The sequence below is a fragment of the Polyodon spathula genome, chromosome 10 (assembly GCF_017654505.1).
Source record: "Polyodon spathula isolate WHYD16114869_AA chromosome 10, ASM1765450v1, whole genome shotgun sequence".
NCBI classification, from domain to species: domain Eukaryota; kingdom Metazoa; phylum Chordata; class Actinopteri; order Acipenseriformes; family Polyodontidae; genus Polyodon; species Polyodon spathula.
The window spans coordinates 19,411,424-19,551,015 of NC_054543.1; the positions used below are offsets into that span (position 1 = coordinate 19,411,424).

General features: G+C 39.1%; 2 protein-coding genes across 3 annotated transcripts; one reads left to right on the forward strand and one right to left on the reverse strand.

Annotated features, from left to right (window-relative positions):
- Positions 1-8,737: 8,737 nt before the first annotated feature.
- On the forward strand, positions 8,738-64,504 carry LOC121321900 (PDZ and LIM domain protein 1-like). 2 transcript variants are annotated; one of them, XM_041261282.1, is made up of 8 exons: positions 8,738-9,087; positions 31,222-31,373; positions 45,810-45,894; positions 55,826-55,896; positions 58,812-59,141; positions 61,892-62,037; positions 62,571-62,688; positions 64,065-64,504. In XM_041261282.1, the coding sequence occupies exons 1-8, from the start codon at positions 8,989-8,991 to the stop codon at positions 64,249-64,251; spliced, it is 1,188 nt and encodes a 395-aa protein (XP_041117216.1). In that variant the 5' UTR covers positions 8,738-8,988; the 3' UTR covers positions 64,252-64,504. The 2 variants fall into 2 exon arrangements, with proteins under 2 accessions (XP_041117216.1, XP_041117217.1); XM_041261283.1 differs by lacking the exons at positions 55,826-55,896; positions 58,812-59,141 and adding an exon at positions 55,024-55,223 and having other exon boundaries at positions 8,787-9,087.
- Positions 64,505-78,604: 14,100 nt separating this feature from the next.
- On the reverse strand, positions 78,605-91,249 carry hells (helicase, lymphoid specific). Its single transcript, XM_041260481.1, has 22 exons — positions 90,829-91,249; positions 90,191-90,291; positions 89,416-89,534; positions 87,802-87,924; positions 87,401-87,473; positions 86,929-86,991; positions 86,721-86,758; positions 85,751-85,972; positions 85,354-85,536; positions 84,693-84,836; positions 84,302-84,498; positions 83,897-83,993; positions 83,626-83,787; positions 83,360-83,508; positions 82,715-82,856; positions 82,422-82,505; positions 81,770-81,889; positions 81,075-81,191; positions 80,681-80,840; positions 80,092-80,188; positions 79,200-79,276; positions 78,605-78,935 (listed from the first exon to the last, which is right to left on the reverse strand). Exons 1-22 carry the CDS (start codon positions 90,834-90,836, stop codon positions 78,847-78,849), a joined length of 2,565 nt encoding a protein of 854 aa, XP_041116415.1. The 5' UTR covers positions 90,837-91,249; the 3' UTR covers positions 78,605-78,846.
- Between the last annotated feature and the right edge of the window lie 48,343 nt (positions 91,250-139,592).

The window sequence follows — 139,592 nt, forward strand, 5'->3', positions numbered from 1 at the left end:
CATTTTAATTACAAGTAGATAATTAAAAAGTATCAAATAACAAAACAAACTGAGAACTAGAAGGGGTGGTTTTTGACCTTGATCACTTCAAATCATGGTGCACAGCTATTATAGTTGTTTATTTTCTGAAATGTAGAAGCTGAAATAAGGATTGTAGTGCCATAATTAACATGTAATCCACTGGTGTGTAAATAGCATTGTGCTTTTACAATAGCTGGCTTGGTTGGAAACAAACTGTACAGGAGATTCCCAAATAAATATTCTGTTTGTTCCTGTCACAATTGCACAGCTTATTCTTGAGAAGCATACTGGATTGAAATCCTCTGTTTCGTCTTGAGCTTTGGACACAACAGCTCTGTGACTGTGTGAGACCAGTGGATGTGGCAAACAAGCTACTGCAGCACTGCTTCCCAGACACTGGAGACACTTCCCAGGATCACAGACCCTAGCGTTTATCCTGGTCCTGTCTGCTTCCTTCCAGCAAAACTCCCTCCAAGACTGCATGCACTTTATTAGTGGCTAAAAATATCTTACCGGCACTTCCACTAGATACATAGGTCTCAAATGTGCAGTTTTGAAAGAAACGCATAGTAGCAAACATGTATTTTCATTTTAAAACATGGTACCTGTTACTACTTTTTTCTCTGTTTCTTTTTTACAGGAATTGTGTGATACTTTAACTTCTTGGGTCATGTCACCTCAATGGTGTCTTCTGATCATGCTATTGGCTGAAATCTTGTCACTTGTCAATAGAGGAAGTAGCTAATTGTTTGTTGACAGGAAAGAAGCCACTCTGTCACTGAAATGACCAAGCAAGTGCAACACTATCAGAAAGCATTGATATCAAACAAGAAGTTTCTTTAACCAAGCATAGTACAAGATATCATGTTTTAACTAGGGAACACTTTTATAAGGGGGTTTCAAGCAACTGACTGTGAATTCAAGAGCTGCTCTTGAGTTCAAGTTGGTTGTCACAGAATTATGTAATGGAAGCTGGATGTTTATCTCCAAAGTGTCTTCATCTTAATAAGTACCAGCACCTCATAGTGCATTGTTGGCTGATCTCTTCTATATTGCATTTATCTATGGCAGGCTGTGGAAGGGTGGTGGGTAATTCACTGACACAGGAGACAGACAGGTGAATTTGGCAACACCGCACAGGTGCCCAGTTTTATTTCAGAGTGCTATTTTTCTTTTTATCCCGCAGATGGTGTTGTGGGTCCGTGGTCTGATTTACCAACGAACAGCAGAGCATTTTTTTATAGGGCTAGCAATCTCCCAAGACTCACCTCTCAGCCATTCAGAGAGGGGGAAAGTCCACACACCCACTTTCCCACCTCCCCGTGTCACTGCCATGACTCACAGGCGGTTGTTGGACGACTGCCGCCCTCTTTCTGCAGTACTGTGAACACGCCAGCAGAGTCAGCACAGATCTCCCCCAGCTACATATCCTTCTCCTCAGAATGACACCACCGGTTCATTCGAAAATCCTACACCCCCATGCCTTCCCGAGAGAAAAAGTCTGCGTTTTGATGCAGCTTTCCTGCTCGGTGGACTACCCTGAAGGCATAGGGCTGCAAGGCCAAGTACCACCGTGTGATTCTGGCGTTGCTATCCTTCATCCGGTGAAGCCATGCTAGGGGCATGATCTGTAACCAGGGTGAAGTGTCGCCCCAGGAGGTAGTACCGGAGTGACTCGACTGCCCATTTTACTGCGAGACACTCCTTCTCGATGGTGCTATAATTTTTCTTGCGGGGAAGGAGCTTCCTGCTGATGTACAGGACCGGGTGCTTGCTTCCCCGAACCTCCTGAGACAACACTGCCCCGAGACCTGTCTCTGACGCATCCGTCTGCAGGGTGAACCTCTTACCAAAATCCGGGCTGCATAGTACTGGCTTACTATACAGCCTCCGCTTCAAGACGAGAAAGGCCCTCTGGCACGACTCCGTCCACTGAACCGTATTTGGGGCAGCCTTCCGGGTGAGGTCTGTCAAGGGAGCAGCGAGCGTAGCGAAGCTCGGGATGAACTTTCTATAATAGCCCGCTAGTCCCAAGAAAGAGCGCACCTGGGTTTTGGTTATAGGAACCGACCAGTCAGCCAAGGCTTTCACCTTAGCAACCAGCGGTCTGATGTGGCTGCCCCTTACTCGATACCCCAAATACTCCGACTCACTCTTCCCAATGGCACACTTCTTTGGGTTAGCAGTAAGCCCCGCCTCCCGCAAGCATTGCAGCACCACCGCCACCTTACACAGATGACTCGGCCAATCCTCACTGTGGATAACCACATCATCTATGTAAGCAGCAGCGTACTGCTGATGGGGCCACAAGATGTGATCCATCATCTGCTGGAAAGTGGCGGGTGCTCCGTGTAACCCAAAGGGCATGGTCCTAAATTGGTACAACCAGAAGGGAGTCGAAAACGCCGTCCTCTCTCTAGATTCCAGAGTCAGGGGTATCTGCCAGTACCCCTTCGTTAAATCCAGTGTCGTCATAAAATGAGCTGTGCCTAGACGCTCCAGCAACTCATCTACCCGGGGCATCGGATAAGCATCAAATTTCGATTTCTCTAAAATCAATGCAAAATCGAGTTGACCCGTCTGGCTTATCGATTAAAACGACTGGACTGTTCCAGTCACTTTGGGACTCTTCTTTTACCCCCAGTCTCAGCATTTCGTCAATTTCCACTTTTATTACCTGTCTTTTACGTTCAGGTATACGGTATGGCCTCTGGCGAACTAGCGCCCCCGGCTCAATATCAATGTGATGATGGGCTACTCGAGTCTGCCCCGGGATGGAAGAGAACACTTCAGGAAACTCCGCCACCAGACTGTGAGCCTGACATTTCTGCATTGGTGTCAGATTCTCAGCAATCTGTACCGATCCTTTTCTTTCCAACACAGAAAGATCAGGTCCCAGGGCCGTGACGTCATCTGCATGCACCACTAACAACGCCTCTGGTTGCAACCAAGGCTTTAAGAGGTTGATATGATAAATGTGTTTCTCTCTCCGTCGCTCCAGCTGGCAGATCTCATGTCCACCTTCCCAACCTGGTGTGTAACCTCAAAGGGTCCTTTTCACTTAGCAAGAGTTTCGACTCAGAACTGGGTAATAATAGAAGTACCTTATCCCCCGGCTGAAATGTGCGCAACCGGGCTCCTCGGTTATACTGGGTCTTCTGTCTGTGCTGTGCCTGCTGCAAATTGTCATGCGACCATTTCCCAACAGACTCAAGACGTTTGCGCAGGTCCAACACATACCGGACGGTATTGGTCGAATTGTCCTGCTGCTCCTCCCACATCTCTCTGACCAGATCGAGCATGCCCCGGGCTCTCCGCCCATACAACAGCTCGAATGGTGAAAACCCTGTAGAAGCCTGGGTTACCTCTCTGATCGCAAAGAGAAGGGGAGGAATCAGCTGGTCCCAGTAACGCACATCACTACGAATAAACCTGCGCAACATGTTCTTAAGGGTCCTATTAAAGCATTCCACCAAACCATCGGTCTGAGGATGAAACACCGAGGTCCTAATGGTCTTAATTCCCAAAAGCTTACATGTTCCGCGGATTAGCCGGGACATAAAATTGGTGCCTTGATCGGTGAGTATCTCCTTGGAAATCCCCACCCGGGAGAAAACCTTCACAAGCTCGTTGGCAACAGATCTAGCAGACATAGATCGGAGGGGAATTGCCTCTGCATAACGCGAAGCGTAATCCAGAATGACAAGTAGGTGGGTGTATCCTGCCGCGGTCTTTTCTAGTGGCCCAACTATGTCCATCCCAATACGTTCAAACGGAGCTTCCACTAGGGGCAAAGGCACCAGAGGGGCTCGTGGAACGGCTCTAGGGCTGGCCTTTTGACAATTCCCCACAACGCTCACAAAACCGCTTAACATCGCCATCCAGCCCCAGCCAGAAGAACCGTGACACAAGCCTTGCTTTAGTTTTATCCCATCCCAAATGACCAGACAGGGGAATAGCGTGAACCAGCTGCAACAAATCCTCCTTAAAGGGCTGAGGAATGAACAACTGATGATGCACTTCACCGGTCTGGGGTAATTTATCAACACGGTACAGTAGGTCTCGATCAATTTCAAAGTGGGGGTACGTGGAAGCGCGTCTGGGCTCGACCACCCGACCATTAACCACCGCTGCTTGGTCAAAGAGCCTGTCCAGCACGTCGTCACGCCCTTGCTTGAGTCGGAAGTCACGGGAGCGAGCTAAGAAATCAGCTCCCATGGCTTCCAACTCGGGGTCAGGTCGGTCCCGAGTAGAGGCAGCCGAGCCAGACCCCTGCGCTGGCTCCGCGACCTCCCCCCCAGACTCTTCACCAACCGTCCCCACCTGAAACTTCTCCGACTCCCTCCATTGCCAGCCCTCATTCTTAGCGAAACAGCGCTCCCGTTTAGTTTTACTGGGTCTAAATTTATGGCAAAACCATTCTGGATCGCGAAAGGGAAAGCTCTCTACAATTACTTCCTCTTTCTTAGCCAATAAAGAGGACGGGGCTGTCAGGTCAGCCAACCAATATTTAAACTGCTCACAGTCCCGTCCCAAGAACTACTGGTACCGGCAATTGAGGACATAATCCTACCTGCACCTGCGTCACCTGCTGGCCAATAGTCATACACACATTGATCTTGGGATAAGAGCGGACATCCCCATGAATACATTTAATATGCACCCGTCCCAATATGCTTTAATGCCCCGGTGAGATTAGGCTCTCCTGTACTAGAGACTGACCACACCCTGAGTCCAGGAGAGCCTGGGTTTTTGTACCATCTACTGTCACAGGAATAACAAAACCCGGGTGCTGAAGTGACTGAGGTAATTGAACGCGCCTACCTGGTCGGCTGAGGTCACACTCCATCACGGGGCAGTCCCGGGCGAGGTGGCCCACCTCCCTGCACGTCCAACACCTTGGTGGGCTGGTTTCTCTCCCCAAAGTTTTGGCAAAAGGGGGAAACACTGGAGCCATAAAAGGGGCTCGTCGATAAGGTGTCCAAGCGAGACCCCAGTCCGACACTGCAGCAGCCCATGGGTATCTCCACCCTGCCCCAGTTTCCGGGCCGGGAGCTCCCGCCGACACCCCCCGACCAAATCCTGGACTACCCCTTCCCCCCAGTCCCTTCGCCCTCTCCAGGGCCAGTTGAGGGGTCGATCCGGTAGCCATGCTCCTCCCAGACGATCTCACTGGTGTTGGCTCCGTCGCCTGGTACTGTTCGGAAAGTACAACCATCCAGTCCAGCATATCTGATGCCTGTCGCTGGACCCACAGCCGAGGTCCCGGGGCCAGACACTCCAGAAACCGGTCCGCCACGATCAGCTCCACCATCCTGGCTTTGGTGACCGCGTCCGGGTTCAGCCAGCCCATGGCATAATCTTTTAGCTGGTGGGCAATAGCTCGGGGGTGCTCCCCCATCGCAAACTGCTCCTCCCGGAATTTCTTCCGGTAGCCCTCCGGGGTGGTTCCCACACGATTCAGAATGGCTGCCTTCAGCAGGGGGTAATCCAGCTTGTGCTTCGGGGACAGCGTCCTCGCAGCTGCCTGAGCCTCCCCGGTGAGTTGGGGCAACAAACAGCTAGCCCACTGGACTTGGGGCCACCCGGCCGAGAAAGCCATGGCCTTGAACACCTCCAAATAGGCATCAGGTCGACCCTCGGCCGTCATTTTGGTGGGTCTCTGTAGGGAGTGGTCTGAAGCTGTGAGTCTAGCCGCCCCCTGCACTGCCACGGTGAGCGTCTGTCACAGGAGGTCCATCATCGCGGCAAACTGGGTAGCATCCATTGCCAGTCTGCTCCTTATGTAGATGCACTGGTTGGGGCAGTGCCAGTGATCCCACTGCTGACACCACGTGTGGAAGGGTGACACAGTCATTCACTGACACAGGAGACAGACAGATGAATTTGGCAACACCGCACAGGTGCCCAGTTTTATTTCAGGGTGCTATTTTTCTTTTTATCCCGCAGATGGCGCTGTGGGTCCGTGGGCTGATTTACCAACGATGATAAACAGAACCACGGGCATACCAAGCGATGGTACACAATACCGGCGCCCTTGCAATCTTCCCAAGACTCGCCTCTCAGCCATTCAGAGAGGGGGAAAGTCCACACACCCACTTTCCCACCTCCCCGACCCGTCACTGCCATGACTCACAGGCGGTCGTTGGACGACTGCCGCCCTCTTCCTGCAGTACTGTGAACACACCATCAGAGTCAGCACAGATCTCCCCCTGCCTCTCACATTCAGAGAGGGGGAAAGTCCACACAGAACCTCCCCGTGTCACTGCCATGACAGTAGTCAGCATAAGTTTGAGCTGAGATCTGAAGATGCCATCCATGTACAACACTGAAATGTTTTTTTTTTGTCAGCTTGTCCTGTTCCAACATCCATGGAGGACATCTCCAAATCTGAGCTCAAGTTGGTGCTGTCTCCCCACAAAACTGGTGCTAAAGTCAAGCTGCCTAGCCAAGTTTTATTGATACATGGTGGTCTATTGAATTCTAAACAGTGTTATAGCTAAACACCGCCAATGCTTGTTTTATTAAAATACGATGTAAGTTTAAATCTCAAACATATACTATAACTGTTGCAGCCTTGTAAATGTATAAATATTTCTAAGGGTATGTTAAATGCTAGGTTGAGCCTTCTAATTTAAACAATAGTATTTCCACACTGGGCATTAACATTAATCTCATCTCAGTACTGAACAACATTAAAAAAGAATCAAACAAAAAATTGCAAGATCATCTTGATCCTGTAAACTATAGAACTGTTGCTTGCAATGACAGATTAGTTAAGAAGAGCAGGAGAAATATGATATAACTAACATTTAATTGGTCTTGTGACCTGAAAGACATCCAAACTGACCTTTGTCTGGTTGTCCTTGTTTTATTGATGAGGTTCTTCTAAGTGCTGTCAAAAAAACCCTGTGAGTTTTTGGATTGGCTAGCCTTCCCATGTGCTCTAATTATAACCATATGGCTCAGATTTTCAGGGTCTGTTTTGCAGTTTGGTTCAAGTCTGAGGTAGCATTGTATTTTCTCCATACAAAAATAAATTAAAAGTTTTCGACTACAATTTTTGTTTATTTTGTACATGAAATGGTACCAGCAAAATTCATTACTTTTATAATCACTATAACTAACATAATCATACATACAAACATACTCTTTTTATCTTACACGTTGTAACTTGTGACAAAACAGGCAGTTAAAAAAATAAAACATCAATAATAATAATAATAATAAAATAATAATAATAATAATAATAATAATAATAACACAACTTGGCAATTATGTGTTAATGATTAGGAAATGTATTATTCATTTTAATATAAGACGCTGATAAACTTAAAATGCAAATGAAACTTGAATAAATGTGACCCCCCCAAAAAAACTACTTTAGCTTTCATCCAAACGAACTCAGTCCCTTTGCTTGATTGTGAACAGCATACAAAATGATATTGTTTCAAATTAAACGAGCCAGTTTGAAACAGACCCAGTGTGAATGCAGCCTTAGATTCTAATACTCTCGATAGTGTATCCTAAATAATATTAATGTCAAGTTTTATCACAATTTGATTTCCAGATCCAGATCTCTCTCTCTCTCTCTCTCTCTCTCTCTCTCTCTCTCTCTCTCTCTCTCTCTCTCTCTCTCTCTCTCTCTCTCTCTCTCTCTCTCTCTCTCATATTTATAGATATATATATATATATATATATATATATATATATATATATATATATATATATATATATATATATATATATATATATATATATATATATATATATATATATATATATATATATATATATATATATATATATATATATATATATATTCTAAAATATAAAAACTTGACTGTGCTACTCCAGTGCCTGTTAGTAAACAGTTTGGACACACACCCCTCAAATGGAGTCTACAAGGTGCTGGAAGGAATCCTGCAGCAGTATCACCAATCACCTTCCTAAGTGTGGAGACAAAATAACTAGAGAAGGGGTGTCCAAAGTTAGCCCTTCTACTTGATCTTTGAATCAACTCAGTTCTAAATACTGTAGTTAATTTAACCAATTAAACCACCAACCGGACCCTAAAGTAGTTAATTGTACCATTTTACCTGTTAAACCTGGAGTGGAATAACCCTCCACGACCGGGATTGGACACGCTTGAACTGGACTGTTTTCAAAACCCCTGTTGCTTACCTCAGTGTATATCTGTTACTTCATAGGAGGAAGTTGACTTGACAGATACATTATTACAGCATCTATACTTCATTTTTCAGTCTCTGTACAGAAATGGAAGTCATTCTATTTGTTTTACTAAGGGGCAGTTCCAAGAATTCAGGGTTCTTTAAATCCAGACCATTTTGTGATGCATTTTCAAAACTGGCTATCATGATGTCTGTTGTCCAAAAAAGTGAGCGTTTGTGAGTGATTTTGTGAATTTAATTATTATATAGTACGATGACACATTTTTTCTATGTGTTTTCACAGTACTGTATAATACTTGTGGCTAAAATCTTAAGTAATACTAATAGGTCGAGCTGCATTTTTTTTTTTTTTTTCAGATACTGTAGATGTTTTCAGTCGGCTCTAATAATAACCCTAAGGCAGATCTCAGGAAAGCAGCAATGTGAGTCAAAGGAACGGGACATTCCACATCCATTCAATCACCTCTACCATACATGGCAATACTTGTAAAAAGGTGACGTGTTAGTACGATCCCTAAAACAAACATAGGAATCAGCTCAATCAAAACGGGCTGCCTGGAATTTCTACCGCAGTTCTACAGACTTCTCTAGCTGCGTGGGAACACCCTCTGAATATAAGACACCTCCCTCTCCAGCGTTTTGTACTGTACTGGACTTTTCTTTCTAAGAAACATTGCAGACAAAGGTCTTGTGAGTCCAAACTTAAGCAGTATCTCTGCTCGATAGGACAGTGTGCATAAACGTTTTCAAAAACTGCTTTCCAGAGTTCAAAAACATGACTCAAAACATACGAGCTGTTGTGAAAGGTCCGGGGCCATGGGGATTCAGACTGGTTGGAGGGAAGGATTTCGAGCAGCCTTTAACGATTTCTCGGGTAAGAGAACATTTATTGCCACTTTTCAGAGGAAACATACTGCTTACTGCTATCGCATTGCTTTGCGTAGAACTTGAGGCAACGAATGCGCACTCTGTACAGGTCTCCATTCGGCTTCAGCGTGTTGTTCAGTATCTGTTATTTATTGGTAGGGCCAGACGAGATAAGACTGCCTTTTCTTTTGCAGTTTGTGGCAATGAAGACTGCACAAGTTCTTTTTAAACGAGTTTTATTTCACGGCCACACAAGGCTGACAAACTGCAGTTAATTTTAAGCATGTTTATATAGCAATGATTCCAAATGTAGGTTATGCGTGGTGTATTCTGTAAACATTCTTGTGTGTTTTTTTTTTTACAAAATCAAAACAAAAAACAAACCCTTTATGGGTGCAGCAGAGTTCTGAGAGGGCATCAATGTTTTGTTACAGTAGTGGTAACTAAAATGTGTATGCATCCATTTTTGAGGTTTTGAGTGTTTTTGAGACACCATCAAAAACCATTAAATTCAAACATAATTTATTTTAATACATTAAAACTAACAAGTTATTATGCCTTCTGAGCACCAACCAAGCAGTGCCGAAGAATACTGCGTAAATCAACTGTATTGTAAATGAACAGAAGTGCAGAAATATATGTTCCTAGTAGCTGGTTGATCCCAATAACAGCATCAGTATCATAGCTAGGAACCCCTTCCATACCCTCACCACTTTCTGTGTGAAGAAGTACTGTAAGTGTCCACTACCATTAACTCTGTCCTCTGGTCCTGGTTTTATGCCCTGCTAATTGGTTAGGGTTAAGTTTGTCAGGTCCTTTTAAGTTTTTAAAGAGTCATCAGGGCACCCAATTCTTCTTTGATCTTTCTAGGCTAAATAGATTATTTCTCTCAGTCTGTCTTCACAACTCATTAAATCATTTTCTGACTCATTAAACCTGTCTGAACGCATCAGTAAAAATATGTTGTCCTCTGGTTTTTGTCCAGTATATGGTGAATGTACAAATTAACTTGTTCTAATATCAAACAAACTAAGATGTACCAAATACCTGTGTATTCTGCTGTGTTTACCTGTAGGCCTTGTGTGAGTCGGTACATTGTGACATGCAAGTTTGAGACAAGTGAAGCAGGCCAGTATTTTTTAGTGGTGGGTCCTCCAAATGTATCTAATCAGTAATGTCATAATATGGTTATATTATTTTGATCAGTTCTTCAGACGATTAATTTTGGCCTTTACATGTAATTCAGAAAAAGTCAATCTCTAAGTAATATATGACTTTGTATATCAATCATCTGTGTTGGGGCAATTTAATACAAAATTGCATATTTGTTTTTAATTTACATTGGTTTCTAAAGCAGTTTTTAGCATGTTACATATTGCCATCTGCTGGTGAAATGCTGTAATCGTGACAGTGATCTTAAAGGGAATGTCGAATAACTGTATGCAGTTAACAAGATATTATTATCCAATGCTGGAATTAGAAATATTTGTCTACTGTAAAAAACATGTGTAAGTTAAAACAAGAGAAAGTAAAAAAAGAAGCAAACTTTTTGCAAAGTAAGCAGATTGTTTTGCACAATTCAAAACTAATTTCTGTGCCAACTCTAAGCATTATATTCACCACAATGTCTGTTTAGAATTATGACAAATGTAGTTTTCCTGCCTCCCCTGGAGATGTGGTGGTTAAACATCTAGCTAGTATGCAGCACAGTTTCCAAAGCTCATGTTACACAGTCCTGCTACATTCAGAAGTATTTGTAATATAACCACCAAGACATTTACTTGGATGCCTTTAAAACATTATCAACACAGTTAGACCTCTAATAGATTTCTGTATGAAACCCAAGTTTGCATTATTTATTCTTCATGACTGACAGTCATTGCCTGAGGAAGTCTTAGGTAACTGTGATTACTGGAAATCAAGACATGCGCAAATGTTCCACTTGCGTACCTCCAACTGTTATCCCTTGTGCCATCTGAGCAAAAGCCTTCTGGGGTAGGCAGTATCAGTTAGGATTTAGTAAACTTGCATCATAAAGACAGACACTAATTGGACAGTCTCTTTTTCAAACAGGTGTAACAATCTTTTCGAGAAGTTTAATAACTGCTTGGTTTAGACATTCTCAAGAGACACATTTACAATGTCAAAAAAAGAGAACATTTCTTAGCTAGTGTTTAGGCTGTTTGAGTCATACCATTTTAATCGGCATGCATACACAGTGCACTTTTTTCTTGCCTAGGGAACCTGCTGTAAGTAGGGCCATTCTGCAAGGTTAATCTCAAATACATGCAAAAGCAGCATGCCAGCACTCCTCCAATAAGATAACATTTATTCTTTACTACTTGGGTATGGGGTCCACATTACACAGTGGTAGAAATACATGAATCAAAACATGTTTAAAAATTTAAGACATTTAAAAATTGAACACTAAAGCAAAAGCAAGTGCCAAAGATGGATGCTGTTATTTAAGCAATTCAGTGTTTTAATAAAGTGATCCATTTATTTTCTTGACCGTTCCATTCTTATGATGTTTTAATTGTAATTAACAATATTTCTGAGACATCCTAGGCCTAAAAAGTCAACAAATCAATTTCCTGCCGCTTAAAATGTCCCTGTTCCTGCTTCATTCTCAGTCTCATTTCGATATCGGCTCGGACAGCATATGCACTGCTACAACTTTCTAAACGTGTGTGGCGGTTGTGGTCTTATTCAGTTTGAAGTGAGAGCCTGCCACACCTTGGATTTGCCTTGTTGTCTTTGTAGGGTTGCTCTCCATGCTTCAATGCCTACCTTGCTCTCTGTCACCTTCCTTTTCCTCACCCTCAGTAATGCTACACCTCCCAAAGGCCTTTCTGCCTCTTGTATTTATGACAAGCTCAGATCTTGTTCTACTTTCCATTTAGTGCCTAAAACCCTTTTTTTTCCCCTGGCAATTTGTAACATAACATGGAATTCTGTAACATAACATGGAATCAGCTAAGACCAAACCTGGAGTACTTTCACACGATTAGTGGGAAGACACTTGAAGCATAGTAAACTGAAAAATGTCAAGAGGTTAAAACAACAGCGGTCACTGAACAGATATAGGATGGTACTGGGTGAATTACAGAATCGTTTCCATAATCTGACCTAACCGTTGAACTTATTTAGAAAAGAATATCTCAAAGTGCAGAGAATATGGAAATGGAAAAGTCTCAAATAGCAATGCAAGTTCAGGGGTATTAAACACACAGACAGGCAGCAATACAACAACTAAAATGATGCATGCTGGTTTTAGTTTGGGAACAATCTCTTGTCAAAAATAACATAGTAAACTATATAGAAAACTACAACTTGGGTATACTGTGCATCTCCTATGACTTGTATATTACACGTGTAATTCCTTTCCAAATTTGTAAAAGTGTACATGTTTATATTCCAAAAATTCTGGCACACTTTGAATTAGTTTATTGTAACTTTTCCCCAGATGAAACCAATTTCACTGTCAAAAGCCACACATAAATTGTCCCATTGTGACCTATATTGTAAGATTTCATTTTAGTTGTCTAGGAGAAACAGTGAAGTCATCCACAGTTCTAAGTATTCCAATTAAATGTTGTATCTTAACAAAAGCAAGATTGAGGGTCCCCAAATCTATGCAAATACATTTAATTAAAATACAAAGACTGACGTTTCACTTAGTAATATATTTAATATATACTGTTTGGTTCAAAGATGATAATGTCAGAGCTTTAAGTACCAGTCAAAGTGAAACAAATACTTTTGAAAAGTTAAAACATTTTTTTTATTATTCAGAAGTTACAAAATGCAATAGAAAAATACTATTCTAACATTATTAAAACTGGCATTCAGAATATATTGAAACATGTATAAATAACACATTTAAACAAAATAAATGTCCTGTTTTTATGCACAGTTAAATTCAATAAACTGCATAGCTATGAGCTATTGAGATGATGTGAGTCTGTTCCGGTGTAGTTTAGAAGAAAACAATGAAGCAATGATCTTTGTCCAGATTTTGTAGAAATTAAAGTCTTTGCTGTTTTGAAGAAAGTTGTCCGAAGTACGTTGTGTTCAAGCAGATAAAAGATTCTTTTTCCAGCTATTGCTGGTTTAGTTACTGTTTTTAAGTTGCAATTTTTGCTAATATTTATAGCAAAGTCTTACAATTACCAAAACTAGGACCCCCAATTCTCTATTAAACACAGTCAACGTTAACACAAGTTTCAATAAACCAAGTCCTTGTTTTATAGAAAAGTTATTTTTTACTTGGAATGTTCAGATTGAATTGAACAGATTGTTGCTTACAATTAGAGGTTCAGAGTTTTTCAAATATAGCAATGTCAGCAGTCTTCACAGGATACAACATAGTGATTCTTGGGAGTGTCAGGTCCAGTTTCTAGAGCATTTTAAAGAGAAAATAAAGCATAGACCACTTTTCTTGTCAAAATAATACATTATATTCAAAGAGAGAAATAAGACACAACTGGTTTATAGCCAATTACATAAGTAACAATTAACAGGATATGATTTCCCAAATCCTAATGCCTTACTTATTACCATATTCTCAAGTGATTGGTTAGTCCTTAAACAAAGGCGGGATGGTCCTTCCATAGGGACACTGGTTCTCCATTCTGGGGAATAGCAAATTCCATTTTTCAAAAATGACCAATTCCGGTGTTTCAGGTTTTTTTCCACTTTTTTTTATCAATTCATAGTTAAGCATGGCATTTGAACATAAATATAACAAAAATATATTACCACAACTTTTTTATTTTTATTTTTTTGTACACATTGGCTAATATTTTCAAAGACTCTTGCTGCTGTAATAGTAAGTAAAGCACTTGAAGACACTTTAAACATGTCATAATGTTTATATACACCACATCGCTCATTGCTGGCATTACAATAAGCAGGAAAACTATTATATTATAACAGTTCAGAAAACAAATGTCCAGCACTTATGTGAGAGAGAATCATATTTACAGTCTTCCACTAACACTGTAGTTCTTGTTATTTGCTAAGTTTCTCCAAACAGAATGTCTTTATGAAACAAGCCGCGCATGTTGAGTTTCAACGGAGAAGTGTGAGTGAAGTCACGTGGTGCCTTAACTCAACCTAGCTGGGTGTAGAATCTAGTAAAATTCCTAATTCCATGATTCTGTTCGCGATTTCTGTGATTGCAGAAAATCAGTAGCCAAACTTTCACCACGCTCAGTCTGTAAAAGACAATCATCTTTTACAATGAAAAGAATGAACTTTCAATAACTCGCAACAAATATTGTAGTATTTACTGAGAAAGTTACGTTTTCCTGAAGAAATTCTCTAGATTTACATACTAAATTTGTGACAGTGCATTCTAGTCTTGAAGTTTAAACAATTGTCTTTAAGACTTGGCAGTTTTATTGGAAGTACATTCCTTTAAATGTCTGAATATGCAAGTAAACTTCTCATATTTTAAGTTCAAAATGATTTTAAATTTACAAGAATATGCTTGATTTTAATGCATTTTAAATGTTCATATTGTTTTACTATAACACGCTTTCTAAGCTGTTTCTTAGAACAAAGGAATGACACAGTTTAGCATTTCAGAACTGTATTAATGTTCTGTCACTGTCTCCAATAAGTCTATCCACAGACAAACATTTGTATTAATGATTAGAAATCCTTATTACACCTCTCCCCAGAAAGTTGTTATCTCCAAAATGTCTTTTTGAAGTCTATCAAGTAGAATCTCTGGTCACCCAGACAAATAGTCTGCAAGCAATTTGTTCCTTGGCCTTTTAGATAATAGACTTTGAAATCATTTTGGTTAGAAAATAAAATGTGTTCTAACTTTGTATAAGTCTTATTTGGAGGGACTTCTGTATTTAAGCATATTATATATTGTTTTTTTTTCCACACCATCTAACGGCTTCCCTCTGTTACCACTTTCTGAAATATCGAAGTGATCTCTTGCCCGTGTCCAATGAAAGTTTATTATACTTTCTCCCAACATCGTAAGAGTCAGCCACCTCTGTTAAATGCCAGCACTGTATTGCTTTCATTTTTGAAGAACTTAAAGATATTGTCAGAACCACTGGCTTTGATGTTGCTTTTCACCATACTTTACGTCCTCCACAGTTTTTTAATAGACATACTATACTGTATGTCTTCCACACATTCTACAGTTTTGAGAGTTCATACAACAGTCCAGTTAATAGCAATGCTGAGCAGTGTCAAATACTAAAATTTCTAGAAAAATGCAAACTGTTGTATATAAGAAATATGAGCACTAAAGGCTGACTGCTTTTTGTAACTTACTGCTTTTGGAGGATGGTAAAATGTATATTATTCAGCTAACCCTGTCGTCAACATTTGTCAAGTTGATTTATATGGCCCTATTCACAATGTTATGATATAAACAACACTTTTGTTGTCAAAAAACTAAGAAGTCCAGAATATAAATATAACATAAAATGGTATTATGTTCATAAAAAGACATATTATTTATGTAACTACTGAGTAGGGCCCTCACACTGAATTTCTGATCAAGTGATTTGTGGATGCTTTTTTGCAAATCTTCCAGAGTTATGTGGCAGGTCCTTTTACTACTTTGCTGTTCTTGAACAATTCCGATGTGTTGGTTAGATTGTTTATTACAGTGCCTCTTGTATTGCCTATTTATCTTCTTTTGATCAGTAGTTTGGTTGAAAAAGGTTAAGTTTTCTGGACTTTATGAGCAAGAACAGTAGACACACCTCTTTTAGCTCAGTATGGGAGTTAGCTCCTTGGCTAATCTGGCAGGGAGTTCAGTGGAATAGCAGTTTCAAATACTCACACATTTTATCAATTAAAATGAGACTGAAATGTTACTGAGGTACACAGTACAGTCTGCTTTATCTGTTTTAGATCACCCAAGTAGAGCAGGTTTTATTACAAATGGTACAACAGTACAGTGCTGTGGACAGATGTAGCGTATAGACAAATACTCCTTACCCAAGACCACTCAGTTTACCATGGTAAATTTATTATGCCTTTTTTTATCATTTACAATGGTTTTGCCATGTTTTTTTTAAATTATATGCCTATCTTTCACTATGCTTTGTTACACATTTTCTCATATGTTTACTACAGTAACCTGTTTAAGTGCATATTGTCTACATGCGTTTGTGGCATATTTAAGAAAGGTCTGCTGTCTGACAGCAGACTCTAAACTTTTTCTACAGTTCATTGGGAAAGTGTTTTGCCTCATGTGGTTTCCTGACTGCAAGCATCTATTAAAGTCACAATCATATACAATGACTTGCCAAAAATGATCTTGCACACTTGTGCAATGTCTTGCATATGTGTTGACAAGACCTGCAATGACCAGATAAAGACAACTATTTGGCAGCAACACAAAGGAAGAAAACATTTACTAGGAGTACCTGTAGCCCTGTTTTTTGCCATCTGATAAACCAGCGTGCTACCACCATGGGTTTATGTTATCCCTTTGTTGCATACTATGGCATGCATATTCGTTTAACAGTGTGGTGGTACAGTGATGAGAAGTATGCATAGGCGTGTGTACAGTATGCAAGAATTAGACCTTGTACTTGAATAGGATCTAAATGCCACCACGTTTTTAATAATCGAAGGAGTAGAACAAAGCCTTTTAAAGCAATTATTTGTTCTAGCTCTCTTTAACATAACTCTAATGACTGTTGTGCCAGAACAGTGGGAGAAGTGTAAGTGTTGTGTTGTTTTTTTTTTTTGTATTTAGACTGTTTTACACTGGAGAATAAGCTTAATCAGTCTTGCCCCACTAACCTTCATCTTGATTGCTATTCCAGCTCTGTGCTGAGTTGAGGACACCCCACCCTTCCTGTGGTGAAGGTGGGTCCTCGGATGCAGCTGTGTCAATCTGATCAAATTAACAAAAGGTCCCAAGAGTGACACCCATAGTGCCATTCCTGTTTGATAAAATATTAATATTTAATGAGTTATCTTTCTGTGGGGATGCATAACCCTGTTGACAGGGATGTTTTGGAAACATCTGTACAGTATGTATGTCTGTAAATGGGCGAGTACGGTGGTGTAAGGAATTGACTGCCCAGACAGTGTTTATGTCTGTGTTTATTAAATGCTCCACAAAGCAAAACTAAAACCACCTTTTACCAGCAGTGGTATCGGAGGGGAGGCAGGGAGGGGGGGCAGGGAGAAGTGTTCAGAGGTTTGTGCAGTGAGGGAAGTGTTCAGGGGATTGTGCAGTGAGGGAAGTGTTCAGGGGATTGTGCAGTGAGGGAAGTGTTCAGGGGATTGTGCAGTGAGGGAAGTGTTCAGGGGATTGTGCAGTGAGGGAAGTGTTCAGGGATTTGTGCTGCTTCATGGCAACAGCTCCTGCCTTTACTCCTCCCCTGCAATACAGACAAAAACACAGACACGTAACAAAACAAACAAACAAACAATGCTCCGGCCGTATCTTACATTCTCAGCGCAAGGGACCCTACTCATATAGCTGCATCCCCTTTGTACTACCCAACTCCTCCCTACAACCAGCCAGCCTCCACTGGTTATCCAATCGCTGCCTGGCCCGTAGCTGATTGCATGGGAATCGTTTTGCATATGTGCAGCAACGCGCCTCTTCCAAGATGTCCGATTTCCTGTTTTAGCCCACCGTCAAGCCGACCTGTCTATAGGGAAGCGTACCACCAACCTTACACAGCGCCCTTTCTGGTTGGGAGGGAGATTTGCAGCTCTGATTCTTTCTCTCTCTATCACAATGTCCCACTATGCATATACTACTTTATTAGGATATGTCTACTTAGGAGGTTTCTCCAAGACATTGTCTTGCCTGAATTAATAAATGTCAAAAAGAAGGGGACGTGGTTGCCAAAAGAAACAGATCTGGCTGCAAACAATTAGTGACACCCAGAAGAAAAAGACAGTTAGATAGTCTTTAAATATTAAGGTCTGAAATACTACTGTTTAAATGGATTTACATCACTCAAGACATTTACTTTGTGAAGTATGTGCCACATCGTGTTGAGGGTTGGATCAGGGCAAACGGTAGCCCAAACTGATAGCTGGTACATGTCCTAATAAAGTGGCCAGGCAGTTCTTGAGAAATCATTTTTAATTGTGATGAAACCTGGTTAGGTAATCCTTTAGTTATTGAGAGTATCAGAATTTGTAGGGGTGGGGGTTATGAAGCATTTATATGTCTTACATGTTTTACAACTGTAGCTGGGGATGAGTATTACTGACTCTGTTAAATTTAGATAAGTACAGAACACTATACAGTAACCACTACTGTTAAAGGCCCATGGCAAATTTTCAAGCATCAAGTTGACCTTTTCCATTAATTTACCCATGTGAAGACTTCATGTAACAACAGCAAAACAATTTCGAACTTGGCTATTGGTGAAAACTGATTACAAACAGTTGCCTGAATGTTATGATGTGGTCCTGCATTTCATAGAGGTTATGAAGAAATATTTTTTTTGTCCTTTTATCCTTTGTGTTTGGTTTTCTCTCCTCAATCACTTTCTTTGTTGCGGCTAATAGGAGCCTCCTGGCCTGACATGAACCAACAGTCACTACTGTAGGTTGCAGTAGAGTGCTAATCACACTGCATGATGTGGCAACTTGCAGGCTTGTCAGATTTGCAAACTGAGTAATTGGGTACATAGCCAAATACATATAATACTAGTCAAAAGTTTGAGTACACTTGCTGGAAGCTAGGTTTTTTCATAATTTACAATGTTTTAAGTTGTATACGTTTCTGTAAATACTTGAAAATGAAAACACATGTTACAATATACAAAACAAAATGTAAGGCGTATCAAAGCAATGTTCAAGAAAATTGAAAATTGTCTCTAAATCTTGGATTCCTCAACATAGCCACCCTTTGCCTAAAATAACAACCTCACAAACATGAGGCATGCGGTTAACAAGTTTAAGCAGGAAATCACCCAACATGTCTTCCCAGCTCTTCTGCAGCAATTCCCAGAGCTGTAGGGCACTTGTGGATAGCTTTGCTTTGACTCTTCTGTCCAGTTCACCCCATACAAGTTCTATGGGATTGAGGTCTGGAGACTGGGCAGGCCAGGTCATTCAACTTTGAGGTGTGTTTCAGGTCATTATCTTGCTGAAGAATGAAGGACTGCCCAACTAGCCATAATCCTGATGGAATGGCATGCCTCTGAAGTATGCTATGATAGCCATGCTGGTTGAGCTTGCCATGGACTTGGTAAAGATCACCAACTCTGTCACCAGCAAAGCAACCCCAGACCATGACACTGCCTCCTCCATGCTTGACAGTGGGAACCACACATGCAGAACTCATGCACTCACCCTCTCTGCGTCTTACAAATACTTAGCGGTTGGACCCAAATATTTCAAATTTTGACTCATTGGTCCATAAGACCGACTTCCACTCCTCAAAGGTCCAGTTTCTGTGTATTCTGGCCCAGGCAAGTCTCTACCTCTTATTCTGCACTCTTAACAATGGTTTCTTTGCATTCTTCCAGTTAGTCCAGCTTCACGCAATCTCCTCTGAACAGTTGATGTTGAAATATCTGTACTTCTGATAGCATTTAGCTGAGCTTGTATTTCAGGGCCAGTTAATCGCCGGTTTCACAGATTTGTGACTCGAATGAACTTATTCTCTGATTCTGAGGTCACCCTTAGCCTGCCTGACCTTGTTCGGTCCTCATGAGTGCCAGTTTCTTCAAATCGTTTGGTGGTCTAGGCCACAGCAGTTACAGACACTTACAAAGTTGCAAAGTTCTTGCGATTTGTCTTAAAGATTGACCTTCATTTCTTAAAGTAATTACAGACTTTTTTCTTTGCTTAACTGAGCGTATTTTGCCATTTTCTGCTTCCTTACATTCAGGAACAACAAACTTGTGCCTATGCTACCTGTATTTGTAGTATTCATGGACCCTCACCTGTTAACAGTACTTGGTGACAAAAGGTTAATTAGCTAACATGCTAGTTAACTCAGAGAACATCTAACAAAGACACTTTTATACTTAGGCCAGTGTTCTAACACCATGTTATACACATTTCAGACTTTTACCTGACTTGGGCTTCCGACTGAAATCCCCTTGCTTTGGGTGACCATTTCATTGAAATTGACAAGATAATTTACATTTTCATTTAAATTCACTTAGCTTATATAAGTACACGTATCATATAATGAAATATTAAGTGTTTATAGACAAGTTTATACAGCTAAAAGCATAGATAATCATGAAAAACCTGGTTTCAAGCAGGTGTACTCAAACTTTTGACTAGTACTGTATATAAGTGTAGTGCACAAATGCAAGGAGGTTATGCTGAGGTTGTATAATGCACCAGTGAGAGTGCACTACTGTATATACTATGTCCAGTTTGTGTCACCACAGGAACACAAGGAGGTTGTGGCCCTGGAGAGAGTCCAACAAAGAGTAACCAGACTAATCCTGGGTTAAAGGAATGAGCTGCAGTACGAAGATAGGTTGAAAGCAAGGAATCTGTTTATCCTAGAACAAAGAAGAATTGGGGAGAATGAAATTATTAAAAGTCTTAAAATGTAGTTGATATAGTTAACCATAAGCAATACTTTAAGCATAGTACAGAAACCAGGATCAGTTGGGAATTAACATAATGGAAGCGAACAAAATATTTCCATAAAACTTTTTTCAACCATTTTTCACTCCCATTAGCTTCATATGTCTCAAATGTGCAGTTTTGAAAGAAACATGTGGTATAGCACACATAAGAACATAAGAAAGTTTACAAACGAGAGGAAGCCATTTGGCCCATCTTGCTCGTTTGGTTGTAGCTTATTGATCCCAGAATCTCATCAAGCAGCTTCTTGAAGGATCCCAGGGTGTCAGCTTCAACAACATTACTGGAGAGTTGATTCCAGACCCTCACAATTCTCTGTGTAAAAAAGTGCCTCCTATTTTCTGTTCTGAATGCCCCTTTGTCTAATCTCCATTTGTGACCCCTGGTCCTTGTTTCTTTTTTCAGGTCAAAAAAGTCCCTTGGGTCGACATTGTCAATACCTTTTAGAATTTTGAATGCTTGAATTAGGTCGCCGCGTAGTCTTCTTTGTTCAAGACTGAACAGATTCAATTATTTTAGCCTGTCTGCATATGACATGCCTTTTAAGCCCGGAATAATTCTGGTCGCTCTTCTTTGCACTCTTTCTAGAGCAGCAATATCTTTTTTATAGCGAGGTGACCAGAACTGAACACACTATTCAAGATGAGGTCTTACTAGTGCATTGTACAGTTTTAACATTACTTCCCTTGATTTAAATTCAACACTTTTCACAATGTATCCGAGCATCTTGTTAGCCTTTTTTATAGCTTCCCCACATTGTCTAGACGAAGACATTTCTGAGTCAACAAAAACTCCTAGGTCTTTTTCATAGATTCCTTCTCCAATTTCAGTATCTCCGATATGATATTTATAATGTACATTTTTATTTCCTGCGTGCAGTACCTTACACTTTTCTCTATTAAATGTAATTTGCCATGTGTCTGCCCAGTTCTGAATCTTGTCTAGATCATTTTGAATGACCTTTGCTGCTGCAACAGTGTTTGCCACTCCTCCTACTTTTGTGTCGTCTGCAAATTTAACAAGTTTGCTTACTATACCAGAATCTAAATCATTAATGTAGATTAGGAATAGCAGAGGACCTAATACTGATCCCTGTGGTACACCACTGGTTACCACACTCCATTCTGAGGTTTTTCCTCTAATCAGTACTTTCTGTTTTCTACATGTTAACCACTCCCTAATCCATGTACATGTGTTTCCTTGAATCCCAACTGCGTTCAATTTGAGAATTAATCTTTTGTGCGGGACTTTGTCAAAAGCTTTCTGGAAATCTAAATAAACCATGTCATATGCTTTGCAATTATCCATTATCGATGTTGCATCCTCAAAAAAATCAAGCAAGTTAGTTAGACACGATCTCCCTTTCCTAAAACCGTGTTGACTGTCTCCCAGGACCCTGTTACCATATAGGTAATTTTTCATTTTGGATCTTATTATAGTTTCCATAAGTTTGCATGTAATAGAAGTCAGGCTTACTGGTCTGTAGTTACCTGGTTCAGTTTTGTTTCCCTTTTTGTGGATTGGTATTATGTTTTCAATTTTCCAGTCTGTCAGTACCACCCCTGTGTCAAGAGACTGCTGCATGATCTTGGTTAGTGGTTTGTAAATTACTTCTTTCATTTCTTTGAGTACTATTGGGAGGATCTCATCCGGCCTAGGGGATTTGTTTATTTTAAGAGTTCCTAGTCCCTTTAACACTTCTGCCTCGGTTATGCTAAAGTTATTTAAAACGGGATAGTAACTGGATGACGTGGGGCATGTTGTCCGTATCTTCCTTTGTAAAAACTTGTGAGAAGTAATCATTTAATATATTTGCTATTTTTTTTTTCTTCATCTACGATTTTGCCATTTGTATCTCTTAAACATTTAACCTCCTCTTTGAATGTTTTCTTGTTGTTGTAATATTGGAAAAACATTTTGGAAATGGTTTTAGCCCCCTTAGCAATGTTCATTTCTATTTCTCTCTTGGCCTTTCTAACTTTCTTTTTGACTTGCATTTGCAGTTCCGTGTATTCTTTCTGCGTACTTTCTTTTTGGTCCTTTTTTAATGCTCTGTAAAGTGCCTTTTTTCGCTGAATATTTTTTTTTAATTGATCTATTAAACCATTTTGGCCCTTTAGTTTTACATTTAGATTTGTCTACTTTAGGGATGTAATTGTTTTGCGCCTTTAGTACTACATTTTTGAAAAACAACCATCCTTTTTCTGTGGGTGTTTTCTCTATTTTACTCCAATATACTTCTGTTAGTCTCTGTTTCATATCTTCATAGTTTGCTTTTCTAAAATTGTAAACCTTAGCTTTAGTCTTTACTTTTGGGGTTTTAACATGTATGTTCATTTTAAAACATGACATCTTGAACTACTTTCGGTTCAAATCTTTTTGCACTTCCTGGGTCATTTCACCTCAGGAGTGTATTTTGGGTCAAAGCATGTTGCTTTGAAGGCTGTCATTGTTTGTTAGAAATTATTCAGTGTAAACTGAAATCTTCACATTTTATATAGTGTGTGTTGTGCTGCTGCTGTAAATGTGGTATATATTATTACGTATTACTATAGGTTAAAATATACCCAATAAAATTACTAGTAAAATTAAAAAATTCAAGTGTGTGTTTTTCCCTCTTTTAAGAATACAATGTATAGTTTGATAATAGTAAATATGTGGATGTAGTTTTGTAGTAAAAACTGGCAGATGAAATGAAGAGTTGAGCTCGGCTACATTAAGACATAGGAATTGTTCAGCATTCAGTCTGGCTTTTGGTTTGAAAATCCCTGTGATATGTGTTATTTTAAACCATGTGAAGGAGGGTGTTATTTTAAACATGTGTTCTTTACACTGTGGCCCAATAATAATAATAATAATAATAATAATAATAATAATAATCTGCTAGAAATAATGGTTTCCGGTGTTAGTTCATTTAACGTACTGCAGTTCATTATATGTTGTTGTTTTTATTATTATTATTATTATTATTATTATGGTGTTTTTTGAAAAGGTTATCAAAAGTTTCCAGGAATAAATTATAATATTATTTTGAGAGTGCACTTTTTTATTTCGAACAAACATCTCACTAAGCCCACATATGGACGATTATTATTCCTAACTGAGTGAAGGTAAGCATGTTTGTTTTGTGACGCAGTCTGGAGCCAAAACGCCCTCTGTGGGGGTTCAGAAACATGTCTGCTGTCATCACAGCTGCCCTGATTAGCAATCGTGGTCCTGTCAGCAGCTACACTGTCCTTTCTGCAAAGCTGGGAAGTTATAATTGTATCCCCTAGCGGTCCAGCTCTGCCAAAAGAACAGAGAAGAAAAGACACAGGAATCCATGGGATTGATGCATAGAGCAGAGCAGTGACACACAGTCTATCCATGAAAGATTATTTTCTGCCTGGGAAGATCAGTCTGCACTAAAATTAGTGCCAGTGCTGTGACTAGCACACATTGCATTGTGCCTGAGATACCTCATCATGGTGAAGCGTGTTCAATGCTCAACACTGAATTGTTTAGCCTCCTATTAAAACCTGGCTGCCTCTTGAGTCGGTGTAATCCAGTGTTGGGGCCCCTTGTACTGTATACGCTTCTGTACAATAGTGATGAAATGTGGTTAGTATATTCTTTAGCAGAATGAGAGTATCAGAAACAAGGGTATATACTGTAAACAGACGTCTCTGTGTCTTCTGCACGTACATACATATGTGATTTAACTTAGCTGCAACATTCTTTACCACTCTAAGGTACTGAGAGTATCGAAACATTTGTATGTGGTTACTCGGTGGAGGTCAGAGAGAGTGAGTGGTGACAAAAAAAATCTTTACTGTATATCCTCCGCTCTTTCTTTCATTCTGCTCCACTGTTTGCGATTCCCACTCCAGACAATATATATCTATATATATATATATAGATAGATAGATAGATAAAATGAGCTAGCCATTTTCCCCACTAGCAAATTGCAGATGTAAAGGTGTAACATATATTCAGAAAGGAACACTATTTAATCGTCCTTATTATAGTCGCATACCTTGACCCCCCCCCCCCCCCCCCAAAAAAAAACAGCTGATCTGCAAATAAAAAAAAGCCAGCAAAGTGCTCAGAGAAGTTATCTAATTCAATTTGAAGATGCTTTATCATTATTATTGATTGGTACTGAAAAAATGCATACATTGGACCTTTTAAGGACCTTTCTATTACATGTTCCCATGTGTTGCTACAACTGTTTAAGTAAGTTGTGTGTATTGTTTTATATATATATTTTTTTTACATTTTGATCTCGTTTTTTTTTTAAACTTTTAAATTACATTCCCTGCCTCAGGTGGCTTCCCATGTACCTGCATGGACCTCTCAGAATTACATTTCCCACCACCCCCCTGGTCACATATGTAACAGAGGGATTTACCAGTGATAGATACTTTTCTGCACTGAGAGTGGTGAGGGGATGGAACGGGCTACATAGTCATGCTGTTGAGGCAGAAACACTTGGATCCTTTAAGAGCTTAGATGGGCTGAACGACCTCCCCTCGCGCGTACATTTTCTTATGTTCTTATATTGAATGTTGTACCAGTCTCGGGAGTCACAATTCAGCAAACTAATTGTTTGGGTAAAGTAATTAAACAAACGTTTCACCAGTCCTTCAGCATTGGTAATAAATTGATTCTATCAGGGTACACGTGTGAGCTTGAAGAAGAGGTGATTATCTATTGAGGAATACCAAGATAGTTAGTGTGGAAGTAAACTGAGTGGGGTTATCGGGCAGCAAGGCCCTTGTGTCTAGTTATACTTCTTTCCAAAAGTAGAACATTTTGGTTACTATTACACTTGTGAGATGGTAATTACCTGTTCAGGGATATCACAATATTTATTAATCTATAATTAATGTGTTGATTCCAAACTTTTCACTTGTAGGGTATGTATGAATGCATGAGTAAATCAACTAACAATTTGTATCAGTTAATAGCTGGATTTATTTTAATCGGGGGGGGGGGGGGGGGGGGGGGGGGGGTCAATTGTCTTGTATTTTAACTAAATAACACATCAGAACGACTCAAAATACAGTTTGTCTCTTAATATCGGCATCCAGGACTGGTTTGGTTTCTCTGCATGTTGCAACTTGGAAGTCGTTTGATCTGCTGTTTAGCTTACAGTAGTTTATGCTGCTTCCTCTTTTATCATAAAACCTAGTTAAGTCTATGTTAATATGTTGTGCAAAATAACATCTCTTATACAACAATTAGAAACCTCCCCTTGTCTCTGACACTTCATTTTAGACTGGTCGTTATCCCACACGTGCTTTAGACCGTGAAATACGTTTCAAATTGACTAATGGCGATTAGTGGTACAGGTTACTTTTAAACCAGTTAGGTAGTAGGTTACCATAGCTGCAGTGTTGCCTGTACTGCAGTTTTATATTTTTAATCAAATTTCCGACTCTTGAAATTTTTAATCACACATCATGGGTCAGAAATACATTTCTTACATGTACTTGGAGTATTCGCCAGGAGAAGGAGAATTTCTCTGATGAGGATTGCAGTGTATCCAGATCATGCTCCCTCTTGCAACAATGCTACTTTGCTGTTCCTGCAATGTTATTCTCTTTCTCCTGAGTGAGAAGGTTATAATGCCCTGGTGAGACCACACTCGGGATACTGTGATCAGTTTTGGTCTCCACACTGCAGGAGAATAAGAGGAAACAAAACTAGACTAATGCCTGGCTTACACTGTACGATTTTTTGCTGATGACCTGATCTGGGACAAATTGAGGTTGTTGGGGACAAAATAGCTTCTGCGATGTCCCAACAAATTTCTAACATGTCAGAAAACTTTAGTCCCCGACAAAGCAATTTGTGAAGTGTGTGAGGTGCTACGGGCCGCTTTCTTGACAAACGCTGCCAGCAGCCAGTATGGACAAGCTAGCAACAATGGCAACAAAGAGAAAGGTTGTGCCCCTCTTTGACATAAGTGACATTTCCTATCATAATCGCTCATTGAAGGTAGCTGGTAAGTGCTCTCATAATCAATTTCTACAGTCACTCGTATTCGATATCTGTTTCAAACCCCTACTGTATGCTTGTATTGCTAAAGGGGTGCACATCTGTGTGAGTGAGAAATAGAGAGAATGTAGATTACATTGTTGCATATTTAAACGTATAACAAACTTGTAGTAGCCTACTATTAAAGTTGTATTCTAGTCTGTTCAAAAGCACAACGCTCACTCGTAGTACAAAATATTTATTAGTTTAAAAGTCTTCAAATTATTCATCAGAATTTGGTATTCTGATGATTGCTTGATGGCCAATCTCCCAAGCCAATCTTTTAATCTAATAAATATTTTGTACTACGAGTGAGTGTTGCACTTTTTGAACAGATTAGATTTTATTATTTTGGATGCACCTCGGGTTCCTTCATCAGTCCGTACTGGCCACATCTATTAAGCCAATTGCACGTCCAAATGGATCTTTTCCGCGTTTTTCTTCTTTTTTTTCTGTGCAAAACAATGCACAGACAACAGCGATCGCCTCCTCGCTTGAGTCCATGATTCTCCCGAATGATGTCTACGATTCTGCAATGAAAAATAGGCGCAGTCCATGACAAGATCTTTATCTGAACTTTTTGGCATAGAAGCTGTCTCCAACCCCAAGAGAAACTCTATCTTTGTTTGCTACAAAACCTTAGTCCAATTATATCTACCAAGTGGATTTTTAGTTTAGACAAATAAAATGAAAAGCTCACAGAAGTAAATGTAAGCAACTTTTTTTTTTGTAACAGTCCAGTAGAAAAGTGGTTGGTTTTAGCCTTTTTAAAACATTTTTTTACAGATGTTAATAATTTCAGTACTGCTTTGTGATCTTTATTGTTTTGAGGTTCTGTAGTGTAGAAGCCCTGAGGTTTCTGTTTTGTTAAAGACATACTAAATGCTAAATATTTTTAATGTTGGGTGCCTTTGCTATTGTCTAAGATGTGTTGTGTTTATTTCAGTTATGTTTCATTGTCAAATACAGGATGTGCTTTATTATTTTAGTTGGCACCCAACTACAACAAAATAATAAAGCTAGTTTATATTGTGCTTGGTTGGGGTGACAATAGGAAAAAACAAGTTTGAAAAGTTGCAAAGGTAATCTCTGCTTGTTTTTGTAAAAGTTGTCTGTCTCCAAAATAAATGTATGAACATCTGTGTAAATCATTTTCGGTGAAATAGTGTTCATTTCTGCTTGTTTTCTGTTTCTGTAACTGATGAGGCAAACTTGCCCAGATCAATATTTACACATGTGTAACCACAGCCACCATGTTGGCTGCAGCTTTTCTGTGGTTTAGTACACAGTGAATCCATGCTGTAGCCACAAAAGCAGGGCCTATACACCTTTAACTTATACACAAATTACGCTATGGTGTAGGGCCCCCAGAAGAATTGGGGGCCCCAGCGAGGTCGCTGTTGGTTTGGGACATTTTATAAAAACTACATGCAGGCTGACTGTCCCACACACACAGGAAGAGAGGCGCAGAGAAGCTTGCTTTTGTTTTGGTTAATTTTGGTCTTGTATGACGGCTTGACATTTTTTTCTCGATTGCAGCATACCTGGTCTCTGAGTCTTTCACACAAGCAGCTTCCTGTTAATGTACAATACCATGATCCACGCTCTCTACCTCCTAGGAAAGATCCATCCCTAGTCCTACTACGTCAGAGGCATCAGTCTGTAGGATAAAATGTATGAATCAGGCTCAATTTACATATTGATTAATTGGCAGTTTTAGGGCCAATTTAATAATCTGTCCTGTGTGCACAGTATGCCCCATTTTAGAAATTTTCTTTTTTCATTTGGGGGTTGGAATTTTAGAAAAAAGGCAGGCAAAGGTAAACGTGTACAATGCGGGAAACCTGAAGGAAATTCAAATGTGGAGTCGGAAAGAACGGTTTAAGTCCATAGTGATTGTTTTTCTCAAAAGAAAACCCCAAAAGAAGGACAGAAAAGTTATTCCCTTTTTTTTGTTAAAGTACATTGTTTTGTTCTAATGAATGCAATGTTGCTGCTGGTCCATGGAAGAAATCTATAAACAGATTTGTAAAGAAAGAGAAAACATTGTTTTTGTTTTGATATATATATATATATATATATATATATATATATATATATATATATATATATATATATATATATATATATATATATATAGACGCACATACACACACACACACACACACACACACACAATTTTGCTGCTATTGTATATATCACACGCTGAACTTTCTGGTAAACTAAGAAAACCACTGACCCATTAACCTCAGTGGATGTTCTATCATCCACTTGCTAATGCTTTTGTACTTTACTGCATTGGGACTGAAGCTTTTTTATGATCCATGTTGCATCATTTTGTGTTCTATGTACCCACAGATGTTTGAATGTAAATTAAAATTATCATTAACAACAATGAGACTTAATTATTATCATTTGCATGTGGTTTCTGTCGTACGGTACAAGGCAATAAAGGTATACACAGTTTAACAAGCCTCATGCCCAGCTATGATTTTTTTTGTTTAGAAAACAAAAAAAAAGCCTACATAAACTGTTCAGATAAGTTACCTAATTCAATTCGAAGACGCTTCCTCATTATAATTATTGATTGGTACTGAAAAATATTATCTTGCAATTAACAGGTTCCCACAATGTTGTGTACGGTATACTTGCCTATTTCAAACTTTGCATATGATTCGTAACAAATTAGCTATGCTGGGCTTGTTTGTATCCAAATATCTCTTAGGGAGCTCAAAGCAACCCATAAACACATATGTGTGAGTCTCAACAGGGCTGATGGATCACCCTGTAACGTCTGAACTATCCTTAAGAGTGCAGAAAATATAAACCATGTTCACAGCGCTGTATTGGTGCATAACCATAGAGCTGTATAAAAACACTATAGGCTATGTAATAACCACAAACAGGTGGGTACACTGATGGCGATTCTCACATTTTTATATGGCAGCTGCACAATCAGGAGAATATATATATTCTTCCCTCTGTAATGAATTGTAAAGTGCCACACCAATAACATTGAATATAAAAGCTGTTTTTAAAAATGCAATTCTCAAGTCTGCAAAACATCAACATGCCTAATTTTAGTTTGAAACTGGAAAATTAATGGTTCCCATGCACAGGCATGATGGAAAATACTGCATCTGTATTCGTTTTTTTTTTTTTTTTTTTTTAAACTCCATGGCCTAACATGTATTTAGAAAAATAAAATTCTTCTCAGTGCTGTGAAAGAGCAAGCTGGAAATGTCCACTCCCTGTTCCGCTCCCCCGCTCCATATACAGTTGGCTCGCTCTGCTCCCCGCCCTGCTCAGCTCACACTTTCTGTCCCCAACGTAGGGTCAGATTAACCAATAAACACGTTTTGCCATAATATGCATAGGGCCCCCTAAATATGGGTTAACATAGAGCCCCCATGTCCTTTAATTCAGCCCTGCACAAAGGCTCCTATTTATTACTTTGAGCTATATTCTAAAAGCTGTTTGCTCCAAATATCATAGTTTTTTTTTTTTTTTCTGGAATATAAAATTAACACCATTTAATTTAAGGCCTTTTTTTTTTTTTTTTTTTTTGCGAATTGTAATTGGTGCTTTTTTTTTTCCTTACAGAAAAAAAAAAAATTGTAAATAGCGTTCCTTTATCGCCATGGTAATGGCTTCCATTTTTCACTGGCTAGATTGAAAAATACTTTTTAGGGTTATTTAAAAAAAAAAAAAAAAAAAAAAAGCACTTTGTGTTTGAGATATCAGCACATAAAATTGATGTATGTAGTACTCTTGTAGGCTACATGCCTGTGGTGTTTGGTTTTCTGGCTGAATTTGTGTGCTTCATGAGTCACAAAGGTGATTTACTTTGTTGCTGCCTGTGGTTTTAATGTAGTGCATGTGGGTGTCCAATTAAGACATTGAACCCAGTAGTTAAATGTTGTATCTCAAAGTAAAAAGCCTCTTCTAATGAATACTTTGGGTGGGTAAGAGGTTTACAGTTTTCAAAACTCTGTTTACTGTGTGTGTAAATTCAGTAGTAAAATGTGTTACCAGAGTTATTGTAACTGATCTCCAACTGGCAATAATATTGACCTTTGAAGCTGCACAACTGTAGGTCATACAGGTGTATTTATTGGAACCTCATGAGACACATTTTTTTTGTCTTCCCTGAAAGGGTTAAAATTGAAAAAAAATTATGAAAGATAGTATTGTTTTTTTTGTGAATGTTATGCAGTATTAGGTGATTATCTGTATGGTTTGAGCTACATATGTTTTGGCCCTGTTTTGAAGCAAAGGCACTTATTTATTTTAAAAAATAAAAACACTTTGTAAAGGTATAACTAGCAGGAAACTACTTGAAACAAAAAAATACATTACGATTATTTTATTACTTCCTTTGCACTTGCTTCAAAATAGGCCTTTGTGTTATTATGGGATGCAAAAACAACCACTGATTATGAAAAGAGTGTTCTTTAAGGGTTAAGTAACCTCCACACAGAAATGTGGTGGAACTATTTCAGTGTACAGCTTTGTAATGGGCTGCCCCTGTTGTATCCTCCAGGTAACCCCTGGCAGCAAGGCAGCACAAGCTAACCTGTGCGTAGGAGACATGATAACAGCCATCGATGGAGAAAAAACTGAGCACATGACTCACTTGGAGGCCCAGAACAAGATCAAAGGCTGTATAGAGGAGATGGTTCTTACACTGAACAGGTAAATAATGATATTCGGGTGTTTTTAGGCATTTTGAAAAGCGCTCAGAAGAAACACCTCCTCCTATCCATTGGCAAATTAAAAACATTATCTGTTTCTCTTGACTGACTGTAATATCTTTCTTCTTCTGAGTCTTGATATGAGTAACGATATGCTGTATACCATTCACTATTCATGTAGTTCTACCCTCCTAAAAATATGGACCATAAAAGTCTAAAGGTTCCCATACCTGAAAAAAAAAAAGTTGAAACAAATACATCCCTTCACTATCTGCTTTCAAAAAGTCTGCTGTCTTCTTTCAAAACCCATTTTCTAAAACAGGAAACAGAGGAATTTTGTTGATAGGAACGACTGAGAGGAGAAACAGCTCGAGGAGAGCAGCAGGGCTGCCTTTTATAGAAAGCAGATGGAACAGGAACTGGAACATTTCTATCATTTTTTTTTTAATATTTTTTTTAGATTTGAGAAATACAAATTTGAGTAAGAAATAATTGAAAGCACTCAACTGAAAAATTACACCAAAATATTGTATCCACCAATTAAGCCACATGTGCAGATACTTCTATTTTCTTGAAACTGAATTAATTCCCAGGTTATTGACAGCATCACTCTCAGTATTTTGGACTTTGCTCAGAAAATTATTGAATCTGTGAAGTAATGGACCACTTTGTGCATAATAAAATAAAAATATATCCATTGATACTGAACTACTATAGCTGAGCCAGCAGAACCAATGCTGTTTTTGATGTAAAAACTGCAGAAGCATTCTGTTTGGTCTGCTGACTAGTTTTGAAGAGCTGTTATTGAAGTCCAATGTGTTTGTGATCATGGCAGTGGTTCACATTGCATTTATGCCACTGTCTAGTATGTCTCATATGATAATGTGTATTTTTTGTTAATCACTGATGTATTTAAGCCCCTTAATCGGAGTCTGCGTTTCATCTGCTGTATTCCATAACACATCACTGAGCAAGCCAATTCATGGCATCAAACGTACCACTTTGAGTTTATACCATGCTGCATTCTCCTTATCGGCACCGTTGACATAATTAAAAAAAATATATAAATAAATAAATAAATAATAATCAGCCAGTTATTCTGTTCCTCCAACCTTTTACCTCTTTTCAATGAAATTGACAATGTACTAAAAAAGGGTGGTATTGATTAGAAATAAATATAGCTGGATTTTGTAACTTTGTATATTTAATAGTAAAACGAGCGTCTGTGTATGGGTTATATTGTCACTAGCAGCATGTAAACACACTTCCAGTCTCAGACTTTTACTTATGCTAATGTTATCTACATAAACATGTTCGTCATTCTGTAACTATTGCATTGACCTTGTTTTCTGAAAAGACAATGGTTAAGGGCAGTTCGTGCACGGTGTTGGTTGAATGGAGCGGCACAGTAACATGTTCCAAATCCATTATGTTGCAGTTATTGGCAGTACTGTGGTCTGGTTATGATTAGTGCTCTTTGGCGGAACATACAGGTATTTCTATTTTTTTTTTTCTGTCGTATCACAGAAGGGCATTGACAGCCATTGAGGACTAGTTGTGAAGTAATGGAAATTCCCCCACCCCGTGGTTGGCTGAACATCATTAGCCAGTGAGTGCATCATACTGTGCTTTATAGTTGTCCCCCAGGAATTGTGCAGGAAGTATAATTTTAAAAAGTCAGTTCATTAAAAAGCAGATGGTTAGATACAATCTAACTAAGCAGGAAGCTAGACTCTGTATATAATTATCATTGTTTCAGAGCACACACTCCCTAAGATTTTTAATTTTTATTTTTTTTTTAAATTTTTTTGACTTTGTCATAATGTTTGCATTGGTAGCACTGAAATGTTATTTAATCCTTTCAGTTTTAAATTTATTTTGTCAAGCTGAAGAATAAACTCCTTTATTGAGTATACATGAGAATAGGACAAAAAAAAAAAAAGCATATATTTATACGCTACCTCAAACTGGGACCTAGGAGTCCTGTGAGGTTCCAATGTGATTTCTGACAGCATTATGTTAACATACAGCGCTTTACCCTTTGAGACCAGGTAGGCATGAAACGCCACTCTGTCACATCAGTCTTGCTGTACCACCACATGCATGTCTGCCAACTAGCGTTTTCCTCTGGGAACACGTTCTGTTTATCTTCCAGGTGGCTATCTTTCGAATTTAGCATTACAGATGCATCCAAAAACAGATATGGGAGGTCACATGGTTTACAGTAAAAATTAATCCATTTTTTTTTTTATTGCTGGCCATGATAATGGTAATTTCTCCATATATCTGGAAGGCTGTTTATACAGTGCATACATTATTGATACTATCATACTCCTGGGGATAAGGGGGTGTCAGTCTGTTCGTTAACCCATCCATCATGCTTACATATTTACATACAGTATATCTGGTAAATTGAATTGTCATGAAACTTGGTAGAAAGTGAAGAATGTTTAGGTAGGTGTAACACGTTTGAATATACTTTTCTTTTTGTGTGTATTTCAGTAAGTTATGAAAATGTGATTTGACAAGAAAAGTGGCTATCCACTTCAGACATCAGTGATTATAGGCACTTTCCAGGTAAAGCGTTATGATAGGATAGATAGGGAAATTCAGGTACAGTATGTGTTAAGATTGAATGCAGTTCTAGGGGTATTGCCGCTTTTGCCGATAGATCTGTTGTATAAAGACACTTGGGCCCAGATTTATAAAAGGATTGCACATGTTTTACGACCGTAAAATGGGCTCTGAGGTTTCTGAATTCTTGGATGGGATTTATAAAACACACGCAATGGCATTAACACGCAATTAATACGTGATTTGCGGGGGGGCAGTGTCTCAGTGCGCTTTAGCCCTTGATGCATATGTAATTCTGTATATGCATATGTAATTCTGGGGCATTTTTGAACAAAACACCTAAAATTGGGAGGGGATTTTGCAAATTAAGTCTATTAAATATTCTGTCTAATTTATTAAAGCTGCCGGTAATTGTGCACCTCGTATTTGCTTGATTATGTTAAGAACCCTGAAAAGCATGTGTTAATTTGCCACAGTTAGACAGTAGGCTATATACAAGGCGAGGTGATTATAGGAAACTTGTCTGCAGCAAGAAGGAGTCATTGTTTTCAAGGACAAAGAAACATTTAATAATATTTTGCAAAGAGTTAATTTTTTAACCCTTCTGATCAAGCCTATTAGTAAATTGCAGTTTATAATACCTTATTGTTTTGCAAATTCCAATTTTCAATATGTTTCATAGCTTACATGACAAAAAAGAAAGTCTGCAAATATAGAATCTATGTAAAAAAAAGCTTCTTATACGCACCTAAAAAGGTCTCCCCACAGTAGCAAAGCAAGGTTGCAGTGAGAGCCTTTACTTTTTAGAGTGTAGGCATTATTATAAGAACGGTGGATGAGATTAAGAAAAGATGGAACGATATTCCAAGGCGTACTAAAGAAAAAGTCTCATATACATGTAATACAATGAGGATTCATCCTCCACCGTTATTTTAGTAATGACTACAGAATGTATGTTTTTGTAATGTGCCATTCTGGTATTTAACAGTACTGATTCAGGCAGTAGTGTTAAATTAAAGTTTGAGAAAACAGTAAAAAAAAAACGTTAGTTTGTAGCTGGAGCAAATACAGTACAGCTGGTTGTAGGCACATCAGAATGTATATCAGAAATACAGACATACATAAGAAATAGGAGGATTGTAACTGCATAAGAATTTAAGAAGATGCAAGTCGTAGGTAAACTGAATACTGTTCGTATGGAGTTATTGTTGTTGAACATGTTGCTGTACAGTGGAAGGATTTTCCACCTGTTTGACTGCTGTGTATGTAAGTAAATAAAACTTATTGTTTCTGAAGTTTGAAAAGTTTATACGCCTGGAATTATTCTATACAAAATAAGAAGTTGAACTAATATATGAAGCACAGTAACTGGATGATGCTTCGTAATGTATAAGTAGGGCTTTTGATTTTCGGTTTTAACCGATAAAACCCATTAAAATACTCCCGATACAAAAAAAATGAAATCGGTGGATAGCCAGTAAACACTGGAAAAACTGTGGACATGGTTAATCAATTCACACTGACTTTACCCTTTAACCATTAAAAAACAAAACCTACTACAAAAATAATAATACATACATTTCCCAGTTCTGCTGGGCAATGTCCCGCCTTCCTGACTTGCATCTATCATTAATTCGTTCTGAATACTTTAATCCCAGTCTGCTTTGTTCCCAACCACAAAGATTTTAAGAATGAGGTGCTTGCAGACACGGAAATGTGAGTCATGAATATAAGTGATATACAAAGACATATTGCGTATAAGTACACAGGCAAATTCAAGGTATAATAGCTCAGCTAGCAGGAGAGATGAAACAACTGGGAGAGATTAAACAAGCACAAAACAATGTACTGGTGATGATTCCCTCTTCTAGAGCTGACAGAGAAGACATACACTACAATGTCTGAGTACACACAGTACACACTATGTGCTGTTGAAATATTGTACTGGATACAGAAGGTACTGTTTTTAAGGAGTAAGTTTTGTAACTGCAAAAGTCATTTTAATTGTGTATTTCCCCTTGCTATTTGTTATTGTTTGCAATATGTCTGAGTGGTTCTGTGTTCTGTTTCTCCAGTATTTTATCATTCTCAAAAATGGTTGAGATGGTTTAAATCTTTCTTTGAGTTTGTTTGGAGAATTGTAAATGCCATGACTACAACATTAAAGGGACATAGAAAGTAATTCACCCAGCCTGAATATTTCAGTTTGGTTGGTATATTTTATTTATTTATTTATTTGTTTATTTATTTATAAAAAAAATTAGTAAAAAACCATGTCAGATACAGGTCACCTATACTGACTGTTTTTAGTGTAGCAGTGTATCAATTTTCACATTTTATTTAAAATCAAGTTTAATTTATTGCAGCAAATTATAGGCATGCGATTATCTTGCCCCACCTTAGCCACTGTCTTTTACTTGAAGCCCCCTTGCCACAATAGTGAGAAATCTAAGTTATACAGAAATTATTTTTCCAATGTTTAAAAAAAAAAAAAAAAAAAAAACACATACCTAGTAGTGGTGTAACTGTTAATCGATGCATCGATTATTGATCATCTGTCCTTAAATTCCTGAGCTTCAATTACATACTGGTGAGTCGGTGCATCAAATTAGAACCCAGTTTGAAGTCTCCTGTTGCAGGTTTGCATTAAAACCTTGCGTGCACTTCTTTTAATGATATTACAGATGCAGTCTCTGACTCGAACCACTTGTCAGTTAAGCTTAGATCAGAGACCTCATGTAGTAATTTTAAAAAACTATTGTACCAGTATTTATCCGAGCCCTGTATGTGTACTGCATGATTTTACTGAACTGCTCATTGAACTGCTCTGTGTTTTTACTCATTTATTTATTTATTATTGATTGTATTTATGATGTCTTCTGTTTTTGTTTGTGGAAAACTGTAAATGTATTGCTCTTGCCAAGACATCTATGAAAACAAGCTAAATTAGCTCATATGGCTTTCCTGAATAAAGAAATAAAATAAATAAACAATGTCAGCATGTTGCTAGGACAGGCACGAGGCCTCTACATTCGCGTTGGATATACAGTGCCTATAGTAAGTATTCACCCCTCTCATGGATGATTGCACAGTTTGTTGTGTGACATTCATTTTTCCCTTTGATTTACACAACCTACTCAACACTTTCAATATGTGGAAAAAATGGGGGGTGGGGTGTGAAAAAACAAATCAATTAAAAATAAAAACCTGAAAAGTTCATTAGATAAGTATTCACCCCCTTTGCTATGACGCTGCTAAATAAGCTCAGGTGTAACCAATTGCCTTCAGAACTCAAATGGAGTCCATCTGTGTGCAATAAAAGTGGTTCACATGATTTCAGGTTAAATACAACTGTCTCTATAAGGTGCATTCAAAGCAAAGATATTAACATGAAGACCAAGGCGCTTTCAAAACAACTCTGGGGGTGGGGGGGGGGGGGGTATAAAAAGATTTCAAAGGCATTAAATATCCCTTGGAGCACAGTCAAGTCGATCATTAAGAAGTGGAAGGTATACGGCACCACCCAGAATCTGCTTAGAGCAGGTCGTCCTCCCAAACTGAGCAGCCGGCTAAGACGGGCATTGGTCAGAGAAGCCACCAAGAGGCCAATGGCAACTCTGAAAGTTGTAAAATCCCACTTGGAATTTGCAAAAAGGCATGTGGGAGACTGAAAAGATGTAGCAAGATTTGGTGGTGCGATGAAACAAAAATTGAACTATTTGGCCTAAATGCAAAGCGTTATGTCTGGCGCAAACCCAACACAACACATCACCCAGGTAACACCATCCCTATTGTGAAGCATGGTGGGGGCAGCATTATGCTATGGGGATGCTTTTCATTGGTGGGGACTGGGAAGCTTGTCAGGGCAGAGGGCAAAATGGATGCAGCTAAATACAGGCAAATCCTTGAGGAAAACCTGCTTCAGTCTGCAAAAGACCTAAGACTGACATAGATTCACCTTTCATCAGGACAGTGACCCCAAGCACACAGCAAAAGCAACACTGGAGTGGCTTAAAAACAAGAAAGTAAATGTACTAGAGTGGCCCAGTCAAAGCCTGGACTTGAAACCAATTGAGAATCTGTGGCAAGATTGCTGTCCACCGACGATCCCCATCCAACTTGACAGAGCTTGAACAATTTTGCCAAGAAGAATGGGTGAGTAGTGCACGATCCAGATGTGCAAACCTGGTAGAAACTTACCCCAAAACACTCACAGCTGTAATTGCTGCCAGTGGTGGTTCTACCAAGTATTGACTCAGGGGGGTGAATACTTATCTAATCAAGACATTTCAGTGTTTTTTTTTCTTCCATCAACTGTGTTGTTTCACAGTAAAAATTCTCTCGCCTCTTCAAAGTGTTGAGTAGGTTGTGTGAATCAAAAGATTTCAGGTTGTAACACAACAAACTGAAAACATCCGAGGGGGGTGAATACGTACTATAGGCACTATACCCTGTGTAAAATGAGTTGAGTTGCTTCACTGGTGAGTGCACTGTTTTGTACTGAAAAGGACAAGAACACAGTATTAAATCTACCGATTTTTACCATCTTTTGTTTAAAAGTATGTTGTGTTTGGATTATATGGCAATATTATATATGTTCAAAAAGCTGAATTTAGTACTGTAGTTAAATTAGTCAGGATTTGTGAGATATTAATTAAAATGCTTTTGTTTTGGACATAAAATGTTAACAGTAATGAACAACCATAGTTCAGATACAAATGACTTCTGTTAAAATATAGTATTTCTTGTAATTATCACAGACTTGCCAACATTTGGAAACTGTTCAGTGGGATGCTCGTCGGGGGTGGGGGGTTGGGGTGTTGTTACATATAAAATGATCATATAATAGATGTATTTCCCCCCCCCCCCCTCCCCAAACTCATTACTACACGACCATCATCACAGTAAAAATAGACATAATGAAGCGTTCTTACCTTTGTCTAAGTTAGTGATCAGCAGATGTCTCAGCTGCACGAATAGCACAGCGTGTGGTTTTCACTAACTCTACTGTGCAGAATAAATGTTTTTTTTTTCTTTGGGTAAATAGCAGGACTTTCTTCCTATGAATCGGGACCCGGGACATTTGCTAGGAAATCGGGACTGTCCCGACCATATAAGGCCTGTTGGCATGTATTTTGTTACAATATTAAAGGGAGATCTGATGCGAACGCACACATACCCTTTTCATTTGTTAAATACCTTTTTTATAATCGGTAGTGTTCTAATTTGAATATAAGTCGTGCCTTTTTGTTTAACTATTATGCACAACATTTTTTAGTTAGTGGATCTTCTGTTTAAAAAAAATGTTTATTTGTCAAAATAAAACATCAATGCATCGATTGTCATTGATAAAGGCCTATATGATAATCGAATAAGAAACTAGGTTGCTGATTTGCACCACTAATACCTAGTACCTTTTTGTAAAATGGATTATCATTAACTTTACTCCTTTCTTAGTTTTATGAATTTGACACGATGAATTTGACATTACTAAACTTTTTTTTGTTTTTCAGACAGTGACTCACCCCAAACCGATTCATTATGTACAGTCCTGAACAAAATCGCTCATGACTGGGTCTCAGCTTTATTAAGTGCGGTTTCCCAGACTAATTAGGTACTGGGATCATATTTAAAACAGAAATGTAGCATTTGTGACTTTGTCAAATTCACATTTAGACTTGGGTGTAACATTTCATTTGGAGTGTTTTTATTATTACTATATAGCTACTATATAATTAGAACTGCACCTCACTAGGAAGTTTGACATGGCTCTCCTGGTTGAGAACCGCTGTATTAAAACTGTTTTAGAGGAAACTCCATGACCTTACAATATCTTCCCCCATACTGTCTAAACTAAAAACAGAGGATTCACTTTGCATTTCGAGATTCTACTGGTCCGTAAAGTATTATATTACATCCTTTGAAAGGAAAGAGATTCCAGTGATATATAAAATCACATTGGACCATCAGGAGTTTATTAGTATTTTAACTACAGTATCAGGACTTTGTTAATATACTGCAGCTTATTTTTTCAGTCAGTAACTTATGTAAGAACCAGGGACTCCAAAGAGTGTGTTCTGAGCTCTGCTAGGCATTTGGTATGTATTCAGTGATATATATATATATATATTGTAACAAAGCCTTTTGGCTGAGGCTCGTTTTTGCCCTTTTTAAAATACAGACCCAGAAGCAGGTTTAAGCACTTATGTGCACTTTTTTTATCATTTTAAGTAACTTTCACAGGTCTCTTCACAGGCTTCATATACCCACGGGCTTCACACAGATAGCCTCGAACAAGCGTCTTGGCCTGTTTTAAATAATGACGTTCATTATCTTGAGCCAGGGAAACCTCTTCCTGGCTCAATGCCATGGCATTCTGAGGGATGTAGTCCTTTTTCCCCTCCTGGACTACATATTTCTCTCCTTTTCATCTATCTATCTATCTATCTATCTATTTATTTATATATTTGTCAGTGTCTCAGAGTTTCATGCATTTAAATGAGGATTTTTTTCCACTTATCTACACACCATACTCCACACTGTTAAGGGGGGAAAAAGTGTTTATTGAGAAAAAAAAATTAAATGTTGAAAATGCGAAACTGAAAGATTAATAATTGATAAGTCTCCACCCCCCTGAGTTAATACTTGGTGGAAGCACCCTTGGCAGCAATTACAGCTGTGAGTCTGTTGGGATAAGTCTCTACCAACTTTGCACACCTAGATTTGGCAATATTTGACCACTCATCTTTAAAAAACTGTTCAACGTCTGTCAAGTTGGATTTAGGTCGGGGCTCTGACTAGGCGACTGAAGGATATTTACCTTTTTGTTCCTTAGCCACTCCAGTGTAGCTTTGGCTGTGTGCTTTGGATCATTGTCATGCTGAAAGGTGAACTTCAGTCCCAGTTTCAGCTTTCTTGCAGAGGGCAGCAGATTTTCCTCAAGGACTTGTCTGTACTTTGCTCCATTCATTTTCCCTTCTATCCTGACAAATGTCCCAGTCCCTGCCGATGAGAAACATCCCCATAACATGATGCTGCCACCACCATGCTTCACAGTACGGATGGTGTTCTTTGGGTGATGCACTGTGTTCGGTTTGCGCTAAACATAACGCTTTGCATTTAGGCCAAAAAGATTAAAATATTTTATCTTGAAAGTAGTCATTTTGATTGGAATACAACAAGCTGCACTCAGATGCTCACAGCAAACTGAAATGGCAGGTAGGATAACAACTTATGTGCCTATTATGAAATGTATGTTATATATTCTTTTTTTATATTACTTTTAGAAAAAAAATTGGTTTTACAGGTTTGTGTGTACCAGTTTACACATGTTTACACAATAGTGTTCAATGGAACTGCGTCTGTGTTTACAATACAGCTCCTGGATGCAGGCAGTCAGCTGGCAGACGCCTATGTTCCTCCATAGAGTACAATGCAGCCCTCATACCAGAAGTAGTGTTATATTTAATTTTTATGTAGTATTAAAAAAAATGATTTCAGTTTTATCGTTTTGTGTGTACATCTGCCCGTTTACACCTGTACATCATGTGTATACCCGTTTTTTATAAAAATTCAAATTTGTGTATTTTATTATATTTTTTTTCAGTTGTATCGTGTCTTTCATTTTCATAAATGAAGCAGTTTAAAAATGTATGGGTCAAAGTGACCCACGTGGCGGTGTGTGTGTCTTTTTGTTCACATAAAGTCAGAAAAAAACAACACATGAATCCAAATTAACATGTATTTATACTAAAGTAATATGACTACAAAAGATTTAGAAGTGAGTAGTTTTTTGAGATTTACAATTATACTGTAAATACAGTATAATTGTAAATCTCGAAAAACTACTCACTTCTAAATCTTTTGTAGTCATTTTTGTATTACTTTAGTATAAATACATGTTAATTTGGATTCATGTGTTGTTTTTTTTCTGACTTTATGTGAACGAAAAGACACACATTTGCCCGTTTTCCCATTGGAAATAGTGATATTTTGAAATATCACTGTCCTGGTCACAAAAGCAAAGTTTGTTAATAGCCATTTTCTATACTTTTGAGGCATAAGCAATTAGGAAATAACACTTACTACCCAGGAACAAAAAAATTTTGTTACCCAGTGTGTTATTAACCTTCCTCACAGTTCTTCTACTTGTTCTTGGTGAAAGAACCTTCTTTCTTCCAGACCGAGGGAGTGTTGTGACAGTACCATGAGTGTTGTATTTCTTGATAAACAACTGTTGAAATTGGAATCAAATGCTTGGGAAACATTCTTGTATCCTTCTACCAGCTTTAAAAAATGACAATAAATAATTTTATGAATTATGACTGTTACCAATAATTACGAATGGTTATTGGTAAAAAGTTATCAATGAACCTATTTTTTCATTGTTTCGTTAGGAGACATTAGTGATATTTCTAGCACCTTGGTGATAATACTACTAATTCCAATGAATTAAGGGTATGAATGCTTTGAAATTAGCATTTATACTTTGCACGAAAACTTCTGTAAAAAATCTTAATTGTAGACAAATTTTTCTTTTGTTTATTTTCGTGAAAATCTGTAGCTAAAGAAAATTGAAAAAACTTACTTAAAGTGACATTTTTCTTGACTTTATTGACTTAATGTAAAACTGGTTGTAGGACACATGAATTCAACACCATTGGATGGCTGTTGAATCCCGTCCTCTTTTTTGTGTCTACATTACTTTTTAGTCCTGCAATGTGTCTTTTATTTAGGACGTTAGTGCGGACTTGTGAGTAGTGATCACTGGTATCTTTTTAAATATCTACGGATTCTTTTGTGTACTGCTTTATGTAACGTTAAGAAAACATTCAGGTTTTTCTACGTGGTGCATCTGTCTGTAAGGTTTGTACCATACCTTTAATCAAGTCACGTTGAAAATAAGTCCAGCTGGTGTGCCTTATCCTTTGGGGCTAGAGACTTATTCAAATAACTTAGTAATGCTCTAGGAAACCCCCATCTCAATCCTTATTTATATTACCCAGAATCCATCTATCGAGTAAAGACTCGACAAATAGTGATGGGTTTCGTAAATGTCATGGGAGTGTGACTTTGGGTTCATTCACACCTTCTCCTCTAATTCACACTGTCTCTAACTTTAAAAAAAAATTTCACCGTCATAAATTTAGTCGGTGACACATTTTGAAATTTTATATCCGTCGAGCAATTTTGGCTGTTAAAATGTTCGTAAATTATCTGGATAACACAAAAATATATAGTTTTCCGAACACAAAAACACAGTAATTATGACACAATTTGACCTATATGCAGAAAAGACACATATTGGCTTTTTCATTTCATTCAAAGATCCTGTTCCTTTCGTCATATTACATGTGAGACAAATCGGAAACGTGTAATAAGTTTACGACTCGGTACGGCGGAAGTATAAATTCAAAATTGACTCTCGTCTTGGGCTTTAAAATGTGACTACCATAAGACGTAAGGTATGACGAGACTTCAGCATCGGTCTTACAAAGGTTTGAACCCGTACGTAACAATTAAGGTACACCTGGGATTTCTGTCAAGGACCATTTTGACACAATTGCTGGTAATCCAACCATTTTACTTTTTCTCTTATATTAAGTATATTGTTCAATTTGGTCGACACGAATTGTCAAGACAAACCAATAGAAGACGGTGCATTTCGTTCTGGCGCTCATATGATTTGTCGAAAAGAGGCAGGTAGACAGGATGTACGAGAAGTGAGTACGTAAACCCAAGTTGACGTCAATCCAAGTTTGACAAAAGGTTAACTCAAAACTTTAGTTAGGTACTTTTTATCGGGAGTTTTTATGTCCTCGTCTATTTGCTTTTCCATAAACGAAAAGGGTTTGGTTACTATTTGTAAATCTATTGATAAACAACCATTCAATTACGTTTGAAGATAAATTAAAAGTTCCAGTCCTAATACAAGGTCATAGTATGAGGTACTACTGTGTACGGAACATTACTTTACCGAAGAAAATCTTCAAAATTTGTAGAAGTTGACCTAAAACGTCGACCTTTAGATACTCTCTTTTGGCAATCCGGGTACAAAAGTTTCCAGTCTGAGGTCATATTTTGAGGATAAAAAAACTTTCTCATTTTAGCGGACAATTAAAACGTTTTGAATTTGGTTCGTTTGATTCACTTTATTAGGTTCAAGATAATTCGTAAGTATTCAACAAACAAAAGAGTAAACATTATAATGAGTGAAAGTTCAAAAAATAGGAGTTAATTAAAGACAGGAGGAAACGCTTTGAAAATATGGTCCACTGTGTTTCAATAACAAGACTTGTTGCATGTTATTTAGAGAATAAGGTCTCAACACTGTATGTTAATTGGTGACTCTTCTATATTCTTGCATACCCTCAGCCATTCACAGAGGGTGGTGAGGGTAAAGATGAGTTACCTAGCCGTGTTGCTGACGCTGAATCAACCAGTTACAGTACCAGTAATTGGACGAGCATTGATGGGCCAAGTGGTCTACTGTCGTTATTAAATGTTCTTTATAGTTCACCATTCCTTTTCTATACTCTGTATTTCATGAACAACAAACCTTGTTGTTGTTACATTTAAAACAATACATAGCTATTTAATCTATTTAACCTTCTCATATTTTCCAAAAATTGTGTTTTAAAAAAGAGGTCCCTCATGTTTACCTTTCACTAGTATTTAGTAATTATTTAGTAAGTTTAGTTATGTCAATAAGGGCGGCACGGTGGCGTGACGGTTAGCACTGCTGGCTCACAGTGCCAGGGTCCTAGGTTTGATTCCGGCCTAGGGATCTGTCTGTCTGTATGGAGTTTGCATGTTCTCCCCATGTTTGTGTGGGTTTTCTCCAGGTACTCCCATTCCCTCTCACAGTCCTAAAACATGATGATCACTCTAAATTACTCTGTGTGTGTGTGTGTGTGTGTGTGTGTGATGCCCTGCAATGGACTGGCATCCCATCCAGGGTGTAGTCCTGCCTTGTGCCCTGTGTCTGCCAGGTTAGGCTCCAACCCTGTAAAGGATTAAGCAGTTAATGATGATGGATGGATGTTATATGAATAATATATTTTATAGAAATCTACAGTCCAGAAGAAATTACAATCCAGAAGTAAAAAGGCAGACCCACAAAAATGCATTTGTTGCAGACTCTCTCAACTCGAAGCCCCCGAAAAGTCACTAGATGGTGCCAGAAATTGGCGAGGAAGGATGTTTTTTTATCAAGCTACCTACTGCAGGCTAAGCAACCCGTCAGTCAAAGTGTAAATAAGCTGCTTAATTCGAGGGCAACTGGAGTGTATATTGTGTGAGGATAAGTTAGTGTTACAGATTTTGTCTCTCTGTCTGTCCATTCCCATCCATTTGTGTTTATCTTGCTATCTCTCATGTTGTCCATACAGCAGCAAATGTTTTTGTTTGTATATTTTTATTCACACACAAGTAACCCAACTAGGGTAATTCTTTTGAACGTCGCAGTTTATCCATTCAACAGTGTTGCAGGGAGAGCATGACCCGGATGCAGTGTGGTCCTTAAAAGAGAAATCATTTTATTAATAATTCTCCTGGGAAGTTGATTTATGACCCATGATGTGGTTTTAAATAAATATAGCACTGTGATATCGACGACACAGGACACAGTAAAGGTAATGTAATGTATTTCTTGTAAACACTGCAGGGGGTACTGTAACACTACTGTAACACTAAGTTAATGTTGCCAGATTTTACTCAAAGTAGCTCATTTTAGTTACATTCACTCATTCAAGTTGTCAAAAACAAATTTGCGAAATTGCCACCAGTGACACACTGAGTCAAAGACTATTGTATGTCAGGTTGGATCACTGTATATAAATACAAAATGTTTTCATTTTACTAGGTCTGAAACCAAACTGTGGTCCCCTATGGTGGGTGATGAAGGAAAGACCAACCCATACAAGATGAACCTATCATCTGAACCACAGGTAGGGTTTCAGGCTTCAGACTGACAATGGTTTACAAGAGAAAAATCTTAACAGAATTACCATAATTCTTAGAATATAATGCACATCATTTGCAAACAAATAGCTCTAATTAATCAATGAACTTTGTCAATGATGTTGACTTATATACTTTTGTTGTGTCACCTCTTTAATTACAGAAGTGTGTATCTATACTTCTCAACTTTAAGAACCAATATGATGTAAGGCTCCATGTCCACCAGTAGTAGTTTGAAAGGATTTTGCATTTCCAAATATTATGTGCGTATATATGTAGATGAATTGTGTCGTATAGTAACAGAGGTATGTACTGTATCATTTGAGGTATGTACTGTATCTTATCAAGACCAAAAAACAGCACAGCTCATTGTAGTTCACCTAATGGTTCTTGATTGAAGAATAAGTGTGTTTTGTGGTTGATCTGAATACATGTCTCTCTATCACATGTTTTAATATCTTTTAACAAAATGGTTCATCATTAAATGACCATTTGCTCTTTTATTATGCATCATACAAGTAACCCATCATGACTATCACATGACTCATGATGCATACTGTATTGTGGCCTGCATATCATGATATGTATTGTATTGTGACATTAGTGTATTGTTAAACCAGACATCTTTCTTTTGCATATCATCCTCCATGTACCCTGCAGACTTTGTGATGCTCCGAGGATATCGCACGAATTATCAAGCACCCTTTATACAGGGAACATGCAGCTATGGCCAAAAGTTTTGTATCACCTAGATTTTTAGGATTGAGCCATTAATAAAAAAATAAAATTTAAAAAAACAAAACTGTATGAACATAATGTTGCTATTTTATTTAACATCAAGTAATCAAAGAAACTACCAATTAATATCGCAAAAGTCTACCGGAAACCATAGTAGCAGTACAGTATTTCATGTTAGATTTTGAAATTATACATTTTTCAGTTTATGTAATTCAATATGTTAACTTAACATTATTAAGCAGGTTTCATTCAACTTCATGAAGCACAATTTGTTAATTCTATAGGAGTCTACAAAACTTTTGGCCATAGCTGTATATGTAGATTTTCTGCCATCTTGCCTTAAAACAAAACCCTTTTTGCACCACATTCGTTTGATTCAGTTATATGAGTGAATGCTGTACAACTACTGTACAAACAAAGGATTCTTTGTGTTGAAGCCATAGATTACATCATTGTTTATATTTAGGAAGTATGTTTCCTAGGAGACAGAGCATAGAATTGCACACCTCTGGGTGTGTTCAAGGACTTGCATGTCATCAAACAATAATGATTAAAAAAGAAGCAGATGTACGTAGCCAAGAGACTGTAATAATTAACAATATGCTGACCTATGGTACAATTAAATACATGGGCAAGATATTATCAAACACCTTCCGTAACATCCCATCCCAACACAGGCCTTTTTGAGTATGCATGTTTGATACTGTTTCTTGTGACAAAAAACAAAAAACAAAAACTGTACTCTGGGACAACACAAGTTGGTAGCTGTTTTTAATTTTCTGAGCTAGGAAACCTCAATTAATTTGTATTTAAAAACAAAACAAAACAAAACAAAAACAAACGGACCTGTTTCGGTTCTCGTTACCACATGTCCAAAGAATGCTGTAAGACTGAAGTCAGCTAGTTCTCAAGATACACTGTGGGAATTGGCTTGAGCAAGTCCAGAAGCAAAGGCTGGTTTTCATTAAAGTACGGTTGTGGAAATAGAGTTAACTTACTTCAGAAGGTTATTGCTTTATTATTCCTGATAAATCCTTTGTACAAAAACCCTTTATAATTCCTGTGTGGATTCTGTAACTAGTCTGCCAGGTTTTCAGCAAGTTTGTGTTAAATTGGCAGTCATCTCAACAGAAGCAGTATTGTTACAGAAGAAATCTTATCATAAAGATAAAGTCTATTACAGGTATATAAAGTGCAACGTACACTAAGAAGCTAGTGTTATTCCAGTTTAGTTAACCTTTTCCCACCTTAATCCATATATAATGAACATATCATGTGCATTTTCATGTGCTTTATGAATATTGTCTTCACGTGTTAATTTACAACATGTTAGATGTGGTCATGAATATTCATGAGGTATGTGTGATTCACAATGACACCCCCCCTATCCTGATACTGTGTTATCCATTTAAGGCTATATAAACACTAAAATGTGTAAAATGTGATGACCCAGGAAAGCTACAGTAGACCTTGTGAAGGAGGATAAACTCCAGCATAACGTATTATTATCCACTGCCAAGGGGATATACTGTAGTGGAGGCAGTAGGAAATATACGTAGGAAAGTTATATTTCGCACATGTTTGCCAGTATCTGGAAAATCCAGTTGTCATGAAACTTGGTATTAATGCTGTTTAGCATAGGTTATTTGCAATAACAGATTGGGGTGTCTGTCTCTCTGTCTGTCTGTCCATCCGTCTGTCTGTATGATGCACTTACATTTTTGCATATATTGCTTAAACATTTCAGTGCTAAGTCTTGTACATCATGTCTTGCCTACAGTTTTACAAATCTAGAGAACTACTCATCCTATTGTGATAAAAGCTGTACGGACACCTTTTAGTGTTTATTGAGTGCTTCAGAATGAAGGGTAAATGGAGGTGCTTCTCCATCCAGTTGTCACCTTACATTTTTGCATATCCTTTGTGGCAGACCTAAGGGCTGCCTATACCTTTCAGGGTTTATTACTTACGTTGCACCCCTGTTTTAAAAACGCATGGTGTAGGCATAGTTGGCCATCATCTGTTGTATAACACGGGGGAGACCGCTGAATTTAAACTAAGAACAAACTGAAAAAGTTACTGTGCCAGGATGGCAAAGGGTTATTGAGACTCAGAGACAGTAACTGCAGGTTTTTTTTTTTTTTTTTTAACTGTGCATTTATTAAACAAAAGCAAATCAAAACACTGCTCACAGAGCTAAATAAAAAGGTCAAACAAAACAAGTCACGAACACAGACATCCAAAGGAAAACCCCTCGCTCACATCTTCAGTGAGCTTTATTTTAAGTACAGGAGCGTTTGTCTCTCTCCACGTAGAGGCAAAAACCTCTCTCCTAATAAGCTCCCTTTTTATATCATGTGGCTGTTCCCAATTGGCACCAGTTATATAACTTGGGAACAGCCACATCCTCACATGTATTTGGCAGGGATAGGGATTAACCCTGCCCCTGCCAACCAACACCAACACACAAACCAAAAACTGTTTACAAGCAGGGCCCTGCCCTGCTACTGTTACCTGTCTGGAGTCTGAATAAATAAAAGAAAGAGGAGCAGTGCAGTAATGTAAACAAGATATGTGACGCTGTCAATTGTTTGGTTTCATCTAGCCACTGCTGGAACTTGATATTTTGTTTGTAGTTAGGAACTCGGCGGAGGTAGCTTGTTTATGTTTGATGATGCTTGAGAATTATCATTTTGGATATTATTTGACGTAAATGAAAACTAAAAGAAAAGGGGTGCTATGATGACCTATGTTTAACTAATTATTAACAAAGTGAGCTATCATTTAGGGGTCCAGATCACCACTCGTTTTGCTAAACGGGGCTGATGTGGTCACTGTTTAGTGTCAGGGATTAGGATACTGTTCTGTTGATACCGCCGACCATCACAGCTTTTTGTAGAAATGCTTTTTGAAGATGGATCATTAGCACAAGCTATTTATTGGGGCATCAACCTAGGTATGTCACACTCCATGTTTACTTGTATATACTGTGGATGCACAGTACTCCTGTTGATCTGTATCATACTCTTACCTCAGATGAATATTCATGATCATATCTAATGTGTTCTTGTAGTTGACTCTTTCTGTCTTCGTCACTGCAGTGAAGGATCGGATCTGTTTCGGTGAGTGTGTATAGAGCTATTTGTGAACTATCCATAAGGGTCAGCATTTGTCTGTACTCACGCATTAGGCCAATGCAGTATTAAAGATGCAGTGATTCTAATGGTATTCATTCCCATGATGAGAGGTAGGAGTGTAAGGTTTGATTCCACGCTATTAAGCCGTCATCACCACTGGCCACTGCTTTCTGCTTAGCTGCACAAGCTATCTGTAAGAAGGCGCACACACAGCATATACACCCGGGGACTGGTCCATACAACCTTACTGCCATTTTCATCTAATTTATTAAATACGGTGCCTATAGAAAGTCTACACCCCCAACCCCGCCCCCTTGTAATAGCAATCGTAAATGAGCTCAGGTGTAACCAGTCGCCTTCAAAATCACACCCCAAGTTAAGTGGCCTCCACCTGTGTTAAATTGTCGTGATTCACATGATTTTTCAGGATAAATTCAGCAGTTCCTGTAGATTCCCTCTGCTGGGTAGTGCATTTCAAAGCAAAGACTAAACCATGAGCACCAAGGTGCTTTCAAAAGAACTCTGGAGCAAAGTTGCTGAAAGGCACAGATCAGGGGCTGGGTATAAAAAATATCAAAGGCCTTGAATAACCCTTGGAGCACGGTCAAGACGATTATTAAGAAGTAGAAGATACAGGGGGGTGGAGACTTATCCAATTATGATTTTTCAGTTTTGTATTCTGTAATGTTTTTCTCATTAAAAGCCTCATTTAAATGCATGAAACTCTGAGGCACTGACACACACACAAAAAAAATATATATATACACACACACACACACACACATACACACACACACACAGTACTGTGCAAAAGTTTTAGGCAGGTGTGAAAAAATGCTGTAAAGTAAGAATGCTTTCAAAAATAGACATGTTAATAGTTTATATTCATCAATTAACAAAATGCAAAGTGAGTGAACAGAAGAAAAATCTACATCAAATCAATATTTGGTGTGACCACCCTTTGCCTTCAAAACAGCATCAATTCTTCTAGGTACACTTGCACACAGTTTTTGAAGGAACTCGGCAGGTAGGTTGGCCCAAACATCTTGGAGAACTAACCACAGTTCTTCTGTGGATTTAGGCAGCCTCAGTTGCTTCTCTCTCTTCATGTAATCCCAGACAGACTCGATGATGTTGAGATCAGGGCTCTGTGGGGGCCATACCACCACTTCCAGGACTCCTTGTTGTTCTTTACGTTGAAGATAGTTCTTAATGACTTTCGCTGTATGTTTGGGGTTGTTGTCATGCTGCAGAATAAATTTGGGGCCAATCAGATGCCTCCCTGATGGTATTGCATGATGGATAAGTATCTGCCTGTACTTCTCAGCATTGAGGAGACCATTAATTCTGACCAAATCCCCAACTCCATTTGCAGAAATGCAGCCCCAAACTTGCAAGTAACCTCCACCATGCTTCACTGTTGCCTGCAGACATTCATTCGTGTATCGCTCTCCAGCCCTTCGGCGAACAAACTGCCTTCTGCTACAGCCAAATATTTCAAATTTTGACTCATTAGTCCAGAGCACCTGCTGCCATTTTTCTGCACCCCAGTTCCTGTGTTTTCGTGCATAGTTGAGTCGCTTGGCCTTGTTTCCACATCGGAGGTATGGCTTTTTGGCCGCAAGTCTTCAGTGAAGGCCAGTTCTAACCAGACTTCTCCTGACAGTAGATGGGTGTACCAGGGTCCCACTGTTTTCTGCTAATTCTGAGCTGATGGCACTGCTGGATATCTTCCGATTGTGAAGGGAAGTAAGCATGATGGGTCTTTCATTTGCTGCAGTAAGTTTCCTTGGCCGACCACTGCGTCTACGGTCCTCAACGTTGCCTGTTTCTTTGTGCTTCTTCAGAAGAGCTTGGACAGCACATCAGGAAACCCCTGTCTGCCTTCAAATTGGCAGAGACCTTGCTGATGCAGTATAACTACCTTGTGTCTTGTTGCTTTGCTCAGTCTTGCCATGGTGTATGACTTTTGACAGTAAACTGTCATCAGCAACCTAACCTTGTTAGCTGAGTTTGGCTGTTCCTCACCCAGTTTTATTCCTCCTACACAGCTGTTTCTGTTTCAGTTAATGATTGTGTTTCAACCTACATATTGATCATTTAGCACCTGTTTGGTATAATTGTTTAATCATACACCTGACTATATGCCTAAAAAATCCCTGACTTTGTGCAAGTGTACCTAGAAGAATTGATGCTGTTTTGAAGGCAAAGGGTGGTCACACCACATATGGATTTGATTTAGATTTTTCTTCTGTTCACTCACTTTTCATTTAGTTAATTGATAAATATAATCTATTAACATGTCTATTTTTTAAAGCATTCTTACTTTACAGCATTTTTTCACACCTGCCTAAAACTTTTGCACAGTACTATATATATATATATATATATATATATATATATATATATATATATATATATATATATATATATATATATATATATATATATGTGTGTGTGTGTGTGTGTGTGTGTGTGTGTATATATATATATATATATATATATATATATATATATATATATATATATATATATATATATATATATATAGATGGAGACTAGGGAGAAAAATGAGAGAAATATGTAGTCCAGGAGGGGGAAAAGGACTACATCCCCCAGAATGCCATGGAATTTAGACAGGAAGAGGTTTCTCTTGCTCAAGATAATGAACGTCACCTGCCTGTGATACAGGCAAGTATTTAAAACAGGCCAAGAAGCTTGTTCGAGGTTATCTGTGTGAAGCCCGTGAAGAGACCTGTGAAAGTTATTTAAAATAATTTTAAAAAAGTGCACATAAGTGTTTAAACCAGCTTCTGGGTCTGTATTTTAAAAGGGCGAAAACGAGCCTCGCCCACAAGACTTTGTTACAATATATATAACTGAATACATGTGAAAAACGTGAAAAAAGTTCCAGGGGGTGTGTACTTTCTATAGGCACTGTATTTATCAAAAAGTAATACTTGGTTTTCTTTTTAATTTGTGTATTCATAACAATAAACAAAATGATCAGATACAAATTTGCAATGCACTAGCAGCAACAACCTAACATGTTTTGAGAGAAGGTTTTACATTTTATTTAGGAACAGGCATTTAGCAGCTAAAACATATTGGAGTTTTATGTAGCAAATTTCAAAATTGGAAAAAAAAAAGAAAAGATGTTTTGGTTGCTGGTATTTTTAAACATATTATAAAAGAGTTAGCTGGTTGCTAGTGCCCTTGCTAAATGTTGCCTACAATTTGAAACCCTGAAAAACAACGTGGGAATCTTTGCAATAATAAACATGCAGTCACCGCTCCCTGCTAACTTGCAAGTGCTTAGTGTGTGTGTGTGTGTTTTTTTTTTTTTTTTTTTTTTTTTTTTTTGCTAAGCATTAGAGAGAGATTTCTAGGATCTCAAAATCTTTCTGCACAGTCCTGCATGACAGAGATGTGCAAAAAATGTGTTAAGGCAGGTTGTATAACATGTCTGTTTTTCTGATTAACACCAGAACCGCCACGTGGATGACTTTGACCCATACATTTTTAAACTATTTTATTATGAAAATGAAAGATAAATGAAAAGTTCTATTCATGAACATCATATCTAACATTTGCATCACAGAAACACCCTATTTAAATGGAAAATTAAACATGAAAGGCTTTATTTTCAAAATGAGTGCATATACAGCATGAAACAGTGAAAAAATATAATAAAATACACATTTCAAAAGAAACGGGTATGTACATATACCCGTGTACATGTGCAAACGGGTATATGTACACACAAAACTATAAAACCAAAATCATTGTTTCTAACACTACATAAGAATAAAATATAACACTACTTCAGGTATGACGGCTGCATTGTACTCTATGGAGGAGCGTACGCGTCTGCCAGCTGACTGTGCCTGCATCCAGGAGCTGTGTTGTAAACACAGATGCAGTTCCATTGAACACTATTGTGTAAACCGGTACATACAAACCTGGTACATACAAACCTGTAAAACCAAAATGTTTTTTTTTTTCTAAAAGTAATATAAAAAAAGAATATATAACACATGTTTCATATAAGGCACATAAGTTATTATTACCTGTCATTTCAGTTTGCTGTATGCCTCTGAGTGCAGCTTGCCGTATTCCAATCAAAATGACTACTTTCTAGATTAAACATTTCCTTCTGATATATTCCCTGTTGCATTTGTGGAACAAAACAAAGGATTGTTGTCTCCCAGGTACATTGAAAAATAAGCAACTAGGTTTTCACTGAGTTGGCATCTTGACAAATCCACAATCTTAGCAATCTCTGTCTCGCAATCAATCTACAAAGAAAGGCTTGAAATAAATTAAAAAAAAAAAAAAAAAAACATGTGTGTTAGGAGGAGGAACATGTCTTGTTTGCTGTATATATACACACACACACACACACATACACCTTACATTATATTTAAAAAAAGACATGTATTGTAATGCATGAGTCACATTGACCCACGTGGCGGTTCTAGGTAGAACTGTTTATAACTTTATCATTTTTTAGGAAATATTTAGGAAAAGTAAAAAACGGAGATACACGTACGATTTACAATAGAAGATTAATTAACATTTTAAATTCAAAATGGGCCAAACTGACCCACATGGCGGTTCTAGTGTTAAAAAAAGTTAAATAACCAATAGTCCATAGCAGTTTCAGGAATAGCAAACTTAATTGTGTTCAAAACTCCTTAGTTAAAGCTTTTTTTAATAAAGCCTTATATGTACGGTAGCAAGGAATACATACTTTTATTTTTCTGATCGCCAAGATTGTTTAAAAAAAAAAAAAAAAAAATTCTTACCACTCACAACTTGCTGCTTTTTTAGTTTTTCACTTTTGACTAAATTGAAATAGCGCATTTATCCTGCCACCACCCTACAATGGAAGGCTTAATTTCACTACGCACTTCCTGGGTTTCAGATAATTGTGCCCCACGTGACTCCTCATACTTCCTGTGTAAGGCATAGGTAGGGCTCTAATAACTGTAACACAGGAAGTCAATTTATAATGCTGTAACAGTAACAATTGGCTCCACAAGGGTAAAAAAAGTCTGAAAGATTAAATAACAATATACATTGTTATGCTAATGAGAGCTGGGCCTTGGCTTATACACCCTGAAAGCTCACATTGTGGCCACCGTCCAGAGGGTTCGCTAGTGCTGCATGCTACATGGCTGTCGCTGCCACGCGTGCATGAAGCCACGTCTCATTATTCTTTGCCCCCCTTGCATGCAGGAGGTGAAGCTCATAGGGAGCGCTCACAACCGGAGTGCTATGCCATTTTCTCCTGGAACTGCCTCCACCTCACCCAGCACTGGCTCCAACGTAGTGACAAATCAATACAACAACCCAGCAGGCCTGTACTCCAGTGAGAACATTCAGAACTTCAACAGCACGCTGGAGTCCAAGACCAGCCCACCGGAACCAAGCAAAATGTAAGTTCAGCACACAGCCTTCCTGAACACTGCATTACAGCCGTACAGAATTGGGTTTTGTACAGTTATTATGTGTTTATATGTATTGTTTTAATCTTGATAATTATATTTCAGGATTAGAAAGTTACGTATTCATGGACAGGGTTGTTTAAAGGCACCTAGTACAGACATATGCTGAATCAAATTCCTCCCTAACATTTGAAGTTGGGATGAAGTTGAGCCAGCTTTGATACCTCCTCCTGTGCAGTTAACTTCTGTTGCATGAGAGGCAAAAAGTGCACAGTATTTGCACAGCGGTTAACACAAAAAAATGTACAGGCAAGTTATATAGAATATCTAGTTAAAATTGTTCACTTTACTGCTTAAAGTATTGAAATTGAATGAGCTACACTCCTCATCATTGCCAAGGAGCCACTTGCCACTCGTCAGGTGAACAGGTAGGTGGTCAGCCCTGTGCTATACTTAGTGTTCTTTGCTGTAGTTTGTGGCCTGCTGCTGGCCTACAACTGAAGACACAAGGATTTCCAACATTGAGTGGCCTGTCTGTGTTCCTTCCAGACAGGGACCTGTCCCAGTAACACTGCCTGTTTCTTTGTCCCCAGAGACCCACCCATTTCCAACATGCTTTCAGTCTGACCCACCAGCCCTTAAAAACATCTTCATGTCAAAGCAGGTGCTTTTACTCTTCTTCTCAGTGCTCTCCTCTAATGCATCCTTTTCACTGTCTGTCAGTCAGTCTAAATCTGTCACAAAAGGCATGCTGTTGATTGAGGTTGTACAGTTGCTCGCTTTTAAAGACGGATTGAATATGCTGTTTTTTTTTTAATAACACGTTTTAGTGCATAGTTTTTACTTTAAACTTGGTACCTACTGCTAGTGCTGGGATAAATATGTGAATACTCTTGGTTCTCAAACAGGGACCTTGAGGAGGTCTTGGCTTCAGCTTGTCATAAGCATGCGCAGAAATGAACGCGTTCTCAGGTTACGTAACACATTCTGGGGCTGCATATGGTGTAATAGAGCTATTTCAGCGGGAGCACGACAGATTACAAAGCAGAGGAAAAAATCACTGGAAACACACAGAATAAATACCAGATGTGGATACATTTTAATTCGACTAATGGCATCAAAACCACAAAACTCACTGAATGATGATGCAGAACTTCCATCAGCAAATTCAACCGTAAGGGCTAAAGAACAGCGAGGAGGTGGTGGTGTGAGTAAAAAATATAAAGCCGATATTAATCCTGCAAAATTAATGAAAATGAAGACAGCTACTTGAATTTCAGTTTTATTGGTATTGGAAGTGGATATGTACCTCAACCGCAGTGTGTAATTTCTGCACAAGTACTATGCAATGAATATTTGAAACCCTCCAAATTACAGAGACATTTAATTACCAAGTATAAAATAAAAACAAGCAACATTATTTTTTTGAGCGAAAGGCTAAGGACTGTTTGGTACTGCAGTCGTAATGAAATCCACAACTACCACAGATAAAAAGCTTGTAGTGTCATCGTACATAGTGTGCAAAAAATTGCTAAACCAAAAAAATCACATGCGATTGCTGAGGAGTTGATAATGCCGTGTGAAATTGTAAAGGAAATGTTTGGAGAGCAGAAAGCCAAGGAACTGGCAAAAATACCAATGTGAAATGACACAGTCAAACGTCAGATCGCTTTTATGTTAGAAGACATACAGTAGTTTCACAGTTCATTGATCAGCTGTGTGACAATGATTCTGCTATACAACTTGTTGAATCCACAGACATTTCTAAAATGTCCCATTTACTCACCTATGTTCGGTAAAGTGTGGAATAAGGGAATAAAATTAAAGGAAGACTTTGTTTTGCAAAGAGCTCAAGACAACAACAAAGTCAGACGATATCTTCAAACTGTAAGATGGTTTTATGACTTCAGCAGAAATCAGCTGGACTAATCTGCACTGATGGAGCTGCAGCAATGACCGGAAAGCATTCTGGTGTTTTGCAAAAAAATAAAAGCCGTTGCACCGCGTGCTATTTGAACAGATTGTTTTTTACACCGAGAGGCAATTTCTGCAAAAGAAATATTGAACCAGGTCTTCACAGTGTTCTGAACACAGCGGTAGCACTTGTTAATTTTATTAAATCCAAAGCAAAAAACTCCAGGTGTTTTCCTGCACTTTGTGAGGAAGGGGGCGCAGGGCACCGTTCCTTGCTCATGCATACAGAGGGAAGATGGCTATCTCGAGGCAGATTGCTTACCTGTATATTTAATCTCAAGGGAGAGTTAAGTTCTTTCTTAGCTGAAAAGAATCCTGAACTTCCTGAAATGCAGAAAGATGACATGTGGCTGGTTGGCAAAACTGGGTTACCTCACAGACATATTCAGTGAAATGAATCAAAGTATGCAAGGTGGGAGCACACATTTTATTGCCCAGTGTGGAAGAATTGATGCATTCAAAAGTAAACTACAACTCTGGAAAGTTTGTGTCTGTGGGGGGGGGGGGGTCTACTGAAATGTTTGAGCTCTTACATTCTTTCATTCAAGAATAAAACCTTGACTTTGACATAATCACCGCAGCTGGCAGCACATCTCTCTGGTCTACTCAACAAATGTAGTGCTTACTTTCTTGAACTCACGAATGAAAAAGCAGCTATACACCTTTGGACTACAAACCCCATTAGTGAGAATATTGAAGCTAAACTGACATCCTCTGTCCCATCAAAGATGTTAGAAGAGCACATTGACATTTCATCAGACAGCTTCCTCAGAACCAAGTTCGGTGAAATGCAGCACTGCTTATTCTGCAGCACTGAAAGTGTTGGTCCCATTCAGTACAACCTACTCATGCGAAACTGGATTTTCAGCCAGTACCGAGCCAGATGAACATTGACCGTGACGTGCATGTGTGCGTTGCAAAGATACCTCCACGTCTTAACAGAATTGTTGCTCAGCACCAGCAACAAGTTTCACATTGAAGCAAAAATGTTGAGAACCCCTGCTCCAGCAACCAATGGGGAAATGAAATCATGATGAATTCGTAATCACTCCTCAGTTTTCACAAGTGAGGGGTGCCATTTTTTCAGCAAATAATAATAAAAAAATTGTCCCATGACATGCTACTGCATGTAAAAATTGAAAAATAATATTAATAAAATACCAAAACTTATCATGGACATGTTAAGTAAATTGCAATGGGCAATTGTTTTTGTAATAGGGGATAGTCATTTGTGCAGAAAAATAATAAGAAGGTACTGACACTTGGCAGGCTGAGCTATTTAAAGCTATATCTTGTGAATACTTGCCTGAAACTTTGCATGAACTTTGCAGTTGCACATCTTATTTTGTCTTAATTTTTTTGTCCATCCCATCACAAACAAGCTACAAAACAACAGCATGTGCTCTCCCTCTGTGAGTAATGGGCATGCATGCCCATTTTATAAAACTGTTCAGCTTATCAAACTGCCGTTTTAATGACTTGGTTAACCACTGACTATTTATTTGTGTTCTCTTCATGAATTCCCTTCCGTTGCTTGCTTGCTTCGAATTCATCAATTCCGAACACCCTCTGAACTTGCCCTGTATAACCCTGTGCCCTCTCCAGCCCTCTTTCCCCCACGTGGGGGTACAAAGCTCCCTTTGCTTCTGTCTACGCTCCTCACAAGCCATGCTCCTCCTCCTCCTCCTCCTTCTCCGCCCCCCCTGTCCTGCAGAGGCGGCACAGCACGTCTTCCATCAGCAGCCAAGTGCGCGTGGGCCCCGGAGAGCTGAAGCAGACGGCTCGCTACTGCCCCAACAGCCCTGTGGAGGTGGAGGTGCCAGGACTCAAAGTCTTACATGTGCAGTTTAACTCCCCTTTACAGCTCTATTCACAGGCCAACATTATGGATACGTTACAGGGCCAGATCTCCACAGTTAACCCTGATCTTGTCAGGTAACAGCACATCACTGTGTGCATGTATGTGTATGTGTGTGTGGACTATGTTGCAGTAGGCTTCAAAATATTAGGCAGTTAGGAATTTCAGCATTAGGTGTTAGGAGGTATTAGTGTGGTAGGGATCCCGGGTTCATAAACCAGTTCAGGTGAAGTGAAATGTTTGGTGGTCTGAACCTAGGCCCTAGTATACATTGATGTACAGTAATACACATCACACCATGAACCCCACACAGTTTGGCATAATTTTTTGTCTCCTCTTGAGAGGCCCAGGACTGAGTGGCTGGCAGGGAGTGTTCAGGTCAGGACTGAGGTGCAAGTTGTGAGGAGAAGCTCTCGTCTTGGTACCTGCTGGGTCCAGGGCCATTGTGACCACTATTTGCTATCTAGGTGGACTGTTGTGCCCTACTGGGCGGGCTGCTGAATCCAAATTACTTGGAGGAATAGAACAGTTTGTAAATGTATGAAATTAGCCAGAAACAACATTGCAGGAAGGAGACACTTTTTTTTCTTTCCTTTGCCCATGCAGCCCACGATGTTGATATATTTGACTACTGAAAATGTCCTAATATTTTAGAAGCCCACTGTATATTTTCAAACATGCCGTTTTCCACACTGGCTTCACACATCACTGCAAAAACAAATGTGTTACTTGACATTGGCACTACACTATTATTATTATTATTATTATTATTATTATTATTATTATTATTATTATTATTATTATTATTATTAATGAATCAGGTAATATTTAATGCAAAATGCATGATTTCACGCCAAAATAATTATATTTTAAAAAACACGCAATTAAACCAATCCTGTCTTTTTTTTTTTATTTAGTTTTTCACCCATTTGTGAAACACTTTTTTTTTTTTTTTTTTTTAATATGAATGTGTTTTAATCTGTGATATGGATCACAAGCACTTAAGGAAGTTTCTAAATGGCCACTAGGAGGTGTGCACTGGTAATTTCTTCCCCTCTGAAATAGCGAGGGGGAAGAAAATGATCAACTCACACCCCTAACGGACCACTAGAGGTAATACTGCTGGTGTAAAAAATATATATATTTTACAAATTGAAAAGGTATAAATGATTTCTTCATCTGTACACATTGAGTCTTGCATTGAAAAAAAAAAATTGATTATATGGGTGATGCATTAATTCTTCATTTTCACACAGAAAGTTTATTTGAAACAGTTAAACCAGTGAGATTAAGGGACTGTAGAGATCTAGGAATAAAGTTTTGTTCCGCATTGAAACTTGCCATAGATGCAGCACACTGGTAGGACAGTTGCATGGGCCTAGCCTATCCGACATTGATATGTAAACAAACATGTGCCTCATTGTTATCCCTGTAAGCTCCATTGGCAAATAGTCTCTTTTAGAAACACATCATACATACTCTACTTGTGAAAAGACCTCAAATATTTCTTTTTTGGTGGTTGTTTTGATTTTATTAACAAATTTCAAATTAAAAACTGTGTTTAAAAAATTTAATTGTGCATTTGTCTAGCTTAAATGAACCAGCAGTTTTGTGTCTATAAAATCAGGTTGTGTGAGCTTCTGAAACTTGTGTAAACTGTATTTACAAAACTGTGTAATGCAGTGATACCATGGGGCTCCCTTCCTACCATTCACACTTGCATCTAGGACTTATAGCTTTCTTAAAAAAAATAAATAAATAAATAAAAAAAAATCTCTGTTGCATGCTTCCAAAATACTGTTAGGATTACTGTGTATAACAGGGGTGGTCAAAGGTGGCCCTTCTACTCATGGACTTTGTTCCACACTGTTGTAAAATTTGTAATTGAACCAATTCAACCTCCATCCAGACTCTGATGTAGGTAATGATGCCATTTTACCTGTTAAACCTGGAGTGGAATGGCCCTCCAGGACTGTGATTCGACACCCCTGTTGTATAGGGAGCTCTATATTGTCCAAAGCTTGAAAAAGCATGTCTGTTCTTTGAGATATTATATGTAGTAATCTCTGTTCTCAGGGAACATGGCAATAGAGACCACCTTCAAATTAAGGACAAGAATTTTATTAACCCCTCGATATACAGTAATCCAGTGGAGCCTCCGAAAACTGTCAAGAATTGTGTTTGGAGGCTTACTGTATAACATTAACATGAAGAGGAATGTTTTAATAGTTCAACAGCAGTGTTTGTGTATGTCTGCTCATATGGTTGTTTAGATACTTGTTTACTCAAGGGTTACCCTTTATGGTTATTGTTTATTGAGCTTAGTCAATTCTTGGTACTTTAAGGGGTGGCCCAAACAAGGTAGTCTGAATTCATGTTTACTTTAGTGGAAGATACTGTATAGCACGAGAAGGGCAATGTGATTAGTGTACATACAGAATGATGTACACACAGCTGTTCATATTAGGACTGCAATTCATTCAAATCAAACTTGACTGGAAAACAGTCTTGCTGTCCTCGGTTATTAAGATATCAAAGGAATTAAAGTTTTGGGAACACGTTTATACAAGTATGTGATAGCTTTCATACAACCGTCATAGTAACCTTTTACCAGATTCAGCTCTGAATTTAGTATAAAACACTGTGCAGCACATCTGTAAAGACACAAATGCTGCTTTTAATATGTATGGTATTGTTTGCACTCTTGAAGAAGACCTACTATTTGAGCAGACAAGAGAACGTTTTTGCCACCCTTAAGAGCTGGCACCACTCACATGTTCCATTCTGAAGTGCCTTTTTAATGGCTTCTCTTTTATTGCCTTTTCAGTATAGAATCCCAGAAACCGACAGCTAAACTAGCAATAGACACAGAGTCAGAGGTTTACAAAATGCTGCAGGAGAATCAGGCGCTTGTGGAGCCTCCCAGACAGTCAGCCTCCTTCAAAGTCCTGCAGGAGATCCTGGAAACTGATGGTATGAGCCTGCCACTCGCTTCGTACTATATACAAGCCATGTAGAGCTGTGGCCAAAAGCATTATGAGAAACGAGAAACCTCTTCTTAGTTTCATATTATTTGTTAATCTCTTCTGAGTTTACTTGTAAACATTAAAGCTTCTGCATGTTTTCCCCGTGCCAGCAAGGTCTGCCTTCTGACAAAGAGAACAACAATTAACATAAGCAGAAACTAAACAGTTGTGGGTTTCCACAAATAAAAAGCAATAAGCACCAAAACAGCAAAATCACAGCCCTTGAATGAAGCTCAGTTTAATCACTATTCAGCCATAACTATTAAACACTCAATAGTACTGGATTAGGAAATAGTGTATTTAAGAAACTCAAATTCAATGACAAATGTTTAGACTAGAAGTCTTTTTGTCTACAGAAGTTTCAAAATATATATATCGTATATATATATATATATATATATATATATATATATATATATATATATATATATATATATATATATATATAATATATTTTTTTTTTTTTTAATTTTACTTTAGGGGATGTGGATAAACCATCAGGATTCAGAAGTGTAAGAGCTCCTGCAACAAAGATAGGCTCCACTGCTGGGCATATTGAAAAGCTGCCCACCTGTGATCAGTGTGGATCAGGCATTGTGTAAGTGTTCAGAAGGGTCACTGTAATGTGTGTGTGTGTGTGTGTGTGTGTGTGTGTGTGTTTCTAGTAACCAAGGCCTGAATTCAATCAAAGTATATGGCTTTGCCATAGCAGTGATTTTGATTGAATCCAGGGCCAAGGCTGGTTTTGCTTTGATGACTGTATTTCCCAGCCCACTTCCAGGTTGTACACAGTGCTCTTGTGCTGATTTGACCAAAGATATATATCGTATACCTGTACAGAGTTTACACTGGCTGCTAGTGTATGTGATTCTCTATTTACTAAGATACAGTTGTCGCAGTTGAAGAGGGGGTTGAAATTGAAGTTGTACATTTAGTGGCAATTTCTAAAACCACATCAGAAATATTAAACTTTTGAGTCTTTTAAAAATTTGTCCCTGTGGTTAAAGATATGCATTAGTCTGCCTTGTAAGTCCTTATAAGTAATTAAATATGCAGAAACAACAATGGAGAAGTATACACATTTCATAAAACATAAAAACATAATATATTAGAAAATGTAGATGGAAGTATTCATTTTAAAGAGCAGCTATTTCTGAGTAGAAATATCAGAATCATTTGACCTAATGTATTGTTCTTGTTGTTATGATGCACTTTGTGATATTGTCTGTTTGTCTGGTGACTTTAACTCTCTTTTAAAGCATCTTGTTGCCTCAATGTAGCTCTCAGAATCATGTCTAACCTCCATGTACTGGTGTAACCATTACCCTCCCACTACAGCCCTAGTAGATGTAAGAAATAATACTTTTGTTCTATGAGGTATTTCTTACTGATATATTTGTGATTAATGGGGACTGGTTAATGGTGATGTACAGTACTTCGAGTTAGACAGGAAGTTCACTTGAGATGCCTTTTAAATGATTGAGATATCTCAATGAAATGAAGCTGTAGTTAATTTAAAGACATCTCAAAATAAGTATTTAAGATACTGTAACGCCATAAATATTTGCAAGCCTTTTATTAAGCGTTTTTCGCCTATCGAATACCAAATTCCACTAACATTGCATACTTAGTATATTGCAACAGGTTGCCAACATTTCTGGAGCAAAATAGGTTTTATGGGAGCTTCGCCAAATATTTTGGTTGTTAATATTTATGGCTTTACAGTATCTCAAAATATATTTAAGGAGATATTAATTTATATTACATGTAAGGTATCTAAAAATGCATTGCATGTATATTATTTTGAAAGTATATTTAAAGATATCTCTAAATGAATTTTAAATGTACTTCAAATGATTTTAAATATACCTCCTATTTTAAGATCGGTCTATGATCACTTGGCTTGCCAGCTGTGTGTTTTAATTCAGCTCCATATTGGTTTTGATTGATGGCATGTTTTATTTTTCTCTCAAGGGGAGTGGTTGTTAAGCTGAGGGACAAGTTCCGTCACCCCGAATGCTACACCTGTACCGACTGCGGCATTAACCTGAAGCAGAAGGGACACTTCTTTGTGGAAGACAAGATCTACTGTGAGAAGCACGCCAGGGAGCGGGTCACCCCCCCGGAAGGGTACGACGTGGTCACCGTATTCCCAAAATAAACCGTCTCACTCGAGTTTGCTAAACACAAGCATGTCACATTGGAAAATGAGCATTTATCATTTTTTAGTTCAATTACAAAAAATACATACAATTGACTGAAGTATGAGATTTTGATTGGCCTCCTTGTTTTGTGGAGTGGTTTATCAATACACTGGGTTGTGTACTAAAGATTGGATATGTGTTGATTGTACCTTTTTGTTTGAGTAAGTGGCCCATATAATTAATGTGCGCTAAAATAAACTGCTCAACATGTTTTTGTTTTCTTTTGTTTTTTCAAATGGAATTCAAGTTTATAAAATGATATAATAAATGTAACTTATATCAAAGAAGCCAAAAAAGGTCTTACCTCTCATTAGCAAAACAATTTTCTTGCAAGTCCTTTATCATTCTTTAGTAGATTTTTGGTTTATTCTTCCCAGCATTTGAGTTATAAAGTCTGTTCAGCATTACACTAGGTAGCATGTATTAGGACCACTTAGGTCTTTTTAACAGTAAAAATCAATATATAAAATTAGATACAATACTAAGAGTGGTCGATTTTCATTTTCAATATTGAAATTTGTTTGCAAATATTGTGTGCGTTAAATATTAAATTGCACTTATTCTTCCCAGAATCCTACTGGAAAAATGTGGTGGAGAGTTCACCTTTTTGTTCTGAAGAAAAACATTTATAGTTACAATCACATTACTCATATTTGTTGCTTTTCTCTTTGATAGCTGGTATTCTGAATTTAAACATACACCAAATACTACAGTCAAAATCAATTGAATTTTAAAAACATGAACACTCATAGTGCAAGAGTATGAGGGCCCTTTGTAAGTGTGTGCAGTGGTGTAAAAAATCATTGTGTTGTAGTCATATCTAGCAACCAAAAAATTATTACTCATATGCTAAGTATCTAATTGCTGCACTTCCATGAACTGTTATACTAACACTGAGCAGACAAGACCATGTGGATTCACAAACCAGTTAAACCTGACCTATCACAGCGGTTAGTGAGTGGCTCAACTGGTAAAAGCACAGCCGCGTTGTGGGGTAAGCGCAGGTTCGGGTCCCGGCTGTGCAGTCACCGTTCTTCACTGGGGATTCTGGAGGGAGTGTTGCATTGGCTTTGGTACTCCCGCAGGTTTGGGAAGCAAAACCAGCAGGGACCATTTCTCCTCATCGTGCTACAGCAGACCCTACTGGCCAGCACTGAGTGAGTTCAGGTGGACACCTGCAGGGCTGGCCTTTGTCCTCCAGAGGCTGGTAGCTTGCTGACATCTGCTGTTGGGTTCCGGGGTGTGAAAGTGGAAACTGGATTGGCCATGGGATCTGAGAATGACGCCCACTGAAACTTTGGTTCTGCTGCTGTGTGGGGAATTACTGCAATGAGGGGAGGAAAAATAACAGCTAATTGTTCCTAGAACCAGATGGATCCAGTATGAATCAGCCAAAGCAACATACCCCAACCACACCTTTTGTAAAAAACAAAGAGCTTCCTACTCTCTGTCCTCAAACCACTTATACATGTGTCGTCAGGTCCTGGTATTTCTGCTGCTTTAAAATAGTGATCAGGGACTTTGTTGACCCCCACTAGCATTTATAAAACACTTTCTATTGTCTTGGATAAATGGATTTAGTTCCCACTACCGTGTCACATAAAAATAAAAAATAACTCCAGGCATAGCCTGCATAATCTACATCTGCTTAAGGTTGGTAGTTTATAGTTGTATTGGAAAATGTACTGTAGCTTTTATAGATATCAGAATTTATGTGAAGACTGTGAAGACCCAAATGAATGCGTCACCTGAGAGGAAGCCCGTTTACACAAATGTAAATGTGTTTTTGTATAACTGCATCCGTATGTAAAAGTGATTTGTTAAAGTATGGGTTACTACACCTGAACAAAACGACTGAATTGCATCCTTTCAAGTAAAACATCAGGTTCTCATTGTCTGCTTCCCACAGAACCAAATCCACACCATAGTGTCAGCACTATGAAAAACGGCAACGACATTATTGAAGCCATTTTTATCTGGACACTGCATCTACAGTTATTTTTAGCCTGACAATTTTTTTTTTTTTTTTTGGAAAATGAACTCTTGTCTTGCTTTCACCCTTGTCTTGGAAATTAGCCAGTATGAAAGCAGTGATATCTTATCCAGTTACTAAGCACCTATAGTGGTAGAAACGCCTGCTTCAAATGTGATTCCTGACCTGCAGTTTAAGCTTTTTCCTTCCCACGTGCAATTGGTTAGAAACATACATTTCAAGAGACATGACATTTCTGTTTATGAACATGACTGTACAGGCTGTGTAACTTGCAGATGTTGTGCTAGGACTGACTTCTACGTTTTCTAAATCCTGATGAAGGTGCACGGCACCAAAACGTTGATTTGACTTGTTCGCTTTTTAACCTTGATGTTGCACAAATAAAAGCTCTAGCGAGTGCCGTAAGGTGCTTTGACTTAACTGTTTCACGTGTATAAAAGCAGCAGTCTTTGCACTAGGAGAGCAGAAGCATGGATTACTTTAAGAAATATTACAGAAGCAAGTAAATCTACATATTGTATTGTCCTATTTTAACCTTAAGTTCACTATAAGGGAATTGAATTTGCAGAGTGGCTGGAACCAGTAGAAAATCAAGTTCTACGACCAGTAATACATGCTGAAAAGAGTGCTGCTAATTAAACATCAGTGTTTAGAGCAAGTATATACTGTACATATTTCTCATTCCATTATTGAATAATAACAAAATGGTCTGTTATTTGATAAGTATTAAACACTGAAGTATTAATGATTTAGTAAATTGTCTGGAAGGGCGTGTAGATCCAATTGTAACAAAAATTGTTAATATATAGTCTCACATTATGTGGATGCTGTCTGCCTGTCCAACTGACTTTCACATTTTTATTTTTACATATATATTGAGATCTGCTTGTCCAACTATTTGGCGATTGTTGAGTGTATAATAATCTGGGAGTGCATGGAGGTGAGCTGTCCGTCATATAACTGCCTGTATGTAACACACACACACACACATTATATATATATATATATATATATATATATATATATATATATATATATATATATATATATATATATATAAATAAGGGGAACCCTTGGGAAACTTAATTGAAAAATTCTTGAAGAAAAGTTTCAGATTGTCAAAAGAGATTGTCAGGGAATATGGAGATGCAGTTTGTCTCTATTTGATACGTTACGTTTATACATATATCAAGAGAAGCTTTTTCAATTGTGATGAAACTTGGTCTGGACACACTTTAGCACGAGCAATTGAGAGCTTTAAAATCTGGGCTTAAATTAAGGCATCTGTTCATCTGTCTGTGCATGTTTTTAATGTAACTGATAGTCCTAATTTGAATTTTCAGCTGTGGTAGGAGTTGAAAGTAACTGACTTGCTTGTTAGACTTGCGGTAGGCCGCAATATTAAATTCATGGGGAGTGAGCTGGCAGTGTAAGGATAGGGCAGAAGAAGCAGAAAGGAGCAGTTAAGACAGAGTGCTGGCTAGAAAGGACTGGACTTAGGATACAGGAGCTGGCGAGGCCCTGATTCTAGTAGCAGAGATTCTAGTAGCAGACCAGCGGAGCCGAACATGGAAACTAGGATAGACAGTTGTCGCTGACTGAGGGCAACAATGCCGACACATCCCAGGGGCAGAGGACCCAGCAACCGAAGACAGGATAGAAAGATGGTCACTGACTGAGGGCGATGATGCCGACACATCCCAGGGGCGAAGGACCCAGCGACCGAAGACAGGATAGAAAGATGGTCACTGACTGAGGGCAACGATGCCGACACAACCCAGGGGCGAAGGACCCAGCGACCGAAGACAGGCTAGAAAGATGGTCACTGACTGAGGGTGACGATGCCGACTCAATCCAACGACCGAAAACACATACAAAGGTTAAGACTTGGGAAGCCACCCCTCGGGAGGAAGTTGGTCCTGATAGGACGAGACACTAAAGGAGAGAGAGAGAGAGAGAGAGAGAGGTACCCATCACCTGAAACTTCTGTAAAGGGGCGCTCGTTAGACCCCTAATTGGCTGAGACTTCACACTGCCTGGGACCTGAAATAAGGACAAGACATAGAGGTTAAGATGGGACTCGAGCACGGAGTAGCCATGTCCCGAAAGTAAGGCCGAGAATAGAACAGAGCCTCAAGTGAGGTAAGATAAGCGCAGGAGCTGCAAAAGGACAATGTGGCTGGGGGTCCACTCTGACTCACATGGTGAGAACCCCTCTGAAGGTAAGGGAGGCGGATGCCTAGTCCTGAGGGTGAGGAAGTGAGACTTGCTTGCCCCCCAGAGACAACCGATGCGAAGGCATGTATGAAAGGTGATGGAGGAAAACAAAACACAAGACAGTGTAGTTGCAAGTGATCAGGGCTTAACTCAGGGGTGTCAAACATATGGCCCACGGAATACAATTTTTTTATTCACTATAATACAGGTAAAAAAAAAAATAGTGCTGGGACAAACAAAAGGACTAATGTTTTTTCATGTGTGAGATTTTATATATATATATATATATATATATATATATATATATATATATATATATATATATATATATATATATATATATATATATATATAGTCGCGGAAGCCAGCAGTGCGATTTACTCTGCTGGAGCCGCTGCTCGCTTTCCCTCGCTGCTGCTGCTGTGAGGGAAGGAGGCATGGAGCATTGAGGGGCGTTCTCCTGGTGCGCTCTGACTGTCAGCTGAGATCAGCCCGAGCGTTACTGTTCACTCTGTTTGCTAAATAAAATTGCTTTCTATTTTGGAAGATACAAGTTGCACGCTTGCATTCTTAAGGCCCCTACAATCGGAGTCCGTTTCTGTCTGCAGTACTATGTTTTAATTTTCTTTTATGATGCAATCCTAGCAATCCTAAAAACAGTGAGTAAATATTATTTATATTGTACAACACCGTCTTTTTAACGTGTTTTATTTGAAATGTTTATTCAAGTTAAAAACCAATGTTATTACTTTATAAAAACACGTCTATGACTACTTTATTGCAAAGACACAAGGGTAGTGATTTATTTTTATTTTTTTACTTGAAATACACACGTTTTAACTACTGTATTGCTTTCTTTGTTTTGTAGTTAATCCACGAGTGTAAAGTAAGGCCCTTTAATTCTGGAATATTTTTCAACTTTAATACAGTGCTACATATAATGGCTTTGATAATGTTTTTAAAACAAATATCCAAACAAATATCTAAATTTTGAACGAATCTCAAAACATGAAAATTCCATGTTCGTCCAAGCACAACAACAAAAATGCAAAATATAAATAGATACTCATCAATTTTTTATTTAGCACTCAGCAAAAAAATAAAGGCAAAGAACATTAGTGACTGCTACTGCTGCTGCTGATACCTGGAACCTTTGTATGAACCAGCACGTCAACATCTGGATCAAATAACTAGGCTGAGGATATCTTGAGTATCGAGTTAAGTTGAGAATAATATTTTGATTTGTTGATATTCATGACCGAGAAAGATTGCTGCTTCTGATGACACTATTTCAGCAGCATTTCTTCAAAAAACTCTCCATCAGGAAATGGTTTTGAAGAAACAGCTATTTTGTGCTTACAAACATTAGTAAACATCAATTGCAGCTTTTTCAGTGACTGTGCTATTTCTGAGTATTTATCTTCATGTACTGTTCCTGTATATGTATCATATTTCTTGCATGGTTTGCTTCATAGTCTCTTTTAATGTTGTATTATTTCACAACAGACACATGTTGCTTACAGATAAAGTACACTGGCTTTCCATTAATGCCCTCAAAGAAATATTAAATTCACCATTTCTCTTGAAACACAGCACTCTTTTCTACCTTTCTCTTCACAGATAAAGACATGATGACACTTGTCACCACAGAACCTTGTTTTGATACCACTGGTGTCGTCTACTTGAACCAGCTGACGCACTGCTGTCTCACCCGCGTGGTCGGCGATTGACAGCAATCACAGCAACATGACAATTTGTGTTATTCAAGCAAAGGTTTTTGGTTTTGGGTTCATTTTTATAACTGTTACCCGGCCTGCGCCGAGTGCCAGGGTATCAGATCAGGCCCGCCAAATGAAACGAGTTTGACACCCCTGGCTTAAATAGAAAATGGGTACTAATTGACAGGAAATTAGAAGCCCCCAGCTCTATGCCCCTTGAACTACGCAGCTAACATTTAAACTTTGCAAATAAAACTGCTAGGTGTCCTTTTGTACTGTTGGATTGAACCATAGTTGGACACCCTTCAAAATTACTTATTCACCAACATAAATCAGGGATCAGTAAAGCAGACATGTCAGCTGCTTAATGTTAATTTATAGTTTAAAGATTTTCTAAACATTTATTACCAGTGAACTAAACAGAGCAGTTCATACATGTAAAAATGGCAGTCTTAGTGAATGTATGCTACAATGGATATTTTCTCTAGGAAGGGTATTTTCAGGTTGTAGGTGTTCAATATGCACTATATGCTTTCCTCTCAGTACTTTTCAGGTTTGCTTTTTATTGCAAGGTGCATTGGTCAGTTGCAGTAGCATGTAGAGATCACAATACCAATAATAATTCCCAATGACTGCCCTGGATCTGAATGAAAGCACACCCAGTTGAGTTTTTGCTCTAGGAACCATCTCTAGGAGTGCCATGATGCCAAGAGCATAACTCATAAAAAAAGGGTTTGGCAGCATACACTATAAATACTATCAATATATTTTATGAAGAGAACAAATAAGGTTCTATGAAAGTCTTTATGAATCCAACCTTTTGTCTTGAAGCTAGAGAGCAAACAGGGCACATTGTAAACTGGAATGCAGGATGTGTTTCCTTGTCAATTGGCTGTCTGTGAACCAGTTATAAATGGGCAGGAGAGCTCAGTACAGTCTGAAACTCCTAAAAAGGCCTGGAGCTCTTTCCATTGAAGCTGTTGGGACTCCAGTATTTATTTTCCAGTCCATGGTGTAATGGCAGATCAAGTATTGATTTATTAAGCCCCCTATTACTCACAGTTTCCTCTCAACTCAGTCCTACAATGCTCTGTTAGAAACTTTCCTTGCAATTAGTTTCTACACAGAGGGCATTCCTGCTAGACAATTACTGGTATATAAAATATAGCAAGGTGACACACCCATGTGAAATGTCTTTGTATGACTTGTATGACATGAACTTGAATGAAATTGAAACAGTTTTAATATTTGTATTTAACTACATGTTATTAAATGCAGTATAAAGTTTAAAGTGCTGTATAGCACACAAGCTGACTTTCACCTGCTTAAGAACAGCCAGTAAGCTGCCTGGTGGGTAGTGACTCTGACTTGGAGTGGAGAAGTTACCCCCTTGTATCAAACAGCACCCAAAATAGTATTCTATAGCAGGGATGCCTGCAGTGGAGGAGGAAAAACTATTTTTATTATAATATTTTGTATCCAGATCATCTTCGTCGATTTCAAAATGATTTCACTTTAACATATCAGTCACTGAAACAGTGTTTTAGTATTTGAGTTCTGAGTGTAACACCTAACACTGCCCATTATACATGAGGGTATCAACATACTGGTAAGGGAAAATGAGACTTGAAACAATAAATGATCATGGCAGATAATCAAAGAACATACCGTCATGTGTGCCATAATTCATGTTCCAAAGACCATGAATAAATGTAGTTGTGTACCGAGGAAGGCTGACAGAAATTATTGTCTTCCACGTGGTACTGTAGCCTCTTAAACAATTGTGCAAAAAGGTGTTACTATACTATGAGACTCATAGGTCATGAGTGTGTGTGCATATATAAATAAAATGGGGGAGAAAGGATAGGGCAGAAGAAGCAGAAAGGAGCAGTTAGTACAACATTGCCGACTGGAAAGGACTGGACTTAGGATGGAGAAGTGGGCAAGGCCTTACGCTAGTAGCAGACCAGCGGAGCTCGGCATGAAAACTAGGATAGACAGAAAGATGGTCACTGACTGTGGGCGACAATGCCAACACATCCCAGGGGCAAAGGACCCAGCAACCGTAAACACATACGAGGGTTATGACTTAAGGAGCCACTCCTCGGGAGGAAGTCGGTCCTGGTAGACCGGGACACTAAAGGAAATAGAGAGAGAGGTGTACCAGCATCTGAGACTTCTGTAATGGGGCGCTCGTTAGAACCCCAATTGGCAGAGACTTCACGCTGCCTGGGACTTGAAATAAGGACAAGGCATAGGGTAAGTATGGGACTCGAGCACGGAGTAGCCACGTCCCGAAGTAAGGCAGAATATAGAACAGAGCCTCAACTGAGGTAAGATAAGCGCAGGAGCTGTGAAAGGACAGAGTGTAGCCGGGAGTCTGCTCTGGCTCACATGATACTCACTTGCCCCCAAGAGATGACCGATGTGAAGGCATGTATGAGAAGGTGGAGGAGGGGAGGAGGAAGAAAACTTAACTCTAGACAGCGAAGGTGCAAGTGATCAGGGCTTAAATAGAGAATAGGTACCAATTGACAGGAAATTGGAAGCCCCCAGCTCCACGTCCCCTGAACTACGCTTGCTGACATATATATCGTGACCAGGCTGGCTGTAGTTTGTGTTCGTGCCCCTTTAAAAATGTGACCAAGATAAAAACTTTGATTTTAGCGCTTGTGCACTTTTATTCACAATACAAATACACTAAACAAAAACCTAGCTCTTTCAGCATTCACTACACTTATGCAGGTCCCTGTCTAACATGCAGGACAGCTAAGCTGTTTACCCACAGCTAAGCAAAGCACTAATACACTTTTATAACACAAACATAGGTTTTAAATAGAGAATCACAACTTTCAGTTGGGCTCTTCACTCCACAGCAGCAGCCTTAACCAGACTGCCTGCTTCCCTTTTATGTCCTGCACCTGGCTCTAATTAATTGCCAGGTGCAGGTGATAATTAAACAAAACAATTAAACAATTACCTTGGCAGGGAGACTTTTTAGCCCCATCCCTGCCATAAAACAAACATCTTTATGATTTGCAGGCCCCCTGTCCTGCTACATCCATTACAATTATATATATATATATATTATATATATATATATATATATATCTGTTACACAACACACACACATACATACATATATATATATATACATACATACACACAAACCCGGTCAAAAGTTTTAGAACACCTCCATGTTTCCGGTTTTTATTGAAATTTATGCAGTTTAATGTCTCAATGTACTCTGAAATTAAAGCATAGAACAAATAAACAATTGGAGATAAAAAAGAAATCATGGAATCTTTTTGTTTAACAAAATTTAATCTAAATGTTTGACTCAAAGTAGCCACCTTTTGCTGATATAACAGCTGAACACACTTGTGATATTCTTTCTACAATGGAAATCAAATATTGTTTGGAAAGTTCTTCTCAACACTGTTGCAGAAGTTCCCACAAATGTAGGTTGCTTTGCTTTCACCCTTCTGTCCAGTTCATCCCAAACCAGCTTGATGGGATTTAAGTCTGGAGACTGTGCTGGCCATTCCATGATTTGAAGCCTACCGTCTTGTTCTTTTCTTCTAAGGTAGTTTTGACATAGGCTGGAGGTATGTTTTGGGTCATTATCTTGATTTAGGATGAACCCCTGACCAACTAGGCGTATACCAGAGGGTATTGCATGGCACTGCAAAATGCTGTGGTAGCCGTTTTGGTTCAGGGTGCCACTCACTCTGTGCAAGTCGCCGACACTGGATCCAGCAAAAGAGCTCCAGATCATCACGCTTCCTCCTCCATGTTTGACAGTTGGTGTCACACACCGAGGAACCATCCTTTCGCCTACTCGAAGGCGTACAAAAACCCTGCGCGATGAACCGAAGATTTCAAATTTTGATTCATCGGTCCATAAGACCTTCTTCCAGTCTTCAGTAGTCCACTGGCGGTGCTTCTTGGCCCAGGCAAGCCTCTTTTTTTTTATTTTGCCATCTTAGCAATGGCTTTCTTACTGCCACTCGACCTGTCAAACCTGCAGGTCGAAGTCTTCTCTTCACAGTTGAAACTGAGACTTGCTTACTCCATCTTCCTCTTGATCACATTCCAAAGGTTTTCAATGGGGTTCAGGTCTGGAGATTGGGCTGGCCATGACAGGGTCTTGATCTGGTGGTCCTCCATCCACACCTTGATTGACCTGGCTGTGTGGCATAGAGCATTGTCCTGCTGGAAAAAACAATCCTCAGAGTTGGGGAACATTGTTAGAGCAGAAGGAAGCAAGTGTTCTTCCAGGACAACCTTGTACTTGGCTTGATTCATGCCAAAGCTGCCCGATTCCAGCCTTGCTGAAGCACCCCCAGATCATCACTGATCCTCCACCACATTTCACAGTGGGTGCGAAACACTGTGGCCTGTAGGCCTCTCCAGGTCTCCGTCTAACCATTAGACGACCAGGTGTTGGGCAAAGCTGAAAATTGGACTCATCAGAGAAGATGACCTTACTCCAGTCCTCTATGGTCCAATCCTTATGGTCTTTTGCAAACCTCAGCCTGGCTCTTCTTTGCTTCTCATTGATGAAGGGCTTTTTTCTAGCTTTGCACGACTTCAGCCCTGCCCCTAGGAGCCCATTCTTTTTGTAGGTCACTTGATGTCATCTTACGGTTGCTGAGTGACATTCGAATGAGTTGGCGGTCATCCCGGTCTGTGGAGAGTTGTTTTTGCCCTCTGCCTCTCTGTAGCTTTGTTGTCCCCAATGTGTGCTGCTTGACCTTGTTCTTATGAACCGCCGTCTTTGAAATTTTAAGGATGGAAGCAACCCGACGCTCACTGTATCCCTCTGCCAATAAAGCCAGAATTGAACCCTTCTTTTCCTCACTCAAAACTTTCCTTTAACTCTTTGGGCATGGTCAATAATTATTTTTTGATTCCAATTACTTTTGAGGTACTACTAGCACTGTTTTGCCAACCAGATGGTCCTATTGCAAGATGATAGTGATGACCACAGGAGTGGTTTTTATACTTTTCCTCTAAATAAGATTTGGTTCAGGTGATCCCCTAATCAGTACCTCATTAAGTAGAATGAGGTGTGCCTGTGTTGGAATTCAACAGACACTGGAATGGAATGGCTGCCATACATATAGAGATGCTGATTTAAGAAAAATTTGCAGTAGTCTCAATTTTGTCCAGAGCTGTATATGTGTGTGATTATATCTATCTATCTATCTATATATATAGCTATATCTATATATATTTATCTATCTCTGACATGCATGAGATTTTAAACTGACCATCAGTTTGCTGTGTTATGTCAGTGCTACACGATTAGTTCAGACAAGCTGTATTTTGAAAGCTAAAATCAGCCAGTTGAGAATTTTCGGGACTTTGTTATATTTTGGAGATTTTACGACTCATCATTCATCTTAATCATTATTCTGAGATTCTGATCTTGAGCTCTGAAAAAATTTGGGTTTCCTGTCAGTGTAACACTCATTGTTGTCTCTATTTGCGCAAAGGAAGTACGGTTCTTCTCAATACTGGTTGATGAGAGTAACGCCATTTGTGATGCCCACCGAAAATTTGCCATGCTGAAGGATAGCCTATATATTTGGTAAAAGTAATACATTAATAAAAATTGAAATAGAAACAGAAATCACTACATAGTTATTTTTTTTATCTATCTCGATATTTTGTAGTTAAGATTATATATAAAAATTAGATGCCGCTTATTAATAACCTTTCTGTTATCAGCAAAAAGTTGCCAATAGCGAAAAGCCTGTTTTCAAGTGTATTTATATGGAATTATATACATACACTGTAGTTGTACAAATATGGCAATTAAATACATGTTTTAAAAATAGTGTTAAAATTAACGAGAAATACAAAATACCAAAACACAGAACTGTTTACTTCACGCATGTGTAAAACGATAAAAAAAAATGAGTAGGCTTAAATAGCACAATTGTCCTTACAAATGTGCTGTACTTAATCAATTCTAAAGAACACAATTTTAAAATAAGAAATTGTCCAACGTTGTCTGCTTTTTACAATGTACCACCTGCCACTGTAAATCCAGCTCAACTGTGCATGCAGCTTCGTAGCCAGTTTAAAAGCCACGATTCTGCCTCAGTCCGCCAGAAATATGCATAAAGCATACACATATATCATGCAAGTGCGCTCTGTAGCACTGACAACTAGTAATAAAGTTGTCAATAAGCGACGTGCAGTTACTAATATCAGAATTCCACTAACATTAAAGTCTGTGGGACGGGATTGGTTCCTGGGAAAATGCCGTTAACCGAAAGTTGGTTGCTAATAAGCGGCATCTAATTTTAATATTTTTTATAATATATATATCAGGATTTGAACCCTAGTCATATTTTCACTCCAACTGCATAACGACTAAGCTAGAAATTCACATCTTAACCCTTTCAACAGACTACGTTACTATTTACATTTACTCTACCCAAACAGCAATACATTTCCTCAATACAGGTTGAGTAAGTTTGCTACTCCTGCAAAGTCTGTGTTTTAAGCGAAAAAAAAAAACACACATTGGAAATGTGAAAAAAACATCATGTTATTGAAAGTGCCCAGCCATTTAAAGTGGAGATATCAAAAACACAAGCCAACTTTCAAGAAACCAACAACTTGGGGCAACCTTCCGCAGCACAAAGCAAATAGGCACAACTGTACAACCCATGGGGGCCAAGATTGCCCCAATTGTTTCTGCCAACTTCTATCAAAAACACAAGCTAAGTTAGAAGAAACAACTGGGGCAACCTTGGCCAGCACCATGCAAATAGGCACAACTGGTAAAGCAGTGGGGGTCAAGGTTACCCCAATTGTTTCTAACTTGGCTTGTGTTTTCAAACTTGCCTCAAAAACACAAATCAAGGAATCATGGGACTGGATGGGTTGCACAAGTGAGAACCTTCTCCTCTCTTTGACGTCCTGCAGTGAGTTGCCAACTGATGCCAGGAACGTTCTTGCCTCAACTAGTCTATACACTTTTATTACTGTACCTCTCTCAAAAAAGCCAACAGGTACAGGTGCCAACAGTATCCTGTACATACTCGCCATGCAATATTGTGTTCTTGTGACCTTCAGAGTTCCTATACAGAAGCCATGCTAGACAGCAGCCAACTAGAAAGTTTGCATTTGATGCGGAGGGAAGAAATAACCTGGCAGCCAAATAACAAAAGCAGTAAAGACACAGCTGTAAGGGGGAATATTTTACAGATTTCATCAGTTAATTTCAGTGAACACACACCAATAGAGATGCACATTTTAACCCGTCCCAGATATAGATATAGATAGATGACGCTGGGCATTAATGGGTTAAGGTGATCTTGCAAAAAAAAAAAAAAAAAAAGGAGTTAAATCAAGACCTCATCTTGTATTTTAGATTGAAGACCTAAAGTTAGTTTAACTGTGAATAAAACTGAAGCAGGATCTAGATATTTATTGTAACAACTAATTCCAACAAAACACATGTATACAAAAGATTTTCAATCTAACATTTGTGCTTATAGGTTTATATTCTTAAAAACATACAACAAGACTTCCACAGGAAGTTGAAATAGTTTGGGGAAAAAAATACAAATTATTTGTTTATTAAAAAAAAAAAAAAAGTGATAGGAGGAGCAGGCAGGTAACAACTAAGTTGTGGTGCATTCCGACAGAAAAGACTTGTTTTACCAACACAGTAAGATCCTAGATTTAAGGAAAGAGAAGTTATGTTGGTTGGTGATGGATGACAGGCTGAAATGACTTCCTTTGGGCACAGCTTGTATTCAGAATACTTCACTTGCCATTCTCACTGAATCAGCATGAAGAAATAATTGGAATAACAATTCGTATAGTTGGTTTCCACAATGACACTTAGCAATGGAAAAACAAGTTACATTAAAGTGACAAACGTACTCTTATTGGAATGTTATGGATGAAAATAGCGTAATACGCAAGTATTTTACATTTGGGTATACAAAGCTTTGAAGCAAGCAATTTAAAAAAAAAACAAAAAACAAAGAAAAGGCCAGTTATATGGAGGCAAGTTAAAGCCCCTTAGCTTGGAACAACCCCAGTGCAACTGACCAGCCAACAATGATGACAGATAATCTGATTTATCTACATCTATGGCCAAAGGTTTTGTAACCCTACAGAATAAACAAGTTTTGCTTCATTAAGTCGAATGAAAAGTTGGTGAATAACGTTACGTTAACATATTGAACTGCATACCGCTTTGTAGGGTTTCCCATATAGGTTAACAAAAAACTGACAAATTGAAAAATGTGAGATTTCTAAATCTAAAATTTAAAAAAATATATACTACTAGTATGGCTTCTGGTAGACTTTTGCGCTATCACATTGTAGTGTCTGATTACATGATGTTAAATAAAATATCTAAATTATACTGACTGGTCTCAATCCTAAAATTCTAGGTGATGCAAAACTTTTGCCCATAGCTGTACAGGACCTTTAGGTCGCCCGGCCTCTCAGGTATACTGAAAACACAAACATCTTGGGATTTCCATAGTCTTTAGTCCCTCTAGAAACAAGAGTTACTGGGCCCAACACTGACCGTTACAGTATTAAAAATGCAGTATGTTTTCCTGACACACAGGCAGTGCTAATTCTTATGCAAGATGAAAATCAGACTCATTGGTGTTTTCAATCACTTTAAAGAGCCTATCATCTTGTTCCTTCTTCATATTCGTCATCTGATCTATAATAAAGACACCAGAAAGAATTTTAATCAAAAAAAAGATGGTATTTGAAACATCAGACTAAGAAATAAATAAATGTACATTAAGTTATATGCTACAATACAGAACTGTATACAAGACATCTCAGGACAACAAACACACATGTACTTCAAGTTTCCCATGTCACTCGTTCCTGCTATCTCATATTTTACTTTCAGGTACAACAACAAAAAAACCTCTTCCAAAGTTTGTAACCGCAAAGCGTTTGATATTGCCTTCCTTACCAAGCAGGTCAGTGCGATCCAGCAGTGTTTCCAGCTCTCTATCACTGATGACATTTTTTCCTGTTCCTTTCACCTCTCTTCCAGGAAAAAAAAAGTTAACATTATAGTATTAGGGGTGCATACATTTAACCATTAGCTAGGCACATGCACAAATCAATGTCCAACAGATTGGTAAAACATCCTATTCACACTGGGGCACTACATGGTAGTGTTTGTGGGTTAATACATGACTAGGGCTTCTGATTTTCAGTTTTAGCCAATAAACAGTAACACCACCACCACCACCCCCCCCCCACCCCCCCCCCCAAAAAAAAAAAAACAAAAAAAACAAAAAACTGTGGAAATGGTTAATCAATTCACGTTTTCACCCCTTTCCCGTTAAATAAAACCTACAAAAAAAAAAAAACCTCCCCCAGTGCAGCTGGGCTATGTCCCCGCCTTCCTGATTTATCTATTATTGATTTGTTCGGAATACTTTAAAACCCCACCCCAACTACTGAGTGACAGCACACTCCTACATTTTTACTGCAGACTCCGCTTGCGAGATTTAAAACGAGATTACAAAATTAGGAATTGAGACTTGTTTGTGAGATTTAAAGCTGTATTACAGTTAAAATGCAAAAATGCAAATATGCAGAATATGCCCGTAATCATTAGGACTTCGTTGTGGAAGACAGCAAAGGAAAGAAGGTGCAACTTAAGCATGCAAGTAAAGAGTTTGGTTTGTTATTTAAACAAGTTTGTTATTTAAACATTTGTAGCAACATGTGTGGACGTACAACGCTTTACTTTTCTAAACCCTGCTACTTAATCATTACATTTACAACCCTAATTCAAATTGTATTGCTAAGGGTTGCTTCCATCTGCAAGGACACATGGCACCCAATATTACCTCTCATGGTCCCTGGATTTCAGCAGCTCCTTGAGCTCCTGGAGGTCTAAGCAGCCTGCAGACTCCTTCAGCCCTGACTTGCCACCTTTGAACTTATCTGGTGAAAACAATGTGTATTAAATAAGCCACACAAGACAAGTTTAAACAGTGAATGTGCCACAATAAACAACTAAATGAAATGTTTGAACCACTGTTGGTGACTTCTTATAGCCTTTTATATTTTCCTTTAAAAAAAAAAAAAAAAAAACTTACCTTGACACACATTTTAGACAAAGGTAAATGATTCTGTATACTTAGGTTAACCTGTGGCATCTGCCTCAGTGTGTTAAATAAACGTGAACAGTTTGCTATTGCAAGGGACATTTATAAATATGTACATTACATTGGACAGACTCCATAAGTAAACATTCTTGCAAAAGGGATCAGTGCTCCCACCTGGTACCAGTTTGAAACCTGGTAACCCAAATATAGTGATTTCCTCAAAATCAAAGTCCATAGCACTGAAAACAGGAAATCAGCATCTCAGATGGTGTGACAATAGCAGTATAAGTCATGGTGGCTGGGGATTGACGAATGCTTAACACATTACTTTTATGAATGACCATCTTCTCCAGTTTCCTCTTGGCAGCAGCCCTCTCTACAATCTTCTGGTCAATGGTGTTGGCAGTCACCAAGCGGTATACAACTACTGGTTTGGTCTGGCCAATTCTGTGACACCTGTCCTGGGCCTGGAGGTCAGACTGTGGATTCTTTATATATAACAAAAAAAAAAAACACACAAGACATTATAACAAACTACCATACTTGATATGCTTTGCAGTTAATACATTTCATAAAATCAGATAGAATTATTGTTGTGCAAACCTTTTAACCCCAGTTAGATTTCATAAAAGTATCCCAGACTGCACCACAGATCAAGCCACCAGCATTTCAACACCTGGATAGAACCTACAGAGCCGTTTAGAAAACCACACAGCACTTACCCAATCACTATCAAAAATAATGACAGTGTCAGCCGATGTGAGGTTTATCCCCAGACCCCCAGCTCTTGTGCTCAGCAGAAAGATGAAAACGTCAGGATCAGTGTTAAAACTTCTCATCTAAAATTTGGGAACATTAACATAAAATTAAGTAGCCGTTTGGCAAAAGAGAAACATTTGGCATTATAATTGGAGGAACGGAGTTCACTGCACTCCAGGTCAAGGTTCAAGCTATGCTAAAAACAGCAGAGGCCCTTTTTATAATGTGACAAGCTGCCATCAAATTAAATACACAATCAACAATGCACAGATTGTACAGTACATTTCATAATAGGCAATAACTAAAACAGGTGGCTTAGAGGCATAAAATACTATACAAGGCAGGAATTTTTAGGATACTCACCTGAAGAATCTGAATACCAATGCCAAAACCCCTAGTGCAGTCATTCGGTTGAACAGACTGTCACAATTCAGTTTTGTGCAGAGAAGTTAAATTTGGCTTGCCATTTACATCTGCTTGTGGACTATCAAGCCAGCCAAGAAATGATCCCACAAGCTTTGAAAGACACACTCAGTTCTGTACTGAAGACCTGTTTTTTGGATCTCTAAAATGAAACTGCCTCTACAGTTAGATCGATCACTGAGGCTATCATTAAAAAGGTGAACACCAAATACAGAAAACTATACAAAACACTTACATTTTCCTCTCGCTCTGTATAGGACATTGATCCATCCAGTCGGCTGTATTTTAATTCTCTGAGATAACAGTAATCCATCAGCACATCCAGAATAGAGGTCATCTGAGAGAAGATTAGAACCTGAAACGAGCAGAACATTAAAATAGTACTTAATCCCTCTTTCATAAAGCATACTGGCTGGGAAAGGGAAATGTTAGATATTGAGTATTCATAGAGAACCTCTCAATCTTGTCAGTACCAACGACAAGAGGTTTCCTCAATCTTACTGATACAAAGGTTGTGACAGTGTGCAACCCACAAAAACAAGCAAGTGGTACAAAACACATTTAAAATAATATTTTACTATGGAATGTGTTATAAGATTGGGATTTAATTGTCATAGAACTGTGTAAATTTGCAATGTTTAGCATGGCATTAAAAAAGGTTAAGGAATATATTATATATGACAATCATAACCAGAGGATCAAGGTGAGGGCAAAATTAAAATTTCAGTATTGAAAACGACATTTGTCTTTCTTATACTGTGAAGCAACTTGTACAAGCATTTGTCTAATTTTATCACAAAGCCTCCAACTGGCTTGTAAAACTAAACTACAACACAACCTGCTAGCAATACTGTCCGTCCATTGATTAGTCACTCATGTTAAATTACCTTGTGTCCCCTTTTCTGCAGTTCTGGCAGCATTCTATCAAGTATAAGGAACTTTCCTGAGCTCTGCACCAGCTGCTCATCAATCTGGACAGGAATAAAATCAGTAAGTAAAAGAGGCAGGTTGGCAGGGACGTTTGTTGTTAATTGCACGTTATACGTCTTAACACCAAGACTACAGAAGTCTAGTTTGTGTGACGTTAACAGTATAAAATCTGCAAACAACTAATCAAAGTTAAGGTCAACTGGGGTGAAGACAACACATATCTTTAATATTGAAAAGCACAAAATAATACCTTAAAATTCTGAGTGGCAGGGTCAAGTGGGTATTCAATGAGGTATGGGTGATTACAGCATCTCTTCAGCAACATCAAAACATTCTGGAGTTTTAGGTTGATCTCAGCATCAACAGACACCTGCACATCTACCAAGGGCCTGCTGTAAGGGAAACACATGATCAAGGGAATAGATTATAATCTTAGACCAGGAGTCTCCAATCCAGGTCCTGGAGGGCCGGTGTCTCTTGGTTTTTGTTCTACCTGTACCATAAATTACTTAATTGGTTCAATTAACTAATTTAGGGTAGTTGGAAGAAACAAAAACCAGGAGGGACACCGGCGCTCCGGGACCAGGATTGGAGACCACTGTCTTAAGTCATCGCAGGAACTATGTATAATCTAGAGCTCCGTCTTAAGAAATCACACAAAAAGGTATCCAAAAAGGTCTTGTTTAATAGCAAACTAGATCTCACAAATTCTTCACACCACATTGCTCCACCAACTAACACTAAACTTAATGTCTATGTACTGCAGTAAAACTGAACGGGGCCTTCAAGAAAAATTCAAGAAAATAAATCAATAAACACTTACCTTTCAATCTTACCTTGACAAATCTTAAGCACATACCACTTATCAACACTGTACTGCCACGCAAAAAAATACCTTGGCTGTTGGTCCGCTTCTTTCTGCAGTTTAGCAAGGTATCTCTCCAGTGCCAGTGGGGACTCCCCAGACAGCTCGTTATAGTTCACAGGGCCCTTGCGCCTTCTCTTTGGCCTCCCGGATTCAGTCAACTCCACTGGTTTGGTGTCCTGGAAAGGAGGGAGATAGAAGAGATGTGAAAGTTAAAGTGCAATTACAAACAAAGTAGGTTGGTTCAATACATCTCCCCAGTACAGGGAGAAAAAAAAAATGTAAAAGTGTCTTACCGGGGCCATCCCAAGCATTTTCTCGATGGTTTTGTTAACAATGGCAGTGTAGAAAGTCTCCTGCTTCTTGGTGAGAGGAGCGTAGACTATCACCTCTCGTTTAGGGGGAACTTCAAGTGTGACATCACACTTCAGTCTCCTTAGCAAGAATGGGGTTAGAATCTGAAACATTACAGCCATGCATCATGCAGGGATCAAGCCAGCATAGGAAAATTTAGTCTAAATATATGCAAAAACAGAACAAGTCAACAAAATAAATATTCTTTTTTACCTGGTGAAGCATGTGCAAAACATTCTGCTCTCGTTCTTTGGCAATAATATTTTCTGCACCAGTAGTGACACTGGTTATATCAAACCAGGACTCAAAGCTGGGGGGTGGGGGGAACAAAAATAAATAAATAAATAAATAAATAAACTGTTCAGATGAGCTAAAAAAAAAAAAAAAATAGGGCACTTAGTGGCTTTAAAACATGTGTAGCGTAGATGTAAGCTTTGGAAGTGCACTAAGCTGCAATTCTGTACTCATCTTAATATGTTCGTTTTTGCAATATTTAAGACAAATGGATGAGTTACTGTAAAAATGAATTGGGAAGCCGCTAGCATTAACAGGAGTTGGGAACCAACAAACGCCCACCAAAAAACAAAACAAAACTGCTTAATATAAATACGGACGCACCTTTTCAAGTCATCAAAGACATCAGGGAGCAGGAAGTTGAGCAGAGACCACAGCTCAGCCAGGTTGTTCTGTAGAGGAGTACCAGTAAGCAGCAGTTTGTTGTCAGAGTTGAACTGCTTCAGCTCTTGAATCAGCCGGCAGTTCATGTTCTTGATTCTGTGCCCTTCGTCAACTATCAGGTACTTCCAGTAACAATGCTACAACAAAAACAAAAGTGGATTTGTTGAATTTGCACAATGGGCCCCATCTGGAATTCTATATTTCAAGATGCCATTTATAACAAATATTAGGTTATATATAATGCAATCTTATCAAACTACCAACAAAAGTTCTACTCATGTTGTACAGGTGAGGTAGAACAGAAATGCCTTCACATTAGTAGTTATAGTACCTGTAGGCTTCTCCTGTCTCTCATGGCAATTTCAAAAGACGTGATAACTACAGGATTAACATGAAGTGATCCCTGCCGTTTGCGAATCAATTTGATCAGGTTGCGTCTCTCTTGCTGTGGTCCATGATACAGCAATACAGGTATCTAAAATCAAATAGCAACATGTAGAATTAAAGCATTTACTATCTCCAAGCCATTTGCTCCCCGCACCCCTATAAAATATCCAGTTGTGGCATTCCAGTCAGCTCTGGTTATAGCCTGGGCTGTATTTTTTTTTTACGGTACACAAAAAAAAAAAAAAAAAAAAAAAAAAAAAAAACATTTCATGGCACTTCACTTCTGTTCACAATTAAACATTTATAAAACAGAATTGTCCCATTCAAAATGGATAATTCTCTGTAGTTATTATACAACAAATTCAAACCTGAACAGTAAATGCTAAAATGAATACTTTCTTTTGTTGTTGTTGTTTTTACCATCAATGAATTATTGTTTCAGAAATGGGAATTTTCATGAGAAACTACATATTACAATGCAATGTGTACATTTCACGGAAACAGTGAAAAAAAGTTATACTTGGCAACATCTACATAACTTGTAGAGGCCATATTTATTATCATAAACTATTACCATTATGCATCAGGATACATGCATCACTTACTTCTGGTGTGAATCTCTTAAACTCTGAAACCCAGTTCGGGAGTGTAGACAAGGGGCCCACAACCAAAAAAGGTCCCGTGACCCCTTTCTCCACCATCATGGCGATTGTTGCAATGCATTGAACAGTCTTCCCCAGACCCATCTCGTCAGCCAGTATCCCGTTAATCCCATTCTCCCACAGCATCTACAAAGACAGACAAGGCTACTTTAGAAACAGAACTCCCTATGGATATAATGCACCTTTAAAACACAGACAGTATTCCACGTAGTCTTGAAACACTGCGATTTGGATTGTCCTCGCTTTCTCTCCTGCAGCATGCAAGCAGACACTCAAACTATGGTTTCATTGTAACAGGGAGGCTTGTAGTCAGATCTGTGTGTGTGTTAATGCCACTTACCCTGAGCCACTCCATGCCCTCAATCTGGTACAACCTCATGACTCCACCGGTGAAGTTTTTCGGCTGCTGGTATGGGACAGGCTGGCCATCCAATTTCCTCTCTGGGTCAAAGAGATGCTGGACATTTTGTCGCACAGATTGAGACAGGCGGTTCTTTATCTCAGAATGAGAATCGTCATTTCTCTCAAGGGCTCCCAACTCCTTGGAAGACGAAGGAGAGTCCTACAGAAATACAAAACATAAGCTTGAGTATTATGCAAATTCCACTACTGCATCTGACCACAGTATTGTAACAATAGCAACAGTTTACTCCTCATCTCTACTTTTGCTGTTACTTGCAGCAAACGCATGACTGACTTTAAAATAGTAGTTGCCAATTAGATTTTTGTTATTTTCTCCCCAATTTAGTAGTCTCCAATTATTTATTTATTTTAGCTCAGCTCACTGCACCGCTACCACCCATGCGGCGAGGGGCAAAGACGAACACACGCTGTTCTCCGAAGAGTGTGCCGTTAGTCGCCTGTTTTTTGTTTTTTTACATACTCCAGACTCTCCGTGCAGGCACCCAGAGACACAACGCCAGAGGACAATGCAAACCTGGACACCCTACAGGCAAGCCTGCAGGCACCTGGCCAGACTCGACCATAAACCCCCCCCCCCCGGGTGGTGCTCGGCCAAGTGAGCGCCACCCCCTGGGAGCTTCTGTCCTTGGTCAGCAAAGGAATAGCCTGGACTTGAACCAGCGACGTCCAGACTATAGGGCACATCCTGCACTCTACGCAAGTGCTTTTACTGGATGCACCAAAGCATTACTGTTTGATATTTCACAAAGCTATGTATAACTGTTAGGTCTCACACTGGCATGCAGAACTGCTGAACAGAAACACAGAGTACCAGAATGAATCCACAGATTGCAGGAGTCTGTTATTTAACTTCCATTTCACAGCATGAATTAGTTAGGAATATTTACCTCATGTTTGACTTTAGTCTTCTTGGCTTTTGACATGAAAAGGAAACTTTTATTAAAGGATAATATTATATATATATATATATATATATATATATATATATATATATATATATATATATATATATATAACTCACTCGCACACACACAAATGAAAATGCATGATTAACAGACTAGCACTTACGCGTCAAGTAATATGAATTGCTCTGCCTCACCTCTTTGGTCATAATGTCCGAAATCATGTAGTCTTCTCTTGCTCTTTTCTTTTTATCTGCTGAAAAGACACACAATTTTATTCAGCAGGAAATCCTCAGTGTTCAAACATTCAATCTTTAAATAAACAGTCAACATTTTTTTTTTCATTTATTTATTTATTTTTACACAGAAACTACATTATTCCATACTTAGGGTAAACATTTGTTTTTTAAAAAAACGTACCACTGTCTCAAGCTACACAAATTAAACAAAAAAAAAGGTGTTCCCTCCCCTGCCAATTCAAACAGAATGCAAATACCAAGATTGTGAAGCTCTGCATTTCTCATATACTATCTTACTTGGTTTGTTTTCATCTTGATTTGTAGTTCCCTGCTGCAAAACAAAAAATAAATACATTAAATAACAGCAAACAGCAATTGGAATTAACAAAAATTCTTGCAAGATGTTTTAAAGGAATGCAATTCAACTTACCGTTTGTTTCTCTTGCTTAGCCAAAAGTAATTCTCTCTTTTTCTCCACCTTCTCTTTTCTTTTTTTCTCCTAAATAACAATACAATCAATCCGATAAAGGAAATGTTAATCACAGTATTACCCCATAATACCCCTTAAGTTTATATATTTAGTATACCCCCATAGTATTTTGTTACCCCCCATGCTTTTACTTCCTGAACTACAACAAAACTTATAACCTTCCACTGCTGAATGCAAGAATGCAAGAATGCCTGCTGGGATCAAAGCGTACAAAGGAATTCTGGTTTCCAAAACTCTTCATTTGACCACTTAAATGCCACTGTAAAAATCTATGATAAGTTAAGTGCAACGTTAACTTACTTTGGAGGATAAAAACACAAATCCTGAAGACACTCACCTCCAACTGCTGCTGCTCCATTTTCATCAGTAGAAATTTGGAGTAGACGGTGCTCTTCTCAAGCAAGTGCTGCAGCCTCTTGAAACGCATTTCATGGGAGTCTCTCTCCCAAGCCGCACGGGACTGCAAAGGGAAAGAAACAAGTCGAATATTGGCCCATAAAATACTTTGTGGTGTTTTTGCGCAAAGCAATGCCAAATGCTTAAATGCCAAGGGGCATAAAGAACAAGGTGAAATTGCAGGCAAATAACATCCACTATGTGATCAGCACCCTACATAGTTACAGCAACTGTGCAGGTTGCAAGTCATGTTATTTTAGGCTTGCAGGTTGTTTTTTGTTGTTTTTTTATGGGCCTGTGTCTATTCAGAACATTGTCGAAACACCACAACTACATTGAGTACATTTAATTGTTAGTGAGCCCACTGACTTAAGTACTTTGATTGCTAAACTGTGATGAACAAATACTGAACACCCAATTTAGTTTTTGTCAAGTGAAACAAAGTGCGCTCATGGAAAAGTACCATTGATATAAAGTAGGGATTTAATTGATTAATCACACCTGTGGGCTTTGACTGAGTAAATAGTGTAGATCTGATGATTATTCAATCAATAGAAAAAGCCACGATTACAACCTCCAATATAAAGTTACCAGAAAGTTAATCGGCAACACTCAGTGTCTAATATGGGCTACATTCTGTTCAAACAGAACCTTTCCAACACTGGCCAGGTGGAGTGTAATTTATAGCTATGCCGTAACAGATCTGTAGCCTTTACATTGTATTACTTTAGTTTATAAAACATTAACTATGCCAGAAGCTGAGGGTAATGCAGTAATGGGACTGGCTGCCACTTTCCATTCCTTTCAACACCTGAGGCAGAGACATTCAACTCAACTCTGGGCTTGCACATTATTTGCTTGTTGAAACAGAATATTAGGGATTTGGCAGTTCTGCTACATTCTACAATTAAAACACACAAGCTCATTTAGGGAAAGGTTAAAAAGAACTTTAGTCAAGGAGTCCGTCCGGCAGATACCTTCAAGCAGTCTTTTTTAAAAAGTCCACATAAAACTTTGCGGGTTAAATGAGTAGACAATAAATATACAGAACAAACTCCAATTCAGTTTATAGGGCAAACAACTATGAATAGCAGATTTTAACTACGCATACTTTTACTGGACTTCAGGTTTTAGCAAAAACGCTAAAGTTTGAACTTGGCAACCAAGTTATAAATATTCAAAAAATAAAGAGCATATGACATCTGCTTTGCAAGAGCTATCCATGGCTCTTTGAAGCCCTGCTAATTAACAGCAGTAACAGATGGACTGTTACAAAACTTAAGTCCTCCCCAAATTGTTACCACACATTCCTTACAGAACACAATGAAATAATTCTTATTTAAATGTAATCTTTAACCAGGCAAGTACACTACAGATGTACATTTCATTCCCAAGAGTCCCATCAACAGGTAACAAGATGCAGTAATACAATAGGCTAGTTAGAAGTATACCTGCCAGTAAAACTACAGCATGGGTAGGAAAGCTGCACAATGCAATTCTACACAGCGCTGCAATTATAAACCACTAATCAAGACGTTTGCAGTAATAATCTTACTTGTTCCATCATTTCCTTCTCTTTTTCATGTCCTTCTTTCATTAACTGTTTCTCCTCTTCCAGCATTTCAGGCGTTATAAGGTCTCCCACCAGCCCTGAGACTACCATTGTAGGGCTCTCTGAAATAAAACCATAGACAGTGTTTGATTTCAACCTTGGATAATATATTGTTACTAAGATTTCTTCATTTACAGTTTAGCAATATCCTCAACCAAAAGAGTCAGAATTCACATACCCTATCTACACAAACACCTGTTGAACAGATTCTTCAACTGATGCCAAACATATGCGGATAACTCTATAAAACACTTCAGCCAAGACTGGTGGGGAGAGAGGTTCTGTCTAATGAGGTAACTGGGTATGTTTGAAACACTGTTAAAGCTGCTTCTATGGCATACTGTGCCTGTAAAAAACAGGAATTCATGGGATGCTGAACCGTCTTCAAAAGGTCACGAAACAATTATGAGGTGGCAATATCTGACCAGTAAAAATTTCCCAGTTTGACTAAATACTTTCACGTTTTGCTGTATATTCCAATACTGTTTGGCACGACTGTAAAATCTACATATTCCACTGTTTACAAAAACAGCAACAAAAGCACATGACATCGACTAATGCATTTTGAAGCCTTACAATTGTTAACAGCTATATTTCATTCAAGTCTTCGCTACCACATTTAAACTTTACTACAATGCTGATACCTTGTCACGGTGTAGTTTGCAATAGTAAAAAACATATACGAAATATACATGGCAGCGGATGCCAATTCTCTCACCTCTCCCAGAGCCACTCTGCTCCACAGATGTCCCCTCGGGCTGACCAGGCTCATTGGGTTTGGGGCACTGGGGAGACACACTCCTTTCAGCGTTCACGATGCTGAGACAAGAAGATGAAACTTAATTAAACTGAACACATGTAGTAGTAATGTCCACTAATTCAAATGTATACAGCAGAGTCGACGCGGACACAAATAGCAATATTCATGCAGTGAGTTTGCTGCAATAGCTACTGCAGCAAGTTTAAGTGACAAAATAATCAAACGTCATATACACGTTTCAATTGCACGTAAGAGTATTGAAAAAAACATGCACTGGCTTACTGAATCAAATTGCATCACAGGCTAATACATAAATAATATAATATGATATAATATAAAACACCAGTGCAGCATAGCACAAACACATGTATGGAACAGTAATTAAGCAGAAAAATAAAATGATATTTCAAATATAGCATCCTGTATACAAAATGTAGTTTCGTATCATTCAGTAATATTGCATATGCATGCATATAGTAAGTCGTATAACGTAGGATATATATATATATATATATATATATATATATATATATATATATATATATATATATATATATATATATAATTTTAATTTTAAAAAAGATACACGAACATACCTGCTCATTTTTACAACCCGGTTTTAGTTTTTCAATGGAGAATTGATTTAAAAAAAAATGCTCTAAAATTAAAGCAAGTCAAAAAAACACTTTTAAAAATAAAAAATAAAAATCTCGGATTATATACAGCCCTGATACTAGAATTGAAAGCTTTAACGTAGTCTTGGTTACACGTGGACAAAAAAAGTACGTATTATACACCTAAGCAAATAAACGTATCTCTGTCTGTCTGTCAGGTTAGACCTGTCTGCAAAAGACTGACCAGGTCCTGCTAATAAACTTTGTATATGAACAACCCGTAATACTACCAGATTGTCACAAATAACTTATCTACAGCAATGTGTTCTCTGCTTGGAATCGGCTGCCAATGCATTTCGCGCCACAGTGGATCACTCAACCACAACTCATAGGGGGGACGGAGTACTGTTAACAAAAGGCTAATACGTTTTAACATCTCCAAAATGATATCAACAAAATTATATTGATATTTACTAGTTCATATCTATATTTGTTAAAATTTCAAACATTTTACCAGAAAAAAACGACGTATTTAATGATTGCGTATTATCTTACTCCCCTCCTTGGAAAGCGAACATTAATGTCGGACCATCAATATTTCCCGCGAATGTAAAAGTCTTTGATAATGGCTGTGACGTGTCTGTGTAACTATGAAGGGGATTGTGTTGTGGAGGTCAGGGAAAAGATAAGAAATATCGCATTTATGTTTTATAATATATATATATATATATATATATATATATATATATATATATATATATATATATTACAATAAAGAGGAGGGAGAAGGCTCCTCAGTTCTAGTTAAAAAAAAAAAAAAAAAAAAAAAAAAAGAAATTTAAGTAAAGATTAAACAATGTCATCTTTAATTTCATGTCAAATTTTTGTACAGTTTGTTTGTTTTTTACAGGGTCGTCAAACCTCGAAGCAGTGAGATGACGATTTACTTACTGTTGTTGTTGTGTAACATTATATTAATTATAATAATAATAATAATAATAATAATAATAATAATAATAATAATAAAAAAATTTTCGTGGAGGACTTTTTTCTTTGAATTATCACAGATTCACATCAACTTTTATTATAAATGATTATTCATTGTTAATCGAGTTTTATTGTAATACAAGATACACAAAGACAGCAGTTATTGTGCAGTATTAAGAAACTGATCATACGGTACATGTATGCAAGCAATTAATATTAACAATTCTCAGGTAATTAATTCACTACCGCTTCAAAAAAAAAAAAAAAAAAAAAAAAAAAAAGAGCTTATAAAATGTTTTATAAAGCAATGTTTTATAAAATGTTTTATAAGCGAAAACCAGTCTGAGGAAATAGTAGGATACTGCTGTGTATTAAAAATGATCAGCTTGTCTCTTAGCCAGCATCATGTAATATATTTCTGATAATATAATGCAGTTAATAAAGAATACATGATCATTATAGCTCATTTTAGTGTGGTGTTGTTTCTGTCTGATTATGTATCAGAAAGTCTTTAATTATTTAAAATCTTAAAAAAGAGTTGGCATAGTTAACCCTAACCAGTACTTTAAGCACAGCACAGAAATCAGGAAAGAAGAAGCCTGTGAAAATGAAGTGGTGTCAGAGTGAAGGAGACAGTTCTTCACACAGAGAGTGCTGAGGGTATGGAATGGGTCATAAAGTCATGATGTTGAGGCTGTATCACTGGGGTCCTTTATGACACAACTTGACAAGTGAATCAACTACTAGGTGTTGGGTGGTAGTCCCTGATGTGATACAGCCACCTGCCATTTCTTTGTAGCAGATCATTTGTATCAGCTGGAAGTGTTGTCACATTAAGATTTACAAAGTAGCCTCTAACAGAAGCAGTTAATTATTTTTATTTAACAATATACTACAACAAAAACACTGGTTGCTGTAAGATACAAGCTGTTTTCCACCCCAGTGAAGACCTCTCTGACCTCGTGTGAGTTAGGTATCCTCTTGTATCATACAACACCCTACACGATACTCTATGCTGGTATTTTTCAGACTTTTCTGCAAGGGTCCACACCCAACCACCATGACTTCCTGGCACTATGTATAATTTTGTTAAAGCTGTCATACCTCTTTCCTGTCTGTGCCAACTAATAAACAGTGGTCTGATTTACCTTTCACCTGTTTACATTACAACCCATATCTACAGTCCTTCCAGTTCCTTTCTCATAAAACAATGTTATCTGTTCCTTTTCAGACCAAGATCAGCCATTTCAGCTAGTGAAACTAGCAGATATCGTTCAGAGCTCTTTAGGGAGAGGTGGAAGTCTACATTTCGTTCAAACGCATTGGAATGGTTTGCTTTTGAGGACCTGTCAGTGTACATTCTAACACACATGGTTTATAAGGATCAATGCAAAATAGCTGATAAGGTGTAAGGTAATTATTATTCATGGTTTTAGAAAACTTAAAATGATTTATAACGGGGGTGTGCAAATGAATTGATTTTTAGTTAACATAGTGTGTGTGTGTGTGTGTGTGTGTGTGCGTGCGCGTGCAATATCTCATCTTTAAATACACCAATTTCTGCTATTTTGTGCCATTGAAAATACTATCGTTTTTTTTTCTTTCTTTAAATACCTGCTCAGGAGACTTTAAGATGGGCCTTTTACTTAGGATATCCAAAGGATAGCTTAATTATTTGGAAAAAGGCAGCCACTATGATCAATCTAATTAAAAAAATATTCAGAAAATTGCACTAGCAGTGATTTTATAACATGTAGACAGTCCCAAAGGCAGAAGAAACGCTTGTAGAACCCTGTGATGTTTAGTACGGTGTGAAACATTCAGCAGAGGGGGTAGGAATGTTTTCCAATGGACAAGGGCAATGTCTGGATTGTACTTTTGTACTTGAGTGGTTTGTATGAATTTGGTCCCCCAATGTCTTGAGGTGAGGCCTGGTGCTGTTTAGTCTCCATTGTGGTGTGGTGCGCTTTGCCTGCCCACTGGAGGGAGATGCAGTTGCAGAGGTGGTGAAGGGGAGGAAGGGCAACTACAAACAAAAAGGAAAGAGGGCTTGACTAGAGGATTAAACAGCAAGCTATTGAAGAAAAGGTGTTTCTTTACTAACTATTCCATGAATGGTGTCCTGAAATGCGATGGGGAAGAATATTAGTGTTGCACAGTGCACTGTAGCCCATAGGTGAAGCAGCTTCCCTGGCTTGCAGTTTTTTCCAAACCAGTGTTTGCTTGAATCGTATTGATAATCTCTCTGCGCAATGGTCGGTTTAGATCAATGAAGATAGGCGCCTTCTTTATGTACAAAGATTCTGAAAATCAGAAACACAGTATACCTGCATGATGTGTGTCTCATGTACTGCATTTCTATCTACTATTAACCAGTGTTTAAATGCTTTTTGAATATTTTTCAATTTTGTTAATGTGTAAGATTTTGAAAAATATGTTTTACAAAATATCTCTTTTGGTTCTGACATCTTTTGAAAATAATTTTATTTTTGTTTATTTTAAATTTTGTTCAGCTTGCTCTTAAGATGTTGGTATTGCCTTGTCATATTGTGAACTTGTGTTGGAGCTACAGCATTCTGTGATGTCTCAAGTTCAAAGACACCAGTAGAGCACAAATAGTATATGTAGGGCTAAATCTAACAGTGACAGGAAATATTATTTTGCATCTTAGTTACCACTTCCTGTACAGATTAACATAGTTTATATCTATACAGATAATGCACAGAGATAATGCATGACCTTTTCTAAGTATATTATACATTTGATATATTTCATATTCATACATTTGCTATAAATAATATTTTTTAATGTTGCAGATTAATATTTCCTTTTGTTTATCTAATCCTCACTACTGTTCATATCTTTGTGTTTGATACATTATCATGTCATATATTGTACCTAATCTTAAAGCCTGTTTTGTTTAGGGTTAAGGTTCTTGAAGCTGACAATACAATTGTATAAATCCTATTCCGCAATGGGTAAAGGACATTAGAACAGATTTCTAAAACAGCGGAGATAAATGTTGACTCTTTCATAAACAGTTACCTTCCAGGCCTTGGCATTGCTAACATTCATTGAAGTTCAATTTGTAGCGTTTAAGAAAAATCAACAGGTATCAGATGTGCCTGTGGACAGGACAGATTTGGCCCATGGGCCACCAATTGAAAAACATTGCCTTACACACTAGGGGCAGCACTGAATAGTTGACTACTCGAATACAGAAGTCAACCTCAGAAGTAAGTCACTGACATTGCTTGTCAAGCAATTGGGAACTAATTGGGAAACTGTAGGTTCACAAATATAGCAGCAGAAATGATGAAATACATAAAAGTAGTGACTATTCGACCTGCAGCATTCAACTATTTTTACCTCAAGTATTTGACTCTTATCAAATTAACAGTGGTTCTACCCTTGCTACACACAGTGTTAACTTAAAATATAACTTCCCTGGTAAGGTGTTACTGTTTTGCCTGGTTCCCTGAAAGAGAAGACAACCACCAACAACATTACAGTGGCTTGCGAAAGTATTGACCCCCCCCCTTGGCATTTTTCCTATTTTGTTGCCTTACAACCTGGAATTAAAATGGATTTTTATTTGGATTTCATGTAATGGACATACACAAAATAGTCCAAATTGGTGAAGTGAAATGAAAAAAATAACTTGTTCCAATGTGACAGTCGCTTCTTTGAGAGGGGCTGTCCTAGGGTCCGTATACTGTGACAAAGAAAGAGCAGGTCAGTATGATGTAAGCTCTTGTCCTACTCATGACAACAATGCTCGCACCAAGCAGAGGAAGTTCAATCTCCTATCCTCCTCCAAAGCAAACGGAGGTGGATGGAGAGACTCCAATTCCACAGATTGATTCATGTGTAAGGATGTGATCACATTGGGGAGTATGCATTGGTTTGTACACAGTGACAGCCTGCTGCCATTGTCCCAAATACATATACAGGAGCTGTGCATCGACAGCGCCTGCAGCTCATTGACCCGCTTTGCGGAGGTGATAGCCAAGAGGAAGGCTGTCTTCATAGACAGATGCTTCAACTATATGGAGTGAATGGGCTCAAACGGGGCCTTTGTAAGAGCCAGATACTGCAACACAATCACCGTGTGGGCCACTGCTCCCTCTCGCGACTGAGCATAAACCAACCAGTCGTCGAGATACAGTAGTTGAGTACTCTGATCCCCTGCAATCGCAAGGGGGCAGCACGGAGAACACGTAAATGCTTCCCTGAAAGGCGAAGCTGAGATACTTCCTGTGCTCTGGACGAATGAGAATGTGAAAATACGCATCCCTTTAATTCCAGTCAGTCCGCCCAGCTGGACTGACTGAAGAATGTGACGATGAGTCAGCATTTGGAAGTCCTTTCCTTCAAGAACTCGTTGAGGAATCTTAGGTCTAAGATGGGTACTAGAAGAGGTGGAGTCTACAAGACAAATGACTTGCTTGCACAGCAAAGCATCCATCCTTTTGGAGTAGTGGCACCTGAAGAGGGTCCGACATGGGTGTGTGCGTGACTCCTCGGAAGGGGGGGGGGGGATGACTGCAGTGCATAATCATTGTGCATGGTAGCAGCTGTATTGCAACTGTTGTGTGGTGAAAGGATGGGTCTGAAGCCGCAAGCCTTCGGGGCCCTGCTGGGGCTGCAGAGGATCAGGCAGACACACCAAGGAGTTGTCTAGGGCAACGGCCCTGGAATTGCCTCTTGGGACACTGTTGCAGGGACACACCATTCCCTTGTGCTCTGTGGAAGGGCTCGGTTTCTCATCACAACTGTGGCCTGTAGGCGATGCATCAGGTCACCCAGCGGGGTCGTGGGCACTGGGACCTTCCTTGTGACAGTACGTGCCAGGGGGGCCTGCCAATGGCTCGACCTACCCCGCACCGGAGCACAGGGAGGGAGCAGCATTGCCCACTGCCAAGATGCTTCAATCTGCCGAAGGGAGCGCTGTAAAATCTCCTCCACAGTCGGCCTGAATGTATGTCTCAGCGTGTCCAGCAACTCCACCTTATCTGCTTCGGGCACCCTTGCTTGTGACAGCCATAGCACTTCATCTAGATACGCAGTGAGAATACCCGCCAGACGGGTCATCTGTGCCTCCACTGCATTAGCTGTGTCTGTATAACCCTACACTGAGGGTTCGGGCACATAGGGTCCTGTGAGAGAAATACAATGAATCTTGGTTGCAAATCTCCCTCCCGACCTGTGAGGGCACTAAGCAAGGACAGAGTTCTTTGTAATGGCTAGCATGACAGTTCTTTCCCCAAGACGGGTAGTCGGTTAGTCTGGAAACAGGTGAGACTCTGTGGCAAGAACGTATTGGCCTGGAAGGAAAACAATGGAGCAGCCACATATTGTAAAGACAGACGTGCGACAGCATATAAGGGTACGGAGAATCGTAATCTGTTCCTTCACATTGGTTTGTAGTGAGTAAGGACAGTAAACAGTATATTTAAACTGAAATTGTGAGTGTTGTGTTTTTGTTTGTTTGTAATTGTCTTGTACGTTATCAGACACTTACCGTTCCGTTCACCAGGGGACAGCACGAAACCAGACAACCCTGCACCTTTGTCACAAATATAAATTGTATCACGCACCACAAGCAATACTGCAAACACCCAGGACTGGTGATCGTGTTTGTATATTGTGGATGTACTAACTCTGTTTATTATTGGGACTGCAACCTGTTATTATTAAAGAGTGCACTACACATTGCTGTGTATTGCCTGGGATTATTGTTTGGTCGCCAGACCTGGAAATACAATAAAACATTTCTACACTGGATTATAATTATCTCTGCTTCTGATTCTGAGCACAGGGCGCCACCTGCAAGGGGCTCTGTGAGAGATGGAGGAGCAGGGATGGGTCTCCGAGGGCTGCTGATGACTCTGCCGTTGGAGACTGAATGTCTATCCCCATTGCGATGTACTGTAGGCTGAAAAGCTGTGCATAAGGCACTGCACACAGAGCAGGTGCTTGTCACCGAGTGGCATATTCACCTTACAAGATGTGCAGGTGTTGAACCATGGCTTCTATTACCAAGTACTCGTCATGGCTGCCAATACTGAGTGCGCCACGTACTATGCACACTAATTGTTATAAGCGCACCAAGCACCGTGCTCACTGAGTGGACCTAGCACCACGTACATCGAGTACCCAGCGCACCGAATGCACTAAACATTGTGCGCACCGAGAACCATGTGCACAGAGCCCCGAATGCACTAATCTCCGAGCACATCAGGTGCACCGAGCACCATGTGCACCGAATGCACAGAGACGCTATGCACCGAGCACCCTACACACCGAGTGCACTAAGCACCATGTGCACTGAATGCACTGTGCACCGAGAATCATGCGCATTGAGTGCACTAAGCACGAAGTGCACCGCTTACAGCGCGCACGAGCACCGTATGCACTAAGCACCTTGTGCAGCAAGTGCACCAGGCACCATGTGCACCGAGCACCGGGATAACATATGCACCGAGGCGCTATACGCACTTAGGGCATACGGCACAGTGTGCAACGGGTGCACCAAGCACCATGGGCTGAGCGTGCAATGGGGTACCGAAGCACCTAGGGACAGCTGAAGCAGCGGTTCCTGCCCTAACCACATGTAGTCACACATCTGGTCCACACATAGCCTATCGGCAGCACTAGTATATAGAGCCCAGAAAATACCTACCAATAAGCAGGCATATCCCACACGTATTGTTGCTGGTGGTAGTATTCGAATTGAAAGGAACTGCAAACAAATTATTTGGCCCCCAGGTGGCACTTTGGCTTAAATAATAAATCAAACTTGAATGTAAAGTTAGTGGCAATTATTCATACATGTGTGTGTGTGTGTGTGTGTAATTATGTATATATATATATATATATATATATATATATATATATATATACACACACACATACACATATACACACACATTATATTATATATATATATACACACATACATATAAAAGAAAAGGTTTTTAAATGTACACACAAAGTTTAAAAGATTAAAAAATGTTTAAAAAGAAAAAACACAGTGCAGTAAACTTGTTGTTCAAGAATTGTAATTATACAAAAATTCTGTGGATGATGTCATGAATTTCAAGCACTGGATTTTTTCATCAACAAATGTGAAAGAAATTCAACAAATAGATTTTAAATCAACCTATGAAACAGCATAACTTATCTAAAGAGGAACACATCGCACTGCGGAACATACAAAACCAGGATGACATTGTAATAAAGCCTGCTGACAAAGGAGGAGCAGTAGTTGTCTGGAGTAAAGACCTCTATAAAAGAAGCCCAACAACAACTTTCTGACACTAATTTCTACACCAAGAACTGCAAAGATCTCACTCACTGTTTACAGGCCACTGTCATTTCCACTATTAATGATGCTATCTCAAACAATTATCTTCACGTAATCTAATAGTGGAAAAACCCTGTTGCAGTCGTTTTTTACTTCCAAAAATCCACAAACCAAACAATCCAGGCCTCCCAATTGTATCAGCCTGTTATTGTCCAACAGAACTGATCTCCAAATTTCTTTAAACCCCTTGTTGAATCCCTGCCTTCCTATATTAAAGACTCTACACATTTTTTAAAACAACTGGATATTTTGGATATTCTTTTTACAATGGACATTAAAAGCCTGTATACTGTTACACCAGATAATGAAGGGTTAGTTGCAATAAAACACCTTAAGGAACGAATAGTGAAAGAACCCCCAACAGATATCCTTCTGAGACTGGCTGAACTTGTGCTCACACTGAATTGTTTTTTTTTTTGATGGTGATTTTTACATTAAGTAAGGGGTGTTAGCATGGGAAGTAAAATGGGACCATCATATGCTTGCCTTTTTGTGGGATTGGTTGAAAACTAATTTTTACAACAATACAATGGAAACACACTATATCTTAGGTACATTGACGACATCTTTGGACTCTCCATCAACTCCAGTGAGGATTTAAAACAGTTAATTCAGTCTGTAACAAACTATGTGCAGTATGACTCCTCACACCCGTGACTCGACTCCTTATTCACAACTGTTAAGACGCAGAAGTATTTGCAGCGACGATCAAGATTTCTTCACCAAAAGCGAGGAAATGTGTGTGTCTTTTGGAAATTGTGGCTTTCAGGACAAGAATCACTGAAGCTAAATCCTGCATTTCAAATATAAATAGAAAAAATGCTTGATATAATAACATTATACAACACACAGATGAAAGAATCCCTCTGGTCCTCACTTACCACCCAACCAACAGATAGATATAGACAATTGTGCAAAGAAACTTTACACTTTGTGTACATTTTTTAAAAATCTTTTCTTTCATATGCCTTCAATTTTGTACACTGCAGTATATATATATATATATATATATACTGGATATCACACACGTTCATTGCCCCTATAAGTGAGGATCGAGTACATGCAAATGGAAGGTTAAGTGCTTGCACGCACTTTTAATAAACACCAACAAATAAACAAAACAAAACCTAACTCAGTTTTGGAGCTCTGACTATACACTAACAGGTCCCTGACTAACACGCAGGATGGCTAAGCCGTTTACCTGTCACAAAACACTGAAAGGCTTACACACACACTTGTAATCAGGCTCTTCAAACTACAGCAACCCTGAGCACACTGGTTTTCTTTATATACCCTGCACCTGGCTCTAATTTACAATAAACACCAGGTGCAGGGGATAACTAATAAATTAAACAATAAAACAATTAACACAAATCTACATTCTCACATGTTTTTAGGCAGGCTATTAACCCCCTCCCTGCCAGATATATACTGTATTAGTCATTTAAGAGATATCAACTCGAATGATATAATTGATACAATTATATCAACATACCTGTATATATTTATATATATACTTTTTAATTTGTGGTATTTCTTGTTAAAAGAACAAATCACTTTTCGTGACCTCACATAATTATATTATATATTATATTATAATCAATAATAATAATAATAATAATAATAATAATAATATAATAGGCATTTATCATGGCTTTTACAATGCTTGGTTTATCATGCTTGTCTGGTTATTCCATATAGAACAAGTGTGTAACATACACCTCCTGCCATGGTTGTAATTCAGAATCAGAGCTATCAGTGTGATGAAAAAGTTCAACAGCATATCATGTTAAATGGTGATTCCCAAGTTAGTGTGAAACATGGGCAGATGTACAAGCACCTTCATATGTCCCCAGATTGTGTAACTTTCAAAACATTATGCTAAACAATGTGTGCAGCAAATGTCACCAGAAGTGGTTCTTAGAATACATGTAAAAATGTGCCATACAGAGGGACAAATAATTTTATCCCATGCAAGCGATGATAAGGGCTTGCTGTAGCCTTTAATGAAACATCAAATATGTTCCACTTTGGCCATGTCAGTTGTGGAGGCTTTGTGATTTAAGGACTACTTCCAAACTCCTACTAGTTGATCCCATACAAACGGGCTTATTGAGAATATGTGTTTAACTCACAGCGTCCTCATTGACCTCAGTGAATGTGCATTCCCAGTTTCATAGATCAAGCTAGATCAACAATATAAACATGTTTCAGGTAACTGTGTTAAAATGTGTTATTTATAAACAAGAAGACTGAGCAGCATTTCTGTTGGATGCTCTCTTTCTGGGTTTGACCAGCACAAGGTTTAACAGCACAAGGCCCAGTGCTATGCTTCAACATGTTCATGATCAAGGACTCTCACATGGCTTGGCATCGGGTTAAGCATGACCACTAATGATGTCAACCAGTTTAGGGGCATATGATGTCTCTTAAAGGGACAGGCTGTAGTAGAAACCACTCTTACAATAGGACTACATGTGCTTGTGTATGGGTTATATCTACACTGAAGCAGGATTGCTGGAAAAATCAACTATAAGTCTGCCAGTCTTATCTGGTCAAATTGAAGAGAATATTAAAGAACTACTTAATGCACTCTGAATTTGGATACTATATACAAAACAACACCTAGCTCTTGTCAGGGCATGAACTAAACACATTTCCCTGGTGCCTATCTACGGCTGGGATGGCTACACCTTTTGCCCAAAAATAGAAAATAAAGTCAAGCACAATAACATAACAACAGGGGTTACACACAGTAACAGGTGAGAGATATTCCCACAGTTGATTCTGCACAGATAGAGGATGTTTCCTTATCTCGACTGTAATTCTCTTTTTTTTGTTTAAACCTCAAGTTTCAGCAATGCAACCATCCACATACGCTTCTACTTTCTCCTTCGCTCTCTTTTCATCCGAACCTTAACCATTTACAGCTTGTCATATGATTAACATAACAGAGTTGCATATGGAATTCTTTATACTCCAGCAACTCAACGCAGAGTGACCTCTGGTGGCTAAACCGCCTTTTATATCCACCCAGGGAATAAGGCTCTTTTTAATCTCCGACTGACATACTTATTTTCAATCACTTTGCCACTATATACATATATATATATATATATATATATATATATATATATATATATATATATATATATATATATATATATATGTGTGTGTGTGTGTGTGTGTGTGTGTGTGTGTATATATATACATACACGTTATTGTTCATGTGTAAAATTGGTAAATCTATAGATTAACTGGTAAATGTGTAAATTTACCAGCTCAACGGTCAATGTATCAAATAACTGAGGAGATGGTAGCAAACTATCTATTTTACTTTTTTTTACTTACATCCACGATCACTGTCTGGCAGCAGGGGGGAGGGGGGGTGTTTAGGTTGGCCAGGGTGTCCTCAGCTCACCACGCACCAGCAACCCCTGTAGTCTGGCCGGGTGCCTGCGGGCTTGCTTGTAAACTGCCCAGAGCTGCGTTGTCCTCCAACACTGTAGCTCTGAGGTGGCTGCACGGTGAGTCTGCAGTGTGAACAAAATGGTCGGCTGACGGCACACGCTTTAGAGGACAGCCTAAAGAAAATAATTGGATATGCCAAATTGGGAGAAAATAATAAAATAATTGCCGATTACTAAATTAAAAAAAAAAGAGGCAAGTACTGTTTATTATTCACTGCTGTTACTAATTTTATTATTAGAAATTAGAAATGTTATCTTTAAATAAAAAGAATATTAATTGAAGCATTAATGTAACCAAGAAAAATATTGTGATGATGCAGTATGAAGCATCTTTAACTATTTTGTGCTGTGAAATAAATAAAAGAAATATTATTACTATAATATGTTTTATTTACATGCTGCTTACGAGGTTGTCCTACTCTTCCTCTCTTGTCTCTTCTGTTTGTCTGTTCTCTTTATCTCTCCCCTTGTACAGTACATAAGACTCGGCGGCAGGTTGTTGGGTCAAAGGAAAAATGATATTCTCCTTGGTTTTAGAACATTACAGCTTCAACAGAGCGAATACTGTAGGCTAAACAAAGGACGCGCTAACACTCACACCATTAACCTTTTTAGTAAAGGCGTCTCTTTTCCTTCTTTTTTCTTACAACCCAGAAAGCAACACCCAACAATAATTACTGACAAAACCCACTAGTGGGCAGTATTTAACCAACAATAGTTATTAAAACAATAGTTTTCCACTCTACATCCCTGGCCCCACATAGACCCCCAAGCCCTGGCGAGCTGCCTTTTCTGCTTCTGCATCTGCTTCCTCTGGCTCCAGAACAGCAGAGTCCCTGCTGCACATCGCCGGAGCCCAAGCTGGCCTGGGCATGTTCCCTCCCATCGGGGACACGGTTAAGTTCCACCTTCAGCAGAGGGGATAAAGACCCTACCTGCCCGTCTAACCCTTGCAGGACTACTGACACCATGCTAACAAAGGCATATGCTTCAACGGCATTGTCAGTAAGGGTGGAAAACACCATGTCCACTTTGGTGCTCTACCAGTCGTAGCTAACGGCGAGACTGCAGGAGCGGGCAATGGAGACAGATGGTGGGGAACTTCAGACAGTGATGGAAGTGATCACTGACCTGATGGGGGAGTTAGATCAGGCATCAAGGGGTCTAGTGGCGCTGGTGGCCACTCGCCAACATCTTTGGCTGACCCAAGCCAAGGTCATAGAGACGGAGAAGGTGGCATTGTTGGATGCCCCTATAACACTGGGGCAGATGTTCAGAGCGACCATCGATGTGAGCTTTGAGAGGTCCCACAAAGCCTCGGAGGTTGCTTCTAAATTCTCGTGTCTTCCTGCCTATCGCCAGTGCCCTAGGTTGCCTTCCCAGCCTGCTGGGGCAACTGGGCCTGAACGCCGCCCTCCACCCCAGACCAAACAAGCAGGGAGAGAAAGAGTCTGTGGCAAGGGACCACCGCCGGCCAGGGGTAACCGGTTCTCTGGCTGGAGATCCTCCCAAGCCCCCTCCCGGCTACCACCAACCCCCTCACAACCGGACTGACCACTGGACACGACTCATGGCAAGGCTGCACACAGGACTCCTGGGTCTTATCGACTATGAGACACAGTTATGCTCTGCAATTCCGCTTAGGCCTGCCACCCTTCAAGGGTGTGCTATTTACCACCATCGAACCTGCATGCGTGATTCTCCTTCAACAGGAGATCGCCAATCTTCAACAGAAGAACACTATGTGCTTGGTAAACCCAAGTGATGCCCTCAGCGGTTTCTACTCCATGTACTTCCTTTTGGCCAAGAGGGACGGCAGTTTCCGACCTATTCTGGACCTCAGGGTCCTCAACATGTTCCTCAAACAAAGAAAGTTTAACATGGGCGGGCGACTGGTTCACATCGATCGACCTGCAAGACACCTACTTCCATGTTCCGGCAGGCAATGCGTACAAATTCTGTGTGCTGCTGTTTGGCCTCTCGCTAGTGCCCCGCACATTTTTCAAGTGCATGGATGCAGAACTGTCTCCACTCATGTTGCAGGGTATTTGGATCTTGAACTACCTGGAGATTGACTAGTTTGTGCATGTTCCAAAGCATACGCTGAGGTAGACACAAGACAGGTCATAGATCATGTGACGAAGTTAAGGCTCTCCATACATCAACACAAGAGCAACTTTGTACCGTTTCAGTCCACAGTGTTCCTGGAGAGCAATCTGAAATGTGAGCATGCATGCTTGAAGACAGGATTCAGTCGTTGGAAGTCACACTCTCCTAATTCAGAGAGGATGCTCTTCTACAGGTCAGAATATTTCAAAGGTTGTTGGTGCTGATTGCAGCCGCCTCGAGAATCCTTTCCCTATGGCTGCTGAGAATGCACCTGCTTCAAGCCTGGGTAAATACACTCAAGTTGTACCCGGTCTGCGATCGATACCGGCTGGTGCGAGTGTTCAGACAATGCCGGAAGACATTGGAGTGGTGGCTCCACTCCGGCAATCTGCACCTCGGATCTCCCCTCGGATGCCCTCACAGAAGGGAAGTGGTCACTACAGACACCTCCAGGCGGGGCTGTGGAGCAGTCTGGAATGGGAGGGGAATAAGAGGTCAGTGGAAGGGACATTGGCAGCAAGCGCATATACAGTGGCTCTCAAAAGTATTTTGCACAGCTACCCCGGTGTTTTTTAAACCCGCTGTGCGTAAGACTCTGCCTGTGCTACTTCGGTACCATGGTGCGCACGGTGCCCGTTGTTGCTGTACCCGTATAGGCTAGTGCGCCGGTCAGCACTGTACTCGGTGCAGGTGGTACTCGATGTGCTCAGTGCGTGCGGTGCCTGGTGCTGGACGGTACTCGGTGCATATCTGCACGCAGTATTCGTGGCAAGCGGTAACACAGTGCTCGGTGCACGTGGTGCTCAGTACAAACAGTGCATGCGGTGCATATTGTACAGTGCTGCACGGTATACGCGGTGTTCTGTGCACGCAGTGCCCGGTGTTTAGAGCGTACAGTGGTTTTCAACCCGGCGCTATGATGGGCAGGGCTAGCTTCCATGCCTGCGAGGTCTGTGGGACCAATAACCCACAGGAGGACAGGCACAGCATGTGCGCACGGTGCCTAGGCCCCGATCATACCGCCTCAGCCCTGAAAGGCGCCTGCGACATCAGCGCGGCTTTTCAGCCATGTGTGCTCGCGAGCCGCCTGGAGAGAGTCGCACGGGGTCGTTCTTTGTCCCCTGCAGAGGGCCCCTCCCACTCACGCCTCCCGACACCATCACAGAGCCCCTCTGGGGAGATCCCGCAGCCGCTCCTTGTCGCCTCCGGCTAGACGGGTGAAAAAATCTCGGCAGGCGCGAGATATCATGGACATGAAAAGCCCAGATCGGTCAGATCATGGAGCTTTTGGAGAGGCAGGCCCCACCCAAGTTTACGGTAGGTAAACTAATATTTTATTTCATTCACGCTTCTCTCATGCAGTGGTTTCATTTGAATGGTAGTTTTACTTTAATTTGTAAATTCTGTGAAGTGAATACACTTTAATTAAGGTGCATATTTGTCCCAGTGCTATAAAGAAAACAATTGCGTTATGTTCGGTTTTGCCAAGATTGTAATATTGCTACTGCATCATATAGACCAGCTGCATAAGGACCTTTCTACCACAGAATAGAATATGTTTTAAAAAAAAAATGCATGAGATAAGTGGCTTATGAACAGCAAGTGCAAAATGTTTTATTATTATATTAAATTATATTATATTAAATTAAGGCTACTAAATGTTAAATTCATATGTTTTTTCTTATCATGTATCAAACTGTACTGAGTTTTATTTTATTTGCTATTTATTAGCTATTAGCTGTTTTTTGTGTTCTCAGTACAATTGCAGATGTGTAATGTGAAGGGAAGTGTTCTCGGAACACTTGAAATGATGGAAGTGAACTCAGTACATTTCCAAGTGTACTCAGCACACATCCAGTCAGAAAGAGAAACTATCCTTCGAGGTTTCCACTGAAAAGCACCGAGCCCACTTGGTAAGTGTACCGTACTCGGTACACTTACAAGGGTTCCCAGTGTGAAAAGGGGGTAAATGAACTACTGCACAACGCAAGTGACGCAAACTACCTATCTTTCTTGTAGGTAGGTTTTTTTTAGTTTTGTTTTGGTTTTTTTAATGCCTTCGCCTTCCTGTGTACATTGCACTTAGGCAAAAACTAAAACGTAGAGAAATATAATTTAAAAAATAAATACATTTTTTTAAAAATCCCAATGCGGTTAACTTTCTTATTTACTGTTCAGATAACAACGATGTTTTAATAAGCCTATCAGTGTGTCTGTACTGGCTTTTCTGTGTCCTGTACTGTACAGGTGGAACAAAGTCAGTGCTGCATTATTTTGATTTAGGTTAATAAAATCTAGTTTTCAGCATTAGACGTAAAATACCAGAAATGGACCACAAAGCAAAACAAGCATAGTATATTTCGGCTGATGATCGTATCAAGACATTTCCCAAAGAACCTGTACATGCAGGAGATAATTGTGTTGCACATCTTGTGTAATGTGACAAAGAAAATACATTTGCTATTTAGCTTCAGAATTACACATTAAACAAAAGTCTGAGGCTGCTGAAGAGAACGTAAAACAAACAGCTTTCAAAAAACAAACTGGAAAGTCAGCCCAGACAAAAAGTATTCCTGCGTTGGTTGTACCGAAGTTAAATCAGCACTACAGGTTTGAACCTCCTCGTTTCAAACCTGTTTGACTCGATACTGACAAAATAAATGGCTGGATGGGACAGATGCCTCTTATCTTGTAAAGCACTTTGTGATGGTGGTCCACTATGAAAGGTGCTATGTAAAAATAAAGATTATTATTATTATTATTATTATTATTATTATTATTATTATTATTATTATTATTATTATTATTATTATATGAATATTATATAGTGGGAAATGTGGGCAAGCAGTGTAGCTGTTTGTAGATTTATTACCAGTATTTTGAAAATGTACTGTACTAAGCTTAATGATATAAAAATTATCCAGTCAAAATGCTGGATTTTAGACTACCATGGGGAGCAGAATTGTTGAAGCTAGGGTTCTATAGAAAATCTTGTACATATGATATATGTATAAGAACATAAGAAAGTTTACAAACAAGAGGAGGCCATTTGGCCCATCTTGCTCGTTTGGTTGTTAATAGCGCATTGATCCCAGAAACTCATCAAGCAGCTTCTTGAAGGATCCCAGGGTGTCAGCTTCAACAACGTTACTGGTGAGTTGGTTCCAGACTATTCTCGATGTGAAAAAGTGCCTCATATTTTCTGTTGTCAATGCCCCTTTGTCTAATCTCTATTTGTGACCCCTGGTTCTTGTTTTTATTTTCAGGTCGACCCCCCTTGGGTCGACATTGTCAATACCTTTTAGAATTGTGAATGCTTGAATCAGATCGCTGCAGTCTTTTTTGTTCAAGGCTGAATAGATTCAGTTCTTTTAGCCTGTCTGTAAATGACATGCCTTTTAAACCAGGAATAATTCTGGTCACTCTTTGCACTCTTTCTAGAGCACCAATATCCTTTTTTTTGCGAGGTTACCAGAACTGATCACAATATTTTAGATGAGGTCTTACTAATGCATTGTAAAGTGCTAACATTACTTCCCTTTTTACAAAATATTCGAGCATTTCCCCATATTGTCTAGATGAAGACATTTCTGAGTCAACATAAACTCCTGGATCTTTTTCATAGATTCCTTCTTCAATTTCAGTATCTCCCATATCTTATTTATAATGCACATTCTTATTGCCTGCATGCAGTACCTTACACTTTTCTCTATTAAAGGTAATTTGCTATGTGTCTGCCCAGTTCTGAATCTTGTCTAGATCATTTTGAATGACATTTGCTGCTGCAACGATGTTTGCCACTCCTCCTGTTTTTGTGTCATCTGCACATTTAACAAGTTTGAATATAAGTCATACCAGAATCTAAGTCATTGATGTAGATCAGGAACAGCAGAGGACCTAATACTGATCCCTGTGGTACTCCACTGGTTATCTCACTCCACTCACAAACACACAACCCTGAGTGAGTGCTTCATGTCTCTATATATACAGCTGTGCTGAGATTCAATTACTAATTAATCAGTCACTTGAATCTCAGCACGTGAACTAATTTGTGCAATCTCAATTTCACATACTATTACATACTTTATCTTTATGTGAAATGATTGTGCCATCCCCGTGCCTAAATACAACTATATATTTTAAATCACTTGTGTCACACAGATTTTATATCCCATGCACCGATACATTTACACCAACATTAGCACATCACACACAACATATAACACAAAAAAATGTGGCACACTGCCACATACCTCCCCCGTTGTTTGGTAGCTGCACACTGCCACATACATCCCCCCTGCGAAGCAGAACCTGCAGCGGTGGGAGGGGAGCCCCTGGCAATGAAGACGGCAGCAGAAGCTCCACTTCTTCCATGATAGAGTCAGGACTAGCTGGGGTTGACCCTCTTCGTGGCCGCCTCGGCCGGGCGGCTTTCCTCCATGCTCCCCTCAGCAGCATATTCAGGGGCTGCTGAGCATCCTGTCCTGGTCCTTCTGGTGCTGAAGGCAGTGGAGGCAGAAATAGCTCCTGCTGCTCTCCCACTGGTGGTGGAGACAGTGGAGGCAGAGGCAGCTCCTGCTGATCTCCCTCTGGCGGTGGAGGCAGAGGCAGTTCCTGTTGTCCATGTTCTCAGTGATGTGCGTGACAAAGGCTCTCGGCAGGCAGCATAATGTTGTTGTAAGGGGGTCCAGGCTGCGCACTGAACTTGCCATGTTTCTCAATATGGAGTCCCCAGCAGTCACGACCTCCCTTCTTTTTGCTGCCTGGCCAGCACTGTTTATGGGGTCCTGGATGTTGCTGCTTTTGTTCATTTGATACTGACTTTGGTCATCTAAATTTTGACATCACACAAATTTGTTTGATGTGTTGATTTCCGGTGGTTGTGTTTGACTACATTTCTTTTTTTCCTGTCTCTGCCTACATGAATCCAGCTGTTTTGTCGATGTTGTTGCGGTCTTAGCTTTAAACAAAACAAAACAAAAGGTACTTTCGGTACTTTGCCGTATATATATATATATATATATAATATATATATGTGTATATACTTGATGTATATAACGTTCGATTGTAAATAGCTAACATATACGTATATTATATATATATATATATATATTATATATATATATATCTATATATATATATATATATCTATATATTTACAATAAATGTTAGCTTGCGTAGTTCAGGAGGCGTGCAGCAGGGGGCTTCCAATTTCCTGTTAATTAGTACCTATTTTCTATTTAAGTCCTGATCACTTGCACCTTTGCTGTCTAGCATTTCTGCAGCCAGTGCAGCCAGCGCAGCCACAGCTTCTGCAACAGCAGTTATGCGCTTTGCCCGTCCCCTCCACCAGCTATTCCTCTCATGACATGTTTAATCAGCTGCAAACTTTGCTCCAGCCTCTCATAGACTCTCAGCTATCTCTCAGCGCTCGTCTTGACAAATTGGAGAACTCTTCTGCTCCGCCTGCCTCCAGTTCCAGTACTTCCGCACCCTTTTCAGGTACGTCGTCCTTAACCCCCCCCCCCCCCCCCATTGCTCTCCCAGAGTTCAACCTTGCCTCAGCTACTGCATCAAGCTCCTCTTCTCCTCGTACTATTGCCAACCATTCTGTTTCCCCAAAAATTTGGAAGCAAATAATTGAAGGTATCCAAGTTCCATCATCTGGTCCCAACTGCTTCCCCAGCCCCTCTCCAATCCCCTCAGTTTCATCAGCTGTTACTAGATTGAACCCTACCTTCAGCAACCTTCTACAATCTGCCCAACACTACATGTCTGCAGCCCTCGCCCCTTCTTCAAGAGCTTCTTACTCTACAGCCTGGTCAGCATTCCTAACTTTCTGCGCTCATAATCACGTCTACCCGATTCCTTTTAATCAAGACTGGATCTTGGCCTTCATTGTCCATGCTAAGGAATCTCTGCATCTCTCCCCAGCTTCCATAAAATCTTACATTTCAGGAATACAATATCACTACCGCATCATGTCTGTGCCTTCTCCCTCCATCCTCTTTATACCAGCAGTTCGTATGACCCTCCGCGGAATCCTCAAAAGCTTCCCCCCTGCCGTACCTTCACGCCTGCCTATATCAACGGACATTCTCCATTCACTCATCTCTACTCTTCGGAAAGGCTGCTTCTCCCCCTACTCATCTACTCATGGAGACCATCTGCCTCACAGCTTTCTTCGGCTTTCTCAGAAGCTCCGAATTCACAGTTCCCTCAGCTTCTTGCTTCCCCTCGGTGGGTATTCGTTTATGTGACCTCTCTTCTATTTCCAACTCCTATCTCCTTATTCGGCTGCGCACTTCAAAGTCAGACCAACTCCGGCGCGGTCAGTTCATTCAGCTTTCAAGGACCAAGTCTGCTATCTGCCCTTTTTCAGCAATGTCAAGATATCTCATGCAGGAAACCCTGCCCCCCCAGACCCTCTATTCATCAATTCTTCCCGATCAGTCGTCACTCGTCTCTGGTTCTCAACCCACCTCTCCACCCTCCTCTCCAGAGCAGGCCTCCCTCCTCAGCTTTATTCACCCCATTCATTCCTTATCGGTGCAGCCACCTCCACTGCAAGGGCCAGCATCAATCAGAGCCTGATCAAGACCATGGGGCACGGTCCTGTTCTGCAGTGGATTCTTATGTTTGTTCATCTCCCTCTGACATAGTCGCAGCCCATTCCAAAATTGCTAGTATGCCCGAAGTAGGGGCTACCTATCTGCCGGAGCCACTAGAGGTTTTCCCCTAATTAGCTTCGGGGTTTTTTCCTCTCCACTGAGCAGCAGGTATACACATAGTCATATCCCACTAACTTATAACCATCCTCCTGTTTGTCCCGTTTGTCCTTCTAGTCTTTTGTTTGTTATGCACTGGCATGTGCTCTCTTTTGTTTGCCTCACGGTGTGGGAGATTTGGTGAGGAGCCGGGGGTCCGTCCTTTTGGGGGGCAAGTGATCATCACTTCCCCGACCTCAGGGCAGGTTTCAGCCTCCCTTGACCTTCAGGGGGGTTCTCACCATGTGAGTCAGAGCAGACCCCCGGCTACACTCTGTTCTTTCGCAACTCCTGCGCTTATCTTGCCTCACTCAAGGCTGTTCTATACTCTGTCTCTGATCCGGACGTGGCTACTCATGCTCGAGTCCCATACTAACCTCTATGCCTTGTACTTATCTCAGGTCCCAGGCAGCGTGAAGTCTCGGCCAATTGGAGGTTGCAGATCAAAATGCAGATTATTTTTCCCGGGAGGGGGGAGTAATGGGAAAGATAGATTTAGCCGAGTGTTCCTTCAGCTCCACTCTGAGCGGTGTTAACCTGAGTTCCAGAGGTCAGGTGCTGTAAGGTTTCAATACCAATGGGGAGAAAGAGGTCTTTGAACAAAAGACTTTGAACAATCAGACCCCTGGCAAATCTACTCTGAAAGGCAATTGTAACAAGCAGTGTTCTGCTGTTTACAGACTCTGTCACATTTTGTGAGATGAGATGGGTTTACAGGCTCTATAACAACGAATGCATATGAGCCTGAATCTTTTGCATAGTGGTTAACATGCTTGCTTGAAGTGTGCAAGGTCGTCGATTTGCAACCAGTCTCTGTCCTGTTACACAAACAAACAACCCACAGATAAATCAAAAACATAAATTAAGTAGGACCATTATACATAATTGATAGCCATTTGGGAAGCAGATTATTATCAGCAACATGTCTAGTGTTTCTGTTGCACACACACACACACACACACGCACACACACACACACACACACACACACACACACACACACATATATATATATATATATATATATATATATATATATATATATATATATATTTTAATTATAAACTTAATTACTATTTAACATAAAATAAGTAACTATTTTCATGAACACAGTTAACCATATTAACTAACATAATCGTATTGTTGTTTAGATTTACAACAAAATGACATGAGTGAATGACACTGTCTCAGCAATCTCCGTATCAGTCGTTAGAGGCATATTGTCTTTGGGATGGTTGGAACAGTTCATACCAAGCTGTCAAGTAGAAGCCGGCCCAGTCAGGAAAGGGGGCGGAGTCACAATACCAAAAGTCATCACCCTAGTACGGTAAGCGATGTGTCAGTCAAGGTTTGGAGGAGATGTAATTGAACTAGTTTTCGGAGGGGGCGTGACTAAGGATATTTTAGGGGATGTGACGATGCAATCTGTTCTTTTATGGTTGAGAAAAGACCTGTAAAGGATGAACTAAAGAAAAGTAACTTTGAGTGTTTTTGTGCTTGTTTGCTTATTGTACTAATAGTGTTTGTTCTGTAATTATTAGAAGACTAACACTGGGAGCTGTCGCTGTGAAGCCAGCATTGAAACCTGGAGTACAAAACACCACACCAGTCACTTGAATTGTGCATTCCCACCAGCATGGGAGCACCGCGAAAAAGGACGTGGAGCCATGCTTGTATTATTGTATTATTTTTTTGGGACTGTAACCCTTATTATTGAACTGTTCAAATACACATTGCTGTGTAGTTGCCAGCATTATTGTTTGATGGTGCCAAACCGTTACAACAATTAAAAGAACTGTCTGGATCATGAACACTGAGTTATATGCATATGCACAGCACATCACATTAACCAAAATGCTGACACTTGCAAGTAATGAGATTATAATGTGGCTACACTACTGATTTAAAATACTTTGTGACTTACAAAGTGAATAACGCTATTGTACTGTTCTATAAAAAGACTTATAAACTTTCTCTATCTTGCTATTTCTATATAGAAATACATTTCAAGAGATGTATGATCACAGCTGCTTATACCTGTGAGGGTATCTCTCTGGCACACGAGGACCATGCACCTCACTGACAGCAATCATGAAAGGGTTTTCACACAGCTAAAACAAAAATTGTCCTTACCTACAGCTTTGAAACACAAAATCAAAACCAAAAAATATACAAATGCACAGAACAAATCAAGATAAGGCACAACAATCTCCTGTGAACTGCAGTTTGACGACATTCATGATGGTGCCCTGTATTGTCTAGGGCAGAATAGCGCAGTTTCCTTGCCAGGACATTCCTTCTGACAAAACAAAACATGATGTATTGTTTCAGGCACACTGAGATCCACCTGCTTTTGTACACAGCAGTCGGGGAACTACATGCAACACAGCAGACATTCTGAGCAAAGATTTCCTGACAGGCCCTGAGTTAAATGTGTCTGAAAAGTGGTGGTTTCACATCCCGTCACAGACCATAATCAATTGAAGGTGTGATGGTAGGGCAGTGTCTAACAAAGTCCCATAGACCAGGGTATTTGATTGTATCTTGGGACAACAGGGCTTTGCGATTAATACACCAAACAGAGAATTTTAGAGTAGAATGCAAGTCTGTCAACTGAAAATTTTAGATATTGTGCCCTACAGCTGTGAGCTGTTATATTTATGGGATGAATCTTTAAACGAAGGAAAAGGTTCAATTGAGGTAAATTTATAATTATTGGATAATTATTATTTTTTTTTTTTATTAAATCTGCCTTTGTTATTAAATAGAGATACATTTGAGGTCTTGATGCTTTCCAAGCTGTGGGCTGCATTCTTTTTGTTTGATTTTTCAGTCTGGGCAGAGTTCTTGACCTAGGGTCCTTCTGAAATCCTTCAAACCTGATAACAATGGATCAATTTTCAAACAGCTTTTACAGAGACAGGACTTTGCTGACTCGAGTTTCTGCAACCATCTGTAATTGCATTGTTCATGTTGAAATTCTTATCATCTTTTATGAGCACCCGACTGCAAACTCACGATTTATTGATTCAGGGTTTCATTGTGGTGCTGTTTCTGTTGCTTTCAGTGTCATTGTAACTTTGCAGAGGCAGTTTCTTACACAAAATAAAATAAGTTCCTGTTTGTTCAGTTTTATTTTTAAGTTTGTGACCTGGTATTTGTGGGTGGAAATATGTGAGGTATGTGTTACCCATGCCATTGGTCTTTTACAGTCTGGAATTTATGTTAGAAACATTTGTAGACAATGTTTACATCCGGAACTGCAGCAAATGCACTTTATTTATTTTGTAACGCTGTAAAGATAAACACATCATCAGATTCTAAAGGAAACACATTTCTCAAAACACATTTCCACAAGAAATGTATATTTATTTAAGTTTTATTTACTAAAAAAAAAAAAAGAAAACATCCATGCTTACCACTGCCAGTCCTTTAGAGGTTTACCAATTCAATCAGCTTTCCAGTCATAAGTTTTACTCAAACTGTTTGCAACATTACTAGAAGAGACAGAGCGAATCTCTGACTATCTCTGAAGCCAGATGGTTGATACCACGGTCTTACATTATTGCAGGCAATGTATTTCAACCTTGTTCTCATATAAACTAATGATAACTAGAAAATATGGGTAAGTTTCTGCACAATCAGCACCCCCACTTCTTTCGTCCTTGTGGGGGGGATACAATTGACATTATAAAAGGGTTCTTATTTTAAATATACTTTGTTATATTTTAACATCCATGGAGCCAATACAATAGATTTGTAATCCACAAAGCCATTAGCTTGTCTTAGCTCCATTATTCTCTGGTACAGAGGCTTCTTGCCTTGAGGAGCTATTAATTAGTCTTGCAAGATCAGGGAGGATGTGAGATATATTTAGGGCAATTCCTGTTGTCTAGAAACATCTAAGGATACTCAGCCTTACTCCGACAGTGTCTACAGTTAGGGCTAGACAGGACAAACAGCTGCAGATGCCAAATCCTCACTGGCAGTTCCTTTTCACTAAGAAACTAAAGATCTTTCATAAAACACTTGATAAGTGGGCCCTGGGCCCTGGGCCCTCTTGATGTTAGGGTAATAGGAATATGAGTTGGACCACAAAATACGGGTCCAGTATAATCTCTAGTAAAAAAAATATGTTAGGCCTTGTGAACAAGATGTGAGTGGTACAGTGTACAAATGGAATGTACAGACACTATTCTCAATGAAAAAAAGTCAGTATTTAATAAAACAGGAAAATAATATTTCAGTGGTTCCTATACAAACAATGGTAGAACAACAATGCTACAGGGGAAGCGTTACAGCAGGGTGCAATGCTGGCTCAGTGGCGGCAGCTCCCGATCTCCTCAGTCCTCAACTGCGGTAGACAAACAAAGAACCCAAATAATAACAAACACATGTATAGGTCCGACTGGGAATCACGTCTCAGCATAAGGGGTCCTGGTACTGACATAGCTGCTTCCCCTTTGTACCACAAAACTCCTCCCTGCAACCAATCCGGCGCCATGGTTTCTGCACTTGTTGTCTTAACTGCTGTAACTGATTACAAGGGAGTCATTCCTTGTGCGTGCAGCTGTGCGCTGCACCTAATATGGTCACCTTCCGGTTTCCGCCTACAGTCGAAGCTGACCATTTAGGAGGATGCAAACCATCAACCTTACACAGTGCGCTTTCTGGTCAGAGGGAGATTTACAGCTTGAAATCCTTCGCTCTCTGTCACAGGCCTACATTTCAACAAGCCAGGACAAATTTTAGAAGCTCACTTTCATTGCCATCATTTCCATGTGTTGTCAAAATGTGTAATTTCATAAATCATTCATTTATCTTTATGTGTTGTGTGTTTAATGTGGGCATATATGTATAGATGCACGGGATATAATGTGGGTTATGAACAGGTGTAATGTAAAATGTAGATTTGTATTTAGGCACAAGGATTGCACTCACTTCACGTGCAGATAAAATGTGTATAATATGTGTCACGGAGTGCACAAATTAATTCACATTCAATCAAGTCTCGGTACAGATGTATAAAAGGTACACGTTTTCACTCACTTGGATTGGTGTGTACAAGAGTGGAGAACGGGATTGGAGACAGAGGTATTAGCGATAATAACATAATGTAACACAATTTTTGTTCCTGGGTAGTAAGCATTATTTCCTAATTGCTTATGCCTCAAAAGTGTAGAAAACGGCTATTATTCCCCACAAACGTTGCTTTTGTGACCAGGACAGTGATATTTTGAAATATCACTATTTCCAATAAGAAAACGGGAGCTTTTGTGTCTTTTCGTTCACACAAAGTCAGAAAAAAAACAACCTATGAATCCAAATTAACATATATTTATACTAAAGTAATACAAAAATGACTACAACAGATTTAGAAGTGAGTAGTTTTGAGATTTACGATTATACTGTAAATTTACAGTATAATCGTAAATCTCGAAAAACTACTCACTTCTAAATCTTTTGTAATTGTAGTCATTTGTCAGTTAATTCACTTGTAGATGTACCGAGACTCCGATTGAATGATTGATTAGCAATCAAGTCTTGGTACAGATGTATATTACAAGGTACTCGTTTCCACCCACTCGGGTTGGTGTGTTCGCGAGTGGAGAATGGGATTGGAGATGGAGGTAGTAATAATAATAATAATAATAATAATAATAATAATAATAATAATAATAATAATCACCTTGTTTATTGGTATAGTCCATTTTGTTTGTCTCTTTGTTTTGGCTACCAGTGTCGTGTCCTGTGTTTTGTTTGTCTTTCCAAACTTTTATTTTCTGTGTAGTAATAAATGGTGCAGCCGCACTATTTCAAAAACCTGCTTTCTGCGTAGGTTCCTGTTTCTGGTCTGACGTCACCCACTACAGCCATCTTGGTGACAAATCCAGTAATTTTGAAAATTTCCCCCATGCTTACTGCTAAATAAACAGATAATTATACTATGATTATACTATGATTTGACATGCTTTTTAATATTCGTTACCATACCCACCTGCTTTATTGTACTTAGCTATCTTCCACAGGGTGCCCATTATCTTCCACAGGGTGCCCTGAAAATGGAGAACTAGATTAGGAACAATGTGATTCGTCCGTTTGATGATCAGGATATATTGTAGAATTGTTTTAATGCTTGTTCCAACATTTTGAATGTTTTGTTTTGGTACAGTTGTAAGTGCTTGGAGTTTGTTTAAGGTATTATATTTTTTCCTGGATAAATAAAGCTTAACAAATAAATCCATATAAAAACGTTCAAGCCAGGCTTCCCTAAACCCATTAGCCAACTACAGTTAACAATCAACTAGCAAACTCCTCAAGACCATCACTTTCAATTCAAACACAAAATGTCTCAATTTCAATCACTCGACAACACCCACAATACAGAAGTGTTCATTAATGATCAACAAAATGAGAATATGTTAAAAAAAAAATGATGTAAAGCTGGTACATTCGTATATCAAAGAAACTGGAGAGGAACAGGAAATTGAAATAAGGTAAAAGCAATCATCCAAATACAGCTGAAGCACTAACGGATAACAACATAGAACGTCCGTACACAATTGAAGCACTTTATTTGAAAAAAAATCCAACTGTACTGCTGAACCTCATCTTTAATATTAGCATCACAAGGGTATCCATGTATTATTAAAAAAATAGATGGGCCTCTTCAGTGAGTTACAGGAAAACAATTCCATCTCTGGTTTCTGTGACAGTTTATAAACTACTCTCATAATTTATGACATCACAGAAACACTAGATGAAATTATTTTCCAAAAAATGCAGCAACAATGTACAACTTTATTTTTTGTAAGGGCACATTTTTATGAGATTAGCAATGGGTTTTTTTTTGGGTCTTTAACCCCAGGTCAGCAATGCCCCCCCTGGGTCTTGTTGGTTCCTTTATGAGATTAGTTTGTTCACTTGTTGAAAAAATACCAGATGGCATTCTTGCTGTGACTATCTTTCCTGCTGTCGATGCTACGGTAGTGATGCTATTATTACTGTAGTGGGCAATGACAGGCATTTGGGCATTTAGTCCAGTCTATCAATCAACACCCTTGTCTGAAGAACAAAAATGTGCAATTAGAGCCACACGCAGAATAACAGGCAATGAGTAGTGCTAGAGAATTCGCTCTACAAACAGACTGTACTAACACCACACTGAAACTTTTGTCTAATTGACTTTCTTTTAGTTTTTCCTTATCTTTACAGCAATTGTAATGTGAGCAACTTTACCATGCAGATGTACGATGATAAACTTAAAGAAGGGAGTTTTACTTAACAAACAGGGATGTTTCCTATATTTAAAACAGGATCATTTCAAGACAAAAGTGTCAAGAATGTAAAACAACAAAGCATTGTTCAGAAATTCTTTTCAACCCGACACGGGAGTGAAGCAGCACCTGTACTGACAGCAGCAACCCCCCTACGTACAGCTTGAGGAAACCAACTGCTCAACATTGTAGTGAGATTAGAACTGAACTTATTAGAAGATCTTTTAGTTAGTTGGCTCTTTGTACATTGAATCTTCCACAGGGCGCCCTGAAAATGGAGAGCTAGATTAGGAACAATGTGATTCGTTCGTTTGATGATCAGGATATATTGTAGAATTGTTTTAATGCTTGTTCCAACATTTTGAATGTTTTGTTTTGGTACAGTTGTAAGTGCTTGGAGTTTGTTTAAGGTATTATATTTTTTCCTAGATAAATAAAGCTTAACAAATAAATCCATATAAAAACATTCAAGCCAGGCTTCCCTAAACCCATTAGCCAACTACAGTTAACAATCAACTAGCAAACTCCTCAAGACCATCACTTTCAATTCAAACACAAAATGTCTCAATTTCAATCACTTGACAACACCCACAACACAGAAGAATTACACAGAAAAATGATGTAAAGCTGGTACATTCGTATATCAAAGAAACTGGAGAGGAACAGGAAATTGAAATAAGGTAAAAGCAATCATCCAAATACAGCTGAAGCACTAACGAATAACAACATAGAACGTCCGTACACAATTGAAACACTTTATTTTAAAAAAAATCCAACTGTACTGCTGAACCTCATCTTTAATATTAGCATCACAAGGGTATCCATGTATTATTAAAAAAATAGATGGGCCTCTTCAGTGAGTTACAGGAAAACAATTCCATCTCGGGTTTCTGTGACAGTTTATAAACTACTCTCATAATTTATGACATCACAGAAACACTAGATGAAATTATTTTCCTGTAACTCACTGAAGCCCATCTATCTATATATATATATATATATATATATATATATATATATATATATATATATAATATATATATATATATATATATATATATATATATATATATATATAAAGCACTCTCTCAATGAAGTCTTTGTCTTGTTTTGAGTTTGGCTCGCCACACTGTTGGAGGAGGGGATCAGACTGCCTCCCTGGCTTTACCAGCAGAGGAAAGTTTCAAACTACATTTTCAGAATATTCTTTTCGTTTTCCCTGTTTAATTTTGTGCTATCTGTATAATTCTCTACAGTTTTTCTTAGATCTGTTACGGCAATGCATCACACAATACTGCTCATAAGGTGCAGCTGTGAGTAAGCAGATGGAAAATGGACAATTACAAACCCAGGGGATCAGGGGAGGGGACGGAAACAGAAGTGAAATATTATGAAAATGTAGATTGTAAAAACTGTTTTCTTTAACTCACTATATTTGTAATTGTTGGGGTACACCTGCAGCAAGCTATCGATTTGGTCGATAACTATTACCTCGTGAGTCCAGATATATGATTCATGCACCGCCCACACAACCAGGAAGGGACAGCACAACAATAAAAGATAACGTTTTTATTCCCCTTTTCAAAATAAAATAGCTTAGAAAATAAACAAATATCCCCACAAGATGTCATAAAAAACAAAGAAACACCACAAAATAAAAAAAACAAACAACAAAAAAAAGACATTAAGTCCCTTTCTGCAGCCTCAGCAGAAGAAAAACAGTCCAACAAACAATGTTTGTCTTTATCTTGGTCCCGTGGTTGCTTGACTCTGTAGGCAAGAGCAACATTGTAAAGTCCAAGGCTACTAGAAGCAGTTTATTTATAAAGATGGGACAAAAAAAAAAACACACAGGTAAAAATACTATAAAATACTCAAGGTGGAGCAGTGTGCAATGTTGCAAAGGACAGGATAAAGATTATGTAATGCCAAAGGTGAGGCACAGTGCAATGTTACTGTCACAAGTGACCAAGTTTATCTTGGGTGTAAAAGAACAGTTTTTTTTGGAAACACAATTTGTTGTTATGAATTGTAGTACACTTTTGATTGGATTTACTGCATTATTTACCCCCTGTTTGGATGAGGGAGAAATTGTCTATTGTTTGAAGTGGTGTTTTTCTTCTTTTCATTTGTTGTCTGTCTACTCACATTGGTACGTAGCGGGTTGCCATGGACACAGCTGGCAGACATCAGCTGAATTCCATCTAACACTTTATTTCCCCTATAAAAACCACAACTCCAGGATATGCAACACACAGAGGAGAGGCAGATGCAATAGGACAGACAATGGGAACGGCCGAGCAGAAGGCAGGGAGGACCCTTGTCCATGGGCCAAGATCAGAAAGTTTCAAGTTGGCTGCAGCCCCTGTCAGACTTAAGTTTTTTTGGTATCATTTTGTTCTTAACATGTCTAGATTCCATTTTTGCCTGTTGCCAATCTGAGTTTGTGTCCATTTGGCTTGACAACAGTATATTCCCAATTTACTTCTCATATCTGCAAATCCGTTCATTTTTTTTAAATGAATTTTCTGAAATGGATTCAGTTTCACCAAGCTGCAATATCTGAACTTTTTACAAGAATAGTTTACTTAAACAACGGTTATTTATCATGTTTATAAACATAATGATGCTACTTATCCAGATTTTTAGGTTATTTATGCTGTATAAATTGCATTTATGGCCAAATAATGTAGTCAGTTGGTAAGTAAAGAAGGTTAAAGCAGGATGCTGGAGTCAAACTTTGGTTTTAAACAAAAAACCACTACCTGTTAGCTTGACCCAATTCCTACTACACTCTAAACTTTTGTAGGGCTTAAAACCAGTACCTAAAAAAAACATAACCTGGATCCTCAAGTCCTTACTAACTATAGGTCAATTTCCAGTCCACCTTTTTTAGACAATTTTAGAAAGAGTAGTTGCAACCCATCTAGATAAATATACCACTCTAAACGGAGTCATGGAGAAATTCCAGTCTGGATTCTGTTGGGCTCATAGCACCGAAACAGCCCTTGTAAGAGTGGTTAATGACCTGCTGTTAAGCTCTGACTTGGGCTCTCCTTCAGTATTAGTTCTCTTGATCTAAGTGCCACATTTAACACTATAGACCACTCCATTCTACTTAACTGCCTTGAATACACCGTGGGACTATCTGACACTGTTCTTTTGTGGTTTAAGTCCTATCTTGCAGACAGATTCCAGTTTGTCTCTTATGGAGAGGACATATCTGAAAGGTTTGATGACCTATAAGGGGTTCCACAGGGCTCTATCTTGGGTCCACTGTTGTTCTCACTATATATGCTTCCTCTCTGTGATGTTATCCATAGACTTGGGGTAAATTACCATTGTTATGTGGCCGACTGTCACAAAGACGGCTGAAGTGGGCGGCGTCAGAACCAGGAAAAGGAATGAACACAAAGACAGATGATGTGAAATGATGATGGCGCTTGAGCAGATTGACAAACAAACATGGTGAGTTAAATAAACAAGTATCGTGCTGGTCCCACCAGCACGCAATAGCAATTTAAATTATAACTCTCCTACTCTCTCTCTCGTTCTCCACTCACCGAACACCCAACCCTGAGTGGGTGAGAACATGCTGTTTTTATGCAGCTGTACCATGACTCGATTGCTAATCAATCATTCAATTGGAGTCTCGGTACAACTGCACGTGAAATAATAAAGTGCAATTCCCCATGCTCACATATTATTACTTTTTACTTGCACGTGAAGTGCTGTGCAATCCTTGTGTCTAAATACAAATATACATTTTAAACACTCGTGTCCAACTGGCTGCTCTGAAGATTTCTGCTGCAGAAGAGTTTGTAACGGCACTGTCACAAAGACAGCTGTAATGGGTGACATCAGACCAGAACCAGAAACCAACACAGAGTAAACAGAGAGGTGGAGTTTCGTGAAGCTGAGCGCTTGGTTGTGCTCAGCATTTAATAGGTAAACAGACAGCAAATAAAAAGGTTGTAACAAAACACTGACACCAAAACAGGACACGGCACTTGTGGCCAAAATAAATACACAAACAAAAAGAGTAGACACTAACAAAACAGTGTGGACTAACGTTACACAAAACAAGTACGGTGCTGGTCCTTCCAGCACTCGTAGCAATTGATATCATTTACTTTATGTTTCTCTTCTCTCTCTACCGTTCTCTACTCCTGAACACACAACCCTGAGAGAGTGAAAACATGCAGCTTCTATGCAGCTGTACCAAGACTTGATTGCTAATTAATCATTCAATTGGAGTCTCAGTACAGCTACATGTGAATTAATAAAGTGCAATTCCCCATGCTCGCATATTATTACATTTTACCTGAACGTGAAGTGCTGTGCAATCCTCGTGTCTAAATACAAATATACATTTTAAACCACTCGTGTTACACAGACCCATTTATATCCTGTGTACCAATGACTATACACCAACATTAACACACTACACGTAACATACAACACAAATAAATAGCCCAGAGGCGGGGCACTTTGCCACAGGCACTCATTAACGTCATCTCCTGCCTTACCATACAAGGAACAGACAAAAGCCTCACAAGACTTGACTAGCTCTTTGCTTATATCAAACTGCTGCCCCAGTTTGCTCATTGCCTAACAATATCCTGCATTGTTGACAATTAAGTCAAAGGAGAATTTCTTCCCCTTTCCATAGAATGCACTGGTTGTGGCAAAGCCTGTGAAAGCATGCATTCCAGGCAGAGCTTCACACTCAGATAGGCTCAAGTTCTTGCACATAGCTTTCATCCGGTGCATATTCTTATTCCAGTTCTTGCTAGAATGTCCTGCAAAAAGCAATCCGGATGAGCAAATCTGTGTCTGGAGTCTTTATTACTACAGTGGTGTTTCCTTCATCGCCTGCATGTCTGTCGTGAGAATGCATCCAGGGGAGCATATCTTTCGCATAGTCCAAATATGCTTCCCACTTGCCTTTTCAAGTTGTCCTGATAAATGACAAAAGTTATAATTTCTATGTAGGAGCTCCAGAATTCTGCCATTGAGCCATTGTTGATCTTGCATAATTCAAGACATAACTGGTACAAAGTATCAAACTTGGACATTTGAAACAAAACCAACAGTATCTTTTGTGAACTGCCCTTGAATCTCCCTAATAACTTCTAATAATGGCTGAAATTCTGTCTCATCGTGATTGCATTCCTGAAGCCATTGTCTAAATGTTTCCCACTGAAGTCGCATTAGGGCTCCCATCTGAGTAGGTTACTTAGGGGATAGTGATCCCATGTACTATATAGTGAGGGTTACGTAGTATAGCTGGTTCCTGGAGAGAGACGCCTCGTTTATACAACCACAAGTTTTAAAGTGGAAAAAGTGTGTTTCAAAAAAAGCACGCGTACTTTACACATAGCTTATTTACATATCAACTCCCATCTTTGAGGGATTCATTTGGGTAAGTGGCGTCGCCGCATTTCATGTATAAGTTTATTTAATTGAGCGTTTACTTTGGGTTTTTTAAGTAAAACATTGTACTCTGTAAAAAAGAACACATTTAATCAGAGTTCAATTTTTTGTATCAGGTACCTTTGGGGTACTTACTTTAATCAAACGACCCCCTGACATAATAACTCCAGGAAACCACTTTGATTTTTACTGTGATTGGGTCAGCATCACAATTGGCTCAAATGGACTCTTTTGAGTGGCTCTCTCACCTCTTAAAGCCAAGGGGACTCATGTCTACATGTTACTAGAAAATGTAGAATTAAATCTGTTGCTTCTACATTGTTGCTTCAAATTTCACTATTCTACAATATGTAAAATTGTAGATAAAATGTTGATGGACAACAAGTACATTTTCTTTTCTATCAAAAAGGAATCATATTTTTTTCCTATTAAGTTTGGAAAGTTATGGAAAGGAAAAATACAGAAAAAAACAAATGCTATATTTATTATTTAAATAGCACCTCCCTCAGAATACATTTCTGAAGCTCTGTCATCAAGTAAGAGTGTCAATTGGCACATATTTTTTTTCTAAGTATTTGATTTTCCACCCTGTTTGAGCTACTTTGATAATGCTTGCTTGATGTTGAAAAACCATCAACTACAGTTTCTCTGTGCTTGTCATCAATTCCTCTAGCATACCACAAAAGAGCAAGCTCCATTGCAAGAGACATATGTCGGGCTTAGTCTTTGTTAGGGATTACTTAACTACCAGCCTGCTGATGCCTTCCCTCATAGCCGCTACAGTATTAAAGCATGCTGTTGAGAATTGCTAGCAAATTACACTTAATGGGTTATTCTTGGGCTAGATATTGCATTGTTTCTTTAAACTAATGCCAGTAATTGTTTCTGAATGCTCCAAAGGAAATTATGATGTTACCAAGATACAAAGCAGGATGTTTTTGTTCATTTGGTCGAGAGGGATTTTTCTTTCTTTTTTTTTTTTTTTTTTTGTAGTTCAATGGAAAAGCTTAAATATTTGGTTAAGACAAAGCAGGGGGCTACCCCTGGGTGTGGCTATTTCCCAAGTTGTAGTTGTTTTGCAGATATATCTTTATTTTGCTTTAAACAACAATGAATACAAAGTGCTGAAGTTAAAGATACACCCTCACAGTCTATTGTACAGGGTCTTGAACACCAATCACTGTGGTCGTGCAGAACAGCATGCCTATGTCTGCTGTTTTCAAATGTACAACCAAGTGTATTTTATTCTGGAAATGAATAACTATTAAATAAAGCTATTAGTAAATACTAGTACATTGGCCTGTAGTAATCTTCAAAAACAGCAACAGTGCTTTACGCATAGCTGATTTACATATCAACACCCACCTTTCCCATTCATTTGCATGAAGTCAGGTGAAGAGATAGTAACGACTTTTTCGTCAGGAAAATGTATCTGTGAAGCTGTGGCACCCACGAAACGGGAACACATTTTACAGAGTTCACTCCTAAATTTTTTTTTTCAGCGACCTTTGGGGAATTACTTTCATCAAACGACCCCCCGACATAATACCTCAGGACCGCGATATAGAGTAAAAAGAACACTAACCCAGTGTAGTGTTACCCGAGTTTACCCGAGAAACTCGCGTGGCGCCGCAGCGCAGCGGCGAGATCGCTGATAACAGCAACACGCCACGTGTGTGCCGATTCTAGAAAATGTAGAATAAAATGTGTTGCAATTTACAGTAATGAACACTTCACTTGTATGTAGTAGTTTTTTAGTACTCAATAATTGTGTACAATATTGTACCATAACAATTATTCATTTAAAATATATTACCTTTTCTGTGAAGTAAAAATAGGAAAACAGTAATAAACATTTGTCATTGCATTTTAGTTTCTTGTAATATTTCTTTAGCTATAGATTCTTTAGCTGACCGTAGTGCTGAGACCTTTGTATGTGCTGTCTGTGATGTTTTTATTCTGGAAATGAATAACCTATCTCAGCTAACTCTTTGTGCTGAGACCTGCTTTGATATGAGTGCTGTCTGTGCAGTGTTTTAATCTTTGCCTGTGTGGTCACATTGATGCGTTGTGTTGATTGCACTTTAGGGTTTTAACTGGTCTATCCCTCTTTTAAATGAGATTTCAATCTCAAAGGTACTTCCTGGGTCAATCAGGGATGATGATATATCACTTCAAAGGGGTGAACATGCTAAAGACAAGAATGTCAGGTGTGATATAATCTGCCCAAACCTGCATTGACTCCAGCCTGGATTCTGGTAGAGTCAGATCTCAGGCTGACTAAGCAGAGTGGTGCTTGGTGAAAACTCAATCTATTGGAGGCAACACCAAGTTATTGGATACAACACCAAGTTCTTGCAGCCAATCAGAGCACAGATAGGCATGTATTATGCACCAACAGCACGGTTAATGTACGGATTGATGTGTAATTATAGCCATGTAGTTATACTACAGTTCTGGCATTATGTGCCTTGGCTCAGTTCAAACACGGCACATCTAAAGTTTCATACCTGCTGTCTCTGACTGTGCCGGAGCAGCTGCTGCTGTGCTCACATCTGTTCCCTCGGTAACAAGATGAGTAAGCATCTTAACCACTGTGCTGAGGAGCCAGGCTTGTCTGCATTTGTGGTTGTAGAGCTTGTAGTCACTAGAGGCTTCTTAGAGGAGGCAAGGGAGGCAGTGCCTCCCCAAAAATATCATAATCATGATCATTACACTTCTACTAATAATAATACAAAAATAGGCTGATGATGACGATGATTATACAAACACCTTAAATTCACACTATGTAGTTAGACGGAGGCACGGTTCTGGTTTTCTCTATCTCCAATGTACTCTAATGCAAGTTGTCAACAGTCACCTGATGCTAGAAACAGTTTTTTACTGGATGAAAACCTTTAATGCAAAATGCCCCCCCTTGCATCTCCCTGTGGACGCTCATGTTTATAGGTGTGTATGATTTATTAGTTACTGAAATCTCAGTCAACTGCTGAAGACATAAGAGGTCAATTTCTTACAACTTAAGAAACATAACCTGGTTAACCATGCTAATGGCATATGAAATGCTTAGATGACAGATATGGTTGCATTCTTGTAGAACTTAAGGATAAAATAAATCCTTAATAAGATAAAAGGATAAAAAAATAATACATTTCGACAAGGAATTACATTATCTGCATGGCTTAGTTGAGCACATGTTGGTTTTAATAAATACTTTCTGATTTAACTATAGGCCTACTATGTGAAAGTGTGGGTTATTCAGTCTATTTAAAAGTAGGTAGGTAGGTGTTTATTTTAATTTCTACTGAATAAGATCATTTTGCTGCCTATTTTCCAGCAGGTAGCAAATCCTCACTACTGCCTGAAAAAGTTAACTTCTAGCGCTGATATTATATATTTTTTGTTGCGACTTTCAGTTATGTGGAATGTAATAAACGAGAAGCAAAACGGTGAGTTTTTTCACCTTCATTTTAAAATGGCATTTCCACGTTTGTTTTATTTGAAGTGAAAATGTGTCTATGTCACTGTTTACTGTGAAGAAACGGCAATGGCAAGGAATACACAACAATATGTAAAGCACGGAACGAAACGATAATAAATGGTTTGCAGATCAAATAGTAATACATGTTATCCACTCCACAATAATACAATGCACGGTCACCAGTCCAGGTGCGTGCTGTAGTGCTCGTGGTGGATGATAACAATTTAACAGTGACTGTGGTGTAGTGTTGTTCTGGGTAGTGCTGGCCCAAGGCCACAGCTCCGGAGACGTGTTAGCTGTCTAGTGAATTTACAAAAACAAAAGAAAATTACTAACAGCAACATAAACAAACAAAACACTTGCAAGCTGTTTTTCTTTCTATTAGGGATCTCTCCCGGTCTTTCCAGTTCCTAGTCTCTTTGAACCAAGAGAAGGAAAAGATTTGCGATTCTCCGTCCTCTTTATGCTTTCACGCATGACCCCTTGATAAATGGGTGCAGCTGTCTCTATTGTCTGTAGCTGCTACGTCGGTTCCCTTCCAGGTTAATATGTTCCTGAAATTGAGTCTCGCCTTCTTTCAGACTGACCGACTTCCTGGCCAGGTAAAGAACTGTCAGGCCAGCCTTTTCCAAAGACTTGCTTAGTGCCCTCACAGCTCGGGAGGGAGATTTACAACCAGAACTCATTATATTTTTGTCACATATCCCACCGCTCAGAGTGGAGCCAAAGGAACACCCGGCTGATTCTATCTCTCCCATTACTCCTCCCTCCCAGGAAAAATAATCCAAACACTTTTTTTTGACTATGGAGTAGTTTCGCTCCCGAGGTAGCATCTTTTTGCTGATGTACAGTATCGGGTGTTCTACTCTGTCTACCTTTTGAGACAAGACTGCACCCAAACCCGCGTCCGAGGCTTCGGTGTGGAGGATTAATCTTTTGGTGAAATCTGGTGTGATAAGAGTGGGGGCCTGGCAAAGTCTACACTTAATAGTATCAAACGCCCCCTGACACTCAGCTGACCACTTAATTGAATTTGGAGCACTCTTTTAGTGAGATCAACTAAAGGGTTAACCACTGTGGCATACTCAGGGATAAAGCAGCAGTAATAACCGACTAATCCCAATAGTGACCTCACCTGAGTCTTGGTTTTGGGAATTGCTGCTTCAACCAAAGCTGGATTTTGGACTCACCCTTCCATTCCCAATTAAAAATCCCAAATATTGAGTCTCTATCTTGGCAAACGCACATTTTCTCAAGTTAGCTGTCAGCCGGGCTACCCTTAGAGACTGAAGGACGACTTCACTACTAGGCAAATGTTAGTCGAAAGGTGGTCGAAAGGTTTGAATGAATGTATTTTTACTGTAATGCTGCTGTTGCTGAAGCTTAGTCGATTTGAGGTTGTCTTGGGCTAAACGACCAACCAAATCCAGGCGATCTGTCAGTAGGAGGACATGCTGCACTACATTTTTGTACAAGCCTTTGTGCTCCTCCTTTGTGCTCCTCTCAATAGATCGAGGATGCCGCGAGGCTGGGCATGTGGCTACAAATTTCGAGACATCTTAATGAAGTCCTACCCAATAAAATCGTCAATATCTGCTCCCTTGTTTTGTCAGATCCCAGGTGCCCTGCAAAAGGGATATCATGCGCCAGCCTCATGACCTCCAGCCGACAAGATGAGGGAACCAATAATTGTGTTACAGGCTGTCCCATACCCATGGCAAGGTTTACCCTGTATTGTAATTGCCTCTTGATAATGAAGTGTGGAAATACTAGTGCCCCTGTGCCTTCAACATCCCTACCTTCAATAGACCAGACCTGTCCCCAAGTGTGCACTAGTGAGGGGTCATTGTTCTGTCCCCACACTATGTCCGCACTCTTGAGTACCACATGTCCGGTATATTGAGAGGGGTGGGACATCTGCCCTAGATGGCCCAGTAACCTTGTCCGCTCGGTCGCACTGCATATCAACTAATTTTGATTGCCGTTTGTTACTATCATTACTTTCTCCCACCAGTCCCCAGCCTCGTCTCATTAATGCTCCTTCCCACTTTCCAATCCACCTCTCTTTGTTTGTTTTCTAGGATGAAAGAGGGGAGAAAACATTTCATTGTGAAAAGGAAAAATATCACCAATTATTTCCTTTTTCTGTTTTTCTGCCATGTTTATGTGTACAGTCGAGGCTGCCATTAATTTAACCAATTCTTTATAATTTGAGAACCCAGAATTATTGGGTGTGGTAGCCTTTTCTCACCCCAACTACTAGGTGCCATTTTATCGGTCCTACTGATAAGCATACTTTTACGGTGGGGTATGTTGATGTGTCTCCATGGATACAGGAGATCGTCATCTGGCCACGTGGCTGTTATGACATGCCACCCAAGAGAGCTGCCTTAACCCTTTGCAGTCCATTTATTCAGCGCTTGTCAGGCACATCAGGTCCAATTTATTTTCACACATGCTGTTTATTTTACACGCGCTGTTTAAAATATATATATTTTTTAAGAGTAAAACAGGTTTAAAAGGCATTGTGTCGCAAAACAACATCAGTACTGCATCTCCAACCAAGCCCCAGCTCTAGTTCACTGTATTTTTCACATACCTCTTTATAGACGTGCATATTGATAAATCCTCTCCTGATCATTCGTTTTATCACCAAACTTCTCAATAATGCGATCCAAGCCATTATTTTATTACTATAACATCATAAAAAACTCTGCAAATATCTGTGATATTCTTTAAACACTGTATGCAGAAGCAGCTATCTCCTTTGTTTGTGTCAGTGTTATCTTTTTGGTGCATGGGGCTACTATATTGCTCAGATACGCCCTTTTTCGGTTCCTATTGGTCTCACTCAGCCATTGAAATGTTTTCCCAGCTTTTTCCGGAGAAAAAACAATTAGAAACATGTGCTTTCCATCTTTTTGATGATGTCAGACAGGGACCAACATCGGACTGGAAAGGGAAAATTGTCATGTCGGACCTGGTCAGACATAGGACCGCAAAGGGTTAATTAAGGTCTGCCCAAACCTGGTGTCTACTAATGCGTGGGTTGTCACCTTTCTTAAAACCAGGGCCTCTCCCAACCATTTTCCCCTCTTACCTGCTTCAGATGCCCAATTGCACGTCACACTCCATAGCCGACTGGCATGACCTGGCTTGATGTCCGGGTTGGTTACATCAAAAACACGTGTGTGTATCATATATATATATATATATATATATATATATATATATATATATATATATATAACGATATATATATATATATGGGCTAATAACAGAGGCTGTTGTGGAGCGTCAACCTTCTCCCCTTCTGGCTCCCTGGTCCATGGCTCCTCCCCTCTGGGCTCTGGGAGTGGCGGCTCCTCCCCTCTGGGCTCTGGGAGCGGCGGCTCCTCCCCTCTGGGCTCTGGGAGCAACAGAGGCTGTTGTGGAGCTCCTCCCTCTCTGGCTCTCGGGACGGCAGCTCCACCCTCTCTGTTTGAATGACTGGGGCCTCTCCCATGTCTACCGCCAGGTAATTAACAACCATGAGGGCAACCTCTGGGAAGGACGCCGGGTGGTGTTGTTCCTCCCACTCTTCCCACCTCTCCCCATCTCGACACCACAGCGTGTTGATAACTACGGGGAGGTCGTGGAAGAGGTCCATCAGGGTGCATCAGCCAGTCCCATATCTCCTGGGACGGTGGTGAAGGTGGTGGCTGGAGGTAGTGGGGTGGCCCCTGATGCCCGGGGTGAACACTGCACCTCTTCCTGGGCCTGGTTGTAGGGGCATCCTGCCCAGTTGTGGCCGTCCTCCTCACAACGGCCACACCAGTTTGCCGGTGGCACTTCTGGGCAGGACCTCCAGCGGTGGTCCTCCTTTCCGCACCAGGAACACCAGGGGAAGAGGCTGGCCGGGTCCTCCAGCGGTGGCTGTTGTTGCAGCAGCTTACATTTCTTCGGATGCTGCCTCCCCTTCTGCCTTTGCCTCTGCCTGCTTTTCCTTCCTTTTTTTTTTTTTTTAATTGTCCCAAAAGTTAAAAATAAAACCTTGCAGTACTGCTGTGAGCCTCCTGGAGGTGCTATAATCCCACTCTCACACCAAGTGTGACAGGCTAGCGAGTGGATAGAGGCCCAGAGACAGACTGCAGTTCAAAAAAATAATACTTTTATTATAAATAAGCACAAAATAAAAGGGCACAAGGGCCAAAACAAAGGTATTTATACACAAAAAACACAACACAAAACAAGACTTACAAAAATAAAGGTTTCCAGGCTGGGTGATGCCTTCACTGGACTAGAAGATTCACAAAAACATAAAACAGCAAACCAAAAAAAAACAGAAAGCACAACCATCCACTTGCTTCCTCAGCTCCCTCCTCTCCCTAATGGGAAGCTGAGATCGTTAATTATTCCAATCAACCCCAGCCACCTGAACACAATAAACCCAGACAGGTAGTGGAATTTAACCCCATCCCTGCCAATCTATAAAGGGAGGAGCTCTGCTCTGCCACATAAACATTTTTCTTTAATAATACAGATTTTTTTAAATTTTTAAAGCTGACCAATTTTAAAAATTACACGTTTCTATTTTTAATGAAAGTATAAACGTGAATCATCAAAATAACTGAACATTTGTGGCTGAAGTATTATACACTCCTGTGCACACTCTTGTGTCTTACTGCTCAAGTGTTCTGGGTTTGGAGCCATGGCAGCACTTTCCAGAACTGACACAGAACAAGCCACTGACAGCTGGTCCTCATTGATCTGACAGGTGCTGTTTACTTCAGGGTTAGATTTGCTCTGTCTCTGAGACGCTCCCTTAATCAGCAACTCAGGGTTCAGAACCACTTCAGCTGGTTTCACGGTACTCTTTGGTAAATGGAAGACAGAAGAGACTTGTATCAGTGACAGTACATTTTACAGTGAGCCCTAGGATTTTCTAATACATTCATCTCAAACTAAAAATACACATTGTAATATAACATAGTACTGTTTTATTTTCTTTTAAAGCAGCTAAGAAAATAGTTTCATACATTTTCTCCATTATGTGCATATTTTAAAGAAAAACATGCTGGGACATATTTCCTGTCAATAATCAATCAGCTGCTACCCCTGTTGACTAACATGCTTTCAGCCAGTAATATGCTTTGACCTGAAGGCTGGTTAGAACCAGTTCTGTGACAACAGTGCAGAAGAGCTTTGCAGACACAGGACAAGTTACCAGGGGTTGTTTGGTTAAGAGGTGTTTGGATAATTGAAGTTTGGATAATGAATGTTTTACTGTATATCTTCAGTCATATTATTTTGCAAAGCTCTGTTCACGGGATAGACTGGTACATTAGCTTCTGAGGGTCAAGGGCTGATGATCCCATTTGATGAATGATTAATGGGAAGACTGTCATGTTAAAACCACCAGCAGCAAATGGAATTGCAAGACTTTAACAATAAGCAGAGAAGGCTGTGAATTTGGGGAGTGTAAAATATGACCTATCTGGGAATGAACTGAATTTGTGAGTAGCTGAGAGATTATGTAGACAAATTGAAGAGGTACGTTTTCATTACAAACAAAGAAACGAATGCAGGAAGGATACACATTTCTAGAACATGCACTGCCTTCACGTTGAGTTCAGCAGCATTATGGACAAAATATGTATTTATTTATTTATTTATTTTGGAACTGTGTACAAAAAAACAGAGCAGTCAGTTGTGGTAACACAATGTTTACGACACGCCCTGCCCTGCGGCCTTGTGCCTTCAACCAGCCAGGAAGTACGGTTAGAATTGTCTACCACACACCCTGGAGTGGGTTATTTTGCTTATAAAATGGCTACATTTTTCCTTGAAAGTAATTACACAAAGTAGTTTTTTTAAGGAAAAAATTTGAAATGTATTATCCATCCGAGGGAGGCGCTTCCGATTGTTTTTATTTGTGTGTGTGTGTGTGTGTGTGTGTGTGTGTGTAGGAAATGAGCCTACTCAGGTTTTGCTGGCTTCAAGAGAAGTAGACCAATAATTTCTGAGGCTGTTTTCACACTGATGGTCCGGTAACCGGTATAATTTCCCTAGATTGTAAACCAGCATTAGATGATATGTGGACTAAACGACTTCCATGTCAGTTTGCACAGTGTTGCAGTCCTTCATAGAATTTTGTACCAAACTGAACCTTGTTTAAAATCCCAACAGTTGTGTCAGAAGGGAGCAGAAGAAATTTTAGTTTTGTTTCAATTGGAGGGTAGTGGTGAGATGTATCTGATGTGTTTAATTTAAACATGGCATACTCACTATTCAGGTTTATAAGGCGATATTTAGTTTAATTAATTGTATATATTACATGCTGAGTGAGACTTGTATGGTGATTTCTCAGATGGCTTTTGAATAAAGTGTTACAGATACTGCTTACCTCTGTTCTCTGAATACCACGGTATATTTGCCAATTTTTCTGTAATTTTTAGTGACAGAGATGAAAAAAAAAAGATTATTGCTGTCCATTTATTAAGCACCTGTCAGGTGCGTCAGGTCTAATTTATTTTCACATGAGCTGTTAATTTTACATGCGTTGTTTAAAAGTCATTTTATTCATAGTAAAACTGGTTTAAAAGTCACTGCTATATAACTAGTCATTGTTTATGTCTGTGTCTGTGGTGAAGGGACCATGGGCCCGATCTTCGATCTTTGTGCAATCCCCTCGCTAAATTTGTGCCTCTCAAAAAAATAGTGCTTTGGCACAAAATGAGAGATATTCCAAAACGACACAAAGCAGTTGCGAGACATTGGAATGTAGCAGTTTTTTGAGCAATTCACAAATCTGTTTGTGCCTCGCAAAACCGTCTGCGCATTTACTACCAATATAGCAACTGCACACAACAGCCAAGCGAGAATGCAGAGTGATGGACAGCCACCATTAGTAATGGCATTACAAGTTGTTATCATTGGTGTCGCCACAGTATGTACCAAATACATCATGCACACATACATAGGGACCATTCAAATACACAATTGGCTCCATAGCTAGGCACTGAGTTTTCAAATTAATATACTGATAACGCCACTGTTTTATTGAATACGAACAGTATTGTATCACAAGGAAATACTATATAGGTTTCTTTAAAGGCCAGCTGATCCAACATAGCTGTATGTTTTGAAGTAAAATTAAAATAAAAAAAAGGCTTTGGATACTGTCTTTTTTTTCTGAATGATTTGTGCTGTGACAAAGTCTAACACTCTTTGATTTGTAAATGTAAGGTCATTCATCTGCAAAATAAACATCAATGAAGCATTTTTACCTACACAATACATAGAAATGCATATGTTATTCATTCTACTCACCTATTTGAACATCATGATTAAGCCCAGTTTGTAAGGTTTTGAGTGTTGCTGGAATGAATTTTTTCGTTATGCCATTTTTTGTAAGAATCATAATTAATTCTAAATACGCTCCTAAAATGTTAATTGTAGCCTGCTATGATTTCTCAAAAAATGAACAGTCTGTACAATTAGCAACACCGACATTCAGCAAAATGGACAAAATTACAGTTAACAGAACTGTTTGTCCCACCTCAGCTAACTTATGATTGGACTGCTGCAGAGAAAATACAGGTCTTTGATTGGTCGATCGTATTACCGGTCTGACTTTAGGAAAACGTTAACTGCAGCTGTCCATCCCTCACACGTAATGCACTGCAACCTATGGAATAGCCAAATAAAGCAATGGGCCACAAGATGGGTGTATGACGTATTTATACAATTCATTTACAGATGTGTGGCAACACACAGCAAAGATAACAGGCAGACCCTCCTCCCCTCTTCATCCTTCTCTCAATCTTTATTTCCATACTTTGATGGTACACGTTGGATGCCGACATGCCTGTGGAGCAGTGAAGAACACATACAACTGTATATGTAAACACACTACATATCGGTGGGGTGGGGTGTTGGGGGGTTGGGGTTCTATACTATTGTAGGTTTGTACTATTGTACCCAACTCCAGAGTGGACTGTTACTCTGACACTTTTTGAGCCAGCGGTGCGCAGTTATTGGAACTAGCGCATCGCAATTATCGCACAGATATTGGTGTATTCAGACAAATTACATATTGAATGCCCACCTAGAATACATTTGCATCTCATGTTACCATTTACCGATGCATTACCATATGCTAATAGGACCGTATTAAAGGAACAGAAGGAAGGCAGTGTGCTAGACAGAGGTGAGTGCATGTTTCCACACTTGTCTGTTGGACATGGGAATACGCTATAAACGTCACTATGATATGAACATGTTATATATGTTATAGAAACAAAAAAAGAGAGGCTTATTGCTTGTATGTTTTTGCCGCAAATTGACTATGGTGATGCAGTATATAGGTTTGCATCACCATCAACTTTAGGTAAACTGGACTCGCTGTATCGTGCAGCATTGAGGTACAATACAAATACAAGATTTAATACTCATCATTGTATATTATATGATTTGGTAGGCTGGACTTCTTTGTCTTTACGCAGGTTGAAGCACTGGTATATTCTGGTATATAAGGCTATTCAATGTAAATTATATGAATATACTTATTTAAATGAATACCTTATAGCTTCCCGTAGTAATCGTGGGCTCAGATATCATTCTTTTTTGCATTTTAAAATCCCAAATGTGCGTACTGAGGCTGGTAAAGGATCCTTTGCTTATTATGCCCCATGGTCCTGGAATGAGTTCCAGTCCAAACTAAAGCTGCAGACCCAGATATCTTTATTGCAATTTAAGAGTAAACTGCATGATTTCATGACTGAGAGTTGTAATTGTTTCAAATAGTTGACTACTTTTGTGTATTTTGATTATTGTTTTAAATGTAATTTTCCTGTGTCTTAATTGTATTTTATTGTTTATTTGTTCTTGTTGTCCGATTGACTTGTTGCTACCTGCTTAGCTAGGTCTCACTCGTTAAATAGGTTTTAATCTCAATGTGACTACAAGGATAATAAATAAATTATATATATATATATATATATATATATATATATATATATATATATATATATATATATATATATATATTATATATATATATTGCCTGTTGATCTACTAAAAAACGTTAAACAAAAAGGAAGCTATTGCATAGTCGGCAACCAGTTTGGGGTCATATAAGTACTGATATATTTGTGCACAGTTTTTGCAAAGGCTTTGTTGGGCACACAAGCCATTGTCTTATATATTATAGATTACTCAGCACGTAGCAGGAACGCGGTTATGAGCCAGTAGAGGCGACGGACACTGCTGACTGGGTGATCCCAACTGTATCACCTGCTACCTAGCCAGAATACACATACAGACAGACACTACTAATTGCTCAGACAAGGTATGACTGCGCAGGTTTGTTCTGGCCAGGTCATCATGCAGCATGTGGCATAGATGAGTCGAGACGATACCCAGACACGATATGCTCATTGCTAAGCTCCTCATATGTGTGCCAAGGCCGGTGCACCCTTTCAGCATATCTTCGCCTATGTCGTGGTTGCTGTTGTGGGTGTGCCTTGCATCATTCACATCCACATGTCGATGGACACGCTGCATGCTACCCACGTTTCCCATTGTTGCCTGTTTGTAGTCAGTGCTGGAATGGTAGTGTGCGCTGAGTTAACGCAGTCTTTTTACAATCCTTATTTTGTGCGTCACAGACCTGGTTTTGTGTTTGGCGCATACCTTCGAATACACCAGGATCATGTATATTGTCCGGCCACCCCCACAACCCCCCCCACCACCCCCCACACCCCCCCACCCCATCCCCCATATGGTGTGATGCATACATTTTATTTCTGAATGCGATTAACGCACAAACTTACGTTTTGAATATGGCCGTGCACGTTTTGAATATGGCAACTTGGCACAATTTTGGCACAACGGCCATTTGCGATGCGCAAACCCCTCTGTGCGGTGCGCAAAACTTTCAAAGATCTGGGCCTATGTGCATTGCTCAGATCCACCTCTGTTCTTTTTGTTTTTTTTGGCTCCTATTGATCTCTCTCGGCCATTTGACATGTTTCCTCTTCTTTTTCCAGAGATAAACAGACTCAGGACCTGTGTATGATGCCTTTTTGATGTCGGACAGGGTCCATCATAGGACCACAAAGGAAAAAATCATCCCGGACTGTAGTTTAGCCAGAAGCTGTTAACGGGTGCTGCTGGGTACCATAATAAAAGCAAGCAAATTAACATGACTGTTTCTGATTGGTAAAAAAAAAAAAAATCTGTGAGAAAATTTCTGTGATTTTCTGCGGAATCCTAAAGGGACGGGATTGAATTTGTTAAAAATAGTGTAGTATTGGAAGTAAAGATGCACCATTCAAGTGGGTGAGTACAAAAGCTTCTTATTACATGTAGTCGTATACTGTTTTATACATGCTAACATTCTGAGAATAAAATATTGTTAAATATTGAACACTTGCCATGTTTTATGTTTATAAAAGTATTAGATAAAGTAATACAGGGCCTACAATAAGGTCCTGCTCCGGGGCCCATCTTTCTCTTGCTAAGAAGTAAGAACAATGCAAAACAGCAATTTTGGTCTAATTATGAGTCACTCTCTTTATGCCTCAGATGTCAAGTTTGTAAGCAACACGTTACTGTAAACATGCATTTTTTTTATTTTAAAACATGATATCTGATATTACTTAGTTAAAGAAACCTCTGTTTGATATCAGTGCGCTTAGATTGGGTTGCACTAGCTTGGTATGTTATGGTGCTTTCACTTGAGTTAAAGTTATAGTTATACAGCTTTTTAATAGAAGTAAAAGCCAGCACAATCCAGTCCCTTTGGGTCAAGTTTCCTTTATCTTGCTGGCAATATACAGCAGTGTGCTTGGTGGTGCTGGCACTTACTAATCATAGTGTCTATGGCAGGCAACTATCACTGAAGAGCAGGTCCTGAGCTCATAGCCAAAGCACCTTTTTCACATTATCTGAGGAGTTTCAGTAAGAGACACTCACCCACCACTCACTAATACAACATCAGACAATTTGAACAACGTAATTACAACCAATGCTCACCAGGGGTCTTTTTCTTCACCAATTAGGTGCCACTTTAAGGACCTGCTAGAAAGGAACAAATATTAAGCTCAATTTGCAGTGCAGACTGACTAATATATAATATTGCTCAGCTGCCGGAGAGAGCTAATTTCAGCACTATTTAAAACTGTTCATTTGTATACTGAAAAGAGCTCTGTTTATCTAACTGGTTGATCAAAAAACGGTGTTGAGTCAGAGCTTAAAGGATTCCTGTCATTCAGCATTAACATGGATACATTGTTCTATGTACAAGCCAGATTTAGTATTACATTCTGTAAAGGAAGATAACAAAAACAACTGTAGTAACTCGCCTAATATAAAAATAATATAAAAATCTTGACACACTTTTTTGCCATTTACAATAATACAAGGTTCGAGCTTTGGCTTGCCTGTCCAGTACCGCTGCATTTCCCATTACCGATGCATTTTCAATGAACAATTGAAGTAGAATGTGTGATCCGGAGGTGTAGCACTGAATATTCTTTACCAATAGCTTAAAAAAATACTTAAAATAACTTTCACCTTTTCCATAACGTGTACATCTTTTTATAAAGGAAAATGTAACACAAACAAAAAGATGGTTCATATAAGCTTTACTGGAATAATAACTGCAGGCACACAGGCCTCCACCTTAAATCAGTACAGAGGTTTTCAAAAGTAATTTTCTTTGATTTCCTGGTATCTTATCACTTCCTGTCACATGACCTGGCTGCAACTAGGGCACAGGATGTCGTTTTGGACCAGGAAGTAGCGACTTTTTGTTTGAAATATCTTCACATTCCAGGTTAAACTATAAAATTAAAGTAAAAAGGCT

Bases quoted from the DNA above. Each gene is read 5' to 3' on its own strand.
- LOC121321900 (XM_041261282.1), top strand. From the start codon at position 8,989: ATGACTCAAAACATACGAGCTGTTGTGAAAGGTCCGGGGCCATGGGGA. The intron at 55,897-58,811 runs GTGCTTTTACTC...TGCCCTCTCCAG, and splicing joins ACATCTTCATGTCAAAGCAG to CCCTCTTTCCCCCACGTGGG. The intron at 59,142-61,891 runs GTAACAGCACAT...TTGCCTTTTCAG, and splicing joins GTTAACCCTGATCTTGTCAG to TATAGAATCCCAGAAACCGA.
- hells (XM_041260481.1), bottom strand. The intron at 86,992-87,400 runs GTTGAATTGCAT...GTGTCTTTTCAG, and splicing joins GCAAGAGAAACAAACGGTAA to CAGATAAAAAGAAAAGAGCA. The intron at 83,994-84,301 runs GTGCGTCCGTAT...CCCACCCCCCAG, and splicing joins GTCTTTGATGACTTGAAAAG to CTTTGAGTCCTGGTTTGATA.